Here is a 129,074-nt window from a genome sequence, read left to right on the forward strand (position 1 = left end):
CCAAACAACTTCACATTCGACACGGCACTTCCTTGGGTCCTCAGTAATACACCTGCGATGACGTAGTTGCGTGCCCTCGCTCACACTAACATGGATGGAGAGCGAGCTGCACCCAGTATGTCTTTGGGTGGTGTAACAGTCAATATTGTAGCAAGCGTCAGAGCGAGCTGTGCGCAGCTGCTTCGTAGATCTTGAGAGCTCGCACTCGGCACTGCACTTCCTTGGATCCTCAGTAATACAACAACCAATAAGTCAATCGAAACCAAAGGCCAGGCACACATACCTACAGAGAGAGCCTTCCATTTTCGCTGGATAAAACATGTGACTCCGTCTCACGACTCTATTCCCAACAGTTTACAACCTTGAAGTCAAAGTTTAATCTTTACTTTTACTGTGTGTTAGCTGTTTATTGCTTTTATTATCAATCTACTCTTATTTGTTCACTGTGTTATCAAGGAATTATGCAAACTAAACAAGCTTTATGACCAATAGTGGGTTTTATTGACCCATATCCAGTTCCCATTTCAATGCACAATAACAGATGGCCGAACATTGACAGCTGTGTATCATAGTTGAAGTGTGTCATAAGAATGGGAGACAAGCCAAATTAAAGTGCAAATGGATACCATAAATACTGGCAGAGACCTTTGTTTACTCGGCTGCAAAGGCTTTGAATTTAAACAAGCCTTTGTCAAGCCTTTGTTTTGAGCTCACCATGTTTTATAAATAAATCTTACCATATTTCTTCTTTTTTTGGGGGGAAAAAGTACAATAGGAGGCAATGTAGAGTGAAATACAGTGAATCCAAAGCAAATCTGTCATCCATCTCCTCAGTCTCTTCTGCCCCCAAATACAGTATAGGGTCCTTAATGGCCCTTCATAATCTCTCTCAGATCAGTTAAGACTGCTTTATGCTTCTTTGCTTTTGGTTAGTTTGTTAGTTACGCTTTATTTATTCAGGACAAATAAGCCACATAAAACTGCTGGGACTTGGCTATAGTTTGATGATCTGATATTCACTCTCTCAGGTTACTTAAAATGTGGATGAGATTTGCACTGGGTTGTCATTGGATATTCATCACCTGTCACTTCCCTCATCATGGCCTTTGGACAGTACACTCACCATTTACATACATTGTGAATGGATGAAAAATATGTATTATCTACAGTATTGCTTTTAATAGATTGACCTTTCTTTGGTTTGTACTCAGCACTTTGGATATATGACAAGAATTGGTGGGCAGAAGCAGATTATTCTTGCAGTTGTACAGACCAAAGTCAAAATACAAAAACGCAATAAGATTAACTCCTCTTTTTCATGTAAGCAGCTCAGTCTGTCAATCCCCTCGGGCTGCTGCACATTGGAATCTTGTAGAAATTATTTATAATGCTACAAACGGGCTACAGGTGTTTACAAATGTGTCGTGGATGAAGGAAGCCGCTCTGCATCTTTCCACAGTCTGATTTATTCTTTCCAAAGAAGCTGTTGTGCAAATCTCTCTCAGGTCACCGTCAGTCAGTCAGCCTTGTGGCAAAATATAAAATGGAGTAAACCGATGCACATACAGCATTATTTTCCTCTATCTTAAGATGAAAGAGAGATATTTTTGTTTTGTATTATAATTGCCTGTGCAAAACGTCCGTCCCTGTTCAGAATGGGCAGAATGCTTGGCTTGTGGTATTGATGCTTGCAACTCTTGAGAGAATCGCTTATAAAAAGTGGACGTAGTCTTCATGACTTCACCCATTGGTTTGGAACCAATGAACGGAAGTAGTAAGGTAGCGACCGGCCAATCACAAGAAACCACCTGCCCTAAAGCATACTCCGCTTTATGGTTTATTTGTCTCTAAATCGGACCATAATTTACAAAATGAACATCGTGCTGTATTGAAGAAGACTTGAAACTACAGATTGAGACCCTACAATCATGGTTACAATGATTAAATAAAGTGAGAAATAAGGTAATTTTCTCTTTTCCATACAATCTGACTTTTTTTGCAACCAGAGGAGTCACTCCCTGCTGGCCAGTAGAGAGAATGCAAGTTTAAGACACTTCAGCATTGGCTTCACTCTTCAGAATTGGAGGTTGCCGTCTGGTCCCACGCCCTGGCACGGCTACTCAGAAACACGGGTGAAATATACTCTGGTTAACAGGAAAAACAAACACAAGGTGAACACTGGTGAAATACATATAGAGGATGTATTAATTTCCAAATAGGCATAGTCTCCTGCTTTAATTACACAATTTGAGTGGTGTTGTCTATTGGCTCGTGCTCGTTGACTCCAGGAATGTAAAGAGGAGTTCGGTCAGTATATCCTGCATCCAGCTGCGTCAATAAAACATGGTCTGCCTGCCATGTTTAGTTTGTTTTTAAAAGCCTTACAGATTCATAAAATCGGTTTCACACTGATAAGAACTCTCCAGATGGTTTGCAGAGTTGGTATCAATCCGTTTACTGATTGATATCATACAATGTCCAACACAGTATCTGATTCACTTTATATCTAAAAAATAGTGTTGTGAGAAGTAACAAAGGGTGAAACATGATTTATAATTGATGGTTATCTGTTGTTGTTAAGTACAAATCATGGACAGAAATGAGGAAGTCTTGTTATATATGCAGCAGTATCTCATTATGAAAAACACACCCGCATATAACCAGTAGGACATTAGGATCATCTAGTTGTTCATAAAACATTGGGATCCCATTATATCTCTTGTTTTTAATTAAAGGGGTTAGCCGAGGTCCTACAGGGTGAAAAGAGGCAATTTTAATTTGAAGGGACTTTACAATTTTGCTTCATATGAATATATTTTAATGCCCACAGACACCTTTACAACTCACTAAGATACATTTCAATCAACCCCTAATGAAAAAAAAAGAGATAATCTAAGAGGCACAGCTCTGTGATCATGTCGTGTTACTCATGTCTTATTTCAGCACTACAGCACTGTAGTCAGAAGGTCTGCTGGTTTTGAAGTCGTGATCAAAGCCAGTGGATCCCAGCGCACCGAAGAGGTGTTACCTAATAGAAAATATTCACATCAGGTAGTTGCAATGTCATTAAATCACAAGCTATATGTGTATAAATCTGTTCCTCCAGATTAATGAACCAGGCCGCTCTGAGGCTACATATAGGTTTTATAATTTCTACTTGGCCAAGTGAGGAGTGGCCAGTGTTCTGTCACTTTATATAATGATGATAATAATGATAATAATCTTTATTTGTAGAGAACAAAACAACGTTAAAGCAATTGCTTCACAGAATGCAGCAAATTAAGGAAAATGGAATTGTCATTTTTTCATTTGGAATTGTTGGGTTAACTAACGGGATAGAATGTGTTAGGTGCTTTAGAGGTAGGTTACCTCAAGTCAACCAAGCTAGGATAGCTGTTTTCCCCTGTTTCCGGTCCTTGTGCTCAGTTAAAAACAGTCTCATGGGACTGGCACAGACTGTTTTCCGAAAATGAGCAAGACTAAAATTACATTAAACTAATTCCCAGAAGATAAAAGAAGACATCCTCCTCCTCCTCCTTTTCCTCTCCCCCTTCTTCTTTTAGCGAAATGGCAGCATACATTTGGCTTGAATAGAAGGATTTAAAAATATGTTTTTTTTCTATGGAAATCTATGCAGGATTACAGGGACGTGCCTCATACATTCATACACGCGTTCATGAGCAAAAGATGAAAAGTCACAAACATGAAAAGAACACACATCCCTGTGACTCTTCAGTCACTTATGTGCTGCATATAAACCAGCCTTGTCCATGTTTTTGAATGCACCGAGAGCATCGCTCATGTCATATTGGTGCAAATAATCATGATAGAAACAACACAAGTCTCTTTTTTTTTGATCAAAAACACATGTGCCAGATGACGGGGCATCATATTGGGAATCCCCAACCCACATCCGCTGAGTTGCATCATGAGACAATATAGACCATTGGGCAACACGATGAGATGCAGAGGGAACAAAAATCAGGTGGGTGGTCATTGTGATTGGACACATTATATGTCAGGGCAGAAAGCAATGTTTCTGAGCACCAAGATCCACCCACAAAGCCACTGCACATGATTCCTATCTAAGGGCCGCAGGGAATAGAGATAGTGGCAGAGGAGGAGGAGAGATAGGAAGAGAGAGAGAGAGAGAGAGAGAGAGAGAGAGAGAGGACACTCATGCACTTACAAGCAGGCACCCACACACAATTTCTCATCAGACCCCCACACACACTTTCTCACATACGCTGCATACACATCGGAGCACCTGCTTTGTAGCCACTCTGTCTTTGGATCCGCTCGTGACGGGCTCGTAGTGCCAAGATGCCTTCCTGTGGCTGGTTGTTGTTGGCTCTGTCTCTGGCAGCACTAACAGGTAAAAAGTTCCTCTTTGTCCTCACTGATCTGTCTAAGTGTGAGTGTCAAGTTTCCGATCTCTGTGTGAAGACTTTGCTGCACTTTCTATTTTTTTTATGATGATAACAGACGCTGTAAAGAGGTGCGAGTTGTAAAAAAGGATCATATGCAGTCAGAAATGATTGCATGTGTTAAAAATAGCTTGCAAAAAGGGCATAAGAAATTGCTATCTGCCATTTTCTTTGTGCCTGTTGGTTTACTCATCAGGATTTCTTTGCATACAATTTCCTTCCTTTATAACAGCTCTATTTCATACTCAGACAAATCATCTTTAACATGAACATGATTAAAAAGCAGTCTCTTGATTGATTGCATTATTTTCACTGGACAAGTTGTGGTTATTGTGATTGATATAATTATTGTTTCGCACCGCTGCCATGTTTGAGCTTATCCAGTGTCCTTTACTTTGACTGAGAAGGGTTTTTGTGTGCTTATGAATCCTGAGTAGCATTGATTCCACTCTGACAATCACCGTGTCTGAAAAGATTCAACACGATAAATCACCAAAAAATTAAATAAAATAACAGCACTCTAGGGTTATCTGAAAATGTGCTTCGAAGCACTACTTAATGTCACTTTCCGACGTCTTGTTTGTAACTGTGCGCTTTTCATTTCAGGAAACACTGTTGGTGCTGTTGTATATGAGCGGACTGAGAGGAACTGCTCCCTGTCACCACCGGTAAGTGAATGGAAGCACTGGGATCAAAATAAGAAATTACAGAAATGATGTCATAAAATTGACCTCAAAGAAGTCACGCAGCATTTTCCCATAATGAAGCATGTTGCACAAGTTTTATATAGTTACAGTTAATGATTACTGCTCATGCACAACGTTAATGATTACAGTGAGATTCAGCACGGGATGAATCAGCAGTTCTGCAGGTTTTAATTCAATCTCAAGACTTTTCACACTCTTCGTCTTTCTGTGCCTTTTTGTGTGTGTGTGTGTGTGTGTGTGTGTGTGTGTGTGTGTGTGTGTGTGTGTGTGTGTGTGTGTGTGTGTGTGTGTGTGTGTGTTACAGTACCTCCCCACCACAGCAGTAAATACCACTCTCCAGCTGCAGGACCTACGAGAGCAAATGCTTTCTCTGAATATCTCTGCCTACATTATCCCTGGCACAGACGCTCACCTGGTACATCTGCTGTCCGTCATAATTATTTCATCTGGGTTTAGACCATGTGTGTGTGTGTGAGAGAGAGAGAGAGAGAAAAGCTAACCTCTGTTTCTCTGTCAGAGTGAGTATATCGCACCACGTGATGCCAGGATGGCCTTCATGACCGGCTTTACAGGCTCTGCAGGTACAATCCCTGCCTCCTGTTTCTTCTGCAGCCTTCTCCTCTTCTTCGTCATCGTCATCCTCCTCCTCCCCCCATGCCTCAACTGCCCACGTCTGAATGTTGCGGTCATGCAGCTCCTTTCTTTCTTCCTCACCATACAGCCATCTCATCGTTCATTTAGTTTCATCGTCTTCACTCGCTGCATCATTGCATCTTGTCATTCATCGACGTTCTCCTTCGCAGAGTAACTTCCCCATTAGATCATGAGATATATTTCCCCGCAATAATGGAGAACAAAATTAATGATCTTAGATATTTCTGTACTCAGCTGTGCCATGCATGAAAGGAGAAGAGGACAGATGACATTTCAGTAAAGAGCTGTTTTCACCAGGCCAAACCTTAGGCCAAAGTCAATGTTCTGAGCCTCCATTAAGAATCGGACAAAATTTAGATTCAGCAGTTGTTACCTGAGTGTTTCTATCTGATGTGAAGGTACAACAGTGGAATAATAATGTAAACCCTAGTTATATAACCACCCCTCATCAGCAGGCAGCCATCTCCTCTGTGTTTCTTCATAATCCTCCCGTTTCCCTACAATCACATGCTTACATGTTTCAAGATTAGCTGTCCATTGTTCCAAGTCAACTGTGGCATTTACTGTCGTTTGTAATTTACCGTTGATGCTGCCCTCTCCCTAACGCAGCTGCTGTCCTGTCTCTCCTCAGGCACTGCCGTAGTTACTCAGACCAAGGCTGTTCTGTGGACAGACAGCCGCTACTGGGTTCAAGCTGAGAGACAGATGGATTGCAACTGGGAGCTGGAAAAAGATGGTGAGGGGTGATCATTTTGTGATTACTTGTTTTGACAACGCGGGACACATGGATACCAATCAAATATGTTTGGTTTTGATGATCAGACTAAAAATATCCTGACAAATGTTGCAACTGCTATTACAGGATTTACATGATAAAAATAGCCCATCAACAAACTAAAAGTCACTGCATGTTTTATCTTGCAAATACACTTTTAACACTGACATATAATGCTGATGTTTAGACATTTGTAAAGGACAACAAATATTAGAGAGCAGCTTTTTATGACTTGTATTGGCACCTGTCGTCAGTCAAGGATTGGTACAGTGGCAAAGAGAGCTCAACCCAACAACCCAACACATATTGCTGTCTTCAGTGGGAACAAATGTGTTTGAGGCCAAGCACTATGATTTCTGGTCGTGTGTAGATTTCCAACACATTTTTACCCTTACATAACATTGTTTCTTTTGTTTGGTCTTTTATTATTTTATACCATCCATGGCCGGAGGCATAATGTTTATAGGTTGTCCACGGACAGCCGGTCCATTCTCTTGTACACCATATTTTTAGAATGCGTGGAAGGAATTTATTCAAATTTGGCACAAACGTCAACCTGAACTCAAGGATGAACTGATCAGACTTTTTCAAGGCAACGGTCACTGGACCTCACTAAATAGATTATTGGCCATAACTCAAGAATTCATAGAATAAAAATGTGATGTGATGATATTTTGCACAGACATGGATTTAAACTGTAACTTGACTGGTTGGCGGAAGCATACATCCATGAGCAATCATTATATAGTTTGTATTTAACTCTTGAAACAGAGAATAAAGACCAGACAGTGACCTTTAAATGCATGTAAACTAAAAAATGTATGTCTTTTTATGCAACTTATTGCCCGAAGACAGTAAAACAAGGTTCTAATTGCACCATCAAACTTCGCATTTTAATCAGTTTAGTCTTAATGTATTTAGTATAGGATATTATAGTATAATCTAGTATTCGCTGCAAAGCCATTTCTGCTGATTTGATTAAATTCACATCTAAAAAATAAATAAAACATTTTTCATTATTTTATGATGTATCACACTATACCTGTATTCACTATAGGTAAGTCAAATGGATCCTCTAAAGTAAACAATAAGTTGGTTTTGTCATGTGTGACGTCCCCCAGTGTCCATCAGCAGTGTAGCAGAGTGGCTGATCTCTGAGGTCCCATCAGGCGGCGAGATCGGCTTTGATTCCTTCCTCTTCTCCCTCAGTAAGTCTCTACTCTCAATCCCTCTTGTCAGTCCAGGTTAACAGCAATAAAGTGCTCGCCCCATGTAGATGGAAAATTATTAATGGGGCCTTCAGACGCCACACAGACTGTTTACTTGCGATTGATTGGGATCGTTGTGTGTAATCATCTGCAATTTCCTCCATTAGAAACGCAGGAGGACTACAGCCTCAATCTGGACTCGAGCAATCGTAGCCTCAAGTCTGTTCCTGACAACCTGGTTGACAAAGTGTGGAAGGAAAGACCGCCCGTCCCTCCTAACAACCTCACCCGCCTGCCAGACAGAGTCATACGTGGGTTTCCTTATATGTCTGTGCTGTACACACACTCTGCAGACTACTGGTGCCCTTTATCTTTATGCTGATAAATACCTGTAAACTGGAGGGAAGGCAATAAGCGGCTCCACAAGCACACCCATAAACAGCCTGTTCATGTCTTTATGGCTGTCTGAAGGATCAAATAATAACTTTGACAGAATGGAAAATTCTCTGGAAAAGGAAGTTGTCTGGATGCTCATAGGCCTTTCAGTCTTTATGGTATTAGAATCGACAAATGGAACAAATGGAGAGCATCATAAACATAATGGTGTGTGTGTGTGTGTGTGTGTGTGTGTGTGTGTGTGTGTGTGTGTGTGTGTGTGTGTGTGTGTGTGCGCGCGTGCGTGTGTGCGTGTGCGTGTGTGTGTGTGTGTTTGTGTTTGTTATGTAAGCTTGATCTTATATTTGGCAGCACATTTAGTACATCTGCAGTTATGTTGGCATATTTAAGCTTATTGCTTTGCTTTGAATTTAGAGCCTATAACTTAACTGTGAAGCCTCTCTGCCACCACTCTCATCAAACTCATTTCCAGGCGCAGCAGGCCGCTGTATTGCTACCATGCCCATCAAATGACACACAGCACAGTTAGTGGCTAGCTGGTGAACATAGTGCAACATTTAGTAGCTCAGTGCTCGCATATATACAATATATATATACAATATTGGACACAAACATGACGCCAAATAAAGGATAATGTTGCTTTGTGTCTGCTGAGTGTGTAAATACTGTAGAAAATTGTTGGCTTTGAAGTTCACCACATCAACTTTATAAGATAATATGTCATTGTTGTGTTTTCAGCTCGTAACGCTGGACCCTAGTGGCCAAACAAACTTTAACATATAGTTTAATAAGAATTATGGTGATCATACATAATATAACTCAAATGAGCATCAGCTATAAATTGTCATGTGGATGCAAATAAAAGCAAAATGTGTGTGTTTGCAGAAAGGTCCTGGCAGATGAAAGTGGAGCACATACGGAATCAGATAAGAGACAATCCGTACCAACCGACAGCTCTTCTGCTGTCAGCTCTCGATGAAACAGCCTGTAAGTAACTCTAACTTTGTCCATGAGGCTTTTTATAAATCATGTTGCTGTTTTAGAAAAATAATACCGAACCACAGCTGAATTCACAAAAAAACGACATTGATAAATGTGGATGTATTGTAGTTCATAAAAACATGTAGTTAAACACGCTGTTCTAGCTCTTCACCACCACAGAAACTAAACTTGAATTCTCCCTCAAGATGATTTAATTTGACTTTTAATTGACTTAAATGTACAGAACTACATCCCAATATTAAAACACTACAAAAAGAAAATCAGATCTGATTATTTTAAACAAAAATGTATACAATATAACCTTAAGAGAAGGTGTAAAAACACAAAAACAGTGCAAAAAACATTTAATAATAAAACACACAACAAATTTTTAAATCATTTTCAGTGATAAAAAGAAGAACCTGAATGTAACAAAAACAATCCGACCAATATTGGTTTGAAAATAAGATAATATTATGGATACTATTAAAACAGGATGCAGTTTTACAGTAAAGCGCACAAAACATAATAAAACAACTGAAAAGTACTTATTTTCTGTTTTGGTCGGCCACCTAGTGGCTGCAGGCCATAAATAAGTGCTGAGCGTTGCTCGCCTCAGGGTACTCCGAAAGGACAGGTTGCATCAAAATAAAATGACAGAAGACGAGCACAAATACAACCTCAGCTTTAAGGACTAAACTCTAGCCTGAGTAGTTGCAGTCTGATGAGAAGGATTATGATAAAGTCAGACTGACTGAGAAAATGTGACTACAACACAAAATTATAAAAATATAGGAAACAGACAACAGATGTTTTTTTTTAAATGGACAATACTCTTATCCTTTTTCCAAGATATTCAAAAACACATAAACAAACATTACTTTCTATAATCTCGATATAAACCTTTATTATCGTCAGTAATCATATTATTACACTGATTTGATTAACTGTTTGCAAACGAGATGTTCAGTTCACCACTTTGCAAAAGAACAGTGAGTTCTTCAAAAGCATCTTTCTTACAACGCACACAGGAGCACTGCCGGGTTTCACACCTTCCCTGAATTCTAATTTCAGGATTAGCAAGTCTGTTTTCAATGACAGGAACACAGAAGAGGTCACGTGTATCAGACACAAACATTATATACAAACAGCATGTCTCCAATCAAGTGGATGTAGCAGATGATGTAAATGAATACGCGAGCCGCTTCTGACAGTCAGCGTCGGTGTATTTTTTTGATTTCTAGGGCTGTTCAATCTGCGTGGCAACGACATCCCGTACAATCCCTTCTTCTACTCCTACACACTTCTCACAATGAGTGAGATCTGGTAAATCCATTTTCCAAGGATTACATGTCCCATCACATGTACAAGGTACATAAGGACCTGGAGCATTTTTCGTATATAAACCTTTCTTCTCTGCTACATATCCACATCTCCCAGGCTCTTTCTCCACCTGGACAGAGTATCAGAGGAATTGAGGGTGTACCTGAACGCCTCCTGTAACGCGTCACTTTGTGTGCAGCTGAAAAGCTACGACACGGTCCGAGATCACCTGAATACGTATGTTGCCCGGCCTGAGGTTAAAGTGTGGATCGGCACAGAGTACACAAACTACGCACTTTATGAGATCATTACACCAGAGGTACACAGATATTGTATTTCATTATAGTTACTGTACTGCATCATTTTGTTCTTTTTTTTAATGTTATATTATTATTTACGTTGAATGAAATTCTCTGTGTACATCCAGTAAAATTATCTTTTTGTACTGCTGCACTGTTTTAGCTGTACTGAGTCACCACTTGTAGGCTGCTGCTAGCATATTGTTGGTGTGTGTTGTGGATAAAATCCAAGTTTTTTAAACTGCACTAATGAATTATTTTATATAAATAAGGGATGAAGTGACTATGTTTAATTTGAAAGGGGTCGCTCGGGATGAACTACCCAGATAACTGAGATTCATCAGCAGGTCCCCTCCACTCTACAGAGCGTTTCAGTATCTTCAAAGACTAGAAGTGCTAATCTTCCTGTGATAATCTCCTCATGAATTGATCTGGTGCACACAGTGGAGCGTCAAACAGCTAAAGTGACAGATATTTTCCTCACAAGACCAAAACAGAGCTAAAAGGAGAGTGGTTATTAGACACACCCACAATCCATATGCTAATGTAGACTTGTGTCTGCAGACATGTTTGCTGCAAAACCTTAAAAGATGACAGATAATATGTCGGTGTTGTGTTTACAGCTTGTTTCGCTGCCCCCAAGTTACCAAAATAATGTTGAAATTAAAATAATGCAGGTTTCAGTGAGTTTAAATCGCACAAGGCCATTTATCTGATGACCACCAAGCTGCATAGTTATTTTGTAATATTGAAATAACTCCTTATTCCCTCATATTAGCAATAATCCACATAGTCTTTGGAAGTAAATGCACACAAATAAAAGCTCAGGTTTACTCTCCTGATAAGACCTCTTCAGACTAAAATAGATAGTATTAAAGGATAAATATGTTGTATTCATTATGATTTTTTTGCATCATTTAGGAGAAACTGATGACAAGCTCCTACTCGCCTGTGTTGACAACGAAAGCCGTGAAAGATGAGACTGAGCAGCGAATCTTGAGGGATGCTCATGTATGTGGTCTGCACACAGACATACTCAGGTTACACACTACCCCACCTCCACACATGAGCACAAATATAGGCCACGTCTTTACTTGTATATATATATATATATATATATATATATATATATATATATATATATATATATATATATATATATATATATATATATATGGGACTTTACTGTCAGACTGATGGAACATGTATGTATCGTTTTCATCGGGAGCTTGAACACTTCAGTGAACACACACTCTGATGCATTCATTATCCTGTCCAGAGATGTCTGAACAGCCTTGCAACATACCAGACGACTCGTCAGTCTGTATGATTCGTGGTGATGTGATTGATGTCGAGACTCTCCCGGTCATTGTGTCGTTGTGCTTCTGTGCAGGTGAGGGATGCAGTTGCTGTCATCCAACTGCTGATGTGGCTGGAGAAGGCAGTGCCAGAGGGGAAAGAGACCGAGCTGACTGCTGCACATTACGTCAATAAGTGTCGCGGGTGAGTGCACATGAGATAGAGGAGAACTGAGATACTGCAGTGCTTTGCTACACAAGCAAAATTAAATCAGAATATACAATATATTTTATAATTAGAATAGTTGTGATTACACTCAACTCATAGTTGCCTTTCACGGCTAATATAAACATCATTACAGCAAACAGAATGACAGCAGAGGCCCAAGCTTTGAGACTATCTCTGCAAGTGGACCCAATGCTGCACTGGCACATTACAGGTAAGATTTATTGATGTTTTTCCTTTTCTTACTGACCTCTTCTTTTTAATGTCAAACGTGTTTAAAATTGTTGGGGTAGTTTTGGAGCATGGTTCCTTAAGTTATTGATGAAACTTTTTCAAAGCTCACAATAAGCTGAGAACTAATTTTGAGAAGCCAAAAAGTATTTCGAGGGGGCTTTCTGGTTGCCTTGAAAGGAGTACTCAGATTCTTTTCTTAGGTGAAAGTAGAAATACGCTAATCTAAAAATACTTCATTGCAAGTAAAAGTCCTGAATTAAAAATGTCAGGAAAATGTAATTAAGTAAATTATTCTGTTTTTCTGTGTATATGTTTTTTAGGCTACTCGGTGAATCCTGTTGCATACCATTACAGTTTCATAGTGTTGTTTTATTAACTAATTTGACTGCTACGTACAGATATACATATATATATATATATATATATTTTTAAAGTATAACATAGATTTATATTTGTACATAAGTAGTCATGTCTATTTGTCTTTGTTCAGATTTTTTGTCCGTGCCTTAGCACAGTTTGTCTATTTCTGTGTATGTACATTAAGAGCTAAAAATATAAGTCTAATTCCTTGTATGTGTATACACATTAAAGCTGATTCTGATTAGTACAATATTACTGCATCATATTACATAAATATATCTTGTGTTTTTCTATATAAAAAGTAACTAGTAACTAAAAGCGTAGTTTTCGTCCGAAATTGAGCGGAGTAGAAGTATAAAGTAGCATAGAAAGGAAATATTTAAAAAACAATTGTCAGGTAAAGTACAAGTATGTCAAAAATGTACTCAAGTATGAGCACGGTATCAGTACTTCAATCATTAAAACTTACTCTCTGCCATGATAATCGCAATGTCCCTTTGCGGACCGTTAATCATCATCACCTTCACTCTCTCACTGCTCATTTTTTCCTGAGCTCTCTTCTATCAATCTACATTGTTTAGAAAATGGACACCAGTAATGTAAAACTTTTAAAACACTGTCATGTTCCTTTATATGCACGACAACAATCATCTGCAGGGCTGCTATTATTTCCTGTTGTTCTGTTTTTTGCAGCCCGACAGAAGAAACAAGCAGGAGGTTGACAGTTGATGAGATGTACCTGGTGGACTCCGGCGGCCAGTATCTGTGAGTAAAGACACACTCTGTCTACAGACTCTCCAGTTTCACATCACATCACTTGCATTTGAAATGAGTCATTATGTCTCTCACCTACTATCAGAGATGGAACCACTGACATCACTCGGACAGTTCACTGGGGAGCCCCGACAGCAATGCAAAAGGTAATGCATAAGATAATATAGTGAAAGTGTGAATGTTTGAAGGGATATTTATATTAGATGCCAATCAAATACACTGCAGCCAATCAGTCCAGTTTTTCTGTATCTCTTTGTGTATATTTTTTTCTGTATTGACATCCTTATATAAACCAGAAGCTCTTTCAAAAACTATAATCCAAAATATTTCTTTTACATATTCTGTCCATGTCATTAACCAGCTGTCTGGCTTCACAGGAGGCCTTCACTCGAGTGCTCATGGGAAACATTGAGATATCTCGAACCATCTTTCCCTCAGGGACACGAGGTGGGAATGAAAAGCATTCATACATCATTAAAATGAGATTTACAAAGATTCTACTCTGAAACCTGTTCTAGTTTCACCAGTAGGGAGCCCTGTTTCTCCACTTTTTTTTCAGTTTTAAGTGGATGAATTATAGAAATATATCTGCAGCAGCATGTTTGATTTGAGTTCTCTGTGTGGCTTTTGTTTATCAACAGGTGTAAACATGGAGATGCTGGGTCGCCGGGCGTTGTGGGAGGTGGGCCTGAACTACGGCCACGGCACAGGTCACGGTGTTGGAAACTACTTTGGAGTTCACGAGTGTATGCTCTCTTTTTATTTTCCACACATTTTCAAAGTTTACAACCCCAGTATGACATCGATACAGATATCCAGTGTAGTGACATCTTCATATATCACTTAAAAGCTCATTTTAAAACATAAATCCATCCTATCAGAGTTCAAAGGCAGATATCGATGATCTGTGATGTCTAAAAGCATCATATTTATGATGGTGTTTATGCTGTTTTGCATCAAATTGTACTTCATCACCCTCCTGCTGCTAATACTGTAAGTGGGTACATTTGATAGACTGTATAGCAATTTGCACGACAGCACATATTTCATTTTGCCATGCATCACATCTAGTGTGACCAAATCCACTTAACTCTGCAATGTTTTATAAAACAAGCCACAATGAGGTAGCTAACTCTGATATAGAGCTGCAACTAATTATTACTTTCACTATTGATTAATCTGCAGATCATTTTCTCTTGAATAACTGATTAATTATTTAATCTATGAAATGTCAGAAAATAGTGAATAATGTAAATTACAGTTTCTTAAAGTGAATTTGAATGTCTTGATTTGTCTGATCGGCTGTCCAAAGTATTATATATAATCTATACAAGAGAGAAAACTAGAGAAGTTACTTTTATCTTAAAGAATTACTTACAAAATATGAATGTATATTTTGTAGAGTGAAATACCCCAGTTTGATACTTTAGCAGCTGATAATGGAAGTGTAAACATGAATGCATACAAATTACATTTTTCATTTAATTTTAAGATTAGTTTGAACTTTTCTGTGGTGTTATCTGTAATTTAATGATGTAGAATTGTAATATTTTTCCAGGGCCAGTCGGATTTCAGAGCAACAACATTCCCTTCAGAACTGGCATGTTCACGTCTATTGGTGAGATTTTATTCTTTCTCAAAATAAATCCACGTCCACTACAGATAACACAACATTATGGTAATTTAAAAGGAACTCAACTTTGCATTTAACGTGGCTCAAATGTTAAAATAAAGAAAAACGGATCATGATTTTCTCTCCATAAGAGCCTGGATATTACAAGGAGAATGACTTTGGGATCCGGATTGAAGATGTTGTTGTGGTCGTACCTGTACATACAAAGGTAGCTGGAAACAGAGCTTTATTAATAATATAATATAAATATAATATATATAATAATATATATAATATAATCATGTCAATGATTTCCTGCTTTGAATGAATGATATAAATTCAATATAACTTCTTTGTGACTGTGTTTTTTTTCACCCAGTATGGTGGTCAGTACCTGACCTTTGACACCGTGTCGCTGGTTCCGTATGACAGAAAGCTGATTGACACCACTCTCCTCAGCTCAGAGCAGGTTTGTAATTGTACTCGACTACAGAATTTTACAAAAACACGTTTTCGTGTGAGAGAGTGTGGCATCAACTGAGTCGTTTTCCTGCTTTACAAGTGGCGGTTTCCTCTTAAAAAAAACCTTTACACTTCAGGTCGAAGCTTCTCTGCAGCTCAGAGATCAAAATATTATTTGTGAAAAACAAAACCACGTGTGAACCACAACTATGTTTTGTTTCTTTTCATCGTAAGACAACACATGAGATTTTTTTGGAGCATCACTGTACAGAAACAGACACATCACAAAATGTTAACTTTTCAACAAGCACAAAGAAAAACTGTTTAATTTTTTGGCTGCACAGCTGAGTTCCTCTTTTCTCTTCAACTTCAGTTTATTTCTAGTGAACATCAACTGGAGACTTAAGATCAGTGGTGGAAAGTAACTCCACATCAATTTTGTTTTTCAATTACTGTACTTAAGTAAAACCTAAGTACATTTTAGAGGAATATATTGTATTTGTCAGTTTACTACATTTACCCGACAGCTATAGTTGCTAAATACTTTTAAGATTAATATTTTACACTTAAACAATGGGATATACAATAAAATGCATTGTTAAGGATTAAACTATACAAAACGTTTGTATGATTAGTTACACCTCGACTAAATGCATCAACAAATAAAAAACACTTTCACATTGATGCAGCAGTATTTACAATGTACTAACGTCATATATAATAATATATGAGTCACAGGAGACAGTACAAGTACTTGCTAAATTCAGTACATTTAGCTGATCATACTTTCTTACTTTTGCTTAAGACTCAGATTCAGATTGCTTTATTAGATTTGCAAAATAAATTGGCACTGGCATATAAGACCATAAACAACAATATACAACAATTACTCATCTTAAAATCCTAAAGTGGCCAAGTGGTAGAAATAATAGTCCTTGCACTTTTACTTATGTAAGTAAACAAAATGAGCACATCTTTTGCGACTGTTGACAGAGCAACAAGTGTATTTTACTTTATTTTTTGACCAAGTGGCAGAACAGAACAGAGTGGTCCAATAATTGATCCCTGTGGAACACCATTTTTAACCTTAGACCAGGAAGATACAGTATTATTATATATTTATATTTATTTGTCTATTATCCACTGTTTACTTTTTTACTTCATACCTGTTTTTCACATGCCAGCAGTGTACATCTGTGACTTTTATTGAGATTGGTCTGTTCTCACTCCAGCTTCAGTGGCTGAATAAATACTATGAGACAATACGGAGCCTGATAGGTCCTGAACTGGAGAAACAGGGACTACAAGAGGAGAAGAACTGGATGCTCAAGCATACAGAGTCCCTCGTGGAGTCTGGATCTTCAGCGTCTGTCTGTTCCTCCTCGCTGACCCTCATTGCTCTGGCTGTCGCTCTCCTCCACAACATCATCTGAGCATCTTCATCTCTTTTGCACATTCACAGCAGACTTGCACACTAATGTTACTCCAATGCAGTCTCTATTGAGCAGCTTTACCAGGTTGAGAGATGCAATGGGATTTAACGTTTTTCAATGAAAGGATATATTTGTTTGATAATTTAAGTGGGTGGATAAATATAGATATTATGGTGTTGATATAAAATAAAATGAACTTTTGTGTGATTTTTGATGCTTTTTTGTTTGTTTTTTAATCTTGTATAACCAGCTGATATAATTTTTATTTCATTAAAGTAACAGTCTTTAAAACAAAGGTGTGGACACGAGTCATGAAACTGATGACTTTTTGAATTGACGAAATCAGCAAGACTTGCAACTTGACTTTGACTGACTTAAACACGAGTGAGTGAGATTTCACTTGGACTTGATATAGACAGACAGACAGACTTTATTAATCTCAAAAGAGGTTTAACTGTCAATGCAGCACGGTACAGAAAAAAATCCCACTTTCAGTCATGAAAATAAAACGCAAAATCAGGCAAAAGACAAGTAGGCGAGTTTAAGAGATGATTTAAAAAAGTGATTAAACAATAAATATCTGAAAAAAAACTCCACACTACTTAAACACAACTTCGGTTTCTTACTCCGGTACTTTTTCTACCAAACTAGACTGCTACACTACTCCATGTCATCACTCAATTGCATTTCTCTGACAGCTTCAGTTAACAGTTTGAGCTGTTGTTCCTTCTTGGTCAGGGAGATGCAGTTGCGTGATCACTACGGTCAGCTGCAGCGATGTGCACACCTAGAAACTTGCTCCAAACAGGATCTGTTGATGGGAAGAGGAAGTGAATTCCCCACCCTTTTGTCTTATGAACATTGAGACACTGCTCCGGTCAGCCGCTCCACCTCGCCGCTGAATGCTGTCTGGGACTGCTCTCGACCGATCACATTTTTAGTGGACTAACACCCATATGATTTTGTCAACTAATCAATTAATTGATTTAATCGACAGAAGAATCATCATCTTGTGTCTCATAAGTTTATTGGAAAAAGGCATTTAGCATTAAAAAGCATACAAAAATGACAAATAGACTAAAGAGATCTTAGTGGACTGAAAACAAGGTGTCCTTTTAGTTTCCTAATCGACTGATGGGCAGACCTCTGTTGTTTCTAATCAGGCCCACCGGGGTTGTGTCATCTGCAGACTTAGAATAATATGATTGGAGTCATATTTTGTGTGCAGAGTGTGTCGGCTATTGAGGTGATGTTCCCAATGTACACTGCATTGGGTCCCTCTGTGAGAAAGTCCAGGATCCCGTTACAAAGGGAATTTATTCAACTTTCTTCCCAGCTTCTGAGGGACGATTGTGAACTGAAATCATGTCACGTGAGTGTCCTTGTTCATCTGTGAAAGGGCTCGGTGGAGGGCAGAGGAGATGGCATCGCCTATGGACGGGGAGGGGGTAAGGTTTTGATGTCAAAGCATTTCAATGTGATTAGTGTGAGTGCTGCTGTGCGGTCGGTAGTCAGCGTTTCCCCGGGGCAGCTTAGCAGATGCTGCATACTCCTTCAGGTATTGTATCTAAAATGTTGTTTTTTTATCTGTGTAGCTTCATCAGGGATGTACAAAGAGAACTGGATACAGCGTTGGAGGCGGCACCAAATTCATTCCTATGAAAGTTGCTAAGTGGTGCATGCAGCAAAGAAAGTTTGACTTCTGAGTAGAAAAATACTCTATTCTTGGGTTCTGCTGGCAGTCTTTCACATCCATGGGGCTCATGATAGCATTTCTGTGCCTCAAGCGTCGTTCTCGGGCTCATTCACATGAACGGAGGAAGGAAAACAACTCTGGATTTGGCCATCAGGTGACAGAATCTGATTGGTCACAGAATACAGCATAACACCGCATGTGTCAAGTCTTTGTGCTAAACTAAATCAACACATCAAAAACACATCAGTAGCATCATATCAAAGCCTCACGCTACCAAAAGCAAGCGTTATATACATATATATATATAGGACGTGTTTCTTTTGATTCATCATAACTCTGTAAAGACGAAACATCAAATAATTTTGAAACTCACCATTTAAACAGCTGTGAGCAGAGCTTGCGGTTTTATTTCTTCCAAATTTGAAGAGTTCATGGCCGGTTGCCTGGCAATTATGTAAGTGCGACTTGAAGGTGTGAATGTGCCATCACACTACACCCTGAGTCTGCATGCTCTTGTCAAACATCACGAGAATCACATGAAGAAACATTTGATAAAGAAAGTCAAACAGCCTTAAGAAGAGGCATATTCATCAATATCCGTTCTGCGTTGGGGTTTGTGGTAGAGAGGCTCACAAAAAGAGGAACAACAAGTATGAGATCATTGTTTCTGGGAAAGTTAAACTTTAAAAGTCTCTTCTGCTGTGTTTTTGTTAGTATTTTAAATGGTATATTGTTTACATCTGTGTTTGCTAGCTAGCTAGCTGCCGTGTCAAAGCATTGCTCCATAACTAGTGGCCAATCACTCAACAGGGTACTACACTTTATACTTCTTTATACTGGCAATTTAAGATACAACAATTCATTATATTTTATAAACTGATATATGATAAATGTAATATATTTATCTTCAAACTAACTAGTGACTAAAGGACTAGTTTTAACTAGTTTACACTTATTTTCCTCTAAAATGTAGTAGATTAGTCCACATTAGCAAACTACAACCCCCCAGACTACTACTTACACATTAGCATTTTGAAAGGCGCTATTTTCTATGAATACTTTTACATTTGAATAGTTTAAATATATATTTCTTATACTTGTGTTATTTTGCTTGTATGGCATATTTCTAGGTTTTTAAAGTGTAGTATTACTAGTTTGCTTTCGTAAAGGATCTAAGTACTTCTTCCACCACCTCGTTTGCGGTTTCAGGTCACCTCAGGTGGAATCAAAATATGTTGCCTATATTTTATATCCCTTTAAGATCTGCAGACAGATCCGTTTTTTGCCAACCTTCAGTCGAGTGACGGAAACTTAAATAGGGCATGCTCTCATCATGTGGTTTGCTACCCACCAAAATAACAAGCTAAACTTTACTAACATTTTACTTCCCTCTCTGCTTCTACTTTGTCCTGAGTGTACACTCAAACACACGCACATTTCTGTGACTCACCCAAGTTGTTTTTAAATTGTCTGCTTTGGATTTCAGCATTTATCTCCTACATTTTAGATTAAAGTCCTTTGTTGGACGAGCGGGCCTGTCTGATCACTAGTGTGTGTTTTTGTTATTTTGACCTCCTGCAGCTGCAAGGCCGTTACTGAGTTTCTAAATATGTCATCCTTAGATTTCACTTCCACACTTCAGATGCAATGGCAAATATGTGTGATGGCTAAACAGCAAGCATAACACATAATGGGACACAGAGCTGGTTGGCAACTCAAGAGCTGCCGTGTTGCGTGATACAGATCTTTCCTGACTTAACTTCAACTTCAACATTTTTCAGAAGTTGAAAACTGATGACTGTGAGAGTAGACATGTTGTAACATAGTGACAATGCAGCAAGAGATGACTTGATGTTTGAAAAACATCTGCTCCTTATTGATAATCCTGAGCTTTTATCTGACTGAACATATGAGTGTACATATTATATGACTAACCAGAGGTCGATTGCACCTGTATTAAAGATTTACAGAAAAAAATACTTTATTTGATCTTTTATCAGCCTGTAGTGACAGTCAAAACTGAGTTGTGATGATATTTTCATGAACTGTTCTGTGTGACAGTCCTGCTTGCCACAGAGAGTTTGTGGCATGCAGGACTGAGAAATACATGTAACAAACCTAAGGTGAGAGCCTGTGTGAAAACCAGAGGACCAAAAACAAGGTTGGCCTCTCCAGTTTCTCTGTGGCCACGTAACTTCCTCTCAGCTTCTGCACTTCATGCGGCTGCAGCAGAGTGCAACTCTACCTTCTGTTTTTTTATCTGACAACCTTGGCAGCGACAGCACAGTGACAGGAACCCTCACTGATTTAAGACCGTTGTATCGCTCTCACAGCTTTTTATCCAAAGAGATCTCTGAAGGACCACTGAAGAAGAAGATGTTGAGGCGAAAGCCCTCCAATGCCTCAGAGAAGGAGCAAGTGCAGAAGAAGAAGGTGAGTTTTTTTGCCGATTAGTTTGTTTTGGAAGGTTTTAAGTGAATGTGCTCAAATTGTGCCTCTATAAATGTAAATATCATAGACAGTGAATTGGGAAGCGGTCTTTATTACATAGTGTTAAACACTTGATGTTTGCATTTCAACATCTCGTACAGCTGTCTCTGTGTGCACATCGTTTCAACACAGGATGTCTGCTCAAGTTCGTGCACATGTTTGTGGTGAAGCTGAACAAACCCACACACACACACAACTAAAGGTTCAGTGCGATCTTCATGTTTAAACATCTTTTAAGTGTCTAAATACTCTCTGTCCTCAACATGTTATTTTAGAAAAGCAAAGTTCCTCTATTCTGGCAGGGTGAATCATTGCTGCAGATGTAGTTTGAGTCATAGCAGGCTTTGTGGCTGCTGGCGCCTTCGTCTCCAGCAGCCAACACCAGAGCGAGCCTCCTACGCTCGACACCAGTGCCCTTATTTTCCATTAACATCCCCACTTCCTGTTGTCCAATCCACGCCTTATCATTACACATCTCATTGTCTGTGTTCTCGGCAATCGTCTCCTAATACACATCTATTACCGCTGATAATCGAGGCTGGAGAGGATCATTGTTCCACGACACGAGTCACTTTGCGATCATCGGCAGCAATAAAAGATTGTTTTATCTTAAAGCTTTGTGGCTTTTTAGGGAGCACAACTGTGGCAGGGGAAACAAACATTTACCAGCAACATTGGTAATAGCCTCATAATGATAAAGGTCATGTGTTCCCTCGGCTGCACTGGTGGTTAAATTCTTCAGGTTAGACACAGACTGAGACCATCAGCCGTCGGCACTGACTGGATGTCTGCCAGCAGTCACTCAAGCTTTGCCCGTTTCCTGTGGTTTCGACAAAGATTCAGAAAGGATGAGCTGCGCTAAAAACATAGTGACGTGTGGTTGTATGGAAATTAGACGAAAAGTTTCCACTGGAGGAAACTCTAAGATGTGAATATTATGCAAAAGAGTACGAACTTAATTTTAAACCTATGCAAGTGACATGAAGACATGAGTCGAAAGGACCAGTCTATTCATTGACTAGTGGATAGATAATTGATCAGCAGCTAAGTCATTTTTTCAAGAAAAAAGGCCCAAAATCTCCCAGTTTCTCCTCAGTTATGAAGATTAAGTTTTGTAAATTTGTAAAATGTAATTGGTTGGAGACATTTTAAGACATCATCTTAGGTGTCAGGAAAGTGAAAGAAGCAGTATTCAGTATTTTTCTGGCATTTTATTAACCAAACAATTAATCGAGTTATCCAGCAAATAATTGCCAGATGAATTGATACTGAAAAATAATCATGTACACATTTTTAATTCAGAATAGAGGATTTTATAGTAAGTGTTTTCACCACTGATGTTGAATTGTCTGTTCCTTTGATGAATATAAAATGATGTCCCACTATTTAACACAGAGATTGTCATGAATCTCCGCACAATGTCTGCAACATGACTTATCGTTGATAACTGGGAAGTGGGCAGTTGCTCCTTCTGAGAAATCCCTATGCAGATACATTTTTTCCACACATTTTACGAGGTGAAGAGATAAGAGCATATGGGCTCAACTGTGACATGAGCGTTATCGGTGTCGCATTACAGTAAAACACCACAAAACAACGGACTGATGTGTTTTTCTGGTAAAGCCTTTTTGTTTACACCGTTTGCTTTTTGATGAAAGTTTATTACTGCCCCTTTGTCGGATTTTCTCTTTATGATTTTGACATAAATGCAATTATTTTTGTTTCTAGCTCACTCTGCAGAGGTCCAGCAGCTTCAAGGACTTCATGAAGCACAAACCTACTTCTCCTGTTGTGTCGGAGAAGGAGTTTACCTTGGAGGAGAATGTAAGCGGGACTCCTCTCAAACATACTCATGAAAACAAACAAACACATCATCAAACATATGCATATCTGTTTTGAAAAGTAGAAGTAGATATCTCTCAAAGTCTTTGTGTTTTTAGTTCCATTTGATCACATTCTTCCTCATTCGTTACCCAGAACATAAATAACGCCGCATCCAGAAGAGAGCAAAGAAGTTCACAAAGTTGTTATCAGTAACGGCTGTTACAGAAGTGCACAGTTTGTGCTTCCTGATTCAACACAGCGCTGCACGTGTGGGCAAATGTTTTAACACTACAATGTTCACAGAACTTCCCAGTAACATTCTGCGTACCCTGAGTAGAAGTTGGAGGACAAACAAGCATAGAAGACGAGAGGAAGTAAGAACGAGAAGCATTGTGCAGAGCCCAGATGACAGCAGCATGTAGACAGGATGTCCGCTCGCCTCTCAAGCAGAGAGCCTCCGTATCAGACAGAGAGTTGCAGAAGCAGAAAGCATTTAACCAGGTCCTCCCCTAGAGAATTTATGCTCTTTTTTAATTCAATATTAAGATTTATTTTTTATATATATGTTAATTTGTTACATTCCTCTCTGTCTCTTTGGCTGAGCAGTTAACTCTCTGCACTTTGGGGGTTTATTAAGAGTAAAACACAATTTAGTTTTGTGAAAGAAAGTCCTGAATGCAGCTTACAAGGGCAACAAAACCTTGAGTTAAGTTAAGTTTGACTTGAGAATCTGAGTGATGAGTACTGTATCAGAAACAGCTATAATACATTCACCATCATAAAATCAATCCCTAGCCAGTTTGTAGAATCAACATAATGAAGTCTTCTACATCACAAACAACCCCTCTGAACTAATGCCCTATTTTCTATTAATCCAACAGTGCTCTGCTCTATTTTCCTTTGCAAATTACAGAAGACTTGACCTTTGTGTGTGAGTGTTGCACAGTACATTTGCGGGAACTAAGTGCCCCATAAAAATACTGAAAAAAACTAATTAGCTTTCATTACTGAGCCAACAGAGCTATGTCTGATAACGCTCACAGAAACTGAGCTTTCATGCACCTACCCACAATACAATATTGGTGTGTGTGTGTGTGTGTGTGTGTGTGTGTGTGTGTGTGTGTGTGTGTGTGTGTGTGTGTGTGTGTGTGTGTGTGTGGGAGAGTGTGTGCATGTGACTCTGTGGGTATCAGCTGTGTGTGTGTGTGTGTTCCACAAAATCTGAATACTTGACAGTGATGCCACCATGAACCACCGTGAGACTTAATTCAGGTCAAAGTCATAGTTTTGGCACATTTTAAAATCACTTTACTTAATTTGAATAAGGTTTTACCACACATCCTGTCATCTCCCAACACCTGTCAATAAATATTTAATGATTTTTTTGTACTCTCATCTCAGTTTGCAGAGGGCGTAACAGCAGAGGAAGCTGTGAAAAGTGGCAGCAAACTGGGAAAGAAATGGCGCAACGTCATCTCACGTACCATGACCCGAAAAACATCCAAGATGGTGCAGAAGGCTCTGGCAGAAGAGGGGGTAAAATCCTGTTTACAGTTACACTTAAGTTACTGTGCCATGAGCACAGTAATTCAACCGTAACAGTGTATTATAAAACTATAAAACAGTATCTATAGTTATAGTAATTATACTATAAAGGATTTCTGATGCAACACCGTGACATCTTGTATAGCTGTTGTTATTAAAAGATTTGTTGTCTCCATCTAGTGGACACATGTGTGTACTGTGTTTATCAAAAGGAAAGAAGAATGTCTCCGTTTGATTTTCAATGGTGGAAAGTAACTAAGTACATTTACTGAAGTACTGCACTTAAGTAAATGTACTTAAGTAAATACAAGTGGCAACAATTTGAGTATTTCCTTAATGCATATTTACACTTACTTCTTACTTCTACATTTTTCTTTTTTTAATTCCCCTAGGTTTATCTGACAGCTATATTTTTTACATATACATATATATATATACATGTATATATATATGTATATATATATATATATATATATATATATATATGTATATATATATATATATATATATATATATATATATATATATATATATATATATATATATAAAGAAGTTAAAATTGGCTTCATCTTGACAAATTACAACAGTAAAATCTTACACTCACATCCATACATCAGCAATATCTAAGATATATTAAAGATTATTTTCCTGTTGCTTTCACTAATTTATTTGATCGGAAAGCTGAATTATTGTGTGACCTTCAGTTTCAAATCAATATTATTAATTGAGTGAGCTGAAGGAGAATTGACTTCTGGCCTGCTGTGATGTCTCCAGGCTGAGAGCGGTGAGGAGCTGTCCCCGGTTCTCTTCTCTTCTGACTGGGTTCCAGATCTGAGTGCAGGACAAAGGACATCTGTTTGCTCCACCGGGTCCGAGGACGCAGCGCCCAGCCCCATCACTCGCCAGTTCTCCGGCAGTAAGTGTACATCACATATATATATACACATGATACACACATTTGTATATATTATATTATGTTTTTAGTGTTACTAACACTTCAAGAGGATATCACGACTCTGACGTTCATAATTAAATAAATGGCCATAAATCTGCTTACAAATCATAGGGGAACTAAAGATTCTCCAAATCCAGAACTCGGCTAAGAATCATCACTTTTTTAAGTTTTTTTCAGTATCAAAGTAATCCAGTGGTAGTTGTCTGTGTGTCATTGAGTGTTTATCACTTAGACTTTACAAAGTCAAATCTGATTGGTCAAGTCTTGCTTATCGTCAACTCATCAAATCATGTTTTTTTTTTTCTTGCTTATTGATCTCCCTCAGTTTTCGTTGTAAGTGTCTAAATAGTAAAAACAGTAGCAACTTGTAGCAATCCACAGACAGAAGGGAGTCGACGGGAGAGAGAGAAACACAAAACAGCTGATTCCTTCATCAAAATAAATATATCTAGTGCTGTCATAGTGCTATGTTCTTATCTGAGCCAACATGTAAACAAATATAGGCTAAAAGAAATTAGTTAAAGTTGTAGCTAACTGACTTCATGACAAAATTATACTTATTAGTTAAGTCTCCCAAAGCATTATGGGAATTATAGTTCCAAATCCTAGAGCATGATTATCCCTCAAAGACAGAACTAATGAAGGTGACATAACCCCATTAATATGAATAGTGCAACATGTCTTTTCATGTAGCATCAACATATTTCTGTAATTTCTCAAACACTCTCCTCTATTCATTCATATGCAGATGTTTACAGTGTGTTGAGAACCTGTGCACACAAACCCAAACCACGAGTATCTGAAGGCTCGGGACGACTCTGACTCTGCTTCCTGTCTGTTCCCCTCAGGTAGCGACAGACAGAGCCTGGACAGTGGGTACTGCCAGAGGGACAGCATGAGGCTGGAGGAGAACGGCGTCTCCTACAACGGGCCGTTCTGCGGTCGCGCTCTGGTCCACACCGACTTCACTCCCAGCCCCTACGACGTGGAGTCACTCAAACTCAACGTGAGTCTCAGGGGAGAGGGCTTCCTCGCCGATTTGGCCCTCGGCCTGTTCCGTCGTCTCGACAAGCCGTCCTCCGGGGAGCTTGTTAACCGAGTGAAACAAGACGGGTCGTTTTGATTCATATTGCTCAAAGCAGAATTTGAACTACACGACAAACTATGATCATTTCAGTACTAATTGTGTCACTGCTTTGCAAATTATACAAGAGTTCACGGAGAGAAAAGTCTGTTAAAGGGGAATAGAAATGTCTAGTGTTTAGTCATTCAGCTTCTCAAATTATTTGCAATGCTTCTACACAAGTGAGAATAATTGTATTTACTATTTTGTTGGTTCAGAGTAAGGACATATAAATAGTTATATTTATGGGGATTTAATAAAAAACCAAGCGCGTCTTGATCTCAAGATCTTTCTTTTGTTCATTTCCTTGTTCATTTCTTTTCCTCTTCATCTCCTCTTCGATAACTCCGTCATGACTGAGCCTGGCGTTCGTCTGTCGTCTCTCTTACAGAAAGGAGACATCATCTACATCATCGAGAAGCCTCCTGTAGGGACCTGGACGGGGAAGCTCAACAACAAAATGGGCTCCTTTAAGTTCATCTACGTCAACCTGCTGCCTGATGAGAGCCCTCCAGCCAGGAGGAGACGCTGCAACAGCAAGAACCGCCGATCCAAATCCAAACCCAAACCCAAAAGCCTGGAGGAGGTCCTGGACAGCATCGGCCTCACTGTGAGAGATGCTTGTGACACTGCAGAAGCACTACTGTCCGTCATAATGGTGGCTCGCCATCTAAATGTGTGCGTTTATGATCTTCTGTTTTCAGGAGCTGAGTTCTTTGCTGTCCATGCATGGTTTTCGGAGCCTGGAGGACTTTGCAGGCCTGAAGCTGTCTCACCTCAACGAGCTGAACATCACAGACCCAGACGAGCGCTCCAAGATCCTGAACGCCTCTGAACTGCTGAGAGACTGTAGGTGCACCCATCTTTCATAATGATGCTGCAATAAATACATAAAAAACACCTTGAATCCAGCATTTCAATCAAATCTGAGAGAAATGTCACAGTATTGCTAATTTCAGAGTTGCTTTGTGCCCCTCAGACTTCAGGTTTAGGCAGAGTTAAAATGTATTTGGGGAATACTTTATGCTTCCATCATATTTCCTCTGCCTCAGCTGCATAATTTGATGCCTGTTGTGGCTCAGTTGCACAGCGTTACACTCAGTTTCTCATTAAATGTCAGCTACATCAAAAACACAGTAAATATTTACTATCCATCTACTTCTATTATCTGTTCATTTAATTCTGTTGTTATGCTCAGTGATGATGCCCATCCAATAATTCATATATATATATATATATATATATATATATATATATATATATATATATATATATATATATATATATCATTTTATAAAATACTGCAGCGTATTCTCCAAAGATTGACTATTTATTCTGAAATATTCAATAATAGAAGTACTTCACGCTCTAACACTGCGCTAATGAATTTTTCATGTGAACAATTTTTTCAGTCAGACATCCAAAAATAAGCACAAAGAGTGCAGTTAGCCTCTATTCAGCAGTAAAAAACGCTGATTAATATGCCCTTTTTATTATGACGATCCCACAAAGATGGAAATCTATTTTAATTCATGAAAAAACCCCACAGAAAATACCATTCTGTCCCCTGTACCGGACATTTAGAAATGCCTCACACAAGCTGACTGTAGAGTTTGTCTCTGAAGCTGAACAAGCACCTCTCAGAGTCCAGGATGGATTGTACTTCAGTATTAAAATGTGATTTATTTTCCCTGCGTAGCCGAAGACGAATCAGAGCCAGAAGAGGAGGACAGATCTGGGGAGGTTGACAAGGAGCCGAGGGATTCGGGCTGTTTCGAGAGCTCCGAGAACCTGGAGAGCCGACGTGAGGAGCCCAAGACCGAGGAGGGACTGCAAGATGAAGCATCAGAGGAGCAGACGAACATGGAGGATGTAGAGAAACACGAGCAGCAAGAGGAGACGCAAACTGAGCAGCTGGACGCTCTGCAGGAGCAGCTGCAAGAGCTGACGGTGGACGAAGGATCTTGAGATGTAAGAGAAAAATACTTCTTCTCAGGCACTCTGTGGACGGAGGTGTACTGCCATTAAAATGCCTCTTCATCATCAGAGAATGGACTGATGATTGGAGCACAATGTAATCTTCAAATACTGCATGAAGATGATGGTCTTCGTTGAGCAAGCAGAGTTCCTCTTTGTCTGCCGCAGCTCAGTGCGCTGCTTAAATGAACGTGTTGTTTGTTGTTGTTTTCCTCCCGAGGATATCACACGATGCGTTTGTTTATGGCGGTACCAGCAAAGCATTTCAAAACGTTCCTTCTCTTCTTTATGAAGATTCTTAAAAGGTTTTAATGTCCTTCACTCTTATACACAATTATGAATGTAAAATAGTTTTCATGTAACTTTAAATGAATTGTAACCTTCAGTAGTTTGCTTTTACGTGTGAAATTAGGTATTTTCACTGATTTGTTACATTATGAGCAGGTTGTTAACAGTTGCTGTAAATAGAATTTAAATAAAACTAAATTCACTGAGATGTTGTTGATAGTGTAATTTATTGTTACTGTTCCAGTTTCTTAAGAAAGTTAACAGAAAATAGCAATTTATTGAATCAAGTTTTATATTAGAGGATTCCTTCATAGTTAATAGTAAATATTTTGATTTACTTATCTGATCTCAATCTCACTTGCTAGCCTGTTACTAGAGCTTTCAACCACATCTCACAGAAGCAGTCACCTAATTGATAACTGATCAACAAATTAAGAAAAAAAGACTAGAAAAGTCATGTCAGCTAAATCTGCGGGTAGTTTAATTGGCTTGTTACTTGTTATTAGGGGTTCTGAAAGTAACTGTTAGCGTTATAGCCACCTAGCCTACGCTAACAATACATTGTGTGTATTTAATCTGATCATTTCAGTTGGGAGGCTGATAAGCAAAAAGCTAAGTTCAGGATATTTTTTATCACATATCATTCTGACTTTTTATGGAAAAATAACATGTTTTACGACATTTTGATTACATACTATACTGTGACTTTTAATGATGAAATACACGATGGTGGAGCGGTTGTCACTCGGCGGTAGAGCTGGTCTTCCTTTAAGGCTCCTCCTGCATGTCGTCCTCGAGCAAGACGCTGAACCTCAAGTTAAGATGTTGCTATATTATATTACTTTGCTACATTATGACTTTTTTGGACATCCTATACTATGCCTTTTAAAAACTTGCAAAATGTAAAAACTTTACCGAACATACATTACTTTATAATATTTTTTTTCAACTAATTATGCTATTATACTTTTTCCTTCAACATACTTCTTTAGGTTACTATGTTTTTCAGAATCCTTTGAGACATACTCTACCACGTCTTGTTTCCCCTTTTTTGACATATGTCTATATATCATATGTCTTTCCTTTCAACAAGTATGTCAACAAAGTCCCAGAATAACCAGTATATAATCATAGTATAGTATGTCAAGAGTCACATTATAATATACCATAAATACATTTGCAAAGACATTTACTAAAATAATAAATCAAACTTCTATTGAAAAGCAAATAATAATAAGACAATATTGTTTATTTACCAGACATTGATCATGTAAAAAGAAGTGAAGTAAATTGAATGAAATACAGATAATCACAGTGCTGATACTTAACAATGTGATCATAAATTAAGAGTTCCATCAATGGTATAGTACTGTATCTGTATACATAATGCAATGTAATAGGTTGATCAGAGCATTCAGATCTGACCTCGGCATGGCATTTTACCACAGGAATCAGACGTACAAGAGATCAGCTCGGATCTTAAGTCTGCAAAACCTTTAGAGCTCAAACGTATACCGTCCCTTTTAAAATCTCCCATCCCTTCTTTTATTGAATATCATTCACATACATTCTTGCTTCTCGGTGACAGCTATCAAACACACAGTCTTCAAATACTTTCTACAAAGAAAGTTCATCCACTAAGTTCAGCTTTAAAAACTGGTCTTGGTTTAGTACTTCTTTATGTTATGTTTTCCAAACAAATATTCTTTTTTACTTCACGGAAACAATACTGCCACACACTTAAAGCTTCTTCCAACAGAGTTGTGTCAGTTATCTCTCCTGTTTTTATCCGACTGTAGAGATAAATCTCGAGCTGAAACTATTAGTCAATTGGTCGACGGACAAAAAATTAATTGCCAGCAATTTCTTTTAAGCAAAAATGCTGAGAAAGTGCTAGTTCCAACTTTTCGTATGTATATATTTTCTGATAATGAATTAACTATTTGGGGGTTTTGGACAAATTACTAACTTATATAAAATCCGATATGATAAATGTTCAATATCTTCTGACATCATAGAGACCAAACAAATCAAGAAAATCATCCACAGATGAACCAATAATTAATAAAACTGGCCTAGATTCATCTTTCAAAGTGTTGAATCTCTTTAAAGTTTAAACTGCTCCAATATTATGGTACAATGAAAACAATCAAGCAGCCTCAATTGCATTTCCCACTCTTTGTCTTTAACCCCATAGGAGAAGATGCGTCTCGACTTTAATTGTGTCTTCATAATAAATAATCTCGGTCAGATTTCAGAGTCTGATACAAAGCTGTTGACGCTCTAGAACTTCTACACAAGTATATTTCACAAACACCGTCTTGCATACAACACAATCACTATTACAAACCCTCACTATCAGCTAACATCATTTAAATACTAAGAATTAGCTTCACTTTCTCTCTCCCTCTTTCCTTTCTGTGGATGCTGCCCCTCGAGCAATCTTTGACCAAAACCAAATAAAGTCTCCAGCCACATGAAATGCACAGATGGGTGAAAAGAAAAGATTTCTCTGGCTTGGCTTTATTCTTGCAGATAACGAGCCTGCCACAAACTTCAAAGATGCAAGAAATAAGAGAAGAGTAAAAATATGTTCTTATCAAGGAAGGGGGCAGAAGATGGCAGGAAGAGGGAGGACTCAGAGGAAGATCAGCTCTGATGTGATTCGCAGGAGGAAGTGCTCAAGCTCACAGGCAGCATAATGAACACCAGCCCCACTGCAACACTGTTTTCAGTACATCTTTCCCTTCTAAAACTATGTACAATTCAACAATGGCTTTACTTAGTTTTTGCTTCACAAGGTTTAAGTCAGTGGTTCCCAACCGTTCAGACCTGTGAACCCTTAAAACCAAGCTATTTCATACTGTGACCAGTTCAACCAGAGTAATTTTAATTGTATTGATAGTAGTTTCTTTTTTATTCTTGAGAAATATTCACAGTATTTCATAAGAAAATACACACAATGTTTTAGTATTATATGTATCTGTATTATGACTATCCTGGTAAAAGAAATACTTGATTTCTTGAAGTTAGATGAGTAGATCGATACGATTCTTATGCGCTCTCTGTACGCTAAATATGAGGCTACAGCGAGCGGCTGGTTAGCTTAGCATAAAGACTGGAAACAGGGGGGAAAGCTAGCCTCGATCTGTCTTAAGTTAAAACATACATCTACCAGCAACTCTAAAGCTCACTAATTCTTTTGTTCAATCTGTACAAAAAAGGTCAAGACAATCAAATTTGATTCAGCATATTAATTAGTGGGCTTTAGAGCTGCCGTTTCCAGTCTTAATGCTTAGCTAAGCTAACCATCTCCTAGCTGTAGCTTCATATTTACTATACAGACATGAAAGAGGTATCGATCTTCTCATCCAATTCCCTGGAAGAAAGCAAATAAACTAGACATTTCCCCAAATGTTGAAGTATTCCTTGGATCATCTTGTGACCCCTGAGATGCATCTTGCTACCCCCAGGTTGGGAAACACTGTACTACTTTGCATTTCTCATTTAAGACTGTACCAGTGATTAGAACGGATCTCAAGGGCTTCTCTGATGGCCGACCTCAGTTGCCTTTGATGGTGCAACTGTTGTGATAAGGCACTGTCACTACCAGTGTCTACTACCATGAGAAGTCAGGCCTTTTCTCTCACTCACTGGATCTCTGGCTGAGCATCTCCTGGATACAAGGCTTTAACTGCATGTCAAGCAATTTCATCTGTTTCAGAGCGCCGACGTCATTATACAGCCTTGTTATATAAAAATGGAAGGACAGGCGTTGGTTTGGATCACTTTAAAAATAGATGCACGTAAGTAACAACAGTACTGAATGCAGCAACATCAGAATACAAGGTAGATTTTGACTTGCCTGGAAGGAGCCTTTAGGATTTTTCAGCTAAGGATTTGCATGTCGTCCCCCTGCATGGACATCATGTGATCTCAAAGACTCATCCCTTCTCTCCACACATCAAAAATCTGCTTGTCCAGCCTTCTCATGGTTTGCATAGGGCATGTAATGTGCACACAACAGAAAAGTAACTGTATGTATGAAGTTTTATACATGTCCAGAAGTAATATTGTCTTTGCCAGACGCTTGCAAGGAATATATTTGAACTGGTCTCTTACAATAAATGTCATTATGCAATTTTAAATCAGTTTTGTCAGAGCAACCCACCTGTGGGGATATCATACGCTTGGAGAGTTTCTTTTCTCTGCAGTTCTTCCAGCAGCTTCTCCCCCTGCGTGTCTTTTCCATGCAGTGTTCAGGAGACAGAGAGGAAGCTGCTGACTTTCCATTAAATCACTCCTCCTCCTGCAGGAGTAGGTGTCAATCAAACAGCTCTGCAGCTACTGGTGAGGAGAGGACGGAATGGGAGGAGCTGCCGCAGAAGCTCTGCTCTTCTGGTTGAATGTAAGGTGGGTGTCAGAGAATAACTGAGTCACCTGCACAGTAATCACACACTGATTATTAATGTTTTAGTTCCTGACCAGGCAGCATACTTGGGGAGTGGCTACGGCGAAAGCCACCCTCATGCAGCTACTGGGCCTTGTCCTTGGTGAGGGATGCTTCTGCATCAGTCTCGGGTGAAGCCAGGGGCGGGACATTTGGAGCAGGAGGGACTTCCTCTCTGGGGGAGTCGCTCTTCTCTGCCGAAGCAGCGATGCTCGGCTTGGCATCGTCAGGTGTGTGCTCGTTTTGGATGAGTGGAGCTGTGGTTTTCTGTAGGCGGAGGAGAGACAGATACTGACAAACTGAGCTGCAACCAAGCATCACAGGAATGAATACATGCAAACCACAGGCAGGAAATAAAATCAGTGGAACATAAGAATGAGAAAATAGTCAGTGGATGTTTCTAAAATGATCGTAGTGGCAGTAAAACAACAACAAGTGGCTCAATCAAATACCTCTTAATTACTTCAAACTATTTCTGACGTCTGTTTGAGAGTGGGCTGGAACTTGGGACCCAATATGGTGACAGTAAACTATCAGCTGCAAGTCATCACCTGCCCCTATGAACATATCACCCCGGTCCTACGCAACCTCCACTGGCTCCCGGTCAAGTACAGGATAGACTTTACCTACCCTCCACTACATGACTTTTTCTGTTGCAGCTTCTCCAGTTTTTTCCCCGTTTGCCTCTGTCCTATGTAAAGCGTCTTTGAGTATTCAGAAAAGTGCCTCATGAAATTAAAGTATTATTATCTATAGCTTTTACATTTTATATGAAAAAGAAGCGCAAACACTGCTAGTGATCTATGAGCAGAAAATATAACAAACTAACATTTTGTTAATGGACCTCAAGGCTGTGTGTGTGTGTGTGTGTGTGTGTGTGTGTGTGTGTGTGTGTGTGTGTGTGTGTGTGTGTGTGTGTGTGTGTTCTCACCGTGGTTTGCGACACTGGGTTGCTGCTGCTGGAAGAGGAGGGTTCAGCAGACGTAGAAGAAGCAGGTGATTCGTCCTGCATCAGTCCTCTTCTGTCCAAGACGCTGGAGAGCGAGACAAGGCGATCAGTCACTAACTGCATCCTGCTCGTTATTCGTCAGGACAAAGTGCAGGATGGGGGACAAATCTAAAAGTTTATTCTATCACAGGTACTGCTATAAAGCTCATTGATGACAATAGGAAGACAACACAAACCTAATACAGACAACATGACAATAAATTAAACTAGAAAGATTTCTGATTCTGTTTAGGTCAGTACTTGATCCGAGGGAGCTACCTGGGGAACGTTGGCCCACAGAGCACCTCGCAGCAGTTCTTGATGATGTTCTTGTGACTGTACGGGTTCTGGATTCTGTTCTTTCCCGACCAGGATCCTTTAATCTGGGCAAAAAACGAAATGTGCACAACACTCATCACATGAGCAGCAAACCTTCCCAAAACACATCCTCCGATTGTCCCCGTGCTTATACCTTATTCAAAAGCATAGTTCCTTTTTTAGATGTTATTCCCACAGGCTTGGCTTTGACCTACTAAAAAGGATCTCGTCATGGATCTAATGATTCCTAGTTCAATGGGAACTTTATGCACCACAGCAAGAAGACAATAACTTGAAAAATTCATTTAAAAATCGGAGAATTCATACAAAGGATTCCTCGAGCACTAAATTAAGTAATTCTACATTGTACTGCATGTGTAACAGGAGGCACACTTTAACACCCCAAACCAATCCCCTTATCCCACACTGACTGTATGATATACATTCTGTATTGGCTTGTTTCATATCTATATAATGTTTACAGTGAGTGAAATATGCAAACCCAGGACGTCATGCTGCATGACTACACAATAACATCAAAAGGAAAATATTTCAGACGTCTTGTGCATCATTGTATACACATGTAAACAAAATTCAGCCCGACATAACTTGTATCTTTGATAACTTTGTGATTTTCACTCACAGACTCGCAGGTTACAGTACAAAAGGCTGCCCTAAAGAATACTTGCAGACACCACTTAGGGCTAAAAATACATGTCAACTTCTTCTGCATGTTTTCAAATCATAGCGAGCACAGCGCTTTATAACACAAGCCAGCATTAATCCATTCACACACACATTCATAACCTGGTGGTGGAGGCTACTCAATGCTGAACAATTACACTTACAGATACATTTAGGATTCAGTCTCTTGCCCAAGGACACTTTGACATGTCGACTGCGGGGGTCAGGAATAAGAAACAGACCTTCTGAAAACAAATTAGGTCGACTGCTCTACCTCCTGAGCCTTGTTTTTAAAGAACATATGTAGAAGGACCCTAACAAACAGAATAATAGATAATACAATAGACACTAATCCCTGTAGTAAAGATGCAAATACAACCGTATCATTTTATCAAGTAAACAAATTTGATTTGAAGCAGGGTTACTGCTGTTTTACGGTTTAATAATTTGATTGTTTTGTTATACTGTATTACCGTTGATGTGAAAAACGCCATTACCAATTTTAAATGTGAAGTTGATCGCATAAAAAAAAAAAAACAACAACATGCAGAAGAAGAAAAAGTAGATTGATACATTTATACCGACTAAACCTCCGGCGAGTCAAAGAAAAAAGCGTATTTTTTTCTTCTTCCCAGAAACAGTTGACAGAGCATGTGGTATCCTATGGGAGCGACCAGAGCAGCTACAACGCTATAGGTGTCTTCTTTTGTTGGCCCTTATTCCACCATTTCCATCTTCCCCCTTCTTTTTTTCTCCTCTCTCTCTCACACACACACACACACACACACACACCCTCTCCCCCCACCCACACACACACCCACACACCCCCTCTCCCCCCACCTTTCTGCCAAAGCAGCATCTCTGGGAGCATGCCCAGCCCCTGCAGGTATCGATGCATCTATTATTAGGCCAATCACAGATATCGAAGCGGCCGGCCATTGTTTCATCTCCTGGAGCACCATTACACTGTACTGTAGGTGCACATTGCAGAGCTTTATCACGGCTTAAATGAAGAAAAAAAAAAATGAGGCCAGCTTTCCCATAGGAAAGAAAAAAGGGAATTATAAATTAATCATTACAACAAAGTACGAGTGCACTCTCTTGCTTCCAGCCATCTAGAACCGCCAAACAACACCATAACTGCTGCTCCCTGCTTCTCATCAGAGTCTCTGCAGTCAGAGCAGAGCTAACAAAGCCTGCAAAAGTACACAAACTGCTCACGCTAGTATACACACACACAACATAAATTACTCCCTCCGTGGAGTCATCCACCTGCACTACCACCACTCATTTTCTGCTTCACATCAACCTGTGTGTGTGTGTGTGTGTGTGTGTGTGTGTGTGTGTGTGTGTGTGTGTGTGTGTGTGTGTGTGTGTGTGTGTGTGTGTGTGTGTGTGTGTGTGTGTGTGTGTGCGTGTGTTCAATAATGACTCAACATTAATGTGATCAAGCAATCAATACTTCTTTTCCTCATTTAGCCTCACAAGCGTCTTCTAAATGTAGCTAGTCAGAAAGCAGCTCGTCTGTTTTGTTCTTATTTCAGCTCAGTTCTATCATTTTTTATTAAGCTCTTCTTTTATAGCAGCTTTTTCATGCATATTTTTAGATCATTAGACGACGTCGGCAGGTTGAGCAGAGGAGTCCAAGCAGAAACCAATTTGTCATATGGCTCAGACTCAGAAAAGTGGTGCTGTTGTATTGGACACATTTGGTCTCTAAAAATAGGACAAGATACATTTTGAAATGCAGTGGTCAGTCCCTCCATGTGATCCTTTCTGTGAAGTCTTAATAAAAAATAAAAAAGGAACAACAAACAAATGTGACATGCTGTGTGTTTCTGTTTTAACTGCAGTTATAAAAGAGTTTTCATTATGATCTTGTTTTTCCACAATCTGTTTTCTTTTAACACGTTCTGTATTTGATTTACTGTAGTTTACAATGTACTAGCTTTTGTTTAACAAGCTACAGTTTACCAGCCCGCCGCCCTTCGATGCTGAAAGAGGCTGAGCTGTTGTCAAGGAAACAGCTCTGTAGTCTTAGACATTCTAGTGTTTATACCTCGGAGATGTGTGTTTGTCTTTCCAGTCACATGACGCCAGGCTGCCTGAGCACAACATTTACACACACATATTAAATTAATAAACTGTACTTGTATCTTCATTATGACCATCACGTCAACGATTATAATGATCAAAATTCAAGTCTTATACAAACTCTTGAATATGTGAGAACGAGCGATATCTGCACTCTTTTTTTATCTGACATCATGTTTGATATAAAAATAATGGTGCTGAATCAGGTGAGTAGCAAAATTGTCTGAATATTTGGATTTCAGTTCTCCCTTAAGCCTCCTTTGTTTCAGCAGATTAAAAAAAAAAAAAAATGCAAACAAGAAGCATTTCAGTGCTTCCAGCCAGATCTTGAAAAGGTGTAATGCGTCTCTTTGCATGTATAGTTGTTAGCTACCAAGCAAAACTGTTTGTGTTGTCGGTAAACAAATTAAGTGCACACGTTATTCTTCTTCTGGTAAAAGAATTTTGTCGGTTCAGATGCAATACGCAATCAGCTCGGTGGCCTGGTCAAGAGGGTTGCATGTATATGAATTGTTCATAAAATTGTGACAAAAACGAAAATGAAAGTTCACTTGCGGTGGGACCTCAACTAACTCAGCATATTAAGTTCACTATAAGTGTTTTTCATTGGGAAGACCAAGACAAATACAGCCGATAAAAGTGCATGATTTAGAAATGTCATGCAACTGGAATGCAGTACATTGATAATCAAAGAATCAAAGAAAACTAAAAAGGAACCAAAGAATGAGTTACGAGTTATCCTATTGGTCCTCGTGTTTACAAGTCACGGTTCATTTGCATAAAGACCGCGTGATACCTAAAGAAACTAGATGCAAAGTGCAGCACTGTGCCTCACAGGGAGATTCAAATCTAAAACAAACAGAAAATGTGACAGCAATAGTCATGCAGTAGGATGCACTTACATCCTCATTGGTGGTCTGGTTGAGGGAGATCAGGTAGGTGTGGAAGCCGGTCAGTCCCACTACTGACCACAGAGTGAAGAAACACACCAGGACCTCCAGCACAGTGGAATCCAGTTAAGAAAACAGCAACAGATGTTTTCTGCCTGACACGCGATTCACTGATTAAACAGTGGATAGCAAGGGACAGCAGAACTGCAGACAATTATGCAACATGATTAAAGCCAGTGACAGTCAGTGAAAGGAACCAAAGCCTACGGGTGAAAAGCCAGATGTTTTTACCCTTTTTACTGAGCAAAAATAATTAACTTCAGTTCAACAATACAATGTAAAATTACTTTCAACTGATCATAAGGCCCCTTGGTTACTTTGGATAATGTGCTTGATCCACAGTAATTGTGGCATTAGCGACAAAATCAGCTTTTCATGTCTATCCAGATTATGCTGTTGCTAGCAAGTTAACTAAGCTAACTAGCGCAATGAGTTGGTTGACAAAGTCGTCTCTTGTTGACTTTTTAATGTGTCCAGCTGATTTGTTAGAAAAACTAAAATCTTGTAAAAAAGGGTCTAAAATGTGCACTTGATGGCTACAAACATGTTCTTGTGCTAAATAATTGAGGCTTAAGCTACATTTACCAGGCACAAAGCCAGCACCCTCACCAGAGAGGAAGACAATAAAGAAACAGCGTTGTCCTTTCATCGCAGGGTAGAGCGAGTGAGTTCAAGTATTTAGATTATTATGAGTATGATGAAAAATTACAATAATTTGTTCTAACATGACGGTTTAGCTGCATAGCTTACATAGATGCTCATATTTTAATAGTTTTTTTTCTCTTTCAGTTACAAGAGATGTTTTAAAGTCGTATAACATTCAGGACTGGCTTTCACACAGAGGTGAAGAAGTGATCCACTCCATGGCTTTCGTGACACTTGGTTACTAGTGTAACTATGTACCATTAGCTGGACATGCTAATGGCTGGAGCTTTTGCTGTAGCAGATAAACACTTTGTTTTATCCCATCTTTACACTTTTGCTCTTGGAAAAGGACTAGTTAAGAAATCCAGGCTTGATGTGCTTGCTGTGCCGGGTTACAGATGCTAAGCTATTATTTGAGAATCATTGTGCGGGGAGAGGTGCAGGGAACGGTCATAGTCAGGGTGTGAGACTTGAAAAGTATGTTTTTCAGTTTCTATTTTTGGAACTCGGACAAACATCGCCCACACAGCGGCTGTTTTTTGTGGAGTATACTGGGGCCAGAGCTTTAAAGGATATGTTCCAGGGGTTTCCTTCAAAGTGTTCAAAAAGCCATTATCCACTGAACCTGTGAACAGAGCAACACAGAGAGAAGTTAGAGAAAAGACTTCCTAAAAATCCCACTACCCCTTTTCTTTTTATACTGAAAAGACAATTACTCCAGTACTAAGACAACAAGCCCAGAGCTAATTATCCTGACTAGGAAGACACCGTTTCCTTGTCTCTGTCTGCGTTGGGTAGAACAAGGAAGCAGGAGGATGAAGGTGAAAGAGGAATAATGTCAAGCTGTCAGTTGCTGTTGCGTGTCATGTCACGCTACAGGAAAAGCCGGGTCTGAATTAGGTCATAGTTTCAGCACATGTGCATGCATTTGCTTGCGCTAGGCTACAAGCTGCTGGTGCGCTTGTGTCACAGGTCATCCTTCTGGTTTTTTCACATTCTTTTATCTAATCATGTAGATACTCACGCATCACCACATGGACGATGTCGAAGGTGAAGATGTAAATCGTGAGCAGGGAGAGCGACAGGGTGAACATGTAGAAGTATCGGTAGTTCCTCTTGCCCACACAGTTCCCCACCCATGGACAGTGGTGATCAAAACGGTCTGTGAAAATTAGAAGAAGGTCACCACATAAACATGGCAATTGAACCACACAAGTTTCATAGAAAACAGACACTTTTGGAATTCAGACAAGTGTTAAAAATACACCAGTATTTTAGTCGAAAACAGCTTTGTGCGTCTACTTCTAAAACATGCAGTCTAAATATAGTGATCACTTCCTCTTTGCTTTTCCTCTTCTATAATTTGGAGGCGAGCCAGATGAAAGCAGGGCAGGGTCAAACTGACAGAAGGGAATGCAGTGTCTGCTGCACTCCCCCGATGTAGTAAACTTTGAGGCAGAAATGCGAGACGTGAAGCAGCTCGTAGATATACGGTCAAATTAAATGGATTGTTTTTTTATCTCCAGAGTAGAGAAGATTCAGTGCTGACTCTGGCTGTAAACATAAATACTTGGTAAACAGTGTAGGAATCACTTAAGGAACCTTTTTATATAGTTGTCCTAAGATTGTTTTAGCCACGCCAGGAACATAGATCGATAGGAAAGGCAGCATCTGTCAGTTGGTTGGTCCACTACTTTCATTCGCACTGAAATATCAAAGCTAATCAATCGATTGCCCTGTAACTTTGTACAGACCATTATTGTCTCCAGAAGAAGAATCCTACAAACTCTGGTGATCTCTAGACTTTTCATTTAGCATTACCATCAGGTCAACATGTCAATGAATCCAGAACTTTGACTGAAAATCAAATGGCTTTGGTGCAGCTTAACACATTTTAACATTCTAACGTGAACATTATTCCTACTAAACATCAGCATCGTATTGGGAGCATGTTAGCATGACGACGTTAGCATTTAGTGCGGCCTCACAAAGCTGCAGGCGGGACTGAAGACTCTTTTGCAGTCTCTCAATTAGCTTCCTTCTGCACTTACACTTATTATTTTGTGTGCATGCAGGTCCCTATGAGGACCCAGATAGCGTGCACATAAGTGTGAAAGAGTTGAGTGTGGAATGCTGGCCACTTCTCATACTCAATGTTCAAAATATTGGCTACGTTGCGGAAAAAGGAGGGCGCACCAAAAGTTGCTGAGATGGCGGTGTATTTACCACCTCGCAGAAAACGAGGCTCACGCAAACAAGTAAAAGTAAAATTGCGTACACGTTTATTTAATTTTAAGTGTCAAGTAAAAAACAAGCTGGCAAATACTTTGACGACAATCACAACCAAATCTTGGTGCTAATGCTCCGCCTGGTTTTTAGAAGGAATTTAAATTCACTCACTACCCAAGTAAGTACATATGGTACAACATGGAAGTGTACTAACAGAAGTATCCCAATTGAGACACAGCATTTGTATACCAGAAATAGTCGCACACCCCAGTTTTTTAGCTTGATTTATAGATAGATGTAGAGTGCAGCAGGACAATAATCCTCTACGCTGTTCACTCAATATGGATGTCGATACCCTCGAATTAAAGCTGAAAGCACTGGCTTTCTAATGAAACAAAATTCATTTTTTGTCCATTTGAAAAAATATAATCTGATGTGTACAGTAATTCAGAGGTCTGGAGCCAGTTGAGCACTTTACTCCATGTGATCGTTTTATTTTAACTCCAGTGTGCTGCATACAAAGCTTAATCAAGTGTCCAAATACTTAAAAGCTATATGGTATGTCAGACATCTGCTAATATATTAACCAGAGAAGGCTCCGGGTATAAACATATATAATTTGTGAAGCAGTTTGGCGGTTTGTTATTATGCTGCAAATCCTGTGTAAGACTTTAACCGCTATAAACAATGTCAGGTTGAGGAGGAAAAGATATGACTACAGTAAAAGAGGGATTGAGGCATGCTACTGTGTGTGTGTGTGTGTGTGTGTGTGTGTGTGTGTGTGTGTGTGTGTGTGTGTGTGTGTGTGTGTGTGTGTGTGTGTGTGTGTGTGTGTGTGTGTTTCTACAGCAGGTGGACACAGATGAACCAGTGTTCACAATGACTGAGCGCTTATTCCCTCACTGAGCCTCCACTGTCTCCTCTCCCATTGCCTATGAGTCTACACTCCCTTCAGACGCATTCCTAAATCTTCAGAAGCCAAATCACTGCTATCCTTCCAGGGCTGAGAGATGACACAGCAACACACACAGCCACACACACACACACAGTTCAAACCACCTTCAAAATTCAAAGCATAGTCCATAAAAAAAACATTCCTTGTGAAGTTTTTGGCTCATCTGATTCAGTTTTCTAAAACTTTTGCACCATGTCTGCTTAGTCCAACATTTATTTATAAAGCTAGGGTTTCTAAATGTTTTCATTATTGTGACAAATGAATGCAGAGGTAATTAAGATCGATGCTTCAGTAATATTCATCGCAGCAGCATGCTATTTTCTCCCACAAATCATCCTCTATTTATGAAGAACTGAGATGAACCGATTTCAATGAGCCGTCTTCTCACTTTGTGAAGCCTGACGACATTTCTTACCAACGCAGTTGTCACAGATGCTGCAGTGAGATGCTCGAGGTGGTCGGAAGATCTTGCAGGTGTAGCAGTACTTGAGCTTGACGATCTGGTTGTTGATCTGAACATTGCGGATTCGAGGTGGGGGTCGCTGCCCTGCGGGGACGTTCCCATTGGCTGCCTCTGTGGAAACACAAACACCGTCATTAGTCGGCGTTGGCAATCTTGATCACTTCATGATTTATTGTAAAAGGTGTAATTGAATCGCGATCTAATAGCCCAACACACCATGTCGTCAATCACAAATAATTAACATTATAAGCGGAGAATGTACAGGTCTTAAATAGGCAGTGAGAAATGTGAGATTCAGTGACAAGGACAAGAACAAAAATAGCACGTAAATCTTGTCGGCTGAACCTTGAGGGTGTCAGTGAATGACATCATTGGCTCGACACAGTATTGATGATGGTGGATTTATGTGTAATCACTGCTGAGCGGCTCATAGTATGTATTTGCAACACAATATCCTGCTCTTTTTGGGCTTCAAATAACCTTCCTAACACTGACGTAAATTTTACTTTTTTTTTTGGTTTTGTTCCTGCAGAAAATTAAATGATCACACATTCAATTTTCTTGGCAATTCCGATCTTTCAGATTGTGTAGCACGACAGGAGCCGAGCTGGTGGAGAGGCTGGCTAACGACCAGAGGGCTGCTGGCGGGAATCTCCCAAGAGAATAACTGTTGAGGAGAAATCTACCATTAACATGCTGCATTAGGAAGGCGTGAATGTGGAGCTAATAGAAAATAGCAACCATGCTCATTTGACTTTCTGGAGAAACATTAATATAAGAAATGTAGTATTTGTGGAAATGTAATGCTGTGAATGCACATTCTCCATTATGTAAAACAAAACAGTTCCTGCATCGATAAATCAGTGAAACAACCACGCTTACAAGCTGGAATCAAAAGCATCCCTAATACATCTACAGACGTAAAGATTCTAAAATGTATTTTATCTGACAGCGTAAACGACTCTGTATTATGATCCTACTGGATGTAGGATTAGTGGCTTTCAGGATAAACCGGCAAAATAAATTAAATGAGTCATCGCTCACGGGGAATGATGCCACTCCCTTGGGTAGCAAAGCTCTGTCTGCTAGTGGCATTAGATATTCCAAGAGGATGCCTCTCCTCCTATTAGCATTCCCCCTTGGGAATCGTGGCTAACAGGCTGAGGGGACAGAGCATCGAGGCAGCGGCGGCTTCATCAACATGCCGGCCTCAGCCTCAGAATGAGATCCAAACCTGCTCTCTCGCCTTGCTGCTATCTGTTAGCTCGCCCACGCCCATAACAGCAAACAGCTACCCAAACACATTCAAAAACATACTGTATGAGAGCTACAAGTGTGGGATGGAAGTTGATAAAAACAAGTGCTTAATTTAGGCTGCTTCAGTGCATCTTCTTCACATTGTAATGTGACGCATTTAAGTGATGGATTTCTTGTGTTTTGTGGAATGTAAAACATTTTGCCAAAAAGGAAGTTGTCATTAGGTGCCTGTACTTGCACACAGATATAGCATTTTAGTTTACTCTCACTTTTCTGTATTTGACCGCTTCCCTAAATCTTCTTAAAAAACTATCTTGGGTTGGCTGGTTCTCTGGGAACTTGAGATGATGATAATCAAAAGACTTGACGATCAGTAGAAAAAGTCAATATTGATCAATAAAGATAGTTGCAGCTCTATTTACATACGCAATTCCAAAAAGAGATCTCCTCATATGAACTACATGCAGGAGCTGTACAGGTCATCACAGCCGGTTAGAGCAGAGAGCCACTGTCATCCTGTGAGCTGCATGAGTCACACAATGATGAGAAGCGCCGGCTGCCAGCGAACCCATTCTCAGAGGACCGCCTGCCTCAGCCTTGCTTTTACAGCCCTCCTCTGTCAGGAGACCAGGCTCCACCCGTGCCTCTCGACTGGAGTGAGAGAGCACGAGTGATGGCTGAAGGACACTGTGAATCTTTAACAGAGGCAAAGAGTGAACATTGAACAGCCACACAGGCAGACGGGGACGGAGGGGGCAACTGTGCAGGGAGGAGGCAGACAGGGCTGTTGCAGGATTATTGCAGAATAAGTGCTTATTCCTCCAGATATAAAAAAAAAGAAATCTGGACAGAGCCAAAGAGTGGACATAAATTCACCTAAAATAACAAGGCTGGTTTATTTTTTGTTTTTCAAAGGCTTTGTTGTCGTTTTCCGATACAGCCTATAGTTTGTTTTGAGTAATGAGACAACAGGATCCCTTGTAATGAATGTGTGTTAGACTGAGCTCTACGTTCACAGGTGAGCACACCCAACCTTCAGCAACATAAAGAATAACAAACATAAATAAACCAACAGGACTGAGGCGGTCTGCTCACTGCTTAGCTAGCTTCTACACTGAAGTATTTATGCCTCCAAAATACTTTCACTTCAGCTACTTCCACCTAACTATGAAGTCATTTTATCCAAAAAAGAACAGGATGATGGTAACGTAACAGCACATGAACTGTAATAATCGTTTGTCCTGCTGTTGACGGGACATTTGAATGGAGGTAGATAAGGGGTTCGTGCCTTGTGGCATTATCAGTACCGATTGTGCATTATGCACACTTCAAGGTGAGGAGCTGGACTGCAATCACACAAGATTGGAGACCACATGCTACTTCAAACCTGGCAACAATCTGTAGTGGATCTGAGCATTATTACTGAAGGAGATGCATTAAGGATGCTACTGGGCTTTTCTTCCATTAACAGCAACAAATTGGTATTATCACATGTTGTGCTAACTAACATTCTTCAGATTCACACAACCTTTGTATATTTCTAATTCTTTAAATTAACAAAATATTTCATGCAGAATGACAAATATTCCATTTGATATAATGGTGGAGCCATAAGTAATGTCATGGATTTGAATGTTTCCTTAAATACCTGCAATAACAAGGCATTGAAAACAAGTAACAACAATGACATCTCACCTTTCGAGATGATGTGGCAAACTTGTTAGCAGTTGCGTGTTTACACATCCAGCAGTTACGGAGCAACATTATAGTGTTTCTAAACCACCTGATTAATGCAAGTCTAATATTCGTTGTTATTTAGCTCAGTTTTTTGGACTCCAACTTACTTTTTTGGACTCCAACATGTTCACCAGCTAGTCTCTAACTGTGTCTGTCTGCGGTTTGATGTCTGATGTTGGGCAGGTGTACAGTACACAGCCGTGAGTGTACACTTAAAACAAAAACACGATGAGAGCGACACAAAATAGTGAAGTTGCAGTCTGACGGCTAAACAATAAGCTCAAACTCATTGGAGATACAGATCATAATTCTCTGCAGGAAGCAACCCCATTCCACCTAATTTTACATAGTCTTTTGATAGATTGCAATTATAATAATATTGAATATCACAGCTTTAAGATACGGCTTCCTCAAAGCACTGACGCAACGCAGAATGTGATCCTACCACAGTGAGGGTTAAATGTGTGGAACACATGAGAAGGGGATCCTTAAAGGCCAAACTCTTATTTTGTAAATGTTCTTCTTACTACGAGTGATGAGATTCTACATGTACCCACTGTTTTCTGACAAAGTTTGACTAGTTATTGTTATTTCACATAAGTATTTGAGTTTTTTTCCCTGTGCTCTTCGGACTAATTTGAAGTGGGCAAGGATCAGCAGGAAAAAGGTTGGGTGATATACATGCCGAGATGTTTTTACTTATTTTGATTAGACCTATTCAGTAAAGAATATTTAATATCACAGAAATATTTTGAGGAGGAATATTGGGCACAGGAGTGCTTAGGTGCTTCAGAAATTAAGTGCTTATAGGTACGCTGACCAACTAACCAATTTCCATCTCGATGAATGTGGCTTCCTCTGCAAGAGCCCGCGGCAGCACCCCAGGGTCACTGAAGCTGGTCCTCAACAACATGGCAACGACGAAGAGGAAGAGCAGGGCAGCAAAGAATGGGATGGCAGGAGACAGATGGACTGCCAGGTACGGACATCTGTAGGAAAAGTAAGATAGAAATAAGATAAAGAACCAGTCTAAAAGCAGGTCAACGTTCTCAGAAAGGTGAAGAGGGGAAAGCAGGGTTTTTTTTCCATCAAGTGATAAGCTGTTGAACCACAGTTTCCTTCTGCAGTTACTCTGTCTGGGTTTATTATAGTATAACACTTCTGTGTCTTGCTTTGTCATCACTTCCATAACTGATCAATCGTTTTTTTCTTTTCTGGTTCCAGCTTCTCCAATGAGAACATATGCTGCTTTGTTGTGTGTCATTGTTGCCAACACATTAAATGTTGGACTGTTCATTGAAGATTGGATTTGGGGAAATATGATTTTAAGATGTTCAAATATTTCCGACTGAACAATAATTGCAACAATAAATTGAATCCTTGATTGCCAGCCTTAAAATCTCAGACCAAAATAAATACTCTGATTTCAAGTATTGCATACAACTGCAGATCCCTAACAGAAGTGGGAGAGCCCTCTCAGAACGAGCATGTGCAGAGAGGGCATGACACGACATCGCACATACTCTCAAGTGATGTTCTGAGCAGGAGGTCATGAACCGCGTGAGCTGCCCTTTCTCAGGACCGTGCAGAAGTCTCGACCGGGAATAAACAAGGCAATGCCACACGTCCCCTCACCTTCTGGAGGAAGAGCGGAGAAACATTAACACAACTCAGTTTGGCATGGCCATCGAGATCAGAGGCAGCAGGGCTTGCTGCTCAGAGCGTTGACAGATGTGAGCTGCAGTGCAAAGTGCTGCGGCAGAGCAGCAAAGGCTTTTGCATGAAGTTATTAATAGTTAAACTGTGCGGGCCTCATCTCCCTCCCAAGTGGCCGGGATCATATATTCATAATGCAACACTAATGTTGCGCTACAGGATAGCAAGGTATTGTGCCATATCCTCTACAAGACTAACTTTTGTACTGCATGCCATGCCACAGACACACGCACACACACACCTTTTTGTTTAAGTAAATTATTCATATACTGTATAAGTAGAGCTGAAACGAATCTTCAATTAATCAATTAGTGGATCGACAAAACATAAATCTGCAGCTAAAGTTATTTTTCAAGGAAAAATCCCATAAACCCCAACAAATTGAACATTTAGACAAAACAAGTAATTGTGAACAATATTCACAATTTTACAGACCAAAGGATGTACCGATTACTCAAGAAAATAATCAGCAGATTAAAAAATGAAGAAAGAGTTTTAAAGGACTTTTATGCACAACATGTGTACACAATGTGCAGTTGCGTGGAACATAATATCCCATATGGACAGCAGCCATTTATCTGTATCACATATCAGCCAAAACATTGCAGATACAGTTACATAAATGAGTATGACCTATACATTATTCTAAATTAAAACTACTTGAAAGCAGCAGAACTGCATGAGGATGTTTTTATTACTGTGTGATTATTTGTGGTTATGTTTTATCAGACTCATTACTAAAATTGTAATTAAAATCTGCTGGAGCACATTGCCGACAACCCAAATTTGTCCAAATACTTAAATACTCAATTACCGCACATCTTACATAATAGGAGCTGCTGATTCAATTAAATGACAAGTTGTTTCAACCTCCTTAAAAGAGAGTTGTTACTTTCCTTCATTTGATATCATTTTTATACAGATTATCTTTGAGCTTTGGACCCCGACAATCATTTCCTTCATCATTTACAGTGCCACCCATGACATTGTCTTCATCTTCTCTGGGTGGCATTTCATTAATTGTCACCACACACACACACACACAGCTGAAAGAAAATGTAAAAGGAAAGGAATGTAGCTGAATGAACAATTGTCCATCAGCCTAACATGCCATAGAACAAAGTCCGGCCGTTTAGTCGCACCTGTTCCTATAGCTAGACACACCCTTTCAGGTACATCAGCATACCTGTGGACTGATGACCACACTCACACGCGCACACGCACATCTTGCAGTGCCCTTTTCACATTAATGGAAACTAGGGGCAGAAATCAAATCAATAGACATTTCCACTGGACCAGGCTTGTGAAGTATGTTTGGCCCATTTGTTCAAGCAGGGAGCAGCCAGAGGATTCAGACTGAGGAGAGGAAGTCTGCCGATGAAGTGTAATTCCCGTAATGATGACTGGTAGGTTCGGAGGCACACTCAATCATCGCTTGCCATTAAGCTCCCCACGTCCTTCCTGGACGTGACCGTTTTCTCTGCCGTTGAGGAGCAGGTTGGCGCCGTGACGCGGTTTGTTCATCAGTCTCCACGGAGGCAGCAGAAGAAGAAAAAACTGGATTTAATCAATCAGGCTCTGTGTCCATGTGGGGAAAATGTTTTCATCAGTGAGGCAATCAATCAGACTTGCAATGCGACTTTAGACATTCCCTCTCTTCCTGCCGCTTTGGGGCTGACAATAAAGTAGTTCATGTGGTAGAAAGTAACGAAGTACATTTCCCAGTGCCCCAGCTACAACATTAAAATGCTACTTGATGTTCAAGGGGAATCCATCAAAGTATGTCTGCAGGCAATGGGGAGAACTGCTGCATATGTGAAGAAAAGAAAATTGTGGGGGAGCTGTGCGAAATCTGATAAATTGCCTCAAGTGTTGTCACCTGAATCAGCGTTGGTTGGGGTTGAAGACAAAGAGAGTGATCAAATACCCAAACTACCATAGTACCTTACCATACCAGAAACACGTAGAATATACGTATAGTTCAAATGCAGAATGCCGAAAAATACCAGGATGACCTACTGCAGTCTGTAACATTTAGTAGTATGGAAGCCAGCATGCTTTTCTGGTTATTCTGACCCACAATCCTCAGCACAGCGGAAGATAAGTCGCCTCGACTCAGCCTCTGAAAGAGCATAAACAAGTAGTATTTCCTAATATGTATTTTTTTTGTAAAGGCCACTACTGTACGTACTAGAAGTGTAAACAAAAAGTATCTGATTTGGAACGCATCTTATAAAGAAGAGAGCTCATCAGATCTGTCGCCTACGAGAAGCTACATTAGCTGCTACTAGCACAACACAACCAAATCAAATAATCATTAAAGGAGTATCCATCAGGCACTGATGTTTATGTACAGGGAACATATATGTTGTATAAATTAATAATGGGACATTAGCTAAAAAACCTGCAATCAGCTGGTCATAAATTACAATAATCACATTAATAGTGTTATATAATAGATGAGATAGGGAAATACAGTACTGCGGATTCTGCATAGAAAGAGCAAAGTTCACTTTCGTGTGTGTGCGTGCGTGCATTAGGGTGAGTCTACTGCAGACTTTAAACCCGAGGATTTCTCCTCTTAACTCAGTACGACACAAGCTCAAAGATGAGAGTAGGTAAGGATCACTGAATTAAAATCAGCTCAACTTCTCAGCAATAAAACCACTGTCAGGATTAATACATCACTGTGTCACACCTCAGGGAATCATAGTATTTTACCTTTGTTGAACATTTCAAGCCCTTCCTTTATTAATACTTAACAGTTGTAAGCTGTAGTAGATCTGAATGAATCATAGTAGTACAGATAATTATGCACTTGCTGAGCAGGCAGATGCCCAGTAGGCCTCAGTACCAGCCCTCTGTCACATAAACATCTGTAGACTGACTCGGCCTGTTTCTAGGGCACAAAAGCTTGCCTCCCTCCATTTCCTCAAAACAGTAAGTAAACTACTCTATTACCCGACTTAAATATTCTGAGTAGAGGTCGTACCTCTCTAGTTTGTCCATTGAAAATTACATTTGAGTCGCAGAGCCTAGTATCCTTTTTCTGAAGAATACATATGTGGTGAGGTTGTTTAACAACCTTTACCCCCCTGTTTTGAAGATATTTTCAGGATCCTCACGGTCTTTTCGATCACTGTACTGTATTTGGTATGTACTGACCAACCACTGCACTTGTATTGTTCTGTATTTCCAAACCAGGAAGCCAGAACTGACAAATGTCGCTTTGAGCTCTGAGAGATGTCATTACTGGTTAACATCAGATGCTTCCTGGCACTGGCCGGATGCATCATCGCGACAACGAAATGACGTAGTCCTTCTCTAGACCTTTTGAAAAGCTCCACCATCTGACTTCCTCAAACAAAGACCTCGACAGATGTGCTCTGAACCCTGTGGCGAGCACAACGCAAATTGGGTTGCGGCTGGGAGGGCCTTCAGATTTATCTTCTGACCTTTTGGCGGGGGTCGAGCCCTTGGTTGGAAACCATTGGGCTAAACTATCAAACTGTATATAAAGTACTTAGAAAAAGCTTCACCTCGACCTTTAATTAAAATTAAAAATCAAAAATTAAAATTAAAAATTAAAATCTGGAAATATCTTTTTAGGTATTTCTTTCTTTTCAGAAAATGTAACGTTTAGTTCTGTGACTTGAATCCAATGGCAAAACACGAGGAGGCTCTCATTGTACCACAAATATTGGATGAGGAATGTTTCCTTTAAAATCCTCATCCAATATAGGGAAATAAAAAAAAGAGACTACACTAAAGTTTAAGAAGGTGCAATCTATTGTCCAGTTTAAATCAGTCTCCCTTGTTATGCAACACAAAATATAGCATATGAGAGAGATGACTATGAGAGCCAGGATCAAGGTCCTTTCACCAGGATTAAAGCCAGGATTACAGATGTTGCATCATAGACTATTCACCAAGTGAAATGAAGAATAATGATAAAGCTGATGATTTCATTTTAGCCATATTAAAAACAATAATGGTGATTTAACAGCGTGATTAAAGATGCAGCCATCTCTGTATATTGCCTCTCGAAGAGCATCTATTTCAAGCCAAATAGATGAAGACAAAGTGAGGAAACGTGCATTTATTGCACAGGATGTGAACAAAACTATCGCTTCGCCCTCCACAGAAAAGCCATCCTCTCATCCTGCCGGAGCATCCAGCAAACAAAGCCTGTAGATCCCTGTTACTGAAAATGGTGCATGTACTCTGAATAGGGCGTAAATCATGCTATTGCTCACTTAGCAAGGGCTGACAACTGTTTTCTGATTGGCTAACAGGGAGACAGGGTGGGGTTAGATGCTGAGGGAGTCTCAGGGGTCGGTTACAAGATCTCCTCTGACTGCAGCCGCTCGCTCTGCACTACTCTTGATGCAGCTTAACGTTTTATGAAGCTGACGGGTGGTCAGCCGGACACACTGAGCGTAACATACGGATGTAGATGGAGTACAAATGCATAGGCAAAGAGAAAGACTGTCTCATTACATGCACATATGCTTCCCTGGCAACATAGCTCAGCGTCCTGGGGTGGACAGACAGATGACACACTGTCCTTGTGTTCCAGTTTCTTGCTCCTTCATCCAAGCGCCATAGGTGAGGATCAACATGCACATATGCGTGCATGCACACGTACCACGTTTACATAAACATACAAACCAGTGAGGATGTCTTTTACTTATATTTCCTTTTTGTCTATGCTGTATAATGTCAAATCCCTTTTTAAAAAGAGATCAGTGGATATTAAATGGACAGAAAACCAACAGAGTAAGCCCACATCTTCCCTAAATAATTTGTTTAGTTGTTCCTAATGGGTCTTTCTATTTGTGTATTTGGCTACTCGTTTCCGCAATTTAGCACAAATTAAAGCACAGAGAGGTCTTCCAGCACAGGGTGCCGATGGCTGGTGATAAAAGTGAGATGTCTGCTCGGTTGGTGTTGGACGTGAGCCAAACCCACGCCAGGACACTGCCCTCTCTGCAGCTCACAGGGCAACTTTAAAGCCATCATGTGAGGGGCAAATCCTCCAAAACAAGGAAACTACGCTACAAAGAGAGGACGCAATGTCAGAATGATGAACTACAGCTAAATGCACCAGAATTAACCCACACAAAAAGCTTTCTTTCTCCAAATTAGCTGAGAACAATGCAGAGCCCTGCATGCACGACACTCATAGCGTTTCAAATCAATGCTAAGCCTTTTTACAAATAGATTTTTTTTTTAATCAATTATGACGTCTGCAGTGTTTTGGAACAGTAATGATATCATAACTCATATTAGCTGGGGCTGTTATTAGTCCATTTATGACGGATTGTTTCACTCATCTTTAGCACAATATGAGTGAAACATCAAAGAACAGCTGATGGGAACGGCATTAGGTTTGCAGGTGTTTAGCCAGAAACGGAAGTAGTACCAAATAACAATTTGGATCTGATGGTGGCGCTAGATGAAAGGTTCGGGGATCAGCAAAGTGATTAAAATTCATTCTGAACTGGCGCACGAAGGTCTGGACCAAATTTCATGGCAAACCATTTAATAGTTATTAAGATAGTTATTTCTAAAAATGCCAAACATTCACTGCTTCTTTGTCATATATTTATGATGAATATCTTGGGGTTTTAGACAACTGCTCTGAAAAGAAACAAGTAATATGAATATATCACCTAAGAAATCATAATGGGCAATTTTCACTATTAAAAAGAAAACGATTAATCTATTGAATCAGAGAATAAAGACGCTAACGCTATGCAAGGATATTCCACTTGACTTATAGTTGCATCGCTTCTATTAAGCATAGATGCGAATGGGCAGTTTGTGACTGCGTTAAACCTCAGAGTCTTGTGCAGAGGGCTATTACTCTGTCAGAGGTTTAATTCAGATATGTATCAATACGCTGTGTAATGGCGAGTTGGAAAATTACCCCCTTGTTGTGTGGGCCGAATCTCTGCGTTAATATCCAGCCCCCATGTGAGAGATAAGGATGCTCAATTGTAATATGAACATTTCATGCTAACAACCCTCCAGCCATTAGTCACCGCAACGCCTCCTCTGGTCTTTGGATGCTCAGTGTGAAAGTATCATCTCTCTCTCTTTCTCTCTGCTCCAAGCCAGACAACAGCTCTTTCGGCCGGACTCAAAGGGAAGCAGGAGGCCATTTAAGTGCCGAGCAGATAGAGATGGGATGGGCCGGCATCTATACCAGCGAAGCTGCTTCTCTTCTCTTATATGCTGCAAATCCATTTGGCCTGTTGTGCATTGGCACAGTCGATAAGGGTTACTGTGTTACTGAGCAGGATTTTATGCTCAATCATTGTTCCTGATTTGTCAGTTAAAACACAGAAGAATGAGGAAACAAGGGGGACAAAGACAGAAAATAAAATGTAATCTAAAATCATCATTTAAACTCATGTTCTGCACTTGAAAAACAGGCTCAGCTGACGACTTGGGTTCACAAGCTACATCCGAGCCAGTGTTCACGTACTGCTAATGAGTCCACTGGGTTTATGCGAGTGGCGGTTCGAGACAGAAATGCAGAGACAACAAAAACAAAAAAAATACGCAGCTTTCCTTACTTAAACCAGTGGAACAGCTGAAGAGCTATGGGGGTATTAAATATTTAACACCGGAGTATGTGGTCGATCATAAACCTTCGCTCTGTCACGGACTGGATTTTGAGCAAAATGGAGCCACAGTGTCTCCGGGAGCTTATCAAGACAGAAAGTAGCTTGTTACAAATGAAGGTATGGGGCACTCAGGTAGCTCACCTGGTGGAACCGGTGCTCCATGTACCAGATAAGCTTAGAGCGAAGCAGACTGCACAATAAGACACTGATCCAACAAGTCACATTGCATTTAAGGACATTTTAGAAGCTTAAAAATGTCCAATACTCACTTAAAAATAAACAGAAAAGATTGAGATGAGACTTTCATTGTTTGTTTCATACAAAAATACCAAATATATTCTAGTTCAAACTCAGCAAATGTATGACCTGAATATATTTGGATAAAACAAAGATGTCCAATGCAACACCTTGTGTTTTGGGAAAGGAGATTTAATTTAATTGACAAAATGATTTAATCAGGAAAATAATTGACGGATCACTTTATAATGAAAATATGAGCCCCATGCGACGTCTTGTTGTATTTGGTCCAAACTACCAAAGATATTTTGTTTACTTTGTATTTATGTTGTTTGTAGGACAAAGAAAACCAGAAAATATTCACATTTGTAACGCTGTAATCAGAGAATTTTGATATTCTTTCCCAAAAACCTATTATCGAAATTGCTTTCAACTGATTTCTATCAATCAACCTATTGATTTATTGACGGTTACAGCTTTAAAGTTGCATCAGGTTACTCACTACAGCCATCTACTATAGAAATACTAAGAATGTGGTGATTGGGAAAAGAGGCACAGGAGGCTCACAGTGCACTTTCTGGAGCAAATCATAATCCATAATGCCATTATAGGAGGGATGAACTTACTCGAAAGCGAAGAAGAGGGAGCAGGTCCCGACGATGAGAAACAGGGTCAGGTAGAAGACTCCCTTCTGCCGGGCCATCATCACCCGTCCGTCGCAGCAGAAAGTGTTTTTCCCCGGAAGCTTCTCCCATTTTCGCACCTTTCGCGTGATCATCACCGCCGACATGGTGCGTCCTCCTCTGGGTCGATGACCGCTGTTGTACTGGGAAGCGACTCCAACAATGAGAGGATGGGTCTTACGAATACTGTTCAGTCAACGTGACACAAAACAAACACGTACGCGACTCACTCAGTGATTTTAAAGATTTCTGCACAAGGCGTTGTGAAGCATTTCCTTCTCGTTTCAAGTGTCGCAGTCACATCGTTGTGCTTTCTAATCCATTATTATTCCCAGTTTCCCGTCTCCACTGCAGCATGTCATCCCCACGCTGCTCAAACACCAACAATCTCAATCCTCTTCAGCGGCCGATGTTAGATTAAAAATAAATATATGTTAATTAGAAATTCATCCAAACGCTTGTGTCATATGTTTCCCACCTGAAGCTAGACAATCCCGCCGTGGCTGTTGCATCGGGAGCACGGACCTTGACCGATTGACATTCATATCATCTCGAAAAAAAAAAAATCACAAATGATCGTCCAGGCGTTCACAGACATGACACTGTGGCCATGTTGCTGGAAGTGGGTCGCATGCCTTCATGAATTAAAATAAAAATAAAAATCCCTCAGAAAGAAGAAATAGCCGCCTGTTTGGACGCAAACATGTAAAGCTGTTTGATGCTTTTTCTTTCCCACCCCGCAGGACGCAGCTCTCTCTCGGTTTAGTCGATGGCAGCAGGAAACACGCCTAGATTGAAATGTCTCATCTTAAAGGGGCAGGACAGGTAACGCTACAAGGAACAAAGGACGCAGACCAAGGTCCTGTTTAGATCTCATTAATATGCTGAAGCGCTCGCCTGTGGTGTCACCCGAGGGAGATCACTGTGAATGAGTGTATTCATGAAGGTAATTAGTTAGAGACACCAGATGCATGAATCCCTCCAGTGTTGCTCCGTGGCTCCAGAGAGCAGAGGCAAACACCGCAGAGCTCATTGGGGTATTTTACGTTTCACTAAAACCACTAGTGCTCACTTTTCATTTAATGCATAACATATATTTATAGTGTTTTATGCGATAGGCTTTTTTTAATTGTCACTTTAAGACCATTTTCTGCCACTGATTTAATGATAATATAATAGCATAATAATGCAAGTATACTCTTTCAAATAGCAATGGACTTTTAATTCTGAAAAAAAATAATATATATATATATATGAGTATTGCACATCTTTTGCCAAAATTGTTTTGTCCTTTGTATTCCTTACATTTATACCGACAAGAAGGAAAATAGTTCCTGCTATGTTTCCGTAAAGACATAAAAAGTGATATTATCATTGTTCAATATTGGCTCATCTCAGATATACAACCAATATAGCCTCCTTGTGTCCACACAGAGGCAGGAGGATGGCTGACACACAGGGGAAGGCTGACCATAAACAACCCGGAGAGCACTGAACATCCCTCCCTCTCTGTGTGATATGAAGCTATGGACCACAAGTAAGAAAGCTGCACATCTCCATTAGTCAGGATATATGCTGCTTTTGATCTCCTCCAGAGAACAATATTAATACAAGACCTGTCAGACGCTCCTCTGACCAACCTGCCAACTCAGGTTCAACTCATGACTGAAAACTGCTAAAAGTCAGAATTTAAAATATGGTGCCACTTTTCATTTCAGAGATCAAAGAAGTATGAGGTAGACCGAGTTAAATCTTACAAGCAGGCAAGCTAAAAGGTAGCGTTACTGAACTAATGTGCAGCAGATAGATACTGTCCGATGAGAGAAGATATAAATATCCAAAAGGAAAATGGTTTACTATATCAAATACTTACAATATCACTTCTAGAATATCACTAATGAACAAAGACCCCCAAAAAGCCTCCAGTATTAAAGAGAACATATTAACTAGTGTACTGGCATGACGTTAATAGGAAACAATTTCAAATATGACTTGAAATCTCATGAAATCACTCCAAAAAGAGCAAGTATTTGATCTAATCTAACTTGTGTAATTCAGGATATGGGCTCTGTTGCATCCATTTTGCCTATTCTTTTTAAAAACGTGTCTCTCTGATGTCGACCCAACGCTGTAGAAGTGTAACAACCGTATTTAATCACGTGAGTGACCCTTTAATTAAATGTCTGACACACAAAAAAGCAACTTTTTGGTAACGTTTGTGGTTTTGAGGACATTTTAATTTGAGCTGTTTGTCTCCATCTATCGACATCGACGAGCAACTTTGTCCAAACTGCTAATACTGCTTTATTCTTTCACAACAATGTTATATAAATTAAGACATGTTCACCATCCTTTATTAATACATTGCTCCTCTTCGGCGTAAAAAAAAAAGCCCCGAATCGTTTCTTCGACGTTTAATTTCAGACGTAAAGACAATGTTTTCAATAAAGTTTTGTATTTTTAATCGTCCGTCCTGCAAAATAATCCGACTAGAAACACGCGTTGAGTCAACAGTAGCAGGTGTTGTGTCAAATACTGTTTCCCAGTCGATATGTGCTTCCCCTTCCACCCTCATCCCGACCCGTACCGACCGAGGGGGCGTTGTTACAGAAGCAAAACACTATTCGATGAGGGAACATAATTTAACATAACACCTGCTCCGGTATTGATACATTTCGATGGAAGCTAAATTAGCGATGTTTAACCGCCAAACAAAAACACTTGACTTAGTGCGCGTGCCTGTCAATGGCCGGCGTGCCGTTCCTTTGCGTGTCGCAGTGTCATGCACAGCAGTTCAGGTAATCGGCCATCAAACTGCTGAAGCTAAGTCAGCTAGCAGTTTGCATGGGAACCAGATACACTGATGGGAAACATCACCAATATGGACTGAACAAACATGTTTGATGGAAAGGTTGAATATGTTTATGTCTGTAGTCATTTTGATAGTGTTTTTATTATTATTTCAAAGTAATGTTATATGACTTTTACACCTGTCATTTTACAGGAGATGTCTCCAGTCCAACGGGGCTCTTGATCTGCGTTCGTCTTTCCTGAAAGACTCAGATGAGACAGTCCTCTTGCCCATCTTACCGTCCTGTCTGCCACAACTGGATCTGCTCACTCTCACAACCACAGTGGACTCAGATGACACTTATGAAATAGTTTGGAGTCTGGTAATTAAGCCAAGCTTCACTGGAATAAAAAAAGTAAGCGATAGTGCTATGGTGCCGTTTTAAAGTATGTATATGTATCTCCTGTTGTCTATCCTGTTTAACCCACAGTCTCACCTGCAGTCAAAGACAAAGAGCAGAAGGATGAGTGGCAATAAACTAGAGAAAATCCTCCAGGAGGTGTTGGAATCTCACGGAGAAAGATGGACGGAGGAGCTGAGGGGGGACAACTGCTTCTCCCTGCCACTATGGAGGAAGATGGGTACTGTTCTCAAACTCATCCACACTTTTTTGTCAGAATATGTGTACAAGGACATTTATTGTTGTCTTTGATTTTTTTATGGAGTGCGCTGGCCAAAGGACTGGGAGCAAAGCGGCTGGCAAAGATGAGTCGAATATCCAGTGATGGATTTAGGTCTCCCGTGGTGACGGTGCTGTTAGGAGAGCACAGCAGGATTAGTCCTAATCATTAATTTTCTGTGCATTTGTAACATAAAAGGGTATTGGGCACATGAATGATAAAATGTGACCATGAATAAAACAGGTCTGACCTTTTCCTTTCAGTTATGAGTTTGATATCACCCAATGCATGTGGGAACATAACGGAGAAGCTCTGGGTGGCTGAATTTGACTGCAGAGGGGAGACTGTGGTGGGTCTGTATGCAGGTGGAATAACTGACGTGTGACAGGTTTTGACATTGATAAATACATTTACTTTTTTACTTACAAAGGAGAAATGGTCAAAATGGTCAATACATGTCATATGTGATACAATGGGCACAATCAGATTTTTCCGATAGATTTAGTCCAGGTTTAGGTGTATTTCCTGTCCCATCGTGTGACTTTAATTGTGTCCAACCCTTGTACTCTTCAGTGGTAAAAGTGGTCGGACCGCTGCACCGTTCACAGAGGAGACAACCGACAAGTAATGTGTTCTATCTGCATCCCATCCTGCTGATGTGACGCCTATCGTTTACGCACAATAGTAGGCCCAAGTACACACTTCCATAGGCCTCGGGATGGAAGTGTGTACTTGTACCCTCTAGTGCTTGTACTACTTCACATCTCTGTGTTGTCTTCAACTGCACAAAAGAGAACCAAATGAAGTTCACTTGGATATTAGTAGTATTTCTAAGGTAATATCACAAAAATATAATAAGGGATCAATTCTGGGCGAGAAAATCAACTATTACAGTGTTGTGATATTTTGAGACAGAGTTCTGTCATTTTTATTGATAACAAGCTGATTGTATTTCAAAACATCAACAAAATATGATAACATCACACTTGTCACCTGTCAACTCATGTGAGGAAAATAGATGTGATTTGTTTTACTTACATCTGATTTCAACTATATTTCTTAGTTATGATCTTGCATTTTCCGCTCATTCTAGATTTTTAAAGTGCAGCCTTGTTGTTTAGTTTTTGTCTTGCTTTCTTTTTTTCTTCTCTCTTCCACTGTAATGCATCACAGCGGTGGACATTTTTACATTTCTACAGAGTACAAGACATCTCAATATTCATATAATATATAATTTTGCACAGTACAAGTATCTTGGTTTTAATATCCCATTAGTCCATCGTTTAATCTGCATCTCCTCCTGAAGAGGTCAAGTTTAGCAGGAGTCACAAAGTCCATCTGTTCTGACACCAGAAGGTGCACCAGAATAGCTTGCTATTAAAAATAACAAAATAACGACACAAATCTGTGGGGAAATAATTTAGTTAACAATATTAACAAGCTTGTTATTGTTGTATAGCTCCAGCTGTGTGACGTAGCCGACCGAGTGAACCTGGGCCTCATACCGAGGACGGCTGGCCGGTTGCTGAACAGAACAACTGGAGGCATTTTGCACATTTACCAGAACGTCAGCGTCACCTAACATAGCGCTGATCGGTGACGACAGCCAGAGGACTTCTGGGAAGATAACTGACAGAGAGGCGTGGCAGGTCTGGGCTGATGATTCAAAAACCGCACCGCCTCTCTTTTAAAGGACATCACCGGCGCACGGTGGAGAACAAGCAACCAGCACGTAGAACATGTGAAGTCATACGCGCCTCATGTTCACCATGTTGTGCTGGATTTGGAGTGCAGACCAAGCTGAGCCGAGGAGATGAACGCAAATGCTGAGTGCATTCATACGTTTAATGTCTGGAGAAGAAACAGGCAACAAGTTTCCAAAGATACCAAACTCTACAACAGCTGGTTTCTGTGATTATTGTAATCTGTCAGGTTGTGAAATCAAGCTGCTGTGTTTTTATAAACCTTTATGTATCCAGGGCAGGTTCTCTGAGCACAAATGTCTTTTAAGAAACGCCCTGCTTCCCAAACATGCAAATGTAATCACATCTGGAAGCTGCCAAGCTGGACCACAACCACACACAGCCTTATCTGCTGGATAACAGCGGCGGGTTAAGGCGATTTGCTCAAGGGCGCCTCGTCGTTGTGTTATACGATCCGTCGACCGCTTGTGGTCGGCTGAAATGAAAAACTTCAGACTGAGACTCGGTCGCTCCTCCTGACTGTCACACCAGTGTGCTGGTAATTACAGGAGCAGCCAAACCTATAAAACTCCCTCCAAGACAGGAAATATATGTGAAGTACAGTATTTTCTGCTTTGTCAGCTTATCTTTGGAACCTCAGAAGGCGGCACCCAATTTAATCCATAACTACACGACGGTTCACTTCTGAGCTGTAGGCAGGTGACAAATTGAAGAAACAAAACAAGTAATTGAACGAGTGGAGAGACAGAGTGTCTTTTGCTTACTGAATGGTTTCACAAGCATGGAAATGATGTGAATCATATGATATGCCCTTCACGGTCAGCACGTCTGACCCTAATTGAACAGCGATGGGAGATCTTGGACCCAAATAAGGGAACGTCTTCTGGATGACTAGCGCTCATCCCGCCAGTAGAAAGCACTGAAGCTGCTCTGGTGGTGGACCAACATGTTACGAAGACGGCTAATATTGTTTTTCCTTTCCTTTTGTCACACCTTTGTATACATATATATATATATATATATATATATATATATATATATATATATATATATATATATATATATATACTTACATTTAGCAGGGGGTGAAAGTACAACATGTGTCTTTGCACAAGTTGCCAAAGGAGCCACATTCAACAAACACAGTTGGATTTTCTTTGTGAGCAATGGCACAAATGTGTTTTGCCTGAAGTGCTGCGTTAACAAATGAAATACAAAGTCATCAGAAATATCCATCAAGTTATCTCAGTCCCTTCTCTGCCTATAAACCCACGGAGGCACCTGGTTGTGCACGTTTAATTATTTAGTTGGGACTAAAAGCAGTCTGTTTCAGACACGAACTTTCATATTTAAATCAACACAGACTCTCCTGCTTAAATAAGATTATATTTACGATGGGAACAGGAAGCCATATGAGCTTATTTATGTATAACCTTTGAGAGAAATATAATCTCACACTTAGATTTAGAAGTGTGAGACTTTATAACGATTTGAAATGGGCTGCACCATCACTTTGAATCTGCCTTGACAATAAATAATGTCACCACGTTTACAAGTGTTTATAGTCTGGTGCATTCTTTTCTCAATGACAATACATAGCTCACTCTTTGTTCGTTTATTTGTTGCATTTGTCACTGTTTTTTTTTAAGTAAAAGCCTGCACTTTCCGAAACTGTTCCTATTTGGGAGGTTAATGGGAGCAGAGCAGATTAATGGACTGATTCAGTGGGGCTCGTTTCCCACGCGCAGTCCTCCTGCGGTGAAGGAAAAGCACCTGTCATGGAAAATGTAGAGAGGCGCTCCTGCCTTTCGGCTGCAAACTTTCCTTATCTTCCGGTACTCGGGACTCCTCCGGCGCATAAAGTCAACAGGTTGTGCAGACTGGAGGCGAAAGAAGAAGACGAAGAAGGAGAAAAGGAAAAGGCAGCGCGTTGGTCACAGCCAACGAAGGAAGTGAGTCAATCCGTTTATGGACACACGGAAAGGTAGTATTCTTAAATGCTACTTTTAACCGTTTTTAGTAGGTTTTTTTTGTCAGGAATACCTCGCTGTCGCCCGCAGTGACGCAGGCAGCGGAGAGCTCGGCTGAAGTTAACAGGTGTGTCCTTTTTTTTAAATTACTTCGATCTATTTTTCTTTGAATTGACAGCCGATTTCAGACTTATGCATGTGATACAAAATAATGGAAAGGTTTGCCCCCAAAGTTCGCCATCCTTCACAATCGGATACAAGTAAAGTAAACGGTTTGATAACGGCGCGGTGAGGGGACATGAAGCAACGTTGCTTTAGTTTAGTCGCTTTGCGGCAGAATTCTGACACTTTATCGCACTTTTGTTGAGCTGTAGAAACGAGACGCGCATTATTTGCTGTGGTTGAGTTTCACGTTTGTTAAAGCCATTCTGTCAATAAAGCTTTTAGTTGACAAAACATGTCTCAGTGTTTGTTTTAAAAAGTAATTCCTTCTCCATTGTACCTCGTTTCGTGTTTGTAGACGATGTTTCCAGTTTGTGCACTATCATCTGGGCCAGACGCATGCGCCATTTCCTTGAAGGTTAAGTTTCACCTTATCAAGCTGCCTTGCAGTTATTGTTAAACTTCTGCTGGAGTTAGTTGGCTCCTGGCATTCAAACATTGAGAAAACTGTTTTCATAGCGGTTTTGAATTGCAGCTTACCCACTTAGTAGGTATTTAATTTCCTCCTCTCTTTAATTTCTTTTGACGCAATTGAAATGGAGCGTAATGTATCTGAAGGGAACATGGGCAGATTATGAGACAATGGGCCTAACACCTCTCCTACATAGGAGCAAGACACAGAGCTGAGTTTTTTTTTTGTGTCATATTGTGTCTCCATGGTTGTTTTTCCCTCTTTCATTGTCTCTTTGCAGCTGTTTTGCATCTTTTTGTAGTTGTTTTGGTCTTTTTGTGTCGTTATGTTGCTTTGTGGTCATTTGAAATCTCTTCCTGGTTGATTCGTGTCTCTTTTGGTAAATTATTTTAGGTGAAGGTCAGGGGGGTCTCTGACCCTTTGGGCCCCTGGACGTGTGCCAGGTTGTCCTTTTCAGTAATGCATCCATGATGACTAGTGACACATTGGGATTAAACAAATAGTGAAGTTACTGAACTCCACCCAGATCTGTATCCTTAGAGGGTGGGAACCCTTCATAGTAGCCAAGTTAATGTTGTTTTGCCTGTCACACTTGAAACAACCTTTCACCCGGGCAGAATAAATAAATATATCCTCAGGCATCCTGGTTCCTTTGAGTCATTTATCATTTTTGGAACGCTAGATTAGGCCAGTTGTTTTTCTCCAAAGCTCTGGACTAATTCCTGTCCTTGTATGAAATGGAAAACATGCCTAAGAGTCTCTGTTGGCTTACTGGTTATCTAGATTCCCATGGGCAGTCCTTTAGTGGACAGATGGATATACGGCTTTTAGAATACCAGGAGGAGGCTACAACTCTTGTACTCTGAAACCATCCATCACAAAGTTGCTGTACTGTCACTGTATGGAGGCCACCAGGGAGAGAGAACTGACGCTCACGTATTCCTCATTTGATTAGGACCACACAGCGGTTTCTGCCTGTCTGTGTCCTTACTGCCTCGGGGCATCGCGTCAACAAGTTCCTCTTTTCACTGCAAAGCTCTGCTTCGGTCGCCTCGAATCTGAACATTAAAACAGCCTCTCCAGTAGAGAAGCAGTGGAGAGTTTATTCCTGATGATTTGTGTTGTCTCCAGGATACCTTCTCGATGCCACTGAGCTGAGCCAGTTGACCTACGCGGAGGGTTTATGGTTCAAGGCGCGATGCCCCAGGCCGCTGACATGATGAACCTGGGCTTCCTGTCAGACTCTGAGCGGGAGCTGATCCTGGAGGTGCTGCAACGGGACGAGGAGCTTCGGCAGGCGGAGGAGCAGCGTGTGCGGTGAGAAGAGAGTGCTTCCTGTTCATTCTACTAAATGGTTAACTTGCCTGCTGTAGTTTTCCCCACCTATCATTGATGGAGTTACCAAAAGACATAAGCTAATCGCAAATCCATTCAATTTAATGTAATACTAATTCAAACTACGTCATTCACGTTTACCCTGTAATTCACAGATATTTAAAATAGTGTATTTCAATTTTAAGTTATATTTTTTGACTGTATTATGTTTCATGTAGGTAGATTTGTTATCTAACACAGTATGTTTTGTTGTTGGTAGAGTGTAGTATTGAACCTCAGTACTTTTGGAATACTTTCAAATAAATCTATAGAATTGTATAAAATTTGGGATTGGAAACTTAGTCCGCTTTTTATTCTTGTTTGCTTGTTCTTTGATGATGCTATGTATCAAAATTATGGTTGTATATTAATAATTTTTTATTAAGCCAACATTCTTGTACAACTGCTTGTATCAAGACAACATTGCATAAAACACTGCACTGAGAAAAAAGAAAAACATGTATATTCCTCAAACTATGTTAGTGAAAAGTATAATTTTGGTATCTGTGCTTGACATTTGTGAAGAAGTAGTAATGCATAACTGAAAACATTGCCACTTCATATTTGTTTTATTTATATATATATATATATATATATATATATATATATATATATATATATATATATATATATATATATATATATATATATATATATATATATATATATATATATATATATATATATATAAATAAATTGTATTCCTCAATTTATTTTCAAACAAGACACGTTTTCAGATTTGTACCCAGAACAGAAATTGAAACGAGTGAATTATTTGGTATTTTTACCTAAATGATAACATACTTAATAATGGTCAACAAGTTATATCTGCTATAAAACATACAAATAGACTTCTCGTCGTCTTTAATATTTGTGTTGTGTCTCAGGAGTTTGAAGACGGAGTTGCTGGATGTGAAGAGGAGAGGGGCCAAACGTGGCAGTGGACGATACAGTGAGCGTAGTTGTGGCAGATGCCAGCAGCCTCTGAGTCGACTGACTCTTTTCTCCAGCCAGTGTAAGATTTGCAATCACCATGTGTGCAGCAACTGCCGAACAGTCCTCTCCAAAGGATCCTGGCTGTGCAACGTGTGTGCCAAAGAGTCGTAAGGGATTGTTTATACTCTCCTTTAACTTGCCAGAATAATTGTGTCTGGATAAAATCATTGTGTCTTTAGGGTTTATAATATACACACAACATACTGTAAACTATCCATGAGCTCACAGCATGATGGGTAACCATTCTCATTTTACAAATTGTTTTTTTTACTGATGAATGAATGTAAATTCAACCTTTTTTAAATAAGTATTTGTGTTGCATTTTAGGGATCTAAAGAAAAGGACGGGTGACTGGTTCTACGATGAAAGGGTCAACCGTTTCTCCATGACGCCTGGACACGACCTCGTGAGAGCCTCCCTGAAAAAGAAGCCTCCGGGTGAGTGCAGGAAGAGGAAGTGGGTATCGACTGTTCAACCAGGAATGTAAACGGCTCTCAGCCAAATGAAATGCCGACAGTCACTGGAATGTAGTCCCAGTCCAACAGTAGGGGGAGATGCATGTTAGAAACTGCAGTGACATGGCATTTCGTTTACCTGGTGTGTGATTTCACTTTTGTTCTGTGTTTATAGGGAAGAAGCGTGAGACAACGGGAGAAATACTATTGAGAAGTACTGAAATAAACGCAGATCTTCCCGTTCCTGTGCCACGGGTCAGGCAGAAAAATCCGATAACGGATAACAAAGGGTGCGTCATCATTAGTCACATCAGTTTTGTTAGTCTAAGACAATGTTAATGGATCTCAGATTAAGAACATTTCAACTTTGTCATGTGTTCAGTCATTCAAAGGACCTTTCGGGATCAATAGCTTCAAGGGAATCGTTTGAATCGAAGGAGGAAGTTTGGCCAAAGTCAACACGCAGTGACTCGGAGTCTGCAGAGAACAAGAGTATAAGTAGCAGTAAAACACAGACTGATTCTGGCCATGTGTCCCCTGAACAACAAAGGTAAACCCACCATAAGGTCTTCTGAAATGTCCAAACACGACACGTTAACTTCAAAGCCGCTTTAATAACAGAAGGTGTAGTGTTTGTCCCTCCTTCCTCATAGCTGGTCAGTGTACTGGAGTCCAGACTGAGGCTGAGACGGCCATGTCTGGCTCGCATCATTTTAAAATACAAAATACACTGTAATTTGTTTAAAAACCCTTTAACAATTGGATATAAAAATTCAACAAATTATTCTACATTTTGATTTGATGGCCTGTAGCATACACTTCATAGTTTCCACTAAAATAAGACAACAATGTTTAAGTGGAGACATAAACATCTAAAACAAGTTATTTCCATTGCAGTGAAAAAAGATTGCAGTTTATGTAGTTTTCAATAAAACTTGTGAAGGAAGATGTGTTGTCCTATGCACCTGACCTTATAGTTGGCAAATTGCACTGTTAAAATTGAGAATAATAATAGATCGGTACATTCAGCCTCAATATATATTGGTGATGGTGTGAGAGGAAGCAAAAGATAATCACAAATCATCAAAGGGACATTACTTCAAAAAGTGACTTACTCATATATGGACGGTTCGGACTGCTTTCACGCTGGGGAATCATCTGCCTGAAACATCCGTGCATAAATATATAACTTAATGGAAGTGCTGTTCTGTTCATCTTTATTTAAGTTAAAGTAAAACCCACAGGTTGCATCCAAAATTGGCTGAAATATCTAACTTGCCAGATGGAGTGTAATTGGGATGAGACGCATGTAGAGACTAGGACACACACACAAAAGCTATTTGAATGTAAAATGTTGTAGCTGTTATTAATAATGATTTGTGTCCTCACACAGGAGAGAGACCCCTTTGGCTCCGCCCAGCCCAGCAAAGTCCACTGTTTCCAGTCTGACCGCTCCAGTCAAAGTAGATATCGTTAGCGTCGACAGCGTCGACAGCGTCGACAGCGTCAGCGTGGAAGCTGACAATGTATGCGTTTTTCAAGTAACGGGTTCATGTTTCTGTGTCGAACCATTTAAAAAAAAAAAAAATACAAAAATAGTGCTTTGACTGTCACTACAGGCCCCAGAAGTAAAACCGGTGAGCCCGAACCCGGAGATGGATGTTGATCGACTCTTCAAGAAGAGCATCAAACGGGACCCAAAGCCTCCTGGTTAGCATCTCGTGTTACCATGTGCAATTCAGTTGTTTTTCTTCGCCCAGAATGAAATGAATCGCAGCCTAATTGCTGGTGTGACTGTTTCTAACAGAGCATGTGTCGACACTGGACCTGCGTGATGGACGTGACGCATCGAAGGCCTCGATGGGCAGCAGGAGCAAGTCTGTACCGGGCCTCGACGTGCAGGTAAGAATCTAGCTTTTTATTCTTTTTATTTCTTGTATTTTTTTGGGGGTGTTTTCTTGTCATATTAGTAAAACATTTGTGTCTTTTAATTTTTTTAATTTACATTCATAATGAAGAAACCTCAGTGTAGGAACACTTTTTAGATATTGTATTCCTTCAGCATCCCTGCACTACGATATACTTCAAGAGGAGGTTTTCGTAGATATCCAGCAGCAACAGAGCAGAAAGTCTCCAACAGAGAACAAGTGACAGTAAAGCCTCTTAATCAAAACGAAACCTGTTTAGTGGCTGCATTACATTGTGGTCTTTTCAGGCTATTTACATGCTATCTTTGCCTTTCCTGTGTTGTTCGTTGAACGTCACTGCCAAATGGAGGCCATCCTCTGATTATAGAAAATAACACTGAAGCCTGGTGTTTACAGTTGATGTTTACGATAGTTTAACAGCTTTCTGCTCTTTTTTTTTTAATTGACTTAAATTCGATTAAAAAGAAGTTTGTTTGTTTTGTTTTTTTAATAACTAGCTTTATTTTTCGCTTAACACAAATCCTACTGTGCATCTTTGATCAGGCTTCCAAATGTTTATTATGTTGCCACAGGAAGATGGCGAGGAGGACGAAGATATTGACAGCTTGGTTAGCTTTCATAAAAGGACAATAGCATCGAGCTCCTACAGCCTGCGCAGCTCAAAGGTAAAGTATGGACATTTCTCACAGCTCGCATTAGTCCTCTGAAGGCTCCTTGAAGAGCGGCTCATTATGTCGCTCAGAACGGAACCAATGGATAATCTGAACGAGCATCTTTAACCTCAGGATATCCTGCAGCAAGTTAGGAAGTGTGAAATTGATGTGTAACGTCTACCAAAATGTTTTTAATAGTTACCAAAGGCACATGGGGAAAGCAAAGCTGAGGCCAGCTGACTTTCATGCGGTCTGAATTCAGATATTGAAAGAAACATCCTGATCCTTGCTAATTTGTTTGTCCCCCTCTTTTAACCCTCCAGCATTTATATATAATGTATGATTTATTTGTTTCCATGTTTGTTTGTTTTTAACAGTGATCTGCAACATTAAACCTGTCTATCCAAGCATGATCTTAATGTTAATTTGTTGTATTAATACAGCTTGGAACCAACACAGGAGTTGTTGATAATTATCTATTTAGTGTGGATGTCTGTATGTCTCTCCAGAGTACACTGGGCAGCATGATGAGCATTTACAGTGAAGCGGGAGACTTTGACAGTGTGGAGGTGACCGGAGACCTCGTCTTCTCCTTGAGCTACGACGAACACACCCAGAGCCTCCACGTCTTCATCGAGGAGTGCCAAGAGCTGGCCTATGGCGATGCCTCCAAGCAGCTTTCCCACCCGTAAATAATCAAATCTGTCTCTTTCTCCACTTGAAGCTGTAATGTAATGTGCTCCACGAGGCGAAACGCACCATTTGAAGTACAGTTTTCTCAAACTTTAGCTTTCAGAGTGCAGAATATGGCTCTGAAACAGACTCATGGTTTTACTGCACACACACACACACACACACACACACCTTTGATCAGTGCAGATAAGAAGTTGATGTGTTTACTGAAGTCTTGATACTCGCATCCCAGAGGTGATTACTTGAGCTTCACAGGAAATTGAATGTCAACAGAAGTTTCCATCACATTTAGTCAGGAAATACTGCAAAAGAACCAGCAGCCACGTCTGGGAGTAACGCTGTTGGTTCTGTGTTTGGGTTTCAGATATGTCAAATGTTATCTGCTCCCTGACAAATCTCGCCAGAGCAAAAGGAAGACCAGCGTCAAGAGGAACACGGTCAACCCTGTCTACAAAGAAACACTGAAGGTGATGGTTTATAACGTGCACTTCTCTAACTGTACTGCAACTGTTGACCTTCTGCTGTTGACTTAATGACACTCCCTGATTAGTGACCTTGTGCCATACCTGCTGTAAATAATAACCACACCCACAGAGACTATAAGATTGATATTGACATTGAAGGTTAGAATAGCTGTTGCCAAATATTGATTTTGGTCCAATGCTTGAATGCAATGACAAAGAAAACCGCTGAAAGGGAAGCAGCTGGATGAAAGGACTGTAACTATAGATTTGCTCTTTGACAAAGGAAGAAGGTAATTATTTCGATTTTTAAGAAGGTTAATGCCACTTCCGATAAGATCGGAATTCATCGTCTGCTTTAATCTGTGATCTATGATTTATTTAACTTATTAAAGTTATGTACGGTTTCAGTAGTGAGGTGGGCCTTTGATCGATCCTGTCTTCTCCTCCTCATCTCCCACTAACAGTACTCCATCAGCCGCACTCAGCTGTTCACCCGCTCAATCTTGATATCGGTCTGGCATTATGGTCGCTTCAGCCGCAACGCCTTCCTTGGAGAGGTAGAGATCGCTCTGGACACCCGAGACCTCGACACTGCGTACACGGACCGTGTGACTCTCATGGGGAAGGTAGATCAGAATAACTGGATGTGGTTTTCTTTAGCATCCTATGATGGCCTCTTGGTTAAAGGTGGCCTGGGAAGTTTAATGTTTACATTCAGTGATGCACGCCCAATCGCATCATGTGAAATGGCTGAGGTTTAAAGAATGTGATGAATACCTTCCCTGTAGCGGCAATCTTGTCTCCGTCCGGTAATCCCTATTACCACTACTGTTACAGTCTGTGTGTGGGCAATGAGCTTGACGCGTAATGAATCTTCAGAGGCAGTAACTCCATTTTATAAGGTTTACTTAACAAAATAAAGATACAAGAGTCATTCAGTGCTCAACTTGGCACAACGGTCAAAAAACTGTCTTGCTCCGCAGACTGATTAACCTCAACTGAGGGATATAGGCTCTGACGTAGTCAGTAACGTAACTTAAAGGAGCATTTCTACACACTTTTTATAAATCACTAAACACATCTTATTAAAGTCTATTATGGCTCTTACATTCCCTTTTCCTTCATCACAAATAACCTCTGAGAGGACGAATTTAACGAACTGTAAAACACCTCAAGGAAAAAGAAGGTGTTTGTTTATCCTTTTCAACAAACAAGAATGTATTTCCTTCCTCATAAAATGTTTGCAAGGTTTTTTTATTTGTATTAAAGGTGTAAAGCCTTCTTTGTAAATCCTTTTGTAAATATGGTTTGCTATGTTTATAGTTTGATGTGTTCCTTCCACGCACAAATATTGACATTTTACGCCTCAGTCATTGAGTATCAGTCAGGTTTTGGTGTTGAAGCCTGATTGTCAGTCTGTGTTGCCTGTGTTTTATGCTAAATATTATGTACCCTTTTTAAACAGTCGCCATCTGGTGGGCCTACTTCAGCTTTTGCTCAGTACAAAGGAGAGTTGGTGATCTCCTTGAAGTATGTCCCGCCTAAAATGCCCAAAAACGAGAAAATCAAAGGTAAGACGATGACAAGAAACTCTGACTGTTTGGTACATTTTGCCTTCATTTTCAAAGAGTCTCCATCTTCTCCTCAGGCAAAAAGGCGGTGACTGAAGGAGGGGAACTGCATGTCCTGATTAAAGAGGCCAAGAATCTGATCGCAATGAAACCAGGAGGCACCTCGGATAGCTTTGTAAAAGGGTTAGTGATGAACTCTGCAGTCTTAAAATGACTGACTGCATTTCTCTTTTTTAAGACCTAGCGTGTTTGTGGTTCTGCAGATACTTGTTCCCAACTAAGGCAAAGACCACAAAGAGGAAGACTGCAGTTGTGAAGAAGAACCTGAACCCCCAATACGACCACACGTTTGTGTACAAGCAGCTGGCTCTGGAGCAGCTGGGGGAGATGTGTCTGGAGCTGACGGTGTGGGACAGAGAGGCCATGTCGAGCAACGAATTTCTGGGAGGACTTCGTCTCGGCTCCAGAAAAGGTAAAAAGATAGAATTTAAGAAATCTATAGGAATAAGTACTTTATTATTTTTCCACCTGGCTTTCAGGGCTTACGAGTGATAAGTGCTTTTGTGAGAATGAATCAGATATGTCTCTTATTTCTCCTTTTTGTGTTACTTGGACAATTGTTATTATGTGAGCTCCTGTTGGGTTAACTGAGTGTTCTGTTGTAAATCACCTTCTGTAAATGTCAACAAATTTGTAGAGGTGACCATTTAATCTACGTCTTTTTGCTTGTCTAGTTCACAACGGTTTTTGAGGAAGTAGATTATTTCATTTATTGTGTTGGCCTTGGTTCATCAACCTTTATGTAGAAGTAATTGTTGGGTTGCACTCATACCCCCTCTAGACGTAGGTGTAAAACTGGAGGGAAGGAACATGTTATTAATCTTCATATTAAGATGAATGAATAGCCTTTTCTAGTTTAAATGGTTTCATTGCCAAAGCATTATCACCTTTTTTTTCAGAAAGACACACTTAATTTTTTAGAACTGTTTAGACACGGCTTAAAGGCTTCCATGTGTTTTCCCCAGTGTGTGAAAATTCAGCGAGTAAAATAAATTTGCCGTCATTAATAGTAAAAGGACTCTGCACTTCATTTTACATTCATGTAATCTTTGCTCCTGCAGGCACTGTAAAAACAGGAAAAGTGGAAGTGGAAATGGACTCGGTTGGAGAGGAAGTCAGTCTGTGGGAGAAGATGATGCAGTATCCGGACTCGTGGGCAGAGGGCACTCTTCCACTGCGCTCGACTATGGTGAAGGGCAAATGAGGACGGCACCCTCTAATAGAAACTGGAAAGGGGAGAAGCTGTGGGGGTCTGTGACAAATATGAGAGTGTGGATTATTATATTTTACCATTTAATCAGACCAGCAGCTGGTCTATCTGAAGTGAACCTCCACACTGGTCGACTGCAAGCAGACACACAGCTCACTGGCCGGCTGAACATCTGCCTCCCTGTATGGGGTTTATCTTTAGCCCCGCCCCTCCCACTGCGGACTGGTGTAACTGTTGAAAATCTGCCAAAACATCCCAACACTAAACTTTGGATTCATTTTAAGAGCACTTACAGTCATTCTACGTTTTAAAAATTCAGGCTGTATATATTATTGCAATTTTTAAATGCATGCACAAAAGAAAGCACAGAAAACGTGTTGTAATGATTCACCTTTTTCCATATAATTGTACAGAATTACACAGGAAAACAAGTTATTTTAAACTGGCATTATACAACATTTCTGGTATTGTATTCAACAAATTGCTATAAATTATATTTATATTACTTGCATGAAAGCCTTATTTGAATGGATAAAATGTGTCTATTTTTAACTTTTAACTATGTGTGAGCAGTTGTGTTTACCTCAAGGTTGCCATGAATATTCTGTTCACCCAATAAAAAATTAACTAAACCCAAAGACTGCTTGAGCGTCCATACCAGCTGGATTTATAAACAATCTGTCAACTCGAGTTCCTCAGTAGTCTGTTGTTGAAGTGATTGTCCTCTTTAATTTTCATTAAATATCAGATCACAACAAGGGCTCTTTGAAAAAATACTCATGTATCCAACCTAATTCTATCTATGGTTAAAAAAAATATTACATTTTGCAATAATGTGTTTTACTTTCTGCAGCTGTGAAGTCCATTTTCTGGATCGTTTAAGAGAGAAAACAGTGCCAGAACTTCAGTGTTAAGTGATCACATTTGAACATGAGGAACAGCCTTCTTGTCCTTTTTCCCTCCTAATGTCCCTCTGGACCTGGTGTCAGTCTGGTTGTTGGTCCTCTTTCCTCATCTTGTGTTTAGTAGAGTTGATTAGTTTATCGCTGTGGCAACTGGAAAGGTTTATTGAATCAGTCGCAGAAGTCCCTGTGGAGCTCCAGTCTCTCTCGCTGCTCTTCATCCAGCAGGAAGCTATCGATGTAGGAGAACAGCTCGCCCGACGCCATTGGGGTGATGAAGCGCTCTCGGTCCAGTCCGAGCTCGTCCAGCAGCAACATGCTGAAGTAGAATCTGGAGATTCTGAACACTTGTCTACAGAGATACACACATTGGATTATTAAAGGAACACTCAACTGCTCATACTTTGATATTATTAAAGCTGCTATAATCTATATGTTTAAAACAAAGAATTAGGGGGGTATAAATAGTGACCGATCCAAAGGTTCCCTCAGCTCTATGGAGCCTTATAATGTCTTTCACTTCAATATTTGGGTTTTCTGGTCATCAGCTTGACTATTTTAGTGTACTTTCACAGCTCTCGTGGCGTTTTTGGCAGCAGCTGTTTCTCGCAAAAAAAAGCTCTGATAAACCAACATTGTGTTACCTGCTCAGTAACAGCTGACAGACACAATTAGCATCCTGCTAATGAACACGGTGGAGCGCTTTGCAGCCAAAGAGACAGATATTTCCCTCATGAGTTGGTGGAGACCATAACAAAGCTAGAAGAAGAGGAATGCTTGTACTAAAATTCACCAGGTGGCCACAAACGGCAACTCTGAAATGCTCTTGTTTACATTTATGGTTATCTCCTTTAGCCCTACAGAGCATTGATCAGATGTACTCAATTCCCTTTACTGCTTCTACCTTAGGGATGTCTAATTGTCTGCATTTCCCAGAGTGCTTTGCATTACACTCAAAAAATGTACCTCAATGGGCCACAGCTATGGGATTTATGTGTCAGTGGAGAGACTGAAGAGATTTTCCAGTCTGGAAAAAGTGAGCAGCGCCCCTTACTCCAATTACAGCTGATGGAAAAATCTATATCTTTCTCTCTTCTAATATAAACTAGTCCCTACATGCTACGTGTTTGTGCAAAATGTGGACTAAAAAGCCCTCACTGATTGAACCAAAGCCAGGTGTTTACTATTGATGTTCTATCTGTCTCGTCAAAATCCCATTACTGCTACCTTGAAATTATTATCTTGCTATTTTTAACATTGCTAATCCTTCAAGTGGATTTTTTCCACAGAGCATTCCTTTTTATTAGGAAGCTCCTGACATTTAAAGAGCGTGAGGAGAAACAACCCCTTACTGTTAATGAGAATGGGGGTTGTATAAAGACACACACACACACACACAGGATGAACAATAAAACTGCTGTATAATTTGGCCAAGTGACGAGCTGTTTAACCGTTACCTCAAACCCTCGATGGCTTCAGAGCTGAGCAGACTTTCTTTAATGCGACCCGTCTCTCGAGGCGGGGAGCCCAGGAGCTCGATGACGGTTACATGTCGCAGGTCTAATCCACATTCTGATTTCTGGTTGAAACAAAAAAGAACAAGGAAGAGATTTTGAGGTTCTTGTTTACTTTAAACTTCCTATCATTTTTGGGGGGAAGTTTCATGTGTAGCAAATAGTTTCCTCACTTGTATCATGATGTTCTGCATCTGGTAGTCCGGGTCAGATATGTTGGGCGCAGATATGATCAGCAGCCTCCTCTTTTCATAGAACTGATCCAGGAGAGCGGAGAGTGTCTTTACGTCTGATTTAATCTCCATTGCTACAAACACACAAAGTCACCATTGCACCATACATTAATAATACCTATACTATTGTGTTCATGCTGTAAATCCATAAGCATGATGGGAATTTTGATGCAGACTCACGAACACACTCGGCAGGGGTTCCTGCCCAGCTGCGGTTGAACTGGCAGACCCGACTAGACACGCCCCTCCGTTCATATCCTCCGTCACAGTGGTATTCACATGTTGCACCATAGTTATTCCCATCGGAGGTGCAGGTGAGGTAGCCGTGCAGAGGTGCAGGAAGATCTGGACATCTTCTCACTGGAAGGAGGACACAATGCAAATAAGAAATCCAGTGTGTGATCCAAGGTATAATGCCGTGTTAATGTGTATTTAAACAGATATCGGAGGTCAACTTACCCTCAACACGAACAATAAACTTGCAGGCCGCTTTGTTTCTGGCTTGATCGTACACTTTGTATAGGATAATGCTTGCTCCCTCTTTAAAGTCGGTGCCTGGCTTTTGGCCCACCAATATCACGCTGCAGAGAGACAGTGCAGTGAAGGCTGACTGTTTAATTGCATTTTAAGGTGAGCAGGAAAGGGAAGCCAAGGAAAGGAGTGACATACTTGAGTGATTCATCAGCAGTATCTGTAGCAGCGGGGGGGTCCCAGGTCACCATAGCAGTTATTTTTCCAGGCTCGGCGACCTTGAGTCTGGACGGAGGACACTTGATCTTTGGAGGATCAGTATCTGAAATAAACAGAGATTTTGTAGGGAGGAAATGTATCTTACTGTAGCAGTCATATAAAGCCGAATATGAAGACTGAGAGACAGCAAACCACATTTCTGGATTCAGTCCAAAAACCAGAGGAGCAGGAAATGTGCTTGTTATTGTGTGACTTTGAGACTTGTGAAATAATAATGACAAACTAGACAGAAATACAGATGACTTCAGGTTAATTTTAACCCTCTAGTTGACCGTTCAACAGAGACTTTTGAGTTTAAACCTCTGGTTTGCTTTCTGAAGCTGCAAAAATAAGACCTTGATTTGTACCTTCACAATCTGGCTGCACTCCGCTCCACGACCTGCTGCGCTGACAGGTGCGAGAGTGTTCCCCCTCGATGCGATAGCCGGGGTCGCAGGTGAAGGTGCACCTGGAGTCCACCATGAAGCCTTGGGTGCAGGTGTATCTGCCGTGTGGAATGAGGTGCAGCACATTGCAACGCATCTCTGAAGGAACATCATCACAAAGACACACAGTATGTTGAGGGAAAAGGTGGAAACAAACATATAACCAATGTACAGTTTATCTTAAATGATGAAGCTGGTGATCGTCTATTTGCATTTGTTTTGTTGGTGAAAGACCAAAACCAACAATGTGTTGGTTCGTCTCTTAATACTTTTCAAATTCACAAGTCTTCCTGTGGCTCTGAACCACCCCAATTCATTCCAACTGAAGACTTGAAACTTTAAAAGTGGGTCATGAATTAATACTTAAATTTGAAGAAAAAAGAAACAGCTAGGCACTGCAGGTCTTAGCAAATGTAATTCAAACACCAGTTAATAGTGCATTTGTTGGGGACTACTTTTGGTGGATTAATACACATCCTGTGTACTGTTGAGATTCTACAACAGCAAGATGGTGTGGTCCATGTTTACTGTAATCAAGGAACAAATGGTGTGTTTTGAATAAGGAAAAAGTAAAATATCACCCGATTCCTCCTAATATATGTATTTAAAGTCTCAACTTCCACATACTGCGGCAGTAAGCAGTGCCAGACCAGCGTCTGCTGGCGAGGCAGTGAATAAGGCTCTTCCCCAGCAGTCGGTATCCTCGGTCGCAGCGCATCTCACAGCGGGTGTCCAATGTGCTCCTGTAGGCCGCGCCTCGAGGAGAGTGGCAGGTCACCTCCCCATTGGTCAGACCCGGAGAATGACACCAGTTTGGGTCTGTGTTGAAAGAGTAAAACCCAGATCTGTATGTAGCACTAATGGTACTGGAGTGTCTTATACTTCATGTTAAAAGGACATGTGATAGTAGACAACAGTACTGTATACTAACTGGTGTTATATTGTCATACCACCCACTCAACCCCAGAGTGAGTGTTTTTTTCATACGCACTTTTGTAGTCTAGCTGAGGAGCGTAGTCTTCTTCTACAAAGTCATTGTAGCTGTCATACTCTGTGGCCCCAGCTGAAAAAACAATAATCAGACAAACCATTAGTATTTCTTATGTGACCATGATTCTCCAACCGCACAACCTCTTTTCCATAACTTCTTTTCAGGTTTCCTTTAACACAAGCTCAATAACATTCCAGTCCATAGACACCTGGATTTGCAATGAGTGAAGCTAACAGAAACTCCTGAGGGTTTTAAACCTGTGAGTTGGGTCAGAAAACATGCAAATCCTTTAAAATGGCATAAAATGTATGTTGCTTCCTTGAAAGGGACAGGAATTCATTTTGATATGAGTGCAGAGAAAGCATGTTAGACTATATATTTTAGTGTTTCTGGCCTTTTAGATCAACAATAACATTCATCACAAATTAGAACACCGCATGTTTTCATTACTCACTTGGATCTTTTCCTTCTTACTCATCTCTTTTCATGTAATAAGTAGAAGGCATGCATTGCCAACTACTGTGGCCTTTATTCAAAATTGTGTCTTTCTGCACAATAAATCCCTTTCACTGTTATACTCCTCTCTCAGCAGTTGTGGTTTAGACACATAATCCATTTGAAATCCACAAAAAAATGACTCCATGTTCAGAGCTGAGTGCCAAACTTTCCAGGCTGTCAACCTCCTCCCCCATCTCCAGGCAGTTCCTGTGCTGCTTCCTTTGCTCAACCCTTTTGTTTTCTGGCCCTCAAACAAACCGAGTTCACTTTTAACACAGTTTCTAATAATGATAACAATGCATCACATTCAACTTCCCCTCTCTATTCTCTGAAAGCTGCTTCAGATTGTTCCAGCGATGTGCAAATTATACCGTCAGCGTTTTTTCTTATAATGAGCCTGATGTGCACTCAGTAACACTTCCCCAGACTAATGTTTCCCAAGTCCCCCTCACAGAGGATTAGTCACAGAGGAAATAAACAAGCGAAGCTCATCAGTCTGATGGTGAGCGCTGCAGGGCCCAAGTAGAGACAGCCATTACTTCAGGTGACATGCATTAAAATTACTGACTTTTAATTGCCATGCATGATGGCATGGCAATTAAAAGTCAGTAATTGTAATTACATGCAGGTAATACTACTGCAGCGCTGGAAAGGAACCAAGCACATTTACCCAATAACTGTATAATTGAGGTACTTGTAATTAACTTGACCATTTTAATCTATTTTATACTTCTAAATATTGTACTTTTTACTCAACTACATTTAGCAGATGGCTCAAGTGCATTGTTAAGGATTAAACCAGTGGTTTCCTAAGGATTTGACTCATGACTGCTTATATAAAAGTAGGATGCAACTAAAGAGTATTTTCATTAAGGATTAATCATTTTGTCTCAAAATCTCAGAAAATAGTCCTGTTCAAATTCCCCACAGCCAAAACCCAAAGCAACCAATGTTTGATATGTGTTGCTTGAACAATAGTTCTGTTTTTTAACTTAAATATGATTTTGAATACAGGAGTTTTACTTGTGATGCAGTATCTCTACATTGCTGTACTGGTACTTTTACTAAAGTAAAGGGTCTGAATACTTCTACTACGAGTGTGGAATACCGAGACACTGACACAGCAGCCACACGGTGCATCATGCACTCACAGAACTGCGTTTACTCACAGACATGCACGCTGCAAGCAGAGCGAGTCCATGAGGCAGCAATGAGTCACTGCCTGCCTGTTTGAGTTACAAAGGACTCATTTATCTCTAATGACAAAGGTGTCCAGCATCCTTTCAATCACTCTGTTTTATCATCTGAGCTGCTGGGTGGATCTCAGGTCACGCTATTATCTCCGCAGGATTAAATGGAGGCTTCTGCACACTTGGCCCAGAGGGAGGACTCCTCAGTAATTAACTGGCAGTGATTGGAGCCGAGCTGTAATTAAAGTGCCTGGTCAGCAAAGCAGAGGGGCTGCTGAAGAGGCAGAGAGATCGACTACAAGCTCAATTTAAGTTACATTTGACTGGATTCTGCTGCATCACTTCAGCTCTTAATTCCTGAAGGGAGGATTGGGCTCCATTTGCATTCAACCAGTGGCCACAAAAATTCAGCACATCTGCATCTAATACAGTTGTTATTACTGTTGAACTGAAGGCATTTCCCTACTGCGGGGATTAGAGAGGAGTTATATGTTTGAGTGACTTTAGTTAGCAAACGTAATAAGATTATTATTATTATTGTACGTTTTAGAGAAGATTTATTTTTTTAATTAAATGATCATTTGACTAAAGAAAGTGTGTTTCCTTATTGTTTGGACTTACCTGTGAAGTATAAAATGAACACAGCAACAAAGCGGTTGAGAGTCATGACGACACTCCTGGGGAAAAAAAGTTTGTTTTGCGCAGGTTGGTTCAAATCCCAAAGTCCATCGGAAAAAAAAGTACAAAGTTATGCTCCAGAGAAAGTTTACAATTGGTTTACCAAACGACTTTCTAAAAAACTTAACTTTTTATAATCATCCCCGCTGAGGACCAGAGGCGCTCCCGTCAGACCAGAGTCTCCGCTGTTTTTGAAAAGGATCCTTCTGGTTCATCATCACAGTCAGACGCCACTTGGTGGCGCTGTTGGATCTTCTGTGTTGGTGTGTTTCCTCCCGACGCTGCATTGTAAACATGATGTTTGAGCCACTTCCTTAAACCCCGCCCCTCCAACATCCCAGAAAACCAGAAAGTGAAGGTTAGAGACAACACGTGAAACTATATACACGTATACATTGATATTCAGAGGAATCGTTCTCTTTAATATTATTTATTTGACTGATTGTGTCACTAATGAGATCGCTGTAGTGATTTATTGGCTACATTTGTTATCTTCCCTGATTATTATAGACTACTCATATGATCCCCATCCTCGGTTATCCCTAATGGTAACTTTGTTGTCATAATAATAATAATGTATATTATCCTTCATGTATATATTGTACTTTAAAAAAAAACATTATACAAAGTGCTTCAAAGACATGAAAACAGATAATACACATAATACTTAATAGATCCCACAGGTATGTTGCAATATATATAATGTCCATTTACTTAATGTAGTACTTTTAAAGTCTAATTTAGTTTGAATTTGTCGAACAGGAAACCTAAAATGTATAATGCTGTAATATAAATAAAGGATTTCTTCGTGTATGAGCGCTGTGTTTGGATAATTGTATTTACCTAGTGAGCTGATGTAATTAAGCACCAAAGGAATAATGCATTTTATTTTGAAGCCAGACAGCACCAGACCGGAAATAACGCTACTGCCTTCACAATAAAAGCATTCATTTGAGCTCGAGATTGAAAAACAAGGTGGTAACTTGACTTGACTCAAAATGAGGAGCTATTAGTGAGCCACATTCTTTATTTAATATATAATAGTTTGACTTTGATTTGGCAAAATGATCACATAGGCCAAATGCTGAGTGAAAATTATAAAATGGCAAGTAAACTTTTTTGTTTTACCTCTCCATTAAAAAGCACAAGATAATAAGGCTTATCATAATTTGACAACGAATATCACACTTTTTAATTACCATAATTTGGGGAACTATTATGTAAAGTGTCTTCTTCTTCTTCTTGCTCCAGCTTGGCAGATGTGAGGACTTGATGTCAAAATTATAAGAGAGAAAGTCAAATTATTTAAAAATATGAGCAGTACTACAGCTTTTTATTATTATTTACTATCTCAGAATTTATCTTAGCAAAACTATTACATTTATTAAGCCATATGTACAAGATCATGAGTCAAAATATTTGACCCTTTCATTAAAAATAAAATGATGAGATGTAATTCCAATGTAACATTATGTCATAATTTGGATTTGCCATTTTTACTTTTAATCAAGATTAACTTAACATGAACATTCAATTGCACAGTTTTGCAGAAAAAAAATCATATTCATCCTAAAACCATAAACCTATTGTGGGTGTACAATACCGGAAGAGTTTACCGATGGTGTTTTCTGATTTGCCGTTTTATTGTGAAATGTTTACTTGATGAGGATACGTAATATAAATGTCACCGCTGACTTGACTCTGGCTTGTTTGGAGCTGTTTTTCCCATCAGGAAAGTGGATCTGGGTTAGTGACGACACTTCCCCTCTCGCGCTCTCTCCCCGGGTTTATCCCTGAAGTTTTTTGTGTTGTCTCCCCCTCTCTCCTCCAGGGCGGTGTGAAGTCAACTTGTCGCTCCCTTTTTTTCTTCTTCTTCTCCAGTTGAAAGAAAGTAAAAACGCAACCATGTCGCCGCCGTCTCGACGGCTTCAGACGAAGCCGGTGATCACCTGCCTGAAGACCTTCCTCATCTCCTACAGCCTCATATTCTGGGTGAGCTGCGTGTCGCGAATGGGGGCTGCGAGCTAAAGGAGCAACAATGGGCTCAAAGCGGCGGCTGCGTTGCCAACAAGGCGAGCAACGTAACTCCAGCAATCACGACGCGCGCGCGCGCACGCACGCACGTACGCACACACACACACACACACACACAGAGTTAAATGTGTGTGGAAAACTGGGATTGCTTTTCTGTTGACACAAAGAAGCCACTTGTTGAAAGTATCGCGACCTTGGTGGTGGTCGGTCAGATTTGATCGACGTACAAACTCGAGTGTAACTTGGGTATTAGACGTGATGTTGTTAAGTGAAGGTTATATTTAACACTTTGTATTGTTCTTCTATTGATCAACTTCAGTCCATTACTCGATTGACGGAACACGTTATAGGCAGCTGATGATGTAACTTTATTTTCCAGCTGCATCATTTCCTGTAAATAGTTAATGATAGGGGTGACAACAAACACTGACTGTCTCTGTTTAGTCCGTCTTTCTCTTCTCGATTAAGCATTTGGTCCATAATATGTCGGAAACAGTGGAAGAACAGACGTGCATTTGGTACACATTTGAGGGAAAACAGGAATCTCCTTTAAAGAAAAGTGAAATTCAAAGCACTATTTTAGGAATGTTTGTCGTTTTTATTATTTAAAACTTTATTCTTCGTAAATTAATGGAGATACTTTCATGTCGGCAAATATCACAATATGTTTTAATGTTAACAGTTTCTGCTTTTATGTTAATGTAAGGTTGTTCAAGTTTTAGTGTCCAACTGATCTACAGTACTGGGCACGAACTTAAAAACTATGTTAGACGAGTTGATTTAATAGTTGGAGCATTAGCATCAACACTTTCTAATAGCCCAACAGTCTAAAACCCAAATATATTCAGATTTATTGTCACTTAAGACAAAGAAAAGATGCAGATCTTCCTATTTGAGAAGCTGAGACAAGATACTGTTTGGTGTTTCTACCTGGAAAAATGACTGAATCTAGCTGCTGATAAATCTTCTGTCGATGGACTTGTCAGTTAATAGACTAATTATTTATTAACCAAATGATTAAATGAGACAATAATCGTCTGAATAGTTGCTAATGTAACTGCCAGTTGCAGCCATAATTACATGTCAGGAAAATCTAAACGTAAGCTTGTCTTGAAGAGAGAGAGCAGACGCATCGCCCCCCTCGTTCGTCTTTGTACTGAGCAAACAGCCGTCTCAGGCCGCTGCTGCGAACACAAAGTTCAGGTCAGTGCTTTTATCTGGCAATTTATTGCTCTTGGCTGGTTGAGCTGATGCCTCCCCTCCGGCTAATGACTTGTGTGAGCAGTCAAACGATGCTGAGATGATAAAACCTCCAGCTGAGGCTAGCAGGGTATCCCAGGTGTGTTTCTACTCAAATGTGGACAGGTAATTTGTAGATGGATAATCTGCTGCATCTGAATCCTGTGGTTTATCAAATATATGATGATTGTGAACAATATTAGAGGTCATATTGTACAATGTGAGTCAGAGCTCCAACATGTAACTCATCTGCTTCTCTTCACCTGCATTTCCTCCACTGAGAACATACTTAAAGACGGAAATCAATGAGGGAAATTGTGTTTTTTACCTCAGCATGGTTGTTATTTAAAAGTATTACTGATATTGGCCAGATTCAGTGCAGATCACTGGTATATCCGAGTATTATCATAGCGTTCGTATAGTATAGCATTTTCACCAAAGGTGATGGAAAAGGTGGTGTGAGGTTGGGTTTCAATTTAGGCTACAACTAATCAGACAAATATTTTCTGGATTTATTCATATGATTGTTTTGGTCTGTATAATGTCAGAATATTGTGATATTGGCCATCAGAAGTTCCCAGAAACCCTAGATGACATGATAAGATGTCTTAACATGTCAAAACCCAAAGATATAACATTTACTCTCTTATAAGATTAAGAAATGACAGCAAATCATCAAATCTCATATATGACACTGAAACCAGTAACTGTTTTGGCATTTTTGCTCAACAAATAAGTGATTTGAATATTTAACAATTTTCTTTTGTTCCAGTTTTACATCCAATAACTAGTTTAAAGTCTTTCAAAGTTAGCTCCAAAACAAACAAGTTACGTTTCATTTTTAAAATCATTAATAGAAACAAACTAAATACTGTAGATTTGATCATAAAAACCTACCCGTTTCTCTCTGGCTCATTGATGCCGGAGCTAACTCCCGTCTGTCTCCTTCAGTTCACAGGCGTCATCCTGCTGGCCGTGGGCGTGTGGGGGAAGGTGAGCCTGGAGAACTATTTCTCTCTGGCCTCGGAGGAAAGCACCAATGCGCCATATGTCCTCATCGGGACTGGAGCCATCATCGTTATTTTCGGACTGTTCGGATGCTTTGCTACATGCCGCGGCAGCCCATGGATGCTCAAACTGGTCAGTGGAGGTGCAGCAAGTTCCCTGAAATGTTCCCTTTCCAATGTGACCGTGTGTAATTGTTTCACATGCATTGCTTCCTTCAGTATGCCATGTTTCTGACCTTGGTGTTCTTGGCTGAGCTCGTGGCCGGTGTCTCAGGCTTTATCTTCAGACATGAGGTCAGTTAATCGTCCAAAACACTCAAATGTTTTTTTTTTTAATGGAGCAAATCAGCTCTCTAAAATATATAATCTTTGTTTTGAATTCACCAGATCAAGGCCAAGTTAGGCATTGCCTATAAAAACGCTGTGATGACCTACAATAGCACAGACAGCAGCAGCAAGAGCAGCATTGCAGTGGACGCCATCCAGAGCACTGTAAGTGGGCTGTTTTCATCACACTAATGGTGTTTCGCTTATTTGACTTTACTTGTTACTCACTGCATAAACCAAATAACTCTAGGTTATATAAGAACATCTTAAAAGGGCAACACAACACTGAACCCACATGGAGCAGAGAAGTGGTTTAAACTTTTCTGCATGTTGCTCTCGTCACTGCAGGTGTTTTCCCAAGTAGAGGATTCAAAACATCTACTGTCATTTACATTTAAAAAAACTAATGTTGACCCATTTTCTTTTGCTTAAAGAGATTTATTGCATTACTGGAATAAGTTTGTTGCTGGCTTTATTCCCATATAGTTGTATTGCTGCGGGGTGAACAATTACACTGACTGGGACGACACAAGTTACTTTAAAGAGAGTGGCATTCCTGCCAGCTGCTGTAAAGATAGCGCCAACTGCTCACCTGAGAGCCTGAAAGACCCCAAGAAGGCCGCGACGGAGGTGTTCACGGTGGTGAGTTCACTGCCTCACACGACGACGACACAGTAGGAACAATCAGGGTCAAAAATTGTCCAACTGTGTTTGTAGAAAATGTTAAAAACCTCTATAAATGTGTATTTCGGCTGCAGGGCTGCTTCACAAAGGTGACCTATGTGATGGAGTCCAACCTGGGAATCATCGCAGGGATCTCTTTTGGGATCGCATTCTTCCAGGTACATCACGTGTTCCTTCAGATACTTGGTCTCAAAACAAATGGGACATATCATTAGTTTATTTCCAGCCTTGTATCTTGTTTTTGTAGCTTTTGGTTGTAAAAGTATTAGTGAAAAAAAATCTGGGCAGATGATTCTGTAACATCTGTTAACCTTTTGGCTAATTTGGTTAAACGTAAACTTTATTACCTTTGTCATATTAAATACATGCATGAAATAGGTCTCGTTGCAATTACAGTAATGTTTATTTATCGTGCACTGCCTCTGTTAAATTAACCAATAAGTAAATAACCTAAGCAGTCAGGAAACCAGGCATAAAATAAATTCTGGTTTTAGGGATGTCCTTGGTGGCTGTTTAAAAGGCACACTGACCATCGTTTGAGTGGTGGGGGACATTTCATGTCACCCTCATTTTCTGTCTGCTATAAATGGCATACTGTCTAAAAGATGAAAATTATCGTAAATATGTACTAAAAACACCTGCTGCACAGCGATAGAGAGGGTTCCATCAGGGTTTGAGGGGGGAGTTGCACTTAAATTGTTGTGACTCCTAAAGTCTTTAATTTGTAATCGTGTCACTTAAGCCCTCGTGCACAAGAATAAACAAAACTGGGACCCTCTCAGTCACAGTTCTAGTGCTACGCCATTATTTAAAGTAGTGCACTGTATTTAAAATCCCTTTTACTGCTCACTATTGAATCAATTAAGTGTCTATTATTTATTGAGGAGTGAATGAGATTTCACAGCAGGGATTTTATGACTTGGAAAGCAAACGTGGCAACATCAACACGTTGATGATAATACACCATCGCGTTGTAAAACTAAGTACAGGAGGTCAAAGTTAAACCAGATGGTTGCTGTGCAGGATCCTATAACATTTACAACCTTCGTTTTCACTTTTGAATAATGGTTTATCCAATATAGTCTGTGTTATTTATAGCGCAACACTAATGCAGTCGCCCTATGCACAGCTGTATCTGCAGTTAAGTTATACAGTGAACTGTATAAAACACGTAGTTTCCCTTGAGATTAATTTGTTGTTGGATTTCCGTCTGTTTTAATCTATATTTTGTAAAATGTGTTTCCTCTCAGCTCATTGGGATATTCCTATCCTGCTGCTTGTCTCGATACATAACCAACAACCAGTATGAGATGGTCTAACGGTGACCTTCCTCAGGTGAGATTTGTTATCTGCAAAGTTATTAAATATTGAGGAAGTGAAATGTTCTGAATTGCTGTTCCTAGCTGAGAGACTAAATCATGTACAGATTGTACTCGGCACACTGTGTGAACAGTGATTTAAGGATCCAATGTTCAAATGCAAATACAAATTAGCTGCTTCATGTCGGCGGTTAACAACCTGGGTGACATGTTTTCGTTGTCTTCGCAGGTCTCTGATGGGCAGCTCCTGATGCAAACTGAGTTAAAGGAATCACCTGTGATTTTAATATTGTGTTTGTGTTAGTTGATATTATTTTAGAAAGGGAAAAACACTCACTGCTTCCTCTTTTATTCACCAATGACACATGAGCAGATGGGGAAAAATGTGAAAGGAAACCCAAAGCGGGACGTTATCTGCAGTGTAGTCTGACCAAAAATTCAAAGGGACCTTGACATTTCGAAAAATCGTTTGTTACTCCTGAGATTTAATTAGAGATTTCTATTAAGCGTAGATGTTGCTTTATTTCCGTTAATTGACCAATCGTCAACATTTACATTTATTGTGTCTTTGTATAATGCAGCTGCCTTATTTTGTAATTCTGCTTTAAAAAAAAAGAAAGTCTGTAGACAAATGTTAAATGTCTCTGCAACACTAAGTGGATTTCTATGCTTGTGAAACCAAAATAAGCCTTTGAGATGGTCGAGGAGGTCGCCAACCTGAAATCAAGTTTGTGTGATTCACGGGAAGGACTTGAAAGTGAGCCTTACTGACGACGTAGGCCAGTAGTGTTGAAAACCGGCATTCGTGTGTGCCAGTTCCTTTCGCCAGCTTCATATCACAGTCTTCAGTGTTAAATTGTTATTCTTCTGTGAATGCATGTGAAATACTTGACAAAAAAAAATAAAGATTACATTTAGTATCTTCAAACTGTGTGCTTGGAGATCTGCATGCAGCTCAGGCTGTGTCTCTCCCACAGATGTCTGGAAGCTACATTCATTTGAAGCGATGCAACATTGTTTTGGCAGATGAACATGACTTCATACGAAATACAAGAGGAATTTAGTTTCTCAATATGCGGGGCAACTTTAATACAATGTTTAAGGATATAACAGAGATAGATAGTTCAGATGTCTCCGTGCAGTTAGTCAAGAGTTGTTAGTATGAATTCATTTTGATTGAGGTTTGGTACTTCCTCTCAAATATTGTGTACGGTAAATGAAAATGTGACAATGTTGGAGGAAATCTAGAAATGCATTCACTCAGTTTCAACATTTTTGGTAATGCAGACTTCTAAAATATATGAAGATTATCCTAATCTAGACCAGGATATGTCAACCAGAAACCACATAGTCTTTCTTGATATGTACTGTACACACACATTCTCCAGATGCTAGAGCTGAAGAGAAGACTACAATGATGCACATTTTTGAGTATGAAGCCAAAATTAATTTATGAAACAAAGGTTTTCTGATGCAAGGTCACAATGTTAGTCTTTGATTTCAAGTTTTCTGCTACAGTCATTGTATTAGAATCGGTGTGTACTTGTATTGTATTTTTATTTAATACCACCAAAGATAACTCGGTACTCTGGTAATATGACAGTGTACATGTTAACAAAATAAATCCTACAGTCAAGACTAACTTGTTGGGATCTAAAGGATCACAAAAGAAATGTAGAGGGTTTATTGACAAGATAACTATAGATTAATAAAGCTATTTCTGCAGAAGATTATATTTTCTAGACTTTGCACTAATCTTTGCAGTTTTTCTGTAACTTAATGGATACATATTCTTCCAAAAGCCTCTAGAAAGGATTCACACTGAGAAAAATAATATTATTGAACTGTCTGTTTCCAGAGTTTGACTTGTCACACAGCAGGAGGATCACAGGTGTAACTAATAACCTCAATGATGCTCTGACACTGCTACGCCCTATCACCGTAATTAACTTAATTAAATACACCTGTGCACTGCTGACAAACATGCAGATAAACATGATGGTGTGACGCCTCAGCGTTGAGGATTAGTCACTGTTTCATGTTGACACAGTGGAGCATTTGCAAGCTTCAACTATCAGGTAACACCAACACCTTCCTTTGGCATAATTAAAGATTGTAGTAGGACATTGTTATTGTACATCTACTTTGATTGACAGGTTTATATTGTTAAAAAAAAAGTATGATTAGTGTCTTTTCAGACATGTGGAGGGGAAATATTTAAAATAGTCCAACCACCAGGTGGAAGTGCTGTGCAAGAAAAAATACGGAGTCCGCTGTAGAGGCAGTGGAAACATGAGGTAATGGCAAAACAATACTGAACGGGCATTTATTTTGTTCTATTGCAAAGCTAAATACGCCTGACGTTTCCAGTCTTATCGCCCTGTGTGAACTTGACTTCAGGCTGCCTTCAGGTGTTGCCTTCAGGCTGCAAACGGTCTGCAAAGGAGAGGCTGCAGATGGCTACAGGCAAACCTGGATGTGCGTAATTGACTGGCAGCTGTGATCTGACGTCTGATTGGTCCGATTTGGATCAGATGCTATTAAGGGTCCGCCTAAATCCAAGCTGCCCAATGGGCTCGGTAGAAAAACACAAGAAGGGCGGACTGTATTGTTTATCCTCCACCCCGACCCGGCTTGTCTGGTATAAAATCTGAGTTCAGCCGGCAGACAGTTGAGGAAATTTTTTTTTCCTTCCCGGCGGGTGGTGTGCAGACCTGATGAGACGTGGTTTATTCAACTAGCACGCCCAAAACGGTCTTCCTCAGGTTACCTCGTGGTTCAGGTCAGTTTGCATCTTTTTAGATATGTAAGGCCTCTGACGCGAATAATATCCTCTTTTTTTTTTTTTAAATCTATATATTTATGGCTTCTGACGCGAATAATGTTCCATATGAATCACTTTAATACCAGGAAGTCACGGTCATAATATTATTCGGCTGTTGCTATGTGCCGAATTGATGGCGATTATTCATGTAACTTGTCGAAATGCGTGGGGGTGGGGAAGGGTGCTACAGTAAGCCCTGCGATGAGACACAAACTGCCTCTGTTTCATCACATTTCCTGCCTGGCTGCACCAAAGTGTGTGTGGCGGGTTTTATTGGTTTCCTTGCGTCCATGCTGAATGTGTAAATCTAAAGTACATCAGGCATAGCTTTTTTTTTTCTTTTTCTTAGCTGCAGCAGTTTAGCAAATTTATTTTTGTGCCCTTTTTTTGCTACATCCTCATGTTTCCCGTCTTCCTCTTGCAGATCAGCCACCTCCTTAAAGCACCAAAGCAGCTCTGCCTTAATATCAACACCTACGCCGTAACTAAGCCACCCTAAAGCCTTCAAGATGATGCAGATCAGCCAGGACTCCGCCACCAACAAGCACTCCCTCATCAACGTCATGCACCGCTTCATAGCCGCCGCCAACAACATGGACGAGACCATCATGGTGCCGAGCCTGCTGCGCGACGTGCCACTGGAGGAGCGCGCGGCCAGCGAGCTGGAGCCCAACAACAACAAAAACCACGAGCCGCCGTGTACAAACAAGCAGCGGGACATGTACGAGCACTACCTGCTCCTCAAGTCCATAAAGAACGACATGGAGTGGGGCTTGCTGAAGAGGGAGATGAGCAGCGGCGCCAGCTTCCTGGAGATGGCGGTGAAGCAGGAGGAGCAGCAGCAGGTCACCGGGGGCATCCTCCCGGACGAGAACACGGACCTGGAGAACCAGTTTCACTATCACCTCAGGGGACTGTTTGGAGTTCTGTCAAAGCTCACAATGCAAGCCGACCACCTCACCAACAGGTACAAGAGGGAGATTGGAGGTGGAAACTTCATGAGATAGAAGTCACTACATTTTTCTTTTATCCCATCCCCCCACTGGACTGCTTGACCTGCACAATGGGAAGTGTTGAGGGCCCCCCACCCCAAATCTCTTCTGATAGCTGTTAATGGTCAGTGAACCAGGGCGACTTCTCTCACTCCTGAGAAGCGACACCACCTTCCCCGACCAAAACACACCTGAAGCCAGTGACGCCTGCACGTGTCCCTCTGTCTCGGTGCAGAGGGACACTTTGTGTGGCCGAGGTTTATTGAATCTGTTCCCGAGTCCACATGAAGCGCAGCACTAGTTTATCTACATTATCCCTCCCTTATTTTTTTCATTTCAAGTTTGAACATGAATTGGTAACCAGATTGTGAATAAAAGGTTTCTGACTGTAGGAGAAATTGAATGCTGGTTATTCTGTCCCTCCTTTTTTTGTTTATATACAATTTTAACGCTGACGGTCTCGTAAACCTGCTGAGGTTTTTAAATCGTTCCACTTGGTATTACTGTAACATGGTGTGCCTTGACTTTTTCTTTTTATACCCATCATGCCCTGTTCAGTTACTCCCCATTGTCTGACTGCTTAAATGGTTAATCGAGATGTTCATGATGAAATTATTAATTTGTCTGTCCTTGAATATTTCAAATTTTATATTGAAACGGTTAAACTGAAATAAATAATTGGAAACTTTATTTTGCTTTGTTTGTCACTGCGAACAGGAAGGATGTTGAGGGTGTTGCGGCTCAGTTAGTGAACCCCTTTCTCAGTGCTTGTAGCTACACAGGAATGTGTCATGATGCATTTAGTAAACTAGCGACTTGACTCTGTAGGGCACGTTTAGCAGCTTATATAATGTTGAAGTGCTTTGCTGAGGATTTACCTAAAGACTATTTAAAGATGTCGCAGCTCTAAAGCAGATTTTGTTAACTGAATGCATTTTGTGTCATTGCAGTTGTGCTGAAAGGCAACTCTCCTGCAAGAATATTCTGCAGCTTGTTTGACCTTCAGGGTGAAGTAAAGCAAATATTTGTGGGTGGGGTTCCCGCAATTTTGCACAAATTTTTAACGCATGTAACTATTTGGTTTGCATTCTTTAGAAAATGGCCACAAGCAGACTTTAACTTTTGAATGGTAACACTGGGTTTTATACAGGGTTAAGACAAATTAAATTGAGGCCATGTTGGCAGACACGTATCCAGATGTAACCAACCCCTCGGCACACATCCCGTTTTTGTTTTATTGCCAGTGTTAAAATATTTTTGACATTTACAGTCCACTAATCATCTCAAATGGTGCGAACAACTGACTGTTATAAATGCTGTAAAGTGCATTGACCCATCAGAAGTGATAAGACTTTATTTGGGTGAGGTAATAAACTCAAAACGGATGGCACAGAACATAATTTTAAAAAAACCTGCAGGGTTTTGCCCAGATTAAGAGGATATTGATCGCATATTTCACTTTGTCACAGTGAACATGATGGCAGAGGACTGTTAATGAAACATTAAATTGATATACATGTTGCTCATACTGGCTCTCACCAGCTGCCACATCCATCCATCACTGAGTGAAACCCTCCCCTTAGCAACAGCTCCACCACAAGCAGCCAATCCGGTCGCAATGGCTCTTTTTTTTTTTCTGTCCAAGGCACAGAGGCGATGAGATTGTGGTGTGATGAAGGGCATCCAGGAAAAAAAGTCGAGGGCAGACGTGGTCAAACAAACTAGTGCTCCTCTGATCACACCAGGGTTTAAGAGTTTGCATAAAACGTGCTGCATGAGCCCTGTGGTGGGAGGCTGCAGCCTTTTTTCCACTCACAATGGGCCAAACAAATGGCTGCAAATCAAAATGGCTGTGCTGGTCAGTGTGCCTCAGCCCACTTAGATAAAATGGGTCAACTAAACTGGTGACAGCTGGCCAGATTGTGAATAAAAAAAGGATTTTCTATTAGACAATTTTAAACTGATTTAAAAACACGGCAATCGAATCTACATTTATTTGATTTACTAGTGAGCCCAAACTTAACGCAAAAGATCAACATTTTAGGAAATCTGCTTATTCACTTTATTGCCACGAGTTAGAAGTTGAATACCATCTTTGTTAAATAATAAGCTACAGCCAGCGGCTGGTTAGCATAAACACTAAAGACGTATCGCCGAGCTCTGCTTAATGGTGACACAATTCATCTACAAGCACCTTTTACAACTCACTAATTCACACGTTGCATCTTGTTTGTTAAATTCATACAAAAAACATCAGTCCAGGACATTTCTGCTTCCAGCCAAAAGAAAGTCCAGCACACAATCTGCTTAGATTTTTTTCATTTTTTAATTGAAACGTTAATGAGCAGAGTGAGGTAGCTGTGTCGCCCCTGCTTATAGTCTTTATGCTAAGCTAATATAAGATATATAATAAAGTAAGCTAAGCTAACTGGCGGCCGGCTACGGGCTTTTCTTTAATGGGCATGAGAACAGTATTAATCTTCTTTTCTAATTTTATTCCTATCAGAATGTTCCTTTGACACTATGAAGTTTTTTAAGAAAAATATAAAAGCTAGTTATATATGACCAACTTTTTTTTGTTAGATATTTGTTGCATTAAATTAGTGATATCTCCTCGAATATATGCTTGGAAATTGTATTTTCCACTGCACTCTCCAACCAACCAAATCTCAAAGAGCTTGAACCATGACATTGATATTCTGTAATACAGCTCTGACTGTCTGCATGCCCAAATCTCCCAAGTCACGCTAATGTCTTGAGAAACCTGAGAGCAAATCTTTGCAACCACTCAGTACATTGCAGATAGGAGATGCCCCGGAGTTGAGAGTAAATCATGCTGTTTCATCAGCGTGCACAGCAGCTATCAATAAAACAGTTTCAAAGTCCATTTATTCTCAAGTGGGAAATTGCATTTAATGAAATACAACCCAAAGAGTAGTTTAGATGTCTGATATGTTTGTCGGTGCTGGCGTGTCGTAAGGGGTTTTGGGTTCAGGGCATGGTGACCGACAGATCTTGGGACACGGAAGACATTTGGTGTCGAAAGGCCTCTCAAAGCTCCGAGTGGTTGGCCCACCTTTCCTGCCAGCATGAGGCAGCGTGATCACAGACTTGGCAGAGAGTGGCAGCGTCTACGGTCTTCGTCTCAGCAGCACTGTCTGTTGCTTAACAGCTGTAAAGCTCCTACAAAACAGAGATAAAGTTTCAGACAACCAGACAGAGCAGAGATTATTATTTTGCATGCCAGGTCAAGTTACCATGATACAGGTAGCGTCTAAGGGTCAATAACGTGAAAGGTTTATACCTTTACGTGCTCTTACAGCAGCAATATACAGTATACCTGGCAGCCACATTTGAACCCTGTTAGGCTTATCCTGCACTTTCCTGCGGTAACAGCGCTGCTCCCTGAGTCAACACCGGAGTGCATTCACTGTGCTGTTTGCTTTAACACCCAGTGACGATTCAGTAAACCTTTTAGTTAACTGTGAAATCAAGCAAAAGAGATAAATATGTGTCGGTTTGCTTGAAACCATGAGAAGATTTGAATTCAACAAAGAACACATTTGCTTAATTTGAATTACTGGCAATGGCGGAAGTAGCATCAAGTTGCATTAAAAAAATACACCATTACTAGCATCCTGCATTCAACATTTAACCCAAGTACAAAGATATTAGCTGTGAAATGTAGTTTAGTTTATAAAGGTGACACAGGATCATAATTACTTGTGCATGAACATTTAAGCATGTTATTGTTTTAGCTGGTTGCTGGGGCTGATTATACACTAGACACATAGACATTATAAACACTACATCATGCAGTTTAGCATCACCACCACTACTAACAACCTCCCTCATACACATATATTTTATTATATGTGTATGAGGGAGGTTGTTAGTAGTGGTGGTGATGCTAAACTGCATGATGTAGTGTTTATAAACCTTTGACCATATCTTGTGGAGTTTGCTCTGGTGGCTGTTGGATACGGTCGAGAACTCCGGTATAAGCTAACGTGTGAGACCTTGAGTTTTTCATAATTTGCATGTATTCTAAAGGTAAAAATAAAGTCTTTAGCTTTGAACAATGTTTCCCTTTAAAATAGTCAAGTAAAGTATCTCAAAGATGAACTTGGTTACATTCAGCCTGGTGAACTGGAATGTGCCCTCCAGCAGGTGTTTAACTTGGTCCCCAGGTAACTGTTGTTTGTGACTGAAACCAGTTTGTTGTTGTGTAATGTCATCGTTGTATGTTGCCTGCATGCAGTGGAGGCAGAGTTGCTAGGCATGGTTTGAAATGGTCTCATGTGAAAGACGATGAAGCCCACATTATTGTGTGCGGCTCAGACTGACAATGCGCTGCCTGTTGTGCTGCAGAAATAATGACAACCAGAACGCTCCCTGATTTCATTAACATTTCGGTGTGTTCGACGTCTCACTTGCAGCACAAGAACAGAAAACATCCGTGGAGAAAACTAAGTCTCTCCTCCAGCCTTGCCTGATGTTATACAATAGGAAAGTAATATTCTGAAAAGAATATAGAAGTATGTACAATATAACTAGAAACAGATCAACCACATACAAGGAAGTGGAAAAAAAACACCTCTCTAATGTTGTCTCTAGAGCCAATGTTTGGTTTGTCCATTCTGGGCCACTGTAGAAACATGGGAGCACAACATGAGCGCTCCCTCCATAGAGATAAACGGCTCATTCTAAGTTAACAAAAAAACAATGCTTTTGGTTTCGGGGCATTATACCATAATGAAAACACATGAATATTATATTCCGTTTCGGCCAATAAATCCCCCTAAATACAACACAATGTTCCTTTATTCTAACACAAAACCAATAGCTGGTACTTGTACATCTACGTATCCTACAGCCAAAGTGGAATTATTAGAAATGGGCCCCTGGACACAGAAGTGTAAAAGGCTCCCCAACCTTCCTCATAGAGCGAGACATCCAGACTGAAAGACACACACCACGGTTTGTCGTCTCTATGGTCATTTTGCAGTAATTTAAAAAAGATGGTCATCTGCATGATGAATACTTTAAGTACAAGTAGCATGTCATCCTTTTACTTACGTAGGATTTAAAATGCAGAGATTTTCATTTAAAGGAGTATTACATTGTGGTATTAGTACTTTTACAGAACTAAAGGGTCTGAATACTTCTTCCACCACTAGTCCTCCAACTGATGTTCTCTACAGCCAGAATGTTTTCGGTAACTATTCTGACATTCATATGTTGTCCTTTGAACAAGGCCTCTGTGTCTTTATCAAACTTTGACTATAGACCAAAAGATTGCAGATTAAGTGTCTGTCTGTCTGTCAGGTCTTTCAGCTTCAGATCAGCCTTAACTCTGTTGTCTTGACAATACTGGAGACACAGATGTTAAGCCAGGAACACCATGTTCTCTTTTAGGCAGAGGCTGAACTACAATACAGAGGCACCACCCCTCTTCACCCTTCCTCCCTCTTCCTTCTTCCTCGTCTTCGGTCTTTGTGATAAGACCTGGCCTCGACTGATAGCTCTGTATCCTCTAGTTTAGGGGAAAGAACCATTCAGAGTGTTGTTTGGGTTGCAAAGGCTTCCTTGCTGGTGAAACTTGGTCCTCTGACATAAGAGGAGAAAATACTGAATTCACCCAAAGCACATTAAAGCCAATTTTTTTTTTCACAGAAGAAAACCCATCTACCCACGTCATTACACTTGCAAACGCCGGAGAACATGACACTCTGCCATTGCCGGTGAACACGAGGATCAGTATGGGCGTGCTCCGTGCAGAACATATAGGGGAGGGATGTATGAGGTTATGCAAAAGACGAGTGGGTGTAGAGTCCAGCTGGAGCGGCTTACAGCCTGACACAGAGCTTCTCTGAGAGCGAACAATCCCCTCGGCTCGGCCTTGTCTGCTGCTCACACACACTTTATGTGCTGCTAATATAGGTCAATACAACCTTCTGTCATGTGCACACAATGTACACACGCATATAGAGCCCGGAGCTTTGTATGCATATGCTTTTTTCTTTGTGTGTATATTTTTCCAAAGATAATCTCTGTGAGCTATTTGCAGAAGTTGTTAAAATGTTTTGTATGGAAAAATGTATTCTGAAAAGTATTACGTATAGCTGTCAAATGATTGAATGAGTGAATACTTACTCCTAAACGTACTGAAGTAGAAGTATTAAGTAGAATATAATCTCAAACTACTTTCCAGCTCTCGCCCTCTTATGTCTATGCAGTGAGGGCACTCTGTTCCTCGGGTCACTGTAATTATCAGTTGGGTGAAAGTGTCCAGGGTCATCCCTTGCAGCTGAAGTCATCCGGCTCTGCACCACAAACAGGTGCAGATCTCTGCAGGTCAGTGTCTGTGCCCATCTCTGGTTGGTCGCTGCATTTGATCCAATCTTCAAGACAAGAGGCGAGACAATGGCTGTGTGTGAGTGCGTTCGATAACAATGCAGCCCTCTGTTGCTATTGGAAATCGCCGCAATCCACAGAAATTACAGGGATCACATTTCCAACATCAGAGTGTTAGTTTACAGCTAGAACGCTATCTTTCAATGACAGGATTTTGGGGTTATCAAGGTCTTTTGTCATAGTTTTCCGTTGGTGTGAAATCAACATGAAGCCAAATTTGATGTGAGAAGTGGCCTCCTTCTGAAGTGAAGAGTTTCTTCATTTTAACCAGAATTCCTGTCTGGGCGAGTTTTGAAGGCTTGTACGGGCCGGCTGCATACGGGAAACACCTACTCTTTAACTGATGATTCGACTGCTTTCAGTGTTGAATGTCAACAACAATTTCACTTCTGCTGTCAGCAAATACGCTTCTGACATTTCAACTGACACTTCAAGCTATTTCTCAATTTAAACTCACGTAAGTGCTTTGAGTTAAATTGCTTTCAGCTTTCACTCTTCAACTGCTCAGTCTCTCAGTGCTTAAATACAAACTAACAACTCAACTTCTTATAGCGCTTTACATGGAAATATAGTATGCCTTCAGCAAAAGCATTTCTGATTTCAACTCCTTTCACTTTAACACTCAACTATCGATACTGACACTTCATCTTAAACTACCTCACAATATTCCAGATGCAAACAACATTTCAAGACATTTTAATTTTTTGCACAATTTTCTGTGTAAGCAACCACGCCTTTGCCCTCATTTTCTCATCTGGTTTACTTAACCTCCATGGACATAGAAATACAAAGTACAAGTGCAAAGTATATATTTGAGTTTTTTAGGCTCATGCAGGTTTGCTGCTCTTCATCGTGTGAGTGGTTATCTACAAAACTGGTGCTTCAACTTCCTACAGCACTTAAAGTTAACATGCTTTTTAGCCATTCAGCTGCAACTCCCATACAATATGTATCATGCAACTGACAACTCAACTGCTTTCAGTCTGCTTTCATCTCACACTTCAATTGACATTTCAACTGACCTCTCAGCTCCGTTCAGTGCTTCAACTTCACATTCAAATTCTACATTATTCTAACACATTTTATGATATCTGCACTTGCACGTTTCAATGTAGTCCTCTTCTAGTTTGTTTAACCTTCACGTGGCTGTAAAGTTCAAATGATTTCAATCAGATTTCATGACTATCTGGGTGACTGGGTTTCTCAGGCGTGCAGGCTGGCTGAAATGTTTGGACAATTACCAAAACTAATTCAGATGTCTGGACGAGGTCAAGCTTCTTGCAACATGGTGAGGGCCGATACATAACAGTGTTATTTTCCGCGCCTGGGTTATATTTAGAGCTGAGGGGGTGAAACAATTCAGCCAGAGATAGCAACAGATTAAACACCATGAGATCTCTTGAAATCAACACGAACATAGGACATTTAACATCCTATGAGAGCGCTATTTCAAAGCAGTGCTTCTATGATTCATCAATGCGTTGTGGACAGACATTCAAAAGACTTAACTGGCTGTGGAGAGAGAGAACACATTCATCTAAACCCTGCTGATATTAACAAAAGAGTCCTGTGTCGTCTCACGGGATGAAAGCTAGTTTGATCTGTCTCAGGCACTAAAACATTCCCCAAACGTCCAAAGGACAATTCAGACAGTTTACAACGTTTATTCTGGTGTGTTTAAGATTCTGGTCGCCGAGCTGTTAATGGGGACTGAGAGAAAAGGGAAGTATCTAGGCTGAGCTTTAGATGCAAGCTAAGTGAGCAGGACTTCCCTGTGTTTTTTTTTTAAAGTGGTCTGTTACGTAACTGTTACACCAGATGTCCTCAGTGAAGCCGAATAGAAACTCATTATCATAACAAATAATATACAGACGGGTACATAATAACCATTGACAACCTGAAAAGCCTTTTGAAGCATGATGGCATGTGTTGCTTGGACTGCATTTACAAAAGAAACAGAATGTGGTTTATTATAACATATGGTGAGTTTAAGTTAAAGGATACATACAATATATAAAGACCATCCATCTCCCTCACTTACAGTGTGTGTGTGTTTATATTATGCTGTTGTACAAAACGTTGCTATCCTGCATGATCCCTTTGTCTCCATGTAAGGGTGGCCTCCCTTCCTCTTTCCGTGTCAGTCTGTCAGTAGGTCTTGTGCAGACTTGCCCTCGTTTTCATCCAATCAGATGCTACTACCTCACAACAGGTGTCCAATGAGCGGGGAGTTATGGCAGAGGCTTGGTGAAGGGGGCGGCCGTGAGCTCGTCCCCCATGTATGATGTAATGAGGCTTGGTTTACAGGAAAGTCAAGCTTTCCCAAAGACTCATAAAACGTACAGACACACGATCCCTTTACTTTGAAAAGCTTGAACCATCTTGATAAAGTAAAATAAACACCAAAAAAATTAATTTTAAAGTTTGAGGTGCCAAACTAAATTTTTTCATTTTATTTTAGAATCCTCATATGCAATTACGAGTAGGTTATGAAAATACTTTAATCAGATATAAATCTTCATGAAACAGCTTCAAATCGGGCAGTAGCAACATGCGATCACTGCAATGAGATACAGCAGAGACTGAACTCTAGTAACCTTTATGGGGACTGTACAGGTTTCACTGAGGGTAGGACCATCTGTACCATGGGGCCCGTAAGGGGAAACGACTGGTATGCCACATCCCAGCACAATAACACCTCTCACTCTCTCACACACACACACACACACACACACACACACACATACACATACACACACACACACACACACACACACACACACACACACACACACACACACACACACACACACACACACACACACACACACACATAAATAGAGGCCCATATGCTCCAAGGCAAATGTTGTATCCCAGTATATTATAGTGGCTCAGATATGAGTGGTGGCATTCGGAGAAGTATGCTTCTTTTTCATGACTTATTTTTTAGATGCATTCCTTAATTGTATGTTGTAAGATAGAAAATTAAAGTTTTGCTTAAAAATAGAAGGTAAAACGGATAAGTGTGATCTAATGGCACTGTTATGTCATTTTTAAGCATTCATTTTGCATTCATTCCTCTCCTGATATTTGGCTGTTACTTCACTGCATGAGGCTCCATCGTGTCTCGAACAACAACAGTTACAAGCTGCATTTGAAATAGTTTGTAGGAACTAAATAGTCCTTTGACCATCGCTTCGAATATGGAAAAACTCCCTAAACAAAAAAACCTATAATGTGTCAAAATGGAAGAAACCTCTGAGAGAGCAACTGAGGAGGGACAGTGTGTACAGAAAAAACAACGCAAAATTCCAATACAGACAATCTAAATGACAAAGTGATACACAGAATGGAAACATGCTGTATCTGAAAAAGATAGATCCAGAATGACGTCAAGCAGCATCCAGGTCGTCTCCACACAGCTGGAGGCTAAACGAACCCGTGTGACCTGGAAAGAGGACAAGCTACACAATCACAAAATCAAATCTCAAGCACACCCTTCATGCACATGAGAATGAAACAAACACAGAGGGAGACAAGAGGAGAGGTTCAATCTCGGAAGACGGAGATACAAATTCGACATGTGGAACGAGGCACCGATAGCCAGGAGAGAACGAGAGTGAGAACCTCTGGCTTTCAGAAGGATTACATTATTTTTGTCTTCAGGACTACCAGGCTTACAGTATACATTGAGACTGTCACCGCCAGCCAGATAAGTAGAGAATAAGCCACTATTTGAAGGGTCTTAACAGAATCAGACTGATGTCCATAAGAAGATTGTTCCAGAGGAAGGGTGTATGATAGGAAATGGCCCTTTGGCCTGTTTTTCATTTTCATTGACAATTTTGTAAGTCATCCGAAGCACCCTAAAGTCTGATCTGACATGGATAGGTAGCTAAAACTGGAGAGTTATGCTCATTGCAGCTGCAGCGTTATGAACCATTTGAAGACTTCTGGTTCAGGCCCTACACCAAAACGTAACAATAATCCAGGCTGGGTGATACAAAGGCCTGAATTAGGATCTGCATCAGCGATGGATAAAGAAGACCATTGTTTAGCTTTATATTACATCGGTGAAAGAACTTCAGAATTTGACTGTGCTGATGAAAAGAAAGTTGAATCGAACATACGACCAAGATTCGTAACTGTCAATTTTTCGGATATCGCACAGTTGTAGTGTTACTGTTACTTGATCAAACTGGTGTTTATGTCAAGCTGGGCCGATGACCAGCGCCTCAGTTTTATCTGAGTGTGGAAGCAAGACATTACTTGACTTTTGTCTTTTTACAGCAGAGGGCTGAGAACAGAGCCCTGGGGTACTCAAGATATGTTTAAAGGAAACACAGCATGGTCTTTCAGAAATGTGAGATTGTAACCACACAAGAGCGCACAAGGTTATGTATTTCTTTCATATATACGAAAACAATAGAACATGAGGTGAAATAATTTTTACAGTAAAGTCCCTACATACTCATGTATTTGAGCTTAATGAGATCAGATACAGTACGAGACAGAGCAAACTACTCCTTTCACTTTTAATATTCAGAGTGACTCTCACTGGTTCCCTCTAGTGGATAAGATAAAGTCAGACAACCCTGCATGTCTGAGTTATCAGATAAGTCACTTTAACATTTACAGTCCTCAGAATGTATTTCTGACCCTGGACAAAACCATCTCAACCAAAAGGTCCACGAACTGTTCCTCTCGCACTGGAGATTCCTACTGAACCAACCCGTCGTCATCAGCAGATTGAGTTGAGCACAGTTGACTTGGAGATGAAGATTCTGAGCATGTCTCATCCACTATGGCTTAAAGTGAGACTATAAATACTAAATCCGTCTATAGCAACACACTGACGCAGTAATGCCAGCTACATAGAAACATTTACGTAAGACTTTAGCCGCCGAAGCCTGCTGGTCATTCCAGACCGAGTGAGTCCAGTGCAGCAAAAACACTTTGTGTGTTCAAGTTAGCAAGAGTGTGCTTATTTTTTTATAATGAATACTTTCATTTATAAGAAGAAGATTGCCTTATTTCTCCTTTCAAAAGTGCCATATTCCAACTTTAAAGCTTGGAATCAACAGAACAAGACAACCTCAAAAAGTCACTCTGCTGATGATAAAGCTTGTGTGAGACGTTCGAAAGCTCCAGAACAAGCGAGTGATCATGCTTTATATCTGTGGGAAGGCTGATTACTATGTCGGGAAAAAGTATACGCACATCCCAAAAACAACAACTCTGTTGGACCAAACAAGAGATATAACGACAGAAAGTAGAATCTGTAAACTCAGCTTCTTCAGTGTTCTTTAAATGTTTCGAACAATCAGATCTTCTTCAGGCACGAACAAACATCACATTGCACACATACAACAATGAATTTCAGTCTGTGCCTGAAAAAGACCTGATTCAGCAAAAACACTACAAACATTGTGGGCAAATTATTATAGAATTCAGTTGTTTTCACTAAATCTTATATATGTTTTCGTGCCATTTTCACCTTTATTCAAAAGCTTGACAGTGGAGACAGACAGGTAACATGAGGAGAGAGTAAACAGGGCGATGTGCATCATAGGGAACCGTGTAGAATTGAACCAGTGGCGTATTCATAACGTAATATGCAGCCTGGACCACCACTCCCCATCATTTACTCATCATAGTGCTGAATCACAACTGCCAACACTGCTGTGAGATAAAGCTTATTTGGGTTTGAATGTAAAAAGGTTTTTTCCTCAGATACAGAACAGATTAATGTAATGGTTCTTCTTACGATTTCTCTGAGGGGCAAATTATCTGTGATTAAAAAAAATGAATGAACAGAAGACATTTATCCAGTAAAATGTCTGAAACCGAAACGGATAATTTGAAATACGCCTGAGGGAGTTCGTCCCTGAATATTCAATTTAGCTATCATTATAACAATCCAACTGACAAAACAAAGAGAAAATAACTATGATTCACAATCATGCTTTATTCTTGTTGATTTCTTATAAAAGAATCAAATAAAAGGCTCTTCCCACACTGCTCGGTCTTTCAGTCGTGCTGTTTCCCGTGTTCTTTAACTAAACTATACTTTTCTTTACACCTTAAGTCTCTTCATCTTAAATATCTTTTATTAGTTTGTGACTTCAAACCAAAACATCATTGATTGTCAACACAAAATCTGTTGTAGCACCAGTACAATAAAACTGTACTTTAGCTTTTTTTTTTCTTTTTTTTTTCTTCTTTTAAATACTGTTCTTGAATGAGGGAGGACAATGTCAGAATAAAGGGATCCTAATAAGTACATTTCAAAATGAAGCACCAACCGTACAAAGCAATTTTTTTTTCATATAGGCTTGTCAGATACACAAGAGGTCAAATATATTAATGACTATTAAATTAAGCACAACAAACAGTGTAAATAAAACACTGCAACACAAAGCACTCTGGGATCTCATATTGGGACGTGGCTGCAGTTAAGAGGGCGTCTCGCCTCCTCGGACACAGGAGCAGCCTCTGGACTCCAGAGGTGGGACTACTTTTCCTCTGAGAGAGATCCACAGGATTCTGTATCAGTTCAGGAGGACTGCAACCTGGGGAGTGGAGAACACTACTATCTGTCCAGCTCTGTAAACAAACTCTCAATCTCAAGGTCCAAAAAGACGTTATTTCAAGTTTTGAGCAGCTCAGTGCTGCCCATGCTGACTTTGGGAAATGTGGAGGAAAAATGAACGTCGTAAGCTACTAGGTCTGTCCAGTAACGAGGATGATAAAGTTAAAAAAACAAAACAAGAGGAGAAAAAAAGGAAATGAAGCTCTGATTACATTTGAATATTATGTGCCGTGGTGTCTTCTCTGCAGGTCTCCAGGTCTCCCAGGTTGACATAGCCAGAACCATCCGGGCCAGTGGCCTCCCTGACTTAAGCGTCTTAGCTTTACACAAGAGTTCACCAAGATAAAAGTCTTGATCTCCCGTCGAAAAAAATACTGCTTTCTCTCGGGGACAAACTCAAACAAAAAGTCCTAAACATAATTTGTCCTTTTGCCACTAGAATACATTTATATAACCAAATGTTTTAACCCTGATGGCAAGATAACACATATACACTACCATGTACATACATAATCAATACAAAAGGTCTGCTCAATAGCTCTCATGTATTCAAATATACCTATAGATAGAAACCTGAAAGCTGCTTTACAGCACCGACCACTCCTGTGTGCAGGTCCTTGTGATCACTTAATCACCTTCTGTCTGAGGTCAAAGGTTATAGGTGGAGTGTCATTACTGTCGCTGGAGTTAAAACCCACAACCCTCGTTACATTGGACGGAGAGGTTTCCTTTGAGCTGCTGCTTGCAGGGAAGGACTTGGGTTGACGACAGTTTGCACAGGGAAAGAGAGGCTATCGGCCGCTAGGCTTCCCTGTGTTTCTCAGTGTCTCTTCCTCCTCCTCCTCCTCCTGCAGGATGTCAATGGAGGATCCCAGTAGTCTCTGGAGCTCTGGTACACATCGCACCAGATCCACAAGTCCCGCCTCTTCTTCTTCCTTTGCTTCCTCCTCCTTATTTTTGCCTTTGCAAGGTGAAGCCAAAGTGGAGCTCACCTGGCTGATCGATACCTGCTTCAGGAGCTCAGCCCGCGACAGACTCACCACCTCCAAGTGCGGGTAACGCGCCCGGAAGATTCGAGCCGACATCTTCAGACGCTTAAGGACGTCCGTCAGGAGGAACCAGTTGCAGAAGCTGCAAGAGAGAAATATGCCTGATATTAACCAAACTAGCCTCAAATTATCCTCAAATTAACACATCTTTCTGGAAAACAATATAAAAACTATCAACTGGACACAACAAAGCTATCCAGTGATAAAAAAGTCATCCCACACACATTAATATAAAACTATCCCACAAATTGGGACTTAATAATCTAAACGTTTTACAGGTTTTAGCAATTAGGTTACATGATCAGAATTGTAGAATCCAGCTTGACTCACACTTGGAACTTAAGCTCCAAGAAGTACATTATCCGTGGAGTACTCCTTTAAATCTGGTTCACAGTGTTCAAAGCATTCAAACTGAGGTGACACTTGCTAAATTTAGTAGCGTTATGTTTATGGGTGGCGGTGCAGAATCAATGGATAGATTTAAATAGCCATAACTCAAGTGTCTGACTTACTGGATCCATACAACACATATATGGCAGATATACACATGCATATTATATGTTGGTGAACTCACCCCTGTGTTAATGACACCTGAACATGATAGCAGGGTAAGAGAGGCTCGGAGGAGAACTCAAACAGAAGGCAATCTTTGCCCGAGTCCGGCTCAGTCTTTCCTGTTGCATCCTCCTCCAGCTCCTGGTCCCACTCAGACAGCAGGAAGTCCCAGCACGGCTCCTGGTCAGTCTCTGTGAGGAAAAGTCCACTGAGGTCAGGCCAAGCTGAGCAGAACAACTGGACGTTTCTGTGCTGACATGGAGTTTGGATGCCTCCTAGTGGACAGTCTATTCACAACAGCTATAATACATCTAAAGTCTATTCACAATAACTATAATACGTCTAAAGCTGGTGAGGCTGTGATCAGTTAAAGGAACACAAACTTCATGATGTCAGTCGACACCCTACATAGAGACACATGTATATGAAAATACGTTGTTTTTTTTCATTTATGTTTAAGATGATGGAACGTAGGCAGAGTGTAATTCAATGCATTTACTGATATGAAAACTTTGGCACAATAAAAAAACTGATACTAATTAAAACGTTATGTTTTACCTTGCTTCAAATCTGAAAGACCTTTTCTCAAACTCTACAATAATGAATGGCACAAAAGCCAGATACATCATCCCAGTGAACCCAGTAAACCCAGTGATGGTCATGCTCCTTGAACCTTTTTTTAAATTTTAACACAAAAATGGGGAATAATTTGTCGTGGAACATCACTCTACAGTCGCAACCTAAATTGCACAAACCAATGACAAGTTTAAGATACATACTATTTATCACCAATAGCAGAGTGGTAATAAAATATAATAAAATATATTTGTCGTCGTTGGGAGGAACATATAAAAGTTTTTTTAGTAACACACTCCCAATATCTTTTGTCACTTCAGTTTAGCTGCAGTCTACTTTCTCTTTAGTCTCCCTCAGTTCCTCCATGCAACGCTAATCCTGTTCATCCTCCACTGGATAACTGGCTCCCTGTGGCTGTTTACAGCACAACTCTGATGCTGGTAAACAAGGCTAACACCCCTGTGTGTCCCAGTGGTCCAGCCTGAGTCCTACAAAGAAGAATAACTTCCCTACAGACACCTGGTCATCTCGGCAACAAGCCTCCCCTTGTCTCCCTCACGGCCAGTTTACCGATTGATCAGTGCACTGATGGAACAGGAATGCAGATTAGATCATTTCAAGGTTTCTTACCAAAGAGGGAGCTACTGTAGAAATCCCAGGGTGAGCCGAGATCCTGTTCTTTACGTCCTTCCAGGTCTGTGAAATATTCTGGGGGGAAAAAACAACGACAATATTATAAATTATATGTTGATTCCTCTCTGCTGGATCAGCACTAAGAGTCGATCTGAAAATATCACATTAAAGAGTGTCCCCCTAGTCAAAGGCCGAGCAAAACGTATGAGCATTAGTTATGATGGTTGCCTGGACCAAATAATTGTCAATATAAAAATCGGTGCCAAGTAGAACAGGGCTAAACAATGGATTTATTCAGGCGTTTTTTTCTCAGAAGTAGTTCTTATATGTTGTATTGTTGTTTCACAACTGTGCAGTCAACTGTTGTTATTTTAATTGTTCACTGAAAATGAGCTTAACTTGAAACTTGAGCCATCTCGCTTCCTTATCATCTTTGTTGAGAGTTGCACAGGCACAGTATTGATCGGGGCATTCGCGTAACAAAGTGAGCATTGTTTTATGAATTATCCTGGAAACAGGAGTTCAGTTGATTGCCAACTAGTTGCGCAGTTTCCTGCAAGATAACCACTAATCAATAACACAATTTGCATCGTGACAAGTAAGAAAAGTAAGAATTCACTTTGGGCAAGCGGATTTCTGACCACTGGAGGGAAAAATAAAAATAAAATTAACTTAAGTTGTAGTGAATGTTCTGTGCGTCTGTGTCACCGGAGCTGTACGTTTCACTGCATTACTGAGCTTCATCTCTCTGTTTACCTGAGACACGTGGTGTGAGAATAACAAACGCCACTAAACACTGATGCTGCAGCCAAGTGGATAGTGACCGTTTCCTCACTCTCAGCTTGGCCAAGAGCTAGGAAAGATCCTTAAAACCCCATCAACAGTGCTGTGAAAATACATTAATTACAAAGCTAAAGACAGAGTCACTGTAAACAAGCTGGCTTGAGGATTTTATTTGGGTTTGATTTGACAAGCAAGAGGAAGTCATGCATGTCAGAAGTTTCGTAGGTGGCCGGTGTAATTAATCACTTTGCCTGGCTCAGTTATGGAATGAGATTGATCATAGGGAAGGACATTTAGAGCATTTTCCTTAATCATTCAATCATTGGGGTCTCAATGGTCATTAATTGAGAAATCAATGGAAGCTTTTACAACACCAAACGCATGTTTTTCTTCAACGTTTTATATAAACTGGCATGGGCTGTGTTTTCACCACAGCGGCCTCCTGACAAAGCTTAAGCCTTACTGATTTCTATTCAATAATAATTCATGAACGACTCATCTGCTTCAATCTCTTGACCGATACTTTATACTGTTAACATTTCAGCAGATCATTTATCATCATTAAAAAAAGATGACTGTGCAAAGGAGAGATGGTTAATGGAGAACTCCCAGTGAACTGGTTGGAGGAATAGCTGCAGGTGACGCGTGCTTGCATCAGTTTGTGTGAACTCAAACCTCCAAACATGTCATCAAGCCCGTTACTGGGCTGTTCTCGTCGTATATAAAACCACTTGAAAGAGTCTCAACTGTATGGAAATCCGAGTCCAGCAGCTAAAAAATGTCTGAATGTTGCCTTTCACCAGGACAACATTTGAAGTAAAAAAACAACAACTAATTCAGCTATAAGACGACAAAACAATCTGTGGCTCAAACAGTCAAGCCCTGTGTGGATGTAACATTTTGCATTTCTCATGTCTGCTGCATGCAAGCTGTTTAGTGCTCTCTGTGCCAAATGTGATGCAGTAGGAGTGGGCACAGGCCTATTAATGTGTTGACACATTGCTTGATGGGTGACTGTAAAGTTGGCAAATACAACATGTCTCAATGTTATTAGCTTTATCACAGCCTCTGTGCCGTGTTGTTTATTGTGTCTGAAGTGTTTGTTGACGATGTGAAAAATGAATTTAGCCTGAGGGAAAACGGCACTTCAACAATCTGGAAGTATGTGTATTTATCAAAATAGTGACTGATGGAAAAAAATAGGCAGAAAAAAACTACCTGTGAGGAAGGTCTTCATGCCCGGGCTGTGTGCCAGTTTGACCGGAGTGTGTCCGGAGTAGGTGGCCAGCGTCGGGTCTGCACCGTGGTTCAGAAGCAACCAGACAATCGGCAGGTTATCACTCGCGACTGCATCATGAAGGGGCCTAAAGAAAGAACCAACAAATGCCTTTCAGGGATTGTACAACTTTAGTGCTAATTTGTTGTCATGATGTACTTTCTGTGATTAATTACAATTTGTGTCATTGTTATTGTATTATGAGACAAACATTAAAAAAATATGCTAAAACAGGCAACAGAAAAAATATATATATATGTGACCAGAATATAATCTTCACTTAATCATGAAATACAACCTGTCAAAGAGTATGCTCATTACTGCTCCAAACACTTGTAGAGTGTTTCTATTTCCAGGATTTGAGTATTGTTCATATTTTTAGCCACAAAATATACATTATTTCATGAGAACATTTATAAGAAATGTAATATACCTTGTAAAAGTCACCCCCTATTTTGTTGCATTACAACCTGGATAATCTTTTTTTATTTGGATTTTATGTAATGAACCTACACAAAAGTCAATATTGGTGGATTGAGAGAAGAAAAAAAATGCTTTCAAAAATATTTTTTTATAAAAAACTGAAAAGCTGTGTGTGTGTGTGTGTGTGTGTGTATTCAGCCACTTTGTCAAGAAGCTCCTAAATACGATTTGGTGCAACCAATTACCTCCAGAAGTCACATAATTGGTTAAATAAAGTCCACCTGAGTGCAATCAAAGTGTCACATGATCCATCTAACAGAGCACTATTACATCTATTATTACAAAAACAGAAAGAATATGACACCAACAAACATGCCAAGGGAGGACCAATAGTCACGGCAGGCAAGGAGGACATTAATCAGAGAGGCCAAAGAGAAATCTGAAGGAGCTGGAAAGCTTCACAGTGGTGATTGTATCTGTCCGTAGGACCATTTTAAGCCACGTGGCCAGAAAAATACATTAGAGGTCTCCCACACGCCCTTTGGCGAACTCCAAACATGTTTTCTTTTATAAAACACCAAGGGGGTGAATATTTTTGCAAGACACTACCCTTCATGTATTGGACCTCACGTCCATGACATTAATATCCATATACAACCCCTTGTCATTTTAGCCAGCTCGACAAATATTTTATGATGAGCTTAATTTATTATTTCGTCACACCCAATATAATACTTGAGAAACAATATTTTTGAGAGATTCAACTACCTATAACCACGCCTGTAAATCATGCACCACGAGGCCTCACCGTGTCCCATCTTGGGCGCTGCAGTTGACGTCAGCGCCGTGCTTCAGCAGCATCTGGACAATCTGAGTCCAGCCTCGAGAGGACGCTTCGTGGAGCGCTGTGTACCCGGCGTTATCGCGCCGATTGACCTCCCTGATGTCCTTTTCAAGACAGTACTGGACCACATCCTGCACAACGGAGGCACAGACAGAGCGTGTTACATTATGATTCAAAGGGGTACGCCGTCATGCTAGCAGTACTACATGAGTAAAACAGGTGGATTTTACCTGATAGCCCAAGCGGGCAGCGCGTTGCAGCAAAGTCTCCCCGGCATTTTTATTGACAATCAGCCGCCGAACCTCCGGAGGAACCGGCCTTTTGGGTGGAGACTCGGAGCTGCTGATTTTCCCCGATGAGCCTTTCTTATTGGGTGGTGATGATGGCAAACTTTTTGGAGTGGGTGGGAGGCTTTCTGTTTTTTTTACATCAGCACCATCAATATCCAGGGCAAGTGAGGCAGCACGCTTGCCCAAGCTGCTGCGTTTGGTCTTAATCTGAAAAACAGATTGACTGATTAGAGCAGTGTGTGAAAAGCAATCTCTTGTAATGCATCGCCAAGTTAAGGCAACGGCTTCTTCTCTTCAAGGACCCATTTAGTATACAACCAGCTGCCATCATAAATGTGACACACATAGCATTTATCTAGCCACAGGGGGGCACTGTAAGCTAATACATTCATGGGACATTGATGACTCCTATCAACCCTGCATGCTTTGAAATGTCCCATAATACAACAAGCAGCCTCAGCAAATGTCGTACCTTCGGCTCATCGCTGTCACTTAAGTGCTTGCTTTTGAACTTCCTCTTCCCTGAAGGCTTGTCATTGCACTCCGGAGATACCTCGCTCTCCTGGTAGCGGACCGACCCGGAGCGAGTGAACGAGGGTCTCTTCGGAGGAGGCCCTGGACTGCAGGCGGTGGGACTCGAACACTGATCCGCCTGTGGATCTATAATGATAAATAGGACCGAAGGTTATGTGGAGTGGTACCAAGCACACGAACACAGTGAACAATCTTGATATATCAACATCACCCATCTCATCTTTGATGTACTGATGCAGCTTCATGCTCTCGCTCGTCTGTCAAGCCGAACATGGAGCATGACATGTTGCAGGTGCTGTTTTGTGCCAACATCAGACTGTATGGTACTAACGAAACAATGGCCCCTTGGCTGCGCCATCAATATTTACTGAAACATGTCAGCTTTCTATGAGCGACTTTGAAACCGTGTGTGTGTGTTTTATCCACATCAAGAGGTAGCTGACGTGGACTTGCTGATATGGACAGTTGGCACCTCAAGAATATAAACGAAAAATTGCATATGCTGTCTTCATAATATTTGGCTTTTGAAGGTGTTCAAATTATCTCAATATTTGTCTGTCCCCATATACTGTATAATATCCTATTAATACTTTCCTATATACTTTTTTTACAAAGATGTGCATCCTCATGAAATTAATTTGCCCATGTCTATTTAAATACATTTTAACTATAGAAGATGCTGGCTAAGCTTTCTGATGGTTAACTCTGAATTATTTATCTTTATTAACCCCAAATATTCAGTTTACATTGATATGAAAAATCCTCACAGTGGAGAATCTGGAAATAAATGTTTGGCATTTATGTTTAACAAATTACTGACATTATTAATCAACTGTCAAAATGGTTACTTCATCGACTCTACATTTTCAATCAACCAGCCTCTCAGTCACCTTTTACACACATTTTTAATCATATCTGCAACTAACAGCTGCACTTTTGATTAAAACTTTGGCTGGAAACTGTTAATTAAAAACGACTGATCTCTAGAGGGGAACTGCCTACCCGCTGGGACACCGCTGTCCCGTCTCAGGGAATCAGCATCTTCGAGGCACTCTCCATCTTCCAGCTTGTCCTTCTCGGTGATGTATTCCCCAGTCTGATACTTTTTGCTCCGACACCGCCGCCGTTTCTTAGGAGCAGGCGTTTCCCCATCTGCACCGGCTGCCTTGCCCTTCCCATGAACCACCCGTTCTGGCAGGGGTGTTGAGCGGGGCCTTCCTCTCGGACGGCGGGTGGGTTGGGTGGGAGTCCTAGGGGGTGACGGGGAAACTGGGGGAGGAGGCATTTGTGGGGGTGGAGGGGAAGGCGTCGCAAAGCCCCAGAGGTCGAGTCGAGCCTCATCAGCTCGCCGTCGTCCTCTCCTCAGTCTTGGGATGAAGCTCCCTGTGGCGTCTGTCTCCTTACCGGATGTAGCAGAGCGACTGAGAGACTCAGGAGTCTCGAGAGCACTGCTGCCGCTATCTGTAACTGATCGTATCACATTGAATTGTTATAGTCACACAGGCTTCTGTGCATAGAAGTTTCACTGAGACATTAAGAAAAAGGAAAAAAACGGCATCCTGGCTTGATGGCGTTTTTTTTCTGACAAAGTGAGATTCTCTGTCTGCTTCATACATAAACTACCGTGCCACCGAGTCTGACTGCAGGCTATTTATCTCCAGAACTAAAGCTACGAGAGAGTGATCTGCCTGTGAGCTCGCTAAAATGCTACATGTCTGACTCGACTGAAAGCGCCATTACATTTGAGATAGATATCAGAAATTGGTCCATGTCGTAAGAACCCCTCAGAACTGTAAATGTCACAGGAGTATAAGAAACAAAGATGTTACCGGGTTTGTTGCGGGTTGATTGCTCAACCTTGTTGGGACTGATTTTGTCCCTCGGAGTCGGCTCTTTACTCGGTGGAGAAGGTTTCCCCGCTGATAGACTCCGCTCCTGCACAGGTGCACATTGTTTCTTCTGCTGGAATACACAGGGGACCGGGTGAGCGCGCCGTACTCTAATGCCATTGATCACTAAAGCTTTCATGGCGACAGAGAGCACGAAACAGTCTTACAATAAGCCTTTGGAAGTTAAATCATCAGTCATAGATTCATATTACGAAAAGGAGCTCTGTATCGTCAAATCAATTGTGAAAATCTTTATGAGATTGAGGTGATTGCGGCCTGAAATATTTCCCTGAAATTCAACGATGGGGAGATTAATAAGAACAGAACAAGGATATTTTAGACAGAGATAATCTACCTTCTTTTGACAAGATACTTTGGTTGGAGTGTTTTCTATGTCTCGCTTTTTCTTTCCTGCAGCCTTCTTTGATGAGTCCGGTGGTGACTTCTCCTTTGCTGGCTTCTTAGGACTCGTTTTCTTCTGTTTGACGGCGGCAGCTTTTGCTTTGGTTGGCAACTCCTCTTTGGTTCCGTTCGTTTTCTTCTCAAACTTGTCGCCTCCCGTCGCACACTGGCCTGTGAGAATAGATGCAACCATGCCGTCCAATTTTTCACTGGGAGGACCGTCTGACGCCCCAATTTCTTTCTTCAACATCTCCCCCTCTAACACCTGGGCCAGTTTGCTCTCCAGCCTGTTCCCGTTGGTTGCTGCAATGCCAAAGAGATGGCCAGCCGGCTTGGAGAAGCCTTGCTTCGCTGGTAGTCCCACGCGTTCTCCCTGGCTGGTGTTTAACTCCGTATTATTCTGCGAAGCCTCAGTCGCGTTTGCCTTCTCGTGCTTCTTCTTAGCTGGAGTCGAATCCCCTTGAGACGGCGAACCAGCCCATTTTTCCACAGACCAGTATGCTGGGTATTCAAAAGCAGAAGTTTGTTTGGGTTGGGTGTCTTGGCCCCCACAGAGCGGATTCACAACATCAGCTTTTCTTGATGCAACAGAGGACGCTTGAGTATTTCCCTCGCCCGTCTGCGCTGTTGTGTCGAGAGCTTGCTGCTTTACGATGGACGCGAGGTTAGACAGGGGAGACTTCATCCTCTCCCATGTATCATCCTCGAGGTTGGACGGGCTGTGATGTGCGCTCTGAACTTTAGATCCCTCTGAAGCTGCTGTGCCCTTCGTCTTTGGAGATCCTTGTGTGATCTTTCTCTTAACAGACGAGGCTTGGTGCGGCATATTAGGTGGCTGCTGCCAAGCTGGACTGACAACTGTAGTGGAGTATGGCACCGCTGTCTTGCCAGCTCCAGATTTCTGATGAGTCTGAGCACTGGCAGAGCCTAACAGGGCGGAAGTTAGGGCTCCTTTAGAGGGACAGTTCTTAGCTATGGCTATGCTGGTGTTTTTAACATGCTTGCCACTGTGTGCATGTTGGTTGCCCTTCATCATACAGGATGGCTTCTTTCCTCCTGATGCCAGATGCTCTCCTTGGTCAATTATAGATATAAACTCCTGCTTTGCAAAACTCTGAAATTCATCCGCAAAAGTCCCTTTTCCGTCTTTGCCCCGTAGAGTAGAAGCCAGTATCGGGCTGGCCACACCAACGTATGTTCCAGGGATGTTTTTTATGGAATCTGGAGAGGATCCCTTACCCCAGGTTGGTTTGGGCTCTTGGACCTGGTGATTCTGAGGCCTATTTAATTGCTTTTGATGGGATCCATTTCTGTGGGTGTTTGGTAAGATAGGGTATTGCACAGCTGAGCTATACGCCGTAGAATGAGCCCTCTTTGAGTTAAGAAAATCTCTCTGATTTGACTCGTTATTGTGAGGCTCGCTCATCGTAATTGGAGGATCATTTGTGCATTTTGGACGTTTTGATTTCGCAGATAAATCAAGAGGTACATCTCTTGGTTCAACGGAACAAGCTGTATGATCATCTGAAGCAGAGGGGGGCGTCGTTTTAAGAGAGCCCATGGCTGTCTTGTCTATGCTGTTGCTTTTCTCCACATGGTTCAGCAGTCTGCTCTGAGAGGTGATGCTGGCCAGTGCAGAGCCACAGCAAATGGCAGCAGTGGGAGACAGCGTGTAGCGGGTGGGTGCTGCGGGAGTTAATGAAGGGTGCTGCAATGGTAGGGCAATAGCTGGTGAGGCCACCACTGAGGCTAATGATATATGCTCTCCCACAGATTTGGAATTCTTATTAGATGAATGGTTAGATTTAAGTTTTGACGACGATGTGCCGGCTTTCTTCTCTGTAGCTGGAGTCCTGCCCACCGAGAACGGATAGGGATAGGTCCGCAGGAGAGGTGTCCCCCCGACACCCGAGCTTTGAGGCTGAATTTCTTTCTGAAACTGACTGGCTGTGGCTTCTCTTAATGCTGCAATCTGACCCAATGCTGGTGGAAGAGTGATTTTACAAAGTGGAGAGGGGAAATTAGTGGAAGGGAGGAAGGAGACAGGCTGGGCTGGTTTACACTTGTTGGAGCACTGAAACCCAGGCGGTACACTTTGCACAGATTGCGATTTCTTACTGGATGTCACATTGCTGTGACAGGGGCTGAGTGAGTCCTCCCGGCTGACTTTTACGCCACTTGACCACTGAGGAGAGGGGAAGACCCCGGCACCATCCGCCTTGACTTTAGGGGCCTCTGCCCTTTTGTCTGCTCTCTTCTCTGAGCCGGTGAGGGCTGAGCCGGACGTCGGTGCATTGTTGAGCTGTGGAGGTGGAGACAGCTCAGGGCTGTGGTTGTAATTGCTAGTGTCCAGGCAGGCTTTTGCTGTCTTACAGTCTGTTGTTGGTGTGGTCTTGTTTTGCTGACTGAGGGTAACATCTCCTCTGAACTCAGGGGGTAGCGTCTGGGGGGGATTTCCCACCATACTAGCAGACGCTTTATTTGGAGCACTGATCTCTCTGCTCACCGTGCCTCCATCCCCTACATTCATTAGTGTAGGATCCACCTGAGTAATAAGAGAAGATCATGAGGCCGGTGTTAATGGGATAAGAGAAGAGGATGCTTTAATCGAGAAATCCAACTGTAATGAAAAGAAAAACAATTACCTGCATAGGTGTTTCTTTAACACAACATGCCTCAGGGGTAGCCGAGTCAGTCAGGTGAGAGTTTTCCTTGAAATACAGTGATGTGCTGAAAAACACAGGAAAAAGAACATGAGGACAGTTGGTGCTGTTCTGATTTCAATCACAAAGAAGACTTCCCTTCAATTCTTCATGAAGGAATTGGACATACTCGATGTAACAGTAAATGATTCGGAGTTACAAACGTTGGGAAATTGAAAAGTTCCTTTCTTTGAGACGGGCTTGGAGGCCAGATATGTTACAATTTCCTCAGAGCAGAGACACAATTTAGGGTAGCCGAGAGAAGTGTGGTGAATTGAAGAATGCATTTGTTCCGTTGTTCCCTTTGATTGTATTTGCTTGCTTCCAGGGAGTGATTTATCTTAACTGAAAATAAGATATTCAGTGACTGAAATGAGACCTAATGCATCGTAACCAGGACAGATTAAGAACCAACGGCCCCCTGGCAGAGACACATTACAAGGCAACTATTTCCAAAATACCAGATCGCCCCTTCGCATTGTTCGCAGCCGAGCTCCGCTCTAGTTTCAGGTTAAACGTTACTCTAAAGTTCTGTTGTTGTTGGTTGAAACCAGAAGAAGATGAAGATGAAGAGAGGCTGCCTAAATCCACTTGGAGCCCTCCTGCTACAACAGACCCACACTGACACTCACTCTCCACATGAAGCATATACGATACAAGATATTAAAGTAAATCTGTGATGCATGTTCTCTTTCTTCAAGCAGGGATATTATGCTGTCCAACATCTAAATTGCTCACTATTTTAAATATGGTTTACCGTATCCTTAGTGTGCAGCTGTTTTAGGATACAAAAAAATATATAGAAAACTCGAGAGACCATCTTGCGATGGGTTTAAGCGAGCCGGCAATGAACCCTTCCTCACTTTCTACCCGCTTACTTATTGCACCCTCTGACCACACCCATCTTCAAAATCTACCTTCATTTGATTTTAACGATACACTTCTTAAGTTGTGAGATGCCAAATCGGGCCGAGGGCGTAATGGCCCCTTCCCCACTTCTGACCCTCCTACTTCTGGCACCCATGCTCTGACCACACTCGTCTTTGAACGCAGCCTCCATTTTGATCGCAGCTACACACCTGTAAAGTTTTGTGACTGTATCTTGCTATCACGGTCACAACATCTGTCCACAGAGGCACAGACAGACAGACAGAACTATAAACACTTGGCAAACCCCCGTTTCTGTGGTAGTTCCTGCTGCAATTGGCTTCTCCAGTACCACATTTTGCAGTGATGACACACACACACACACACACACACACACACACACACACACACACATACTCACAAGGTCAAAACAATACCAGCATTGCCGTCACTGCGGCTGTAATAAATATTAGAGAGGGTTTGTATCGGCAAATGCTCAACATTAAAGGGAAAAACGGAAACACCCCCAGTTTTGACAGTCCTATGACTTAAATGGGAAATGCTTATAACAGTCAGAAACAGGGAGTGTGGCTCGTGCCCTATGACCCCTGGGGCCCTTGGTAGGCCCACTCAGTTATCCATCCATGAGGTAATCAGCAGGAACTGCTCAAATGATCTTTTATTGGTGAGCGGCAGCCTCAAAGTGTTTTGTGCTGATGGAGCCATGCACACTGGAGAAAATAATAGCTGACTGGAAGAGAGCAAAACTTTTGTTTCTTAACCACCACTGAACAGTTAATTATGTATGACAACAATGAAGCCGTCCACCTACTGTAAGTTGAAAGCAGTTTAAATGTGGGGTTCATGCGGTGTGATCTAAAATTAGACATGAAATTCCCCCCTATTGCTCCAAAACTCACCAAAAAGGGACATTTTTTTAAATAATCAAGCAGTTCATCTATCCTGATAACATCTGAAAACACACATTTGGACCCCCCCCCCCCCCCCCCTCATATATACACAGGCAAAACACATCCCCTGGTAGGCTATGTAGGTGGAGGTAAGCTCAGCGGAGCGCATCTGCAAGTAAATGAGACGAGAGGCACACACACACACACACACACACACACACACACACACACACACACACACACACACACACACACACACACACACACACACACACACACACACACACACACACACACGTCAAAGCTTTTTTGGGGGGAATGGAAAATGTTTCTCGCTGGAGCCAGTGAAACATAACGACTCTGGAGCACATAATGACTGACACGCCGATCTCTGCGGGAATCTGCGAGCACGGACTGAAAAGGGATCCGGCGATGCAGATGCCTGGGTCTGCATTCATCACCGCACAACAGTTTGCTCACAGCTAGTTTGTCTTTGTGCCGCGATCATACGCGGTCTCCTTCCCGACACCACATTTGCATTCATCAGCTCCGATGTAGGCCACTAAGCGTACCCGCCGTATAGTCCGGCTCACACGCCCGTGGGCAACAGCGCGCAGACGAAAAACAAAGTCAGAGCTTGACGTTACATTGGAGGAAAACCGCTTCGACGAAAGCAGAGTATTTGTTGTTGTTGTAGCCCACTTCAGACCGGTCAGTCCACTGTTCAGTCCCCTCCCCTCCTCCCGGCACAATAGACACACGCACCACGGTCATGTGTGTGGAAAACAACAAAAAGTGCACAATGGGGATAGTCCGACCAACAATGTGTTTCCCCTGTGTTGTTAATATCAGCACGGAAAAACTCTGGAGAGCTCCGGGTCGCTCTCGTGTCGCCGGAGATGGAGAACAGTCTCCATAATGAGAGAGAGAGAGAGAGAGAGAGAGAGAGAGAGCAACTGGCTCTCAGGTGATCGGTCCATCTGCGCACACACATACACACGCTGGGTCACGGGCTGCACGAGGAGCCCTCTTCCTCTAACGTTTCCTGAATATAACGTAGACAACAAGGATTTGAAATGTTTCGAGACGAAGGAACGGCGTTTGGGCACATTAAGTGACACACACACACACACACACACACACACACACACACACACACACACACACACACACACACACACACACACACACACACACACTCACACCGAGTGGCTGCGTCGTGGAACACAATGTGGCACATCTCCGCCTGATAAGGTAAGTCAATATCCACGCAAAGCCACCCTGAAATCACCAGCGAGAGCCCAACCAACACAACTCCGGACGGCCAGTTCCATCAGCCCACGAGCACCCGACAAAGTAACACTGTTTGCCAGGGGACCTTTTTTTGTTGTTGTAACAAACAAATAATCAATTCCACGCGCTGATAACACAGAAATAAAATCAAGCTGCACTGACTCACTCGCAAATAGGGGGGAGGAAACAAAGTAGCCAGCTGGACAACTAACAGAAGGGTGGGGGACACAACTTATCACACACAATTGAGCTGCTGGAGTGGCCACCCCAAAAAAAAACCGGGGGACGACGACAATATATTTGAGTCCACTGACCACCACGGGAAGCCTCGGTGTGCAGCTCCCTGCGCAGCGGAGTCTCCGCGAGGCTCCTCGCGCTACTCCCGTTGGTTTACATGTTGAGGCAGGCTACTGTTATTTATCCCCAGCCGACCTAATGAGAAGTGCTCCCGTCTCTTCCTGTCGGCCCTTTCGGTGGACAGACTCAACCACTTCGGCGTTGAAAGGCATTCGCCAAGCCTCTCTATCTCTCTCTCTCTCTCTCTCTCTTTCTCTCTCTCCGCTCCGTCCCCCGTTTGCGAGACTCTCTCTCTCCGCCGAAATATGGAATAATCCCCGAGCTAATCAGCGGGCGAGATAAAAAAAGATGTCTAGTGACACAAAACAGTTACGAACCCGCTCGTCCAGATGGCATGTGAACGGCGCGCAGGCACGACTCGGATACGGCCGGGTCCAGCCTTTCGCCTCTGCCGTCCGTGGCTGCTCACTAATCTCGACGGTTTTCGGTCCTAAAAGTCCGGGGGGCGGGGGCGGGAGGGAGCGAGGAGGGGAGGAGGGTAGGGGGGTCGTCAAGACAGTCCGTTCCGTATCTCCAGTCTGGTGGGAGAGAGAGAGATAGAGAGAGAGGAGAGAGTGGGGCAGAAGGGTGCTCGGTGACAGCATGGGAGATGTAGTGCTCGGCTATCCACGCCCAGGATTAGACGCTGGAGAGGCTGGGAGGGGTAAGGACTGCAGGTACCGACATGCAACGCGAGCTCCTGCCGCTCAAGGGGAATGGGGGGATCGCGACCAAAGAGTGTAACGGTGCGCTAAACTGAGGAGGCTTATCGGGGTAACGAAGTAATAAACTGTATTTCGTGCAGCCAATGCACGGCTCCGGGTATTTTCTGAGCGGGCGTGTGCGTTTTCAGCGGCAAGTCAAGTCAATTAACAGAGTCACAGCAGCGGGTGATCGTTGCTAAACGGAATTGCCAAAATACAGAAGAAGAAAAAAAGAAGAAGAAATAGAGTGGGAGAGGTTTGGGTCTGTTGCAGTGGAATTAACACGAGGAAGCAAAACTCCAGTTGCTGGAGGCTCTCCAGTTGAATGCTGTAAGCTGCAGACTGATGCAGCCCGGAGAAGATGCGGGAACACTAATGCCTCCTCTGCTGATTTCTAAATGGGATTTCAAAACCCAGAACTGCGTGAGACTTGTTTCAATAAGTTTAGCTCTTTGGTGTTGATGCCTGATCTGAGTTAACACCTGACGACCAGCTGTTTCATAAAACCCCACTGGTGTCCATTCTTTACTTGGACTGGCTCGACATCAGCTGTGTCACCATTTCCACATTCGTTTGCAGACCAACAGTGATTTTAGCAGTCCGTTGAGCCAATATTATGATTCTCACATTTGCCTCCAAATGCTCACTACCTTTCATCTAAAATAGACCCCCAAAAAACAACTAAACGTGTGCAGTGACATGAGAAAAAACCTTGGATTCATGTTGAATGTTCATTATGGCGGACAATAACGTGGGCTGGCACATCACAGCTTTTCATGATTTTCCTGGTTTGTCCAGAGCTGGTCTTTGATGTGGAGAAGACATTTGGTAAGCAGGGACCACTGATAATCACCGGTTCTGAATATGGACAAAAGGAGAGCCACTCACTCTGTGGTGCATCATCAGTTCGCTGTCATTCACGTCTTGCAGTGCAGTGTTTCGAAATCACATTTCCTGTTCTCACCAGGTCAGGCTTTAACTGGATTCAAGCATCCACGGTTTCCTACAGAGAAGTGAGCTTTGGATATAGTCCTCAGTTCGGACTAAACAAAAGTATCAGGACATGAGGTGCCAGTTCATAAAGACAACGGCCTTCACCGAAAAAGCCCACTGAAATAATCCAAACGTGCTTTTGTCTGTTCAACACAGCAGAAGACAGACCAAGCTATATTTTATTAACACAATCCACCAACAGGCAGGAAGATGAAGCCGCTCTAAAGGTAACATGACACAGTGAAACATTTTCTTTGAGGGAATATCATACTGACATCATTACACGATGTGTAATCTAATACAATCTGCTTTTACCCAAAACTGTTTGTCTAGTGCACATGAACATCGGGTCAGCGTTTGCTTAATTGAAGTCTGACTATGACTTAAAGATGGAAAACAAAGACCAGGATTGGAGAAGAATCTCTGAGGACCAAGCTCCTGTTTGAAGTAATGAGGCGAATGACAACACATCTGCAACTTACAGCCATACACACAAGACATAAACATGAATGTAAAGTTTCAAGTCAGTCTGCTTAGGATTCACACTTCACACAAAAGACAACAACCACAGAATAGTTAGCCCTCCTAAATGCCATAATCACATTTGGGCACATGCAGGCCGACAGGTCACTCTGCTGGAATTTGGCCACTTAGTCATATACCTGCATCCTGAGAGCAGTGCAGGCCTGCTGTCTACACAGGGATCCACTCCTTTAGGCCCACCCATTCACTACTTTTCTCAACACTTGCGGTGATGAGGAAATAACCGTGCACACACACACGCGCGCGCACACACACACACACATAGCGAGGTCGACTGACCCACAGAGTTTGTTTACTGCCGTGCACGATCGGTGTCGTTCCGGAGCACCAAGGCGCTGCAGGACAACGATCCCGTCCATCCGCCGAGAGCAGAAGGTTTACGACCTGAAACTATTTCGCTGCTTCTCCTATCGCGGACAAGATCGGTGTGTGTATGTGTGTGTGTGAGAGAGAGAGCTTCCAACGTGCCCTTCGCCATTCGCTCAGTAATGGCTGCGTGCGAGCAGCCAGAATTGTTGACAGATGGCCAAAATGTGAAATATAAGGAAACCCAAAAACGCCGATCGGTAAAAAGAAGAGAAAAAGAGAGCGAACGCGTCGGAGAACCGTGTCTGCGTGAAGCAGGAGTATTTCAAAGTCGGCAGCTGACACATCGCATTGTGTCTGAGCCGGGGGTAACCCGGAGACCTCAACGACCGCGCGAGCTATCCCGGTAGTGACCGGCTGCTCGGGGCTTCACCAATTATAGACGAGTTTGGTTCGCATGGACCACATCGGATGTCTGAAGCTGTGGGGTTAAACAAAAACTTGTTATGCGTGCAATTAAAACAAAAACAAAATCCCTCGAGCAGGGATGTGGTATTCCGCACATTGCACTATGACAACATGCGATAGCACAGATGGAGGCACGTTGTTTATTTCGAGGGCCTGATTTTTTTTTGTTTTTTTTTGTTGTTGAAGAATGTCGTCTTCAAAGTGGGCACACATGCTCATAAATCTGTGAGTCATATTGGAGATTATCGACCCTATTTAGGCCGCCATGGTTTACAGCGACGAGGATGTCCCGTCGAAGTTCGTGGTTCACCTGGTCAGCGCTGCACGTCGAGGCTGGGGAGGCGGAGTGAAACGCCGAGTGCAACATCACGCGTGTTATTCTTCCATCTTGGTAGAAGTAATGAATTATTCTAGAATAAACGAGAAGAGCACGGGAGCCGATCGCAGGAACGGTGGCGGGCGATGTTCTTGTTTGCCAGGTTAATGGATGGCCCGATGCGCCGTCCGGAGGATGTGAGAAATCTGCCTGATATGGAAATGCATCACTTCGTTTTTTTACCCTTTTAGTGACTGTATCGGCGTGTGGACAGCCGACCGCATCCCGCAAGCCCAGAGCGGACTCAAGTGTTGTCACCTCGACACACAACTTGGCTGTCCATACAGGCTACGTGTGACACGATCCTACACAAACGCCTGCGGGATAACAGCGACACATCGCCGCAACTACCGGGGCTCCCCCAAGACACCAACAACTGGGAAATACACAAATCCAGGTCAAAGTTTGGCAGAGTTTCACTCGCCCTCAATAGCGTTGTGCAATGCCCCCTTTAATGCCCCCTGCTCGCCCGTAACGCCTTTGTTATTAGTAATCGCATGGTATTGCGCCGTCTTACCTCGCGCTCCGAGCTGTCCGCGGCCACAGCGCCTGCACACCGCGCAACAAGCTACCGTTGTCTCCGCGGAGGCTTCCGTGTGGGGTCGGGGATGCGATTTGGAAGTAGAATGAATACAGTATGCAATTTTGGTTTGTCCTCGCGATCTTCCCTTATTGCCAGTTTTCGGTCTGCAGCAGCTGGAGATGAAAATCGCGCACCCTGGGTCCTAGCGCCGGGTGAAGCCCTACAGGTGAATAACAAACAGGCTGCTGCTGCTCGCTGGGTCTGAATCTTTAATTGCGGGATTCTTCGCTGGAGTCTGATAAATAGTCCTTCTCAGGGCAGAGTTTTTTTTTTTATTCACGAAAATTCAACAAAGATTAAGATATTCCGCATGTAATTAGACTTCCTTTTCACATTCAGGTTGTTTTAGTTTTTATTTTATAACTTTAGTCTCCCCCACTTTAATTACACTGAGAAGACATTACTTTAACAATGTATCGATGCTCTGCTGTCGCACTCAAAAAAGTATCATGTCAACAAAACAGTTTACCATGTCGCAACCACTCAAATTTAATTTCAAATGGGGACATATTTGTAAGTAAAGAAAAGATAATATAAGTGTTTAAATATCAAAGTGTCCAACAGAAAGAAGCTACACTCACCGTTATATTGAAGCCCAATGTAGGCAACAGTTACATGAAGTGTTTTATTATCATGGCTGGGTTACTGAACCTGTATGGCAGAGATCCAAGGGGCCAACACGTCAGGGGGCCACAAAGACAGAGCATCAGTCCGAAGTGACTGTTTCTTTTCAACATGTCTTGTTGGAAAGTAAAAGAGCAAACTATATGGCTACATTTGGATAATTTTTGTGTTACTCATAATGCTCCACGTCTTTCAATATTGAGCATCTATCCATACCATCAGTAATAGAAAACACTCTAGTTTACATATGTGTGATATCAATAGCCTATATCTGCAGATATTAGCTCATTGAAGCAAGATCGACTATATATCAGCTGATAAATTAAATTGAATATAAAGTAATGCCAAAGGTGTGTTTGAAACCAGCGCCACCGTTCTATAGCTTCTCTAACGTCTAGTGACAATTTTTAAATGTGCTATCACTTACATTGCTATGGTCGTAAATTTAAAAAATGCAAAGTAACCTTATCAGAAACGATTATTTATGTTATACATTGGATGATAAACCATAATATTTTTTTAAACTCTCAAAGATCCGGTATCGATTGAGCAACATTAGTGGACCTGAATTTATTTAGTGCCTTTCTGGTCTTTCGACCACTCAAATTGCTTTAACACGACAGCATGCACCCGTTCACACATATTTACACACTGATCAGAGGCTGCCATACAAAGGTGATACCTGTTCATCAACATCTAATCTATAGCTCATTCACACATTTAGGAGTGGTGTGTAGTATTTACTTTAAAATGTTTTGCATCAGGGCTGATGGTGTGGATTTGCTGTGACAGGAAGCTGGACATGTGTGAGACAGCCTCTCTTAATTTCCTGTGTGAAGGAAGGTGAAGGTGCAGTTTTCTGAGGGAGGGCGTAAAGGTGTTTGCACCCAGGGGACAGTTGTTTAATAATCAGCCTATTTTGTATTGTTGGTGATTTATAAAATGAATGGTAAATAAATCAGAAACCGCTAATCCTTGTTCTCTTTGCAACATGACACGGATGGACTGAACGAGACAAATTAGAAGTTCCAAAAGTGAGCTACAAATACAGAAGTTGAACAAAACACTGGAACACAAACATAATAATCATCAGCGACAACGACGCTGGCAGAATCAAGTTATCTTATTCCACACAGACTTCTAATAGAGATACTTGGAGATACTAAGTCAATGAACAAAGCAAGGCTGCTGTTGGTGAGTCAAAGACCCAGTTCAAGTCTCTAGACTTAGCAAATGGGATGTGGGAGCGGAAGGCTGGATTCTGCAGGTTGATCTGTACGAGCCTTCATTTTTCCAGACACCATCACTGTCGCTATAAACTTGTGGTCATTTCACCCAAAATACAACATATGTTCAATCGCCCCTTGTAGCCATGCAAATAGTTTTAACTTTATGTGCCCACCTTTTGAGATATTTGCTTCTGCAATCCCGATGCAAGGAGGCACATTTCATTTCTGGAAATGTATCATGGAACTCAAAAGCAACATCTCTTTCCAGGAACAATACCTGTTACTCTGGATAATATACAGGTTTGTGAGCAAGTGTCATTGGAAAGACTGTACTTTGTGCGGAAGAAACAGACCCTGTGGAAGCTGTTGACAGTGAGGTCTGCGGATTATCCCGAGCAGCTGAGTTCCACGAATCATTTTCAAACTCTTTCAGCAGCACAAACAAAACTGTATTCACCATCCTTCTATTGGGGGGGGGGGGGGGGTTCAACGTTTCAGAGTTGGTTATTTGAAAACACGAGCACATAAATCTGAAAATGACCTGCATGGCAAGACATCATTAGGATTTATTGATGAAATGCTTTTGTGCGACTCTTGTGAACTGAAAGGCAGGTGATCGTTCTCAAGTTGCCCTTTAGAAGGAGCACACAGACGGGACCAGTAATAGTAGACACTCAGGAGCAGAGGCTGCAGATGCTACAGAGATGGCATGCACAGTCTTTGTTGGCTGAGATAGTCCCTGCAGGCCAGCCTCTCTGCAGGGTCTACAGCGTTATTGGAATCACAAGTGCGTGTGCAAGAAGAGGGACATCAAAATGGCCACAAGCGTGTAACAGCCAATGAAAACAGTAAACAGCCAACCCCTGCTGAACTGGGAAACCACTGCCCACGAAGGTCTCCCTGGAACACAGACGTAGTCCCAATAGCAGATTTCAGATTGTGGAGAGAGTGCACTGGTCTGCACTAAACAAGGCCCGCCTCACTTGCGGTCCGATGGCGCTCGGTGTCAAAGACAACCTTTGACCTTTTCCCTATTGATTGAAGGTTTTGTGCCGATTCACTTACCAAGGAGCTGACAAAGACAAGAATAAGACGACAAGCAAATTTGGATGTAAATTATACACAATTAAAGTTATTATTATGTAATTTGTAAAATCAGCGTTACAAATGTTTGTAATAAATGATCCCAAGGATATACTTTTGTTGAGAAACACTGAATTTAAATCTAACTTTGTTTACAAGAAAACTCTGCAGGGCATCTTCAAGGCCATTCAATTGAGGTCTGATGGCGGGTAGATTGTGCATTTATCTAGATTCACAATCTCATATTTAAAATGAAAAGAAATAACTAACAATTGTATTAATCTTTTAAGTCATTCATCATTAGCATTTCCAGGTTTTAGCTATTTGAAAACGTCAATCTAGGCTTTAGAAAATTGTGATGCAAACATTTCACTATTTTCTGACATTTTACAGACCAGATGATTACTGGATCAAGCGAGGAAACTCAGATTGATCGCAAAGGAAAATAATAGTAAGATGCAGATCTAGGATATTTTCATGTTACATTACATTACATTACATTTTATTTAGCTGACGCTTTTATCCAAAGCGACTTACTTTTTATTGTTGCTCTATACACCGTAGACACAGCAACGGGGGGCAATTAGGGGCTAAGTGTCTTGATCAAGGACACAACGACATGGACTAGCAGAGCCGGGGCGCGAACCACCAACCCTCTGATTGAAAGACCGGTTTGCTTGGATTTTAATATTTAACATAAAATGTGTATTTTTAAATAGGACAACCCCAAAAATCCTTCCTGGTTAGTATCACAAGTTGTATTGTAGATGTTGTCAGTCATATTCAGAGCTTGTAGAGTAGATCTAACGTGGGATTGAATTTTGATCCGATACATATGAATCTGCCTTTTCTATTAATTCTATCCTATGGTGTTTGAGCCAGGATCAGGGAGAACACAAGCTCTGGCTGCCTCTCAAAGGCGTGCTATTGTGCCCCACATGCTAAACAGATGCAACTGGCATCCCCATGTTTTACCAGCACAGCCTTACTGCCTTTCCCTCGCTATGAGGACGCTGGAGAGCTTCAAAGTCAAAATGGCTAAAAATGGAAGGACGATGCTGAAGGAGGACAATTTCAAGAGACAAAGGAGAGACAACTCTTTGGTGTAAAAATTGACTGATTAGGCCATCACTGATTTCAGACCCCACGACATGTAAACTAATGTGAGACAGACATTTAAAGAGACCTTGACGCGTGCAGCCTGAACATCAGAGGAGGAATTAGCAGGACACTTGTGACTGTGAGGCAGTGGAATCCATTTGATGCTCAGACCACAGCAGAAACACTTGCAGATGCAACTGATAGAATCGCACAGTGCAGGAGCGCTCTGAGAAATAGGTTCTGCAGTTTGCAAAAAAAAAAAAATCAGTATGAGGAGACATTGTTGAAGATGCAGATACATCCGCTACATGGCTTTCCCTGTTTTACAGCCTCTTTATTCGTAGCTGGACTAATGACTTTGCATTAAAGAAAATGGTAACAAGTGGCATGGTACACTGAATGTAGGTCAGAAAACAATTTCAACTGGCCTATAGAAATGGAGCTTGCACCTGTTGATCACCTTTATAAATGTGTTTATTAAATCCATATTCTACTCTCTACAGTGTCTTTATTGTGTCAAAGTGCCACACACACCTTAATGTGAGGCATACACCTTTGAGGTGGGCTGTGCATCAACTTTATCAAACCTAAACAAAACACTCTGGTTACTGCAGTGCAGTTAAAGTATATGGGATTAAAATGCATATATATATATATATATATATATATATATATATATATATATATATATATATATATATATATATATATATACACATGGTAAATGATCATGTAGGCCTACAAGTATGTCATTTGGTCAAGTTAAATGTATTTAATGTGTCGGACAGCTTCATGACGGCTCTCTCTCTGTGACAAACGGTAACCACTGCTAGCAAGATGCAGCAGACCGTGTCCTGCTTCGTGGGAAAGAGCATGCTATTGTAAAAAAATAAAAAAATAATCATAAGTTTGACTTTGTACACACTTTGGTCCCTCGTTGCTGGGCGGATAAGCCGAGCCATCTTTGTAGACTACAAACACAGATACTTACGCCTATGTCACGTCAGCTCCAGCGTATGCAGGCTGAAGAAGGCAACATGTAAGCGACTTCAAAGCTGGCAGCGCGATTGCTGGATGTTAGCCAACGTTCCCGTACCTCGGCCACACAAGCAAAACGTCCCAAGACGGCTCGACTCGCAGCGGAACCCAAAGCACCAGCAGCTGAGGCTGTGGCGAGGGAACAAGCGAGCGGACCAACTGGGGAGACTGAAGCGGACACCTCGTGTCATTCTGCTAAACCGCAGTTGTGTAGTCGAGAGAGAGAGAGACGAGCTAAAGCTGAACGTCTTCGAAGGTGCAATCAATGTCAACGCACGCGTAATATCATTCGCCACTCTACAGACGTATCTGTCGATAGACTCAACGTATCAGGTTCCATAGTGTAGCGGTTATCACGTCTGCTTTACACGCAGAAGGTCCTGGGTTCGAGCCCCAGTGGAACCAGTTGATGTTTTCTGTCCTGGCGAAGCTTTCCGTTGCTTAATAAGCGTCTCATGTCGTCGTTTGTTACCTTTGGAGATTGGTTGATTAACTGGACAACGTTAGAAAATGCACTGCTCGCCGACCTCACTATGCAAATCAGTAAAATACTTGAGCGCAAAACATTGTACCTTTCACACATATTGTTCAGTTGATTTACGCAGAGATTTAACTGTACAATATTGAGGTCTGCAGTGGTGTTGAAGTGGACTGCATTGTATTAGGGCAGTCTTTCTGATGTTAAACATATAGTAAAGATAGTAGCCTAGTTGTAACATCTCTCTGACTGTGTCTCCAACAACATTAACATGTTCCTAAGTGTTTAATTTGCTATATGTTATTGCATATAAAATTCTATTGGTGTACCTATACTATAAATAAGTAGTCATGGAGTATTGTTTGTGTGTGGTTTGTGTGAAATAAAAGCTGTATTTTGTCTTACATGATTATGACTGTTTTCCTACAATGTCAGACATTACACTGCGTTGAAACTACAATGTCTCTTTATACCACAAACAACTTGTCCTTCCAATATACAGTGTTTACTACAAGAAATATAAATGGCATTGTAGATACAAAACATATTTGTAGTGGACCAGACCAGTAAAAGTGGGCCAGACCAGTAAAATCATAGCAAAATAATGCATACATATCGACAATATTTTTCTATGTTTAAATCATTGGTGAAGGATTTTGGATGATAAACCCTGTTTTAAGGTCTTTCCACAATAAACTAGAAACATAAAGACCAAAAATTCAGACATCAGCCCACTGTTCATCTGCCTGGGCTCTCCTCTGCAGATTCCCTTGCTTTGTGACGCCACTTTCATAACGTGATCCATTTTTAACGACTTGCAACACAATGCCTCGCGGTGAAAAATACAGTGAAATGTCCAAAAACTTTATCCTCCATTTGCAGCTTGTACTTTCTCCCTGTTTTTCTCCCGATGATTGATGGTGCGCCGTCTGTACCACACTGACAGCACGGGTCGAGTCCACACTGACCCGGTCCAGCGCATGCATTTGTGGGATGAGCAGCACAGCTGAGTATGTGGGTTGCGCCCATGAAAAATGTGCCAAATCTTCTCTGCTAATACCAAACAGCTTATTCTGATGGTGCTATTGACTCCTGTTTTGAGTTTCCGGTACCCCAAAGGTGCTTCATTGGAGGCAATCTCAATGCAGAGATATCGAGATGAGATTATGCAACCAGAATCAATCCCATTGCTCCACAGTCTGGGACCGAGCTCCATCCTCCAAGATGACAACGCTCACCCTCACAGAGCGGGTTCATCAGAGACTACCTGCAGAGTCTG

The 129,074-nt window shown here is 41.1% G+C and overlaps 9 protein-coding genes across 10 annotated transcripts; 6 read left to right on the forward strand and 3 right to left on the reverse strand.

Moving 5' to 3' along the window:
• Positions 1-4,323: 4,323 nt before the first annotated feature.
• Positions 4,324-17,319, forward strand: xpnpep2 (X-prolyl aminopeptidase (aminopeptidase P) 2, membrane-bound; the record flags this gene model as incomplete). Its single annotated transcript, XM_079229221.1, has 21 exons — positions 4,324-4,375; positions 5,034-5,095; positions 5,439-5,549; positions 5,652-5,715; positions 6,420-6,524; positions 7,685-7,771; positions 7,939-8,082; positions 9,053-9,154; positions 10,393-10,474; positions 10,589-10,790; positions 11,692-11,781; positions 12,164-12,273; positions 12,431-12,508; positions 13,582-13,653; positions 13,748-13,808; positions 14,040-14,109; positions 14,304-14,408; positions 15,221-15,280; positions 15,427-15,503; positions 15,654-15,743; positions 16,969-17,319. 21 exons carry the CDS (start codon positions 4,324-4,326, stop codon positions 17,167-17,169), a joined length of 2,025 nt encoding a protein of 674 aa, XP_079085347.1. The 3' UTR covers positions 17,170-17,319.
• Positions 17,320-21,241: 3,922 nt separating this feature from the next.
• sash3 (SAM and SH3 domain containing 3) lies at positions 21,242-29,179 on the forward strand (the record flags this gene model as incomplete). Its single annotated transcript, XM_079228371.1, has 8 exons — positions 21,242-21,298; positions 23,084-23,179; positions 24,581-24,715; positions 25,499-25,640; positions 26,528-26,685; positions 27,194-27,412; positions 27,507-27,651; positions 28,502-29,179. 8 exons carry the CDS (start codon positions 21,242-21,244, stop codon positions 28,768-28,770), a joined length of 1,221 nt encoding a protein of 406 aa, XP_079084497.1. The 3' UTR covers positions 28,771-29,179.
• A 4,422-nt stretch (positions 29,180-33,601) lies between these two features.
• On the reverse strand, positions 33,602-55,215 carry zdhhc9 (zDHHC palmitoyltransferase 9; the record flags this gene model as incomplete). Its single annotated transcript, XM_079228610.1, has 9 exons — positions 33,602-33,784; positions 34,449-34,551; positions 34,785-34,888; positions 38,504-38,606; positions 39,749-39,821; positions 40,221-40,358; positions 42,796-42,954; positions 46,666-46,826; positions 55,052-55,215. 9 exons carry the CDS (start codon positions 55,213-55,215, stop codon positions 33,602-33,604), a joined length of 1,188 nt encoding a protein of 395 aa, XP_079084736.1.
• A 2,638-nt stretch (positions 55,216-57,853) lies between these two features.
• trmt12 (tRNA methyltransferase 12 homolog) lies at positions 57,854-60,383 on the forward strand (the record flags this gene model as incomplete). The annotated part of the gene is given in 11 exon segments (XM_079228615.1): positions 57,854-57,906; positions 58,113-58,281; positions 58,390-58,540; positions 58,591-58,738; positions 58,740-58,757; positions 58,843-58,869; positions 58,871-58,958; positions 59,162-59,203; positions 60,039-60,155; positions 60,157-60,243; positions 60,249-60,383. Coding segments are annotated over 11 exon segments (1,035 nt in total).
• Positions 60,384-64,084: 3,701 nt separating this feature from the next.
• sytl4 (synaptotagmin-like 4) lies at positions 64,085-72,284 on the forward strand (the record flags this gene model as incomplete). The annotated part of the gene is made up of 16 exons (XM_079228351.1): positions 64,085-64,203; positions 65,148-65,363; positions 65,584-65,693; positions 65,887-66,001; positions 66,094-66,261; positions 67,105-67,237; positions 67,331-67,421; positions 67,519-67,613; positions 68,212-68,304; positions 68,802-68,980; positions 69,350-69,452; positions 69,914-70,075; positions 70,915-71,020; positions 71,098-71,203; positions 71,284-71,492; positions 72,142-72,284. The coding sequence occupies 16 exons, from the start codon at positions 64,085-64,087 to the stop codon at positions 72,282-72,284; spliced, it is 2,148 nt and encodes a 715-aa protein (XP_079084477.1).
• A 1,079-nt stretch (positions 72,285-73,363) lies between these two features.
• srpx2 (sushi-repeat containing protein X-linked 2) lies at positions 73,364-79,538 on the reverse strand (the record flags this gene model as incomplete). 2 transcript variants are annotated; one of them, XM_079228352.1, is made up of 10 exons in its annotated part: positions 79,415-79,538; positions 77,106-77,177; positions 76,742-76,933; positions 76,037-76,213; positions 75,609-75,732; positions 75,399-75,520; positions 75,120-75,299; positions 74,880-75,013; positions 74,650-74,771; positions 73,364-73,544 (listed from the first exon to the last, which is right to left on the reverse strand). In XM_079228352.1, exons 1-10 carry the CDS (start codon positions 79,458-79,460, stop codon positions 73,364-73,366), a joined length of 1,350 nt encoding a protein of 449 aa, XP_079084478.1. In that variant the 5' UTR covers positions 79,461-79,538. The 2 variants fall into 2 exon arrangements, with proteins under 2 accessions (XP_079084478.1, XP_079084479.1); XM_079228353.1 differs by lacking the exon at positions 79,415-79,538 and adding an exon at positions 77,560-77,675.
• A 1,736-nt stretch (positions 79,539-81,274) lies between these two features.
• Positions 81,275-87,009, forward strand: tspan6 (tetraspanin 6). Its single transcript, XM_079228743.1, has 8 exons — positions 81,275-81,463; positions 83,696-83,884; positions 83,971-84,045; positions 84,139-84,243; positions 84,565-84,720; positions 84,837-84,920; positions 86,013-86,097; positions 86,311-87,009. The coding sequence occupies exons 1-7, from the start codon at positions 81,377-81,379 to the stop codon at positions 86,079-86,081; spliced, it is 765 nt and encodes a 254-aa protein (XP_079084869.1). The 5' UTR covers positions 81,275-81,376; the 3' UTR covers positions 86,082-86,097; positions 86,311-87,009.
• Positions 87,010-88,776: 1,767 nt separating this feature from the next.
• mid1ip1l (MID1 interacting protein 1, like) lies at positions 88,777-90,587 on the forward strand. The gene is made up of 2 exons (XM_079228448.1): positions 88,777-88,863; positions 89,330-90,587. The coding sequence occupies exon 2, from the start codon at positions 89,415-89,417 to the stop codon at positions 89,910-89,912; it is 498 nt and encodes a 165-aa protein (XP_079084574.1). The 5' UTR covers positions 88,777-88,863; positions 89,330-89,414; the 3' UTR covers positions 89,913-90,587.
• A 13,110-nt stretch (positions 90,588-103,697) lies between these two features.
• On the reverse strand, positions 103,698-117,098 carry bcorl1 (BCL6 corepressor-like 1; the record flags this gene model as incomplete). The annotated part of the gene is made up of 12 exons (XM_079228617.1): positions 103,698-104,037; positions 104,530-104,701; positions 105,717-105,794; positions 107,721-107,866; positions 109,010-109,176; positions 109,276-109,542; positions 109,808-109,995; positions 110,872-111,336; positions 111,699-111,831; positions 112,114-114,705; positions 114,806-114,890; positions 117,022-117,098. The coding sequence occupies 12 exons, from the start codon at positions 117,096-117,098 to the stop codon at positions 103,698-103,700; spliced, it is 4,710 nt and encodes a 1,569-aa protein (XP_079084743.1).
• Positions 117,099-129,074: the final 11,976 nt, after the last annotated feature.

This window comes from Taurulus bubalis (assembly GCF_910589615.1).
Source record: "Taurulus bubalis genome assembly, chromosome: 13".
Classification (NCBI taxonomy): Eukaryota; Metazoa; Chordata; class Actinopteri; order Perciformes; family Cottidae; genus Taurulus; species Taurulus bubalis.

What these genes read in the sequence shown, in the direction of transcription:
- tspan6 (XM_079228743.1), top strand. Translation starts at nt 81,377, where the DNA reads ATGTCGCCGCCGTCTCGACGGCTTCAGACGAAGCCGGTGATCACCTGC. An exon ending in GCCCATGGATGCTCAAACTG is followed by an intron (nt 83,885 to 83,970) that starts GTCAGTGGAGGT and finishes TGCTTCCTTCAG; the next exon opens with TATGCCATGTTTCTGACCTT. An exon ending in TGGACGCCATCCAGAGCACT is followed by an intron (nt 84,244 to 84,564) that starts GTAAGTGGGCTG and finishes ATTCCCATATAG; the next exon opens with TTGTATTGCTGCGGGGTGAA.
- mid1ip1l (XM_079228448.1), top strand. Translation starts at nt 89,415, where the DNA reads ATGATGCAGATCAGCCAGGACTCCGCCACCAACAAGCACTCCCTCATC.